At 43.7% G+C, this 126,223-nt stretch overlaps 2 protein-coding genes across 2 annotated transcripts; one reads left to right on the forward strand and one right to left on the reverse strand.

Annotated features, from left to right (window-relative positions):
- Window positions 1–32,236: 32,236 nt before the first annotated feature.
- Window positions 32,237–73,896, forward strand: TEX9 (testis expressed 9). The gene is made up of 12 exons (XM_063445704.1): window positions 32,237–32,368; window positions 35,595–35,686; window positions 41,974–42,037; window positions 44,814–44,893; window positions 45,965–46,013; window positions 47,316–47,395; window positions 48,319–48,500; window positions 57,154–57,236; window positions 58,080–58,253; window positions 67,964–68,098; window positions 72,542–72,676; window positions 73,775–73,896. Exons 1-12 carry the CDS (start codon window positions 32,327–32,329, stop codon window positions 73,850–73,852), a joined length of 1,194 nt encoding a protein of 397 aa, XP_063301774.1. The 5' UTR covers window positions 32,237–32,326; the 3' UTR covers window positions 73,853–73,896.
- A 2,136-nt stretch (window positions 73,897–76,032) lies between these two features.
- MNS1 (meiosis specific nuclear structural 1) lies at window positions 76,033–105,734 on the reverse strand. The gene is made up of 10 exons (XM_063449086.1): window positions 105,630–105,734; window positions 94,475–94,690; window positions 91,766–91,893; window positions 90,898–91,000; window positions 86,077–86,306; window positions 83,796–84,012; window positions 83,031–83,138; window positions 80,992–81,249; window positions 80,243–80,368; window positions 76,033–76,381 (listed from the first exon to the last, which is right to left on the reverse strand). The coding sequence occupies exons 1-10, from the start codon at window positions 105,633–105,635 to the stop codon at window positions 76,274–76,276; spliced, it is 1,500 nt and encodes a 499-aa protein (XP_063305156.1). The 5' UTR covers window positions 105,636–105,734; the 3' UTR covers window positions 76,033–76,273.
- Between the last annotated feature and the right edge of the window lie 20,489 nt (window positions 105,735–126,223).

The following is a 126,223-nucleotide window of genomic DNA, read 5'->3' on the forward strand; positions in this document are numbered from 1 at the left end:
ATCGCTCTCTCTCTCTATATATATATATATGTGCTTCTCTATGACAAGCGTTCAGCGTCGACATGCAGAGCATGGAGATGTTGAATGTCAGTGCTGCACATTTTGCAACACTGACACAGGAAGCGCCTAGGTGTTCCTAGGCAGCAATGTAAACACTGCATTTTCTCTGAAAAGGCAGTCTTTGCAGCAAAAACCCTGCAGTGGTAGACTATACTCACCAGAACAACTACATTAAGCTGTATAATATAAATTAAGCTGTAGTTGTTCTGGTAACTATATAGTGTCCCTTTATGTTTGTGTGTGCAAAGGGGAAGGGACTGCAGAGGGTGCCGAAAGGAAGGGGCTGTAAAGGGTGTGAGTGGAAGGGGCTGCAGAGGGTACAGGGGGGAATAGAGGCTGTAGTGGGTGCAGAGGAGGGACAGGATGTAGTGGGTGCAAAGGGTAATAGGAGCTGCAGTGGGAGCAGTTGGGTAGGGGATTCAGTGGGAGCAGGGAGGTAGGGGCTGCAGGAGGAGCAGGGGTAGGTGCTACAGATGGAGCAGGGAGGTAGGGGCTGAATTAGGTAGGGGTTGCAGAGGGAGCAGGGAGGTAGAAGCTGTAGGGGGTATGGGCTAGGGCTGCAGAGGGAGCAGGGAGTAGGGGCTGCAGAGGGAGCAGGGGGTAGGGGCTGCAGAGGGAGCAGGGGCTGCAGAGGGAGCAGGGGCTGCAGAGGGAGCAGGGGCTGCAGAGGGAGCAGGGGCTGTAGGGGGTATGGGCTGCAGTGGTCGCAGGGGGTAGGGGCTGCAGAGGGAGCAGGGGCTGCAGAGGGAGCAGAGAGGTAGGGGCTGGATGCAGTGGGAGCAGGGGGGTGGGGATGCAGTGGGAGCAGGGGGGTGGGGATGCAGTGGGAGCAGGGGGGTGGGGGATGCAGTGGGAGCAGGGGGGTGGGGGATGCAGTGGGAGCAGGGGGTGGGGGCTGCAGAGGGAGCAGGGGGGTTTGGGCTGCAGAGGGAGGAGGGGATACAGTGGGAGCGGGGGGTAGGGGCTGCAGAGGGAGCAGAGGGGTAGGGGCTGCAGAGGGAGCAGGGGATGCAGTGGGAGCAGGGGGGTAGGGGATGCAGTGGGTGTAGGGGCTGCAGAGGGGCTAGAGGCTGCAAAGGGAGCAGGGGGTAGGGACTGCAGAGGGAGCAGGGGATGCAGTGGGGTAGGGGCTGCAGTGGGAGCAGGGGGGTAGTGGCTGCAGAGGGAGCAGGGGGTAGGGGCTGCAGAGAGAGCAGGGGATGCAGTGGGAGCAGGGGGGTAGGGGATGCAGGGGGGGGTAAGGATGCAGTGGGAGCGGGGGGTAGGGGATGCAGTGGGAGCAGGGGGTTAGGGGCTGCAGAGGGAGCATGGGGGTAGGGGCTGCAGAGAGAGCAGGGGATGCAGTGGGAGCAGGGGGGGTAGGTGATGCAGTGGGAGTAGGGGGGTAAGGATGCAGTGGGAGCAGGGGGGTAGGGGATGCAGTGGGAGCAGGGGGCTAGGGGATGCAGTGGGAGCAGGGGGTAGGGGGATGCAGTGGGAGCAGGGGGGTGGGGGATGCAGTGGGAGCAGGGGGGTAGGGGATGCAGTGGGAGCAGGGGGTAGGGGATGCAGTGGGAGCAGGGGGGTAGGGGATGCAGTGGGAGCAGGGGGGTAGGGGATGCAGTGGGAGCAGGGGGTAGGGGATGCAGTGGGAGCAGGGGGTAGGGGATGCAGTGGGAGCGGGGGGGTAGGGGGATGCAGTGGGAGCAGGGGGGTGGGGGATGCAGTGGGAGCAGGGGGGTAGGGGATGCAGTGGGAGCAGGGGGGTAGGGGATGCAGTGGGAGCAGGGGGTAGGGGATGCAGTGGGAGCAGGGGGGTAGGGGATGCAGTGGGAGCAGGGGGGTAGGGGATGCAGTGGGAGCAGGGGGGTAGGGGATGCAGTGGGAGCAGGGGGGTAGGGGATGCAGTGGGAGCAGGGGGTAGGGGATGCAGTGGGAGCAAGGGGGGGTAGGGGATGCAGTGGGAGCAGGGGGGGGTAGGGGATGCAGTGGGAGCAAGGGGGGTAGGGGATGCAGTGGGAGCAAGGGGGGGAGGTGATGCAGTGGGAGCAAGGGGGGGAGGTGATGCAGTGGGAGCAAGGGGGGGTAGGGGATGCAGTGGAAGCAAGGGGGGAGTAGGGGATGCAGTGGGAGCAGGGGGGTAGGGGATGCAGTGGGAGCAAGGGGGGGTAGTGGCTCCCAAAACCCTCCCAACCCTTACCTCTCTGGTGGTCCTCTTGTAAGTCTGCTCAGGGCAGCTCCGCATAGCTCACTGTGACTGGTGATGTCACTTCCTGCAAAACAAGCCTCACGGAGCTGCCCTGAGCAGTGTTACAGGCAGCTCAGTGAGGCTGTGTTTGGAGACAGGCACACTGTGGGGCAGCCTAGTGGGGTCTTTGGGAGGCCCCTTAGCTGCCCCTCAGTGTGCCCTGCACGGAGGGAGAACATTTTTAGCAGCAGGGGCCCGCGGACGGCTGTGCGGGCCCCTTGCTGAGTGCAGGCTGGCTGGGGAGATTGTTTAACTCCCCAGCTCAGCCATTACTTACTGTAGCAGTATGTGGGGCTCGGGGCCCCCCAGGACCGCCGGGCCCATGACAACTGTTATGGTTGTCATGCCCTGATGGCGGCCCTGCACAGACCAAACAAAGGGAGGGTGGGTGGGACAAACTCAACCAGGTAGAAAGTTAGAATGATTCATCTAAAATGGCTGCTCATTTAAATAGCCAATCCCACTTACCCATAATTCCAACCCTTGCTTACTTCCTCCTAAGCCCGCCTCCTAACCCCTGTCAAGGCCTTTTTCCGCTTAGCTGCGCTCTAGCTACATGGGGCTACATGACAGGTTTATAGTCGCCATTTGGGCAGTCGGAATCCAGGACAAACCACCCCCATAACCTAACCCAATAACACACAGACACTAAGTAGTATGGGGAAATTTGTCCACAGCTTTATTAACCAATAATTATAATAATATTAATAATAATAATAATAATAATAATAATAATAATAACGATAATAAATTAACAGGTAAACATGGGTCATTGCCCCCAGACTCCGCCCCCTCGCATCCTGTTCCTTCGGCTACCATACAAAAGGCAATGACCCCCATATAATAACACATATACATAATTCTAACATACACCAACTTTATACCAAAGTGCCAACCATCCATTAACCACGGCAGGGGTATACCCGATACCCCTGCCCCACCAGGTTCTGAGCCACCTCCAGGACTCGAAACCTCTCAACCACCGATGACCACAATCTGTTTATTCCACCTCACGTTCATCCAGGGGAGCCTATTTCCTCTCCTTCAGCTCCCCGTCCCGCCACAAGCTCAGACCTTGACCCCTTAAGCTGTCTGAGCTCCGCCACCCCGAAGAAACAGAGCCATCCGTATACCATCCTGCCAACCCAAGTTGAGCAGGTCCAAACCCACATCCGAGAGGTGAACACCATCCGAGCGGTAGTATCCTGGCAACCCTTCCTCCAGCTCCAGGTGCCGTACCACTACACCCCCTACCTTCCGTACAAAGCTTGCCATCAAGCTATTTACCTTCTTCCTGCACCTTTCCATAGCCACCGGATCCCGAGCGTGCCGCCACCGGCGCCGCGGGACAATCTCCGACCAGACCAACATGACCCCCGGAAGCAGGCCCCTCAACTTATTTTTTTTTTTTTTTTTTTTAAATTCTTTATTTATAAACAAGGTGAGGTAACCACAGGCACGTGGAAGCAGTATAAAGAGATACATAGTGCAGTAACATTGTCCCACATATATAAAACCGTTAGTCCATGAACATACAGTTGGATTGAAAACATTACGTTAAGGAAAGCAAAAATAATAATCAGTCCACAGTTTTCATAGCTCGTGAGAGTTCCATTGTTATAGATGCAAGAACATGTGTGGAGTTACACCTTGTTGTTTTTTATTTTAGTAATATAAGAAAATAACAGTCCTCCTCTGTACACCGCTCAGGTCTACATACATCCTTAGCGTGTTAGAGCAGTAGGCCTCGGTTTTCCGTCTAAAAAGCCACAGAATCCCAGTTTTATATACAAGGCTAGTTGGTTTACATGAGATCTTTGACCTCGTATCATTTATGGGCGTCGCCTTAGGCATTGGATCGGCACGTATGCGATACAGTGTCCTAAGCCTTCAGTGGGCGGTGTCGCTTTGATAGAGGACCGAGCGATGATAAGGCCTGGTGTACATGGAGTCGGACGAAGAAAGGATAAGGAAGATGGGGTGAAGGAACTTAGTGAGAAGAGGGGGAGGGTGTGGGGAAGGAAAGGAGGGAGGGGAGGGTGGAAGGAGTAGGTTCAATCTGTAGTAGCGTGTTACAGTTATAGGAAAGTTTCATGGATTAAATTTAAACTGTAAGGCATTGGGCCCTGGTGGAAATCAAGGTGCTGCAAGCATCTTCTCTAAGCCATAACCGGTCCCGACCAGGACGAAGTCTCGGGCGGGGTTCCGGGGTAAATCCCCTTTCCTCTCCCCTAGTCTCCGATTCCGCTGTTCATCCACGGGGCCCAGACCCTATCAAACTTTTTAGTAGTGCCTCTAACTAGCGCCGTCAGCTTATCCATAAGGAAAGCGTCCTTGATCTTTTGCACGACTACGTCGACAGGGGGGGTGTCGGGTTGGAGCCACACTTGGGCCAGGGCTCTTCTGGCAGCTAAGTTCACTTTGTGCAACAGGTTTTGTTCCGCTCTGGGCCAGTCATCAAGAGGTCTGGCCAGGAGGAATACCCATGGGTCCAACTTAAGCTCTCTATCAAAAATATCCTTCAAAAGTCCTACCACCCGTTTCCAAAAGTTCTGTGCTGCAGGGCATTCCCACCACATATGTATGTAGGATCCCTTCTGGCCACAGCCTCTCCAGCACAGATCCGTGGGTGTTTTGCGCATTTTATATAACTTCACCGGGGTGGTATACCACCGAAAGAGGGTCTTATATGCCTGTTCCTGCATGGAGACACATACCGACGAAGAGGCTGCTGCCTCCCAGATCTCCTGCCAGTCGACGCCTTCCAATTCCTCCCCCAAGTCCGCTTCCCACTGAGAGATATATGTGAGGTCGCCCCATTCCGTCGTGTGTGTACTCAGGTGTGTGTACAGAATGGAGATGAGGCTCCTGGGAAACCGTTCTTTGAGGCACATGGACTCGAAGAAGGTTGGTCGGCTCAGTGCACTAGCTTTAATCATAGGGGCCTGGGCGAAGTCTCTCACCTGGATGTAGCGAAAGAAGTCGGCGGGGCGTAGGGTAGCCCTAGTCTTAAGTTCGTCGAATGTAACAACAGAGCCGCCTTCATAGAGGTGGCAGAGGCGCTGTACCCCTGTGCCTTCAATACCCCTAAAATCTCTAGCGTTTAGTCCCGGCGGAAATGCTGTGTTTCTCAAGAAGGGAGTTAGGGGGGAAAGTCGGGGTGACAAACCATATTTGGTTGATGAGGCATCCCAAAGTCTCAGAGAGTTCGCAATAGCTGGGCATGCGATGTGTGTCGATGGTCTACGGTCCCTTGGGACCCACATCAGAAATTGAGGCAAGTCTGGTCCCGTGAGGGACGATTCTAAGTCCACCCACCGCTGTTCCCCAGGAGGGGAATGCCATAAGGCTAGCTGTGTAAGTTGCGCTGCCTGGTAATAGAAGTGCAAATTAGGGAGGCCCAGGCCTCCTCTCGTCTTCGCTCGATAAAGAACGTTCCGAGAGGTCCTGGGTCTCCTGTTCTGCCAGATGAATTTCCCTATTGCCTGTTGGAGTGCGCCCAGGTCTGATTTGGTTACTTTAACTGGGAGGGCCTGGAACAAGAACAGAATCCTAGGGAGAATGTTCATCTTCACCGAGTGGATTCTACCGATCCATGAGATCGGTTTATCCAGCCATTTCTCCATATCCGTCATTAACGTACGGATCAGAGGCGTATAATTTTGTGTGAATAGTCGAACAGGGTCTGCCGTTAGCCACACCCCCAAATATTTTACATGATCCCTAGCTAAGCGAATCTGGTATGTGTCGCCTATGGAGGTTATGACAGGGTCAGGCATGCAAATCGGTAATGCGCAGGATTTGTGCATATTCACTTTGTATCCTGCCAATCTACTATAGTCAGCTAGGACACCCGTTAACGCCCTCATAGACGGAAGTGGGTCAGCCAGGGTCAGTAAGATGTCGTCGGCGAAACCCGACACAACGTACTGATGGCCCCCTACCGAAATCCCATGGATGTCCGGGTTGTCTCGTATTGACTGCAGAAGGGGTTCTAGGGAGAGGATAAACAGCAGGGGAGACAAAGGGCATCCCTGTCTGGTACCGTTTCCTAGGCCGAAGGGTGTCACCTTCGCCCCCGATATGCGAACCCGTGCTTTAACATTTGTATACATTGCTTGTACCGCAGTGATAAATGAGTCTGGTAAGCCAAAGTGTCGAAGGACTTCGAAAAGATAGGGCCATTTAACCCTATCAAAGGCCTTCTCGGCGTCGAGGGATAGAAACAATGTTGGGATTTTCCTATTCGCTTGCCTCCAGATGAGGTCAATGTTCCGCCGGGTATTTTCAAAAAGCTGCCGACCAGGTACGAAGCCAACCTGGTCAGGGTGTATCAGTTTCGTCAAGAAGGGGTTTAGTCGGTTGGCCAAGACCTTCGCCAAGATCTTGGAATCGTGGTTGATCAGCGAGATCGGGCGGAAACCGCCCGGGTCGAGATCATCCTTGCCCGGTTTAGGTAACAATACCACGTCCGCCAATGACATGTCTCTGTCCGGGGCGCCACCCCCCATGAGGTCGTTAAACCACGACTCCAAGTGAGGTACTAGCTCCTCTCGGAAAGCTTTATAATAACTGCCCTCGAAACCGTCTGGACCTGGAGCTTTATTGCCTTTCAGCATTGAAATTGCAACGTTTATCTCATCGGTAGTTATGCGTGCTCCAAGAGCCGCCGATTCACCTGCTTGCAGTTTTGGCAAAGCGAGACGAGACAGAAAGGCACGGGCATCGTACTCTTCCCGTTGAGGGTCTGAAGCAGTCCCGGTGGAATGGTTGTATAAGTTAGAGTAATATTCCGTGAAGACCCCTGCAATCTCAGTGGGGTCTGTACAGATTTTGCCCGAAGCGTCTTTGATACGTGTGATATGCGAGTGTCCCTGTCTCGGGCGTAGGGCCCTGGCTAACAGAGTATCCATTTTATTGGATTTCTCATAATAGGTCCGTCTGGACCAAGTCATGGCCCTAGCCGTGTCATCTATGAGTGTGTTGCGGACCGAGGATCTCAATCTCTGCACTTCCGCTAGCGTGACTGGCGACTGGAGGGCCTTATGTTTTTCTTCTGCTTTCCCTAACGCCTCCAGCTGTGTGGACAGCAGTTGCGTTTTGCGTCTTTTCTTTACTGTGGCCTCGCGAATTAATATACCCCTAATGACCGCTTTGTGTGCGGCCCATAGCGTAGCTGGTCTTACGTCAGTACACGCGTTTCTAGCGAAATATTCGAGCAGTTCTTTGCGGACAACCTCTACTATAACCGGGTCCTGTAGTAGAGAGGTGTTTAACTTCCAGGACCACGGGGAGGCCGCACTCAACTTATCCAAAGTCAGCGTGACCTCCGCGTGGTCGGACCAGGTGATGGAACCGATAGCAGCGCCCGAAACCCTGGATGCGGCGCTGGAATTAATCAGGAATGAGTCTATCCTAGAGTAAGTTTTGTGAGGTGCTGAGTAAAATGTATAATCTCGACCATCGGGGTGGTGTGCTCTCCAGATATCAATGAGGCCTGTGCGGTGTAGGAAGGTGCGGAGCAATTTGTCTTGGCGGCCACTCCCGTGAGACCTCAGGAGTCCGTCGCGCGGGCTTCTGTCCGCCGCAGGGCATGGGGTGGCGTTAAAGTCGCCCCCCACGATAACCATGCCGTGAGGCAGACCGTTTACGACCTGGGTCATAGTGTCCCAGAAGTCCACCGAGGGGTCGTTAGGGGCGTAAATATTTATAATATGGATGGCGTGAGAGTGCAGAGTTCCGGATATTAAAACAAAACGGCCACTCGGGTCCATCGTGACAGTACCTACCCGAAGCGGGCATCTATGGTGTAGGAGCACCGCTACCCCATTCCTTTTGTTTAATGCCCTTGCCTCGTGGGTAGTCCTGTAAGTGTGGTCCCTGAGAGTGAACTTCGCCGATTTCGGAATATGTGTCTCCTGCAGGAGTGCAATGTCCGGGTTTAAACGCTTAAGTTCCCTAAACATGAGGCGACGTTTATTCGGTGCGTTTAAGCCTTTGACGTTCAGGGATAAGAGTTTCAAGGGCATTGATAGTGAATAAGGGAAAGGCTAAACCTAGTGGCCATTTTCACCAAATACCGGTGATAGATGGGTGGTATATAGAGTGGTGTCTCAGATTGTCTATCTATGCCCCCTGCGTCAGGGCCGAGCTCTGAGTCATCGCAGATTGAACCAACGCCTCCTTCCAAAGAGGGTACCCTAAAACAGGGGGGAGGAGGGGGAGGAGGGCAAAAAGGGTAGAAGGGAGAGGGAAAAAGAAAAGTAAAAATAGAGAGAAAAAACAACGTACATAATAAACCCCTGGTCTTATTCGTAGCCAGGGACGAGTGGGGGCCTTGTATAGGCTCCCCCGGAGTCTGCATGAGGCTCCAGAGTCGCCCAGACATAGACCAACGAAAAAATGGGCACCAACAGGGTGCCTAATCGAATAACTTTTGCATGAAAAACGATGTAACAATGGGCGAGTCGTCTCGCGATCCCACCAAGGCCAGCCCGGGCCCACAGTCCAACAGAGGGGCCCCAACCCCGCCCCATCCCCCCGTCCCGTGGAGGACTCCGCCTGCCCCCCCACCCTCAATCCCAGAGGGGATAACCCCCACCGACGGGGCGGGGGGGGGGGATGAACAGCTAAAAAATGCACCCCGGAGCAGGATGGGCGGTCCCGAGGGCAAGGAGCGTACGGTGAGGGGGGAGGGGGGGGGGGGGGGGGGGGCAAATAAGACCCGGAATTGCCAGTGGGTCAGAATCAGGGCGGAGCCCGTAGGAAAATATAACGCAAAACAACATGAGGCAGCGAACCTGGGGCGTCTAACCGCCTAAGGAGAGGGGCACAAAAAGTAAAATGATTTATCCCACCCGTCACCCCAAGGGGGTATCGCCTCCCTCGTATTAAAACTAGGGGGGGAGCAGGTTTAATAGGGTGCATTGCATAAAACGGGGGAGGTGAGAGGGGGTCATTGGTCACTAGGGCCGAGGTGCCGTATAGGCCTAATAATTAGAGGCGGAGAGATACCCCCTACACGTCCCGGCTCGAACCCCCCGAGCTCCGTAAACCTGATATACACGATAGGGAATAACCGACATGATTATCGTTTAGCGTAAAAATAACCATACAAATTCGAACACCACCAGCTCCCTCCTCCCCCACCCCCCGAATGAAAATCAAGGCGACCCGGTAATAAAACATCAGAGCAAAGCATAGTAAATAACGATCATTAAAAGTAAGGAGTACGCCCACGGCCGCCGTGAGTTTGTGATAGTCAATCAAAAAGGGCCGTTCGCCATCATTCCTTTGAACGCTCCCTATCCCGGGGCCACAGAGGTGTAGAGAGAGTAAGGGCCGGGTGAGGAGGGACGGTATGGGGGTGCAATAACGAACATATGGGAGTGGGAGAAATCCCTAGCCCACCCCAATACTAGTGCCCCCCCCCCCCCGATGGAAGGAAAATAAACATTTCTGGGCAATTCTATAAGGGGCCCCCGGGTCCCGGGTGAAAAAACAAAAGTGGGGAGGATGAGGGATTCCCGCAATCCCCCTCCCAAACAATAAGGGCCCACCCGGAAAAGCTCACCGCTCTGGGCCACCGGCCGCTCACCCAACGCCAAGTTAAAGGATCCGAAATCATTCGCCTGCTGTGTACCACTCCCGAGGTAAGGCAGGGAGGACCTCCGCCGAAGACCTCAGAACCGCGAAACCCTCCGGTATACGAATCCCGAGCTCCGATAGGAACGCAGCCGGATCGCCATCAGCATGGAGGACTTTCGTGCGACCATTTTTGAAGGCCAATAATCGAAAAGGGTGACCCCATGCATATTTAATAGATTCCATTTGTAAAATTTCCGTAACAGGACGCCAGTCTCGTCGTTTCTTCAAGGTAGCAGGGGTTAAGTCCTGATACAATGCAAGGTCTGTCCCGTTATATGTTATTGGGCCGTCTCTGCCACGTTTCATCAATGCTTCCTTTGTCTGGAAGGACAGAAATTTAATAATTACGTCTCTCGGTCTCTTATCATCCGCCCTCCTGGCACGGAGCGCCCGGTGAGCCCGCTCGATGTGCCATAGGTGTTCTGGCACATCGGGGAGAAGCGGTCTAAAGATCTTCAAGACCACTTCCACCAGGGACCCCTCTCCCTCCTGTTCCGGGAGGCCACGGAGGCGGATATTATTCCGCCGCGACCTGTTGCCAAGGTCATCTATCGCCGCTGCGGCCATCTGCAGTTGGGACGTTAAGGAGTTTATTTGTGCAGCTGACTCGTTGTGGGCCTGTACTGTAGACTCCATCCTTTGTTCGAGAGCCGCCGTCCTCGTACCCAGGGCTTGGATTTCGGCCTTCACTTCCGTCGTAGTGCGGACAATTTCTGTGGCCAGGTATGTGCGTACCTCCGATAGTTTGGCCAATATTTGGCTGGCCTCCGAGTCCAATGCCCCTGCAGCAGCACCACTGCCGGGGCTCGCAGGAGAGGTAGGTGTCCCCAGGCCGTCCCGACCGCCATCTTGGGTGGATAACCTCGCGGCTCGTGAGGCCGCAAACATATCGGGGACCGAAGTCACCGATTCCGAGGGTTTTTTCACCGGTTTTCTTTGATTCCGTTTTTCCATCCCGGTCCCCCTTACTGGTGAGTCGGAGAATATGTCGAAAAATATCGAATTTCAGCCTTTGTTAGCCGTTGGCACTGTGGTTACAGCGGAGCTCTAGCCAGACACGTCCAGCTCGCTCGGCTGCAGACCACGCCCCCCCGCCCCTCAACTTATTGATGTCCTGCTTCATCCACTTCACCAGCCGGCGTTGCGGCGTAAGGCCCAGGTCGTTACCCCCAACATGTAGGACCAGTAAGTCTGGCGTGCACCCCGCTGCCAGCATCCCAAACAGTTTACCACAAACATCCCCCCAGCAAAATCCCCGATACCCAAACCAACGAACTGCCAGCTGGCCTCTCGGAAAACCCAGCTGCTGGCCTTGCGCTCGAGCTGCGGCCCTCCTCTCGGCCCAGAAGACAAACGAATGGCCCACGATCCATGCCACACGCCCTGGGGGGAGAAAACAAATGATGAGGGAAGTCCAACAGAGACCCCCACCCCAGCCCCAACCAACACAGTGAACCACACCAACATAGCCAGTTACCCATCATATCATAACACAAAACCTCTCTTTTTTTTTTTGTGTGTAGTACAACAGTCCCATTCCATTATTCCAATAGACCCAACCGGACATAGGAACGGAATCTTACCGATTCCCATCTCCCGATCCGCTTCACCACCTCGTCCCCCAAGCCCAACCGTGCCGCCTCCGTGGCCGCCCCAATACGGAACGAGTGCGTTCCAAATCGTGCAGCTTGAAGCCCCAACTTGCCCAAGCCCAACCGGAAAACCTTCGTGAACTGGAACCGAGAAAGGGACGATCCGTCAGCATGTACCAACAAGGATCCCCCTACCGCCGGCCTCCGCGCCAGATATTCCACCGTAGCAGCCAACGGGCACAAAGCCGAGCCCGGCAGGGCCCCCAGTGTCACATCCCGGCCCGCGCCGCGGACGTCCGTTTTGGATCTGCCAAGGTGCACTACTACCTTCCTATCCAAGACACGAACCCCCGAAAATTGCAGGCCCCCCTGCACCAGTTTACTAGCACTCACCAATTCCCCAATTCGGAACGCCCCAAAAAACGCCAAAACAAACGCCACTTTGAACAGCGAGGCTTCAAACCCATCAAAACAGACCTCAGGCAATAGACCCACCAGATCCCCCAGTAGCTGAACCGAAACCGGGCGCCTGGTATCTGGCGCCCTGCGTCCTTTGCGATAACCCTTCAGGGCTTGCCTGATGACGAAGGTCTTGGTAAAGTCCTCCTTCCCATGCCACCGAAACCAAAACGCCATTGCCGCCATGGATCTATCCACCACGGCAGGGGACGGCCCTTTTGCCAGCAACTGACAGGTGTACCACAGGAAAGCGTCCCGCAGGGCCTCCCCGCTGTCCATGGCCAACCCGTCCAGCGATCGTTCCCACAAGCCCCAAACCTTACTGTACGAGGCCCAAGTGGCCGGTGCCAGAGAAGCCTTCACGAGTCCTCCAAGCAGGATGCCCCCAGCTGCCAAATCTCGTCCGGGCAAGCCTGCCCTTCCTTCGATGCCCCCGGCGCCGCCAGCCAGAAACGGGACCACTGAAAACGAGACAGAGCATCAGCCACCTCATTCAAATAGCCGGGAACATGGCGCGCGCGAAAAACAACATTTTGGGACATACACAGCAATACCAGTCGCCTAAGCAGCTGAACCACCGGCCTCGAGGCTGCCGACTGACGATTCACCGCGTGAACCACCGCCATGTTATCCGAGAAAAAGACCACTTTCCGATCGCGCAGCCTGTCACCCCATAGAGCCATTGCAACGACCAACGGGAACAACTCCAGGAAAGCCAAGTTGCGCATAAGAGGGCTCGAACCCCAAGATTCCGGCCACCTCTCCGCACACCAGCAGCCACCGAAATATGCCCCAAAGCCTACACTGCCTGATGCATCCGTAAAAAGCTCCAGCTCGGCCGATGACTGGCCCTCCTGCCGGAACAACACCGTCCCATTAAACTCCCGCAAGAAGGTATCCCAGATGCCCAAGTCCTCCCGCATGGCCGCCGACACCCGTATGAAATGGTGCGGGGACCTAACCCCCGCGGTAGCGGCCGACAAGCTGCGACTGAACACCCTCCCCATCGGGATGACCCGACACGCAAAATTGAGCAACCCAATCAAAGACTGGAGCTGCACCAGAGTCACCTTGCGCGCCCCAGCAACAGCAGCCACCGCCCCTCGAAGCCTTTCCAGCTTATCCCGGGGCAGCCGGCATTCGCCCAGCCCAGAGTCAATCTCCAGACCCAGGAAACTCAAACACGTGGTCGGGCCCTCAGTCTTATCCGCCGCCAGCGGGACCCCGAAGTGGCCCGCCACCCACTCAACTGTCCGCAGCATGCGCAGGCAATCCGGGGAATCAGCTGGTCCCACACACAGAAAATCATCCAGATAATGCACAATAAGACGATTCCCCGCTTCCACCCGTACCACCCATTCGAGAAAAGTGCTAAATTTCTCAAAATAAGAGCACGAAATGGAACAGCCCATGGGCAGGCACAAGTCCACGAAGTAGGCCCCTTCAAAGAAACACCCCAGCAGGTGATGACAGTCCCGGTGGACCGGCAGCAGCCGAAAAGCGGCCTCAATGTCCACCTTAGCCATCAGGGCCCCACGCCCTGCCCGCCTGACCAAATCGACCGCCCGGTCGAAAGAAGCATACGACACCGAGCACAATTCCTTATTAATACCGTCATTCACCGACTCCCCTTTTGGGTAAGAGAGATGGTGAATGAGCCTAAATTTACCCGGCTCCTTCTTGGGGACCACCCCAAGAGGGGAAACCCGCAGGCCTTCCAGCGGAGGCACGGCAAACGGGCCCGCCATGCGGCCCAGCCCGACTTCCTTGCCCAGCTTCTCCCTAACCACGTCCGGGAAGTCAGCCACAGACTTCAGGTTGCGCAGCCTCCCCGGACCCCCTCGCCGCTCCTGAAACGGAATAAAAAACCCCGTTGCAAAACCCGCTAGGAGCACCGCGGCGTCCGCCCTGTTACCGTAGCGGCCTAGCCATGGCTCCATCGCGCTTAGCTTCACTGGGGTTAAGCCCAGGGGAAGCGGATGCACCCCCTCCCCCGGCTGCGACAGCCGCACCGGCGCCTCCGGACTTACCCTTCTTAAAGCAGCGGTTGAGCCCATGAGCCCCTCCACAGCCGGAGCACTCGTGCTTGAAACGACAGTTGGCTCCCCATTTGCATTGGCCCTCGTTATAGAGCCAGCATAAGCCCTTTTGTAAGGTGGCCGACGAGGCGGACTGCCCCCTGGCGCCGGCCGAGCTCTGAAAGGGCTGCGCCTTTTGCGCCATCATCAGCTTCATCCAGAGCGGCAGGTCCATTTGGTCCCACCGCATACCCGGGTTAGCCGCCAGCCGCTGCCGAAACTGCTCGTCGTACCGCCACCAGGCCAACCCCCCGTAAGTCCGGTACGCTTCCCAAATGCCATCCAAATAGCAGAACAAAGATGAGCATAACCCCGGCGATTTCTCGCCGAGCACGCTAGCCAGCACGCAAAAGGCCCGTAACCAATTGCCAAAGGACTTCGGTATCTTGCGGTACCGCTTCCTCTTCTCCTCCTCCTCCTTTTTCTCATCCTTCTTATCCTCCTCCTTGAGGTCAATAAAGTCCTCTAACGGGAGGAGAGAGAAGATCTCACAGAACTCGCCCTTCCATATCTTATCCTTCACGTCCTGCTTCAAATGAACCCCCAGCGGGCCCGCAAAAGATACATACGCGTGCTGTCTAGCCGCGTCGGGGATACCCCCGGACAACTCAGCCCTTTCACTCCCAACCTCCCCTACGTCCTGCGGCACCACCAGTTCCCCGCCCGCACTAGGCCCCGCGGAATCCCCGCTCCGAGAATCCGTAGCCACCGCACCCGGAGCCCACACCTGACCAACGCCGCTATTGTCACCCCCCGCCCCCAATGAGTGGAGTAGTGCCTGAAGTGTGGTAACTAACGCGCTAGAGTGTAGTGACCCACTGGACTCACCGGCCAAGCCCCCCGACACCGGAGCGGTGGGGGCTGCTGCGCAGCTCGCCTGACGTCCGGGAAGAGGAACTTCCGCCGCCATCTCGCCAACCGGGGAGCCTACCCGGTGCCCAGCCTGTGAAGAGGTAGAGCGGCTCCGAAATCTAGAACAAGGAGAAGAAGTCCTGGGTAGGGGGTAACGAACATCAATACCCCTCCCGTCCCGACCCCGGGAGCGCCTGCTCTGCACCGAAGCCTCCCGCTGACCTCTACCACCACGTGGCACCTGGGAACCCCTGGGGCTACGACTCCCCCCGTCTCTACTAGCAGGCCGCCCCCGTTGACCATATCGAGGGGGTGCCGCACCTTCCCCTGCCGAGCTATCCGAGGGGGAGCAGTGCCGACCCGACCGCCCTCGAGCATCCCGGGACCCCAGAGATCTAACGGGCGAGGGACTGCCGCTACTACTCCCAGAACCCGGACCCCCTCGCCGCCCCCCCACTACGGGGAGTCCCGGTACCCGGCCTACCCTACGCCCCTGCCTAACCACCTCCGAAACCCCCTCCCCCGCCCCCTTTCCTACTCCCCCCTGCTTACCCGACCCCGATGGCCCTGAACTACCCACCGCCCCTACGGGGGACCCTTTGTTTGACCTGGCCCCCTCCCGAGAACCCCCACCGCCCTTGGAACTCACTCCTTTAGAGCCACATTTATGCTTAGGGGCCCCAGGGCCCTCCCCCCTTACAATTACGGCCTGGGCACCCTCAGCCAGCCTACTCCTGTCCCCCCTAGTGGCAGAGCTTCCCCGAGCGACCTTCCCGCCAAGAGGGCCCCGACCGGAGCCCCCTGCACTTGCCTGATGCCTGCCAGGCCTGCCATGCGGACTCCCGGTTCCAGACTCGTCATCGTCTCCATTGTCGGATGGGGGGGAAGCCCTCCTAGGCCTCCCCTCCGTGGGTCCCGAAGCACCAGGGGGCCGCCCGGCCGCCTCCGACCTGCAAGCAGCAGCGCCCCCGTCCACGGCATCCTTTCGCCGCCTAGCGCTCATCCGAGGCTCCATCCGCACGCGGGGAGGCTGCCAGCCGTAACCGGAACACCGCTACCGCTGGGTACAACTTCACCGGGCCCCGCGCCCGGGCCTAACCTCCTTGGGGGCCTCCGGGCCCGAACCGGTCTCCCGCCATCACCGACCCGATCCGCCGCCTCCGCCAGGGCAGGGCCAAGCTGTGCCCGTAACCAGTCCGCCCCTTGATGCCGTGCAGCCGACCTGATCCCCTCCAGCAAGCGCTCCACATCGTCCATTGTTCCTGCAGAGGAGACAAAAGAAATCCGACCAAGCAAAGTCCGCGCGCACCGAGGTGAACACAAACTCAACCAGGTAGAAAGTTAGAATGATTCATCTAAAATGGCTGCTCATTTAAATAGCCAATCCCACTTACCCATAATTCCAACCCTTGCTTACTTCCTCCTAAGCCCGCCTCCTAACCCCTGTCAAGGCCTTTTTCAGCTTAGCTGCGCTCTAGCTACATGGGGCTACACTTCTACTCATGCGGCTAGCCACAGCTACAAACGCACACGGCTGCACACACCACGCACTCTACAAAAACATACAGCGACACATATACACAGCCATACATACTACGACACATGAGCACACACTAAATACATATACTGTATACATATTCTATATGTGTGTGTGAATATTTTGATCATATTTAAATAATCTTTTTTTGTTTTGTTTAGAAGTGTGTGTGTGTATGGGGGAAGGAGTGTTGGAAGGTACTTGAGAATTCTGTGCCTACAGTTGCTCGTAATGTAAATCGGGCACTGAGGACCCCAAAAATCGAGATCAATTGAAGTCTACGGTTGGTTCCAGGTCAAAAACATAATTAGTTCAGTCTCATGTATCACCATAGACACAATACAACATACATGCTACTTGCTATTGTTTGTTTATACAAAAAAAAATATGATGAATAATCGTGTGCTCTAACAATGCCCTTGTATCTGAATCAAGCCTAAATGGTAGAAAAGGCACCGAGTTAATGTTCAGCAGCATTTTCATATAGGGAGATGAGACGGGAGGTGTAACAAAATATTCAATACTAAAATGTCCAGATAGCACTGGAGTCTCCTGTCTGTGCCCCCTTCTCCCTCCCCAGACAATCTGCCATCAGGACAGGAGGTTAGGAGCTCTCAGGCAGGATTGCTGGAGGGAAAGAGGGAGGAGGGACGTCAGGAGTAGGAGACTTGCACTTTCCAGACTCCTGAACGGCTGCCAACATTGCTGAAGGGGCATAGTAGCAGGAGGAGTGCTGTGTTCCTAGACCCAGTAACTGGCCAATGATACGATGCGCCTCATAACACAACCCTGATATTTGTAAGCTATTGTCATGCAGTAGTAGAGTATACAAAACAATGGACAACCAATAAAATAATCGACCAGCCAATTGGCTGTAAAACACATTAAGTCAAAAGGAAGACAGGTCTCGCAGACGGCACATGCATATAAACAGCTTTATTATAGAACACGGTTTCTGCAGAACAAAGCTATAAAATCTGCATGTTAAATGATAAACATGCCATATCTTGAATACACTTCGATTTTTAACAGAGATGCAAAACTCAAGTACTAAGGGAAGGTTGAGGCAATGGCTGTTGGCAAAAAATATGTTTTTTCCCCTCTTTTTAATAATAAAGCTGTCTATAAGCCTTAATTTCTCCTGTCATAGAGTACTGCAGAATACAGACTGAATTTTGCACTGACCGGAATATTCATTAATTTCGTTATCATACCTTAAATCTGTTTCTCAGTAAATTGGTCCTAATTTACAAAGTTTTTCAAATCTACTTCACATATACATGTCCATATGCCCTCTGTCTGACATCTTGTTTCTATAATATGTCTATTTATTTTTACATATAGGAGTGTGTGGGGGAAGCAACCAAAGTCAACAGGTCTGCAAAGAGAAAATTACACTTCTAATTTGCTTTAATATTTTTCTATTTTCAGAAGTGGCCCTTCACTCACTCGAACTCTTATCAAACATACATGACTTTAGTTCCAAAGCAGTGAGCTTAATTCATCATGACGGCTGCAAGCTCACACTCTGACAAGGTTTTCTCACTTTCCCTATGACTGTTTGAAGTGGTCTGGCATTTAAGTGGAACTGAGAAAAGCATGAATATGAAGCAAATTCAAGTTATATAAAGCGGTGTTAAATATTTGCTTTTCTTGAGCTTCACACAGTTCCTGTTGCTATATTTATTTATTTTTTATCTTCTTCTCTTGCTAGTGTTTGTTATGAAGAGTGGTAGGACAACTAAATATCTAACTCATGGGCACGATTTGTTCAATGTTTGCAAACCTCAAACAATTGTGGTAGGCCTTGTATACACTGTGCCTTTTAAAAAGCAACAATTAACCCTATGCACATGCAACCAAACACTGACAGTGACTCAGCAAAGACAATTTTGTTATATTAATGCTGAATGAAAAGGCTGTCACACAAGGTATCCCTCACACACACATATAAATAAAAAATTGATTTTCTCACCCCTCCTGTGTGGTATTTTTTTTTTTTGTAAACTTTATTTTTGTATGAAAGATCATTTTGAAAAAATTACAATACCATACGTGTCAGAGTAGTGGCATTTGACATATAGGATGAGTTAGTCTCAATGATAACAACAACATGTCGTTTTACATTCGGTATGACAATTTGTTACTAGTTGGAACGGTGATCTTTCAGTTTCGTTATTATATAACTCGGAGAAAAAATACCAGCGGTGAGCATTTCAACAAACTTTCTATAACTGTGTGGTATTTTTATTCCTCATTCTCGGGTCCTCTACCAGAGGCTTCGGAGTCTGAGAGTTCTGCACAGTATCTTTCTTCAGAGCAACCTCAGATATATACAGGGCCGGTGCAAGGTTTTTGGCGCCCTAGGCAAAATAAAAATTTGCCGCCCCCCCTCATGTGACATCACAATGCCACACCCATATGATCTGCCATATGAACCACCTACATGTTACACCCATGAGTTCGCTCACAGGGAGTGAAGTGTGTAGGGGATGTGTTATGTGTTATGGTAGAGGATCTAATGTGTGTTCTAGTGGAATGTAGTGTATAGGGATTCAAGTTTGTGTAGGTGATGCTGTGTGTTTGTGTGTAGTGGAAGCAGTGTGTTTTTGTGTAAGGGATAGAAAGCAGTGTGTGTTTGTGTATAAGGGATGTATTGTGTGTTTCTGGTTGTGTGTAAGGGATGCATTGTTTGAATCTGTGTGTGTATGCATAAGGGATGCAAGGTGTGTGTTCTGTGTATGTAAGGGGTGCATTAAGTGTGTGTAAGAGATGCATTGTGTTTCTGTGTGTGTAAGAGAAGCAGTGTGTGTTTTCTTGTGTGTGTAAGGGATGCATTGTGTGTTTCTGTGTATGTGTGCAAAGTCTGCATTGTCTTTATGTGTAAGGGTTGCATTGTGTGTGTGATGGATGCATTGTGTGTTTCTCTGTGTGTAAGGGAAGCATGTTGTGTTTCTGTGTGTGTAGGGATGCATTGTGTGTTTCTGTGTATGTATAGGGATGCATTGTGTGTGTGTGTGTGTGTGTGCGCGTAGTGTGAAAGAGCTCCCTGTCCGGCCCCCTGTCTTATAGAGCTCTCCCTTCCATCCCTTAGTGCTCTCCCTTGCCCCTTAGTGGTCTCTCCTCTCCTCCCCTGTCCCTTAGTGGTCTCTGCTCTCCTCTGTCCCCCTTTCCATTAAGTGCCTCCAATTTTTCCAGGTTTAGTTTAAGGTTGGAGAGTCGGCTGAACTCGCACAGGAAGTTGGGCAGAGAGACCACCAGGTTGCCCAAGAATATGAGCATATCGTCCGCATAAGCTGCTATTCGGTGTTCCATTTGTCCCAGGGTATATCCCATAACACCCCCGTCCTGTCTGAACACCTACAGAAATGGTTCTAGAGAGAGGGCAAACAGGAGGGGGACAGGGGGCATCCCTGCCTTGTCCCGTTCCAAATGGGGAACAAGACAGACAGTTCACCGTTGATCCTTATATGGGGCGATGGGGTCGTGTACAAGGAAGACACCCAGGAGCGCATATGCGGGCCGAAGCTCATGTGCACCAGTGTGGCATTGAGGTATGCCCAGTACACCCAGTCAAAGGCATTTTCAGCGTTGGTGGAAACGAGCACTAGCTCTCTCTTCGATGATGGTGTTGTCCCTAGCCTCGCGTCCAGGGACGAATCCCACCTGGTCTGGGTGGATAAGGGTTGGGAACACTTGTGACAGCCTCAATGCCATGGTTTTGGCAAATAATTTGAGGGCTGCATTTAATAATGAGATCAGATGGTAACTTGCGCAACAAGTGGCGTCCTTTCCTTCTTTCGGTATAACTGTGATTTCTGCGCGAAGTGTGTCCTCTGGGAACCGTCCCCTGGTTAGGATGGAATTTAGGCCCTTCAACAGAGGAGGGAGTAGGGTGTCCCGAAAGGTCTGTATGTAGGAGACCGGGAGGCCATCAGGCCCCGGTGCTTTATTGGCTTTCGATAGTTTAAGGGCTATGGTCAGAGGTTGTTCCAAGTCGTCTGCCATCTCTAGGGCCATCTCTAAGGCTAGCTTATGGGTGACGTGGCGTGAAAGGTTATATTGAGCTAGTGGGCCGGGGGCGTGTGGTCCAGTGTCTTTTGGGGTAGGTTATACAAATCTGTATAGTACGTCCTGAAGGATCCCATCGGATAACCTTGTCGTTTTGCCGTAATGTCTCTTAATTTGGTGTATGTGGCGTTGTCTCTGTCTCTGCTGCAAGGTTCGTGCAAGGTTCGTGCACTTGTTGGAGTATTCAAAGAAGTAGCGGTTAGATTTCCATATCGTGTTGAGCAATTTTTGTGAGAGCAATTCCTTAAGTTGTCTGAAGGCATCTGTCAGTTGTAAATAGATGTCATCTGTCTGTCCCCGCTTGTGCAGTGTCTCTAATGTTGCAATCTTATGCTTCAGCTCGGTCATGTGTTTGGAAAAGTATTTTTTGCGCTGTGTACACACTTTAAAATAGTAACCCCTGATTCCGCATTTATGAACCTCCCATGTCACCAGGGGGGCCACATCAGGGGTATTGTTAGTGGCAATGTATTGGGAGACGACTTGTGTTTGTTGTGTTGTGCAGACTAGATGGGCAGAATGGTTCTTATCTGCCGTCACATTCTATGTTCCATGTCGGTCAGCAAATTTTCATTCAATTTCCACTGGAATTTCTTAGGTTTGAACAGGGGTGACTTAAGGAGGATAGTAACCGGAGCGTGGTCTGAGTCACCCTGGGTCTCTATGGTGGAAGAAATCAGGAGGGGAAGTAATTCTTGTGCTAAAATGACATAGTCGATTCCACTGTATTGGTTATGGGCTGCCGAATAATACAAATAGTCCCTATCTGTCAAGGTGGCGGTCTGGTGACCAGGACCCAGACACTGTCCGGGCAGCGGTGCGTGGACCGGGACCCAATATGCCTGATGATCCGAGTAGGAGTCACAGTGTGGAAGTAGAATAGCAGGGTCTGGAGCAGGGTGACCGCACGCCCCCTGGTGGTGAGCACCAGCGTTTGTGCGGCCACAAACCAAGACCCTGTAGCAGCTAGTGGAAGCCAGAGCAGACATATGCTGAGATGTATCCAGTACTAGAAACAAGATAAAGCTAGGATAGACACCAAACAAGAAAACAAGACAAAACTAGTAGAACCCAGAACCAGAGAAGGATAGTAAGCTAAACCCAGAACATATACACAAGACATGAGGAAAACATGAACATAACATGGGCAAGACTGGACAGGACTGTACATGGACTGGGTATACAAACTAAAACAAGACAAGATATATTAGGCAAAACAAGAGGAGGCATAACTAAGCACTAATGAGAAAAGTATGGGGATTTAGTTACACTATATGATCATACATTGCATAAGCCTGCCACAACACCAATGTACCCCACATTCGGCAGGTCCTACACTGCCTAATGTTCACTAAAAGAACCATACTAGACCAATAGTACTTACCTGCAAGAAAGGGCAGAAGTCTTGAGCAGCTGCCTGCAGGAACTCTGGAACCAAAGGGAAAATGGAAAACAACGGGTGTGGCAAAAAAACAAACATTTAAATGAAACCAAGAGACTGGGAAATCCAGGGACGGAATATAAGAATGAACCCAGAAACCCAGCAATAAAGAAAACCAGACACAGAATAGAAACCCAAAATCCAAGAAATACTAAACAAGAATAGTAAAAGGAGTACTGGATACCAGAAGCCAAGTCCAGACATAGAACAGAGCAGAGCAGATCATGACACTATCGTCCGGGTGCGCCACCCTCCATCAACCAGCCAAACCCATCCTGGCGAGAGCCAACTTGGCTCGGCGTATAAAGTGTGCTGGGACTGTGCCCTTTGAGGCATCTAGTTGGGGGTCCAGCAGCAGGTTAAGATCCCCAGCTAGTAATAGTAGGCCCTCCCTGAACTTCCCAAGGAGGGTTAGTGTCTTGGCTAGGAATAGGTGTTGTCCCTGGTTAGGGCAAAAGACTGTGGCAAAAGTGTACCTCTGGTCTGCAATTGTTCCTTTCAGAAAAAGATATCTGTAGTACAGAAAAGGATCAGCGCTCTCTAGCTAGACTACACAAAACAATGTAGCGGCAGCACACCTAAAATAGGGCTCCCTCACAGGCCCTACAACATTAATGGAGGAAAACAGATGGAGGAAAGGTAGCGCCACTAAAACAGAAACATTAGTTAATAAACTGGTGTCAAAATATACCAAAATAAAATAACAGAATAAGTACACAATAAGTAAAAAAAAGTCCAAGATAGACTGGAAAAAGTCTATGAGGTAGAGACTTCCAAAGTGAGACCTGTCTATAGAAAGGTGGGCACAATAGTGTTAGTAGGAGTATTCCTCACCGTGACATAGGTGAATCCTTGAAGTTAGATCAAAGATAACAACTAATGGTGCAGTATGTCCCAAATAGGGGCAGGATACAGTTTAGAAGATCTTTAGGTCCTACTCACATTTAATAGAGCTATCTACCTAGCTCTAGTGTGGATGGGGTACAGTGGTACAATCCCCACTTATAGGATAAGTGAAGTATTTGTAGTCTTGCTTGATGTAAGGACCATATGAAAATATAAAAAGACAGCAATAGTGCTTACAGTATAAAAACCAGAGGTGTAATAATAAAATACCAAGTGGTTATTCACATTTGATTGAGCAGGCTGACTGCTTAATGAATACAGCTTGAGTGGTATAATCCCCACCTAGGATTCCTTGGAGTAATATCCTCACAGGAAAATTAAAAAGATCTGATACAAGGTAAAAATGATGGTGATAATTACAAATAATAATAAAAAAAATATATATATAATATGATAAAAAAAGTAAAACGGCTAACTCGCATACAGAAAGTGGGCAAAATACCTTTATTAAAAATACTGTTATATAAAATACCACAACGCGTGTCGCCCTTAGGCTTTTTCAAGTGGAGATCGGAAAGTATAACCTGGCAGACAGAAATATATGTAGGGAATGTACATGTGATGGTTTGAAAAAGGGGCCACAATGACGTAATTAATTAATATATATAACACACAAAAGAGTTTAGAAATTACATTAAAAAGTGTTAAAGTACATGTAGAGGTTATTGTAACGGAACCGCTGGCACCCCGACCGGGTACCCTCCGCTGACGGATGCTCCTAGTGCTTTCCAAGGTCTCCAAGCACTCTGCCTGACACCATAACCACTGCAGACCCCACAAACTGCCGCAGCTTGGTTGGGGTCTCGCCGACTCCACCCACTCTGGACCCAAGACCAGGGTCCAGCTTCCAGTAGGTGGACCTCTCCGAATTCCAGAGAGCAGGAACAGGAACAAGCTCTTAGCAGAGCTCAGCGATTATACCCTGGGGAGTATTGTGATTGTAGCAATCCCCAGAGTGTAGTTCTCCAATCCCCCAAACATGAGCCGAAACTTCATGAAGGTACAAGATGATCTGAGGTGCTAGCCCACCCAGTCTGCTTTTATTTCCATCTTACACATAAAAGACCGCCCACAGGGGCGGGGTAAAACAGCCAATAGCATAACGGTTACAACCCACAAGTTCCCTCCCCTCAGATAACCAGTTAACATAATTATTACAGCCAGGGAAAATACAGTTTTTATACATGTGCTATAACTTTAAAACCGTACATCCAATCTTCCCAAAAACCACATATTTGGAATCAGCACACTTTAAACATACACCCTTCCAAAAATCACCACGTGCAATTAACCTGCAGTAACCTCACAGCCTGGGAGGTAAATTGCCTGCACACGTTAACTTCTGGGTGGTCCGCCTGTGTGGTACTTGGTTCAGTAAGCCCTATTTACTGAACCAAGTGGGAGAAAGCCAGGAACAAGTTATTTTACAGGTCTTAAAGGGACATTGTTCACCAAAGTTACAAGATGTCCCCAGACGGTTCTTAAAGGGCCATACACACACAATAAAAGTTCATACTTTTCAGGGGCCATAGTCTTAAAGGGTATTGTTACCCAAAGTCTCAATATGTCCCCAGACAGTTCTTAAAGGGCCAGCAGCAGTACAATAAAATACCATTCACTGTGCTTAAAGGGCCAGCAGTCGCACAATAAAATACAATATGCCCAAATATAGTTCTCTAAACGTACCAATTTTCAAGGGGCCATAGTCAGCAGGTAGGAGGCAGGCAAACAGGCTTCTCCAATGCCCAGTGGCGAGGTTGGTTTCGTCACAGTTATGTATCACAATATTGTTTAAAAACTAGGCTTATTTATAGATATAATAATAAAAGATTGCGGTCATGGGGGGCGGAGCCTGACCGCCAAGCTGGCTAGACGCATGGGGACAGAGCTCCCGCCGGGCGAGCACTAAACAAGGCAAAATCAGCAGCTATATTGCCCAGAACCCCTCCAGGGTGCGACTCCCACGACTGGGGTGCACCGGAGAACCGGAGGATACCCTTTTTGTGCAAATCGGGGTATATAGACCGCAACGTGAGGCCTACGGGAGTTGGAGCCGGGGAGAGGCGGCCGCTCTCCTCGGCACCTGAGTCCCCGTAAAGCGTTGCAGACCTCCTACCCCCCACCCCTCTGGACCGGGGGGGACATCCCGGTCCCCACTAGGTGGGCGAGCTAAGGCAGAAAGCAAATGCGACGACTGTCTAACTGACAGAGAGCAAGTCGACCGTATCCAAGACGGCCGCTCAACGATTGCCGAACAGAAAGAATGAGGTGCAGCTAAGACACCCTCACCCCTTGGTGGCCCTGGACTGGCTCTACTCGGCCTTTTGCGAGATATTGCACACCAGGGGACTGCCCTACCCTCAAGCGGCTCGGACGGTGGCCACGTGGATCCGCTCGGTGACCCGCCGTCGCCACTATGGAGCTCCGCTACAGGCTCTCAGAGCAGCCGTCCAGCCACTTCCGACCCGACACAAGAGAAGGTGGGAAACCAACCACGCCGACCCAGGTACTCACACCTGCATCCACAAAAGCAAGAGCAAAGCCACCGGGACTCAGACACACGCAACCCCACAAGATGGCGGACTTGCGCTCAGAAGCACCACGAGGCACCCAGGCACAATACCACCTCACATCCTTGCCAAAGGTACATACCGGCGGGACACAAGCCCAACGCAGAGCGACCAACGACCACACAACAGACTGGGCATCGGCTGAATAGGCAAAGACCCTGGACTGTCTCCCGGCACAAGTACAGACGGCTCTGCAGGACTGCAATACCCTGGGGACTCCCCAACATATACAGGTCTCCCTACGTGATCCTCGCATACTGTCATCTAGACCTGGCCTTTGGGACTCATTCATAGATGTTTTTCAAAGCCTCATAGCCCGTTTATTATACCATATGTTATATTTTACGCGCTGATTTACTATATAATGATTACTAACTACCACCACTACACCCCTTGCAGTGTCTTCCACGCTGTTGCCTATATGAGTCAAATTTGAGGAGGACAGGTGCAATCTTATTAAGCATGATTAAACCTCCTATAGCAGTTAGAAATCAGTACTGGATGTTGATAATGCATAACCTATAAAGTGGCAATCACATAATAATCGTAGAATCTTAAGCCTGTTTATCTAAAAAATGCGCAATGTCTAATCTTACACTGTTTTATTATATCTAAACTTGTACCATACCTTTCATGATAAGCCAACTCTCCTGGGAAAAAACATAGTTAAACTAAACCTGTTGAGCATTGGTATTACTCAATTGTTTTGCTCACTACTACACTGAAAGCATAATTGTCTAAGTAAGCTTGTTAAACCTATAAAAATGTGCGAATTTTCATGCCACTACTTAATGTATGTTACTCTTGCTATACGCCGTTGTGGCGCCTGAATATATGCTGTACCTACCCGCACAACAAAAATAAAGAATTAAAAAAAAAAAAAAAAAGATTGCGGTCACGTGGTCAGCGGCCATATTTAGGTACGGGCCACGCCGCGTGATCTACCGCAATGGCTTTTGGGCTTGTAGTAGTTATGTTCTCATAACATGTAGCAAGATGGGAGAGTGGGATACACGTCCCCACTGATGTGCTCAGAACGCGATCCATCGTTTAGCGGTCTCGCCCTAATGATGATATTAATGGGCTCGTCTTAGTGACGTCAGGTGGTTGGTCGTGAAATTATGACGTGGTTACCAACTAAGGTGATGGAGGGGGCAGTCACGACCACCTAACACTACAGGGGGCGGGGAAAGGGGAGGGGTAAATCTCTGGGAAGATGCAAGGGCATTAAAATCGGCATATATTAAGAAAAAGGCAGATATATTTTTCCTTATGATACATGATAGAAAAAATGGAAAGTTAGACAAGTTAAGTCACAAGAAAACATATGGAATTAGATGTATATAAAAAATATATATGCATATATCATGTTTACAATAGGGTTAATCCAGCCTCTAGTGGCTGTCTCACTGATAGCCGCTAGAGGCGCTACCGCGATTCCCAGTGTGAAAATCACAGTGAGAAGACGCTGACGTCCATAGGAATGCATTGAGAAATGCTTTCCTATGGACTGATTGAATGCGCTGATGTCAGAAGAGGGAGGAGAGTTTAACCCCTTCCTCCCCCTTCAGCCCGGCAAGAGTGGGACCCTGAGGGTGGGGGGGACCTAGAGACCCTCTAGTGCCAGGAAAACTAGTTTGTTTTCCTGGCACTATAGTGGTCCTTTAAGTTAAATATAACAGTTCAAAATATGAGATACAAAATATTAGCCAGGGTACCAATACACCTCACTGTCATCACAGGCACCACCACAAATCTTCACTTTCTTCTCCTACTACTCCATTACATGTGGATACTGAGTTTAAACATAAACATTCTAATAAATATCTAACACTCATACCCTGGAACAGGAGAGGCACAGGAGAAGGGCATGCAGACCAAGAATATACAGTACCAGAGTACCGTTTGGTCTGAGGAGTAGGTGAGAGGTAGAAACAAACTTGGTCTCTGGCTGATGTATACAGCTTCATGAGGAGTTCCAGGCAAAGTTGACAAAGCTTTAGAAAATAATGCCATCCATAATATAGATCCCAAACTTCTGAGAAATGTATTATTATTATTTATAAAGCACTGACAAAATCCACAGCCCTGTACAAAAGAAACAGAGGGTGTTGAGATGCCTGCTCAAACGAGCTTACATTACCATTACCATATGATGAGATACTTTACCCAGAGTGATAGGAAAAGGAATATCAAAGAGGTGTGCAACAGAAGGAGAGACTCGCAGCCAAATATTTTATGGTTAAATTATGCACTGTTACAGCAAGTATAGCCTGAACATTTCTCTAATGTTTACCCACCTAGGATACTAACATACCCTGCTACTCTAAAAATGAATCACAAAATAAGTTTGTCTACTTATAAACTAAGGTGCTACTATCAAAGTCACTAAGTAAACCTTTCTCACCATAGACAACCTTAACTCCTAAAGTCACTGTCTTGGTGAGTATATGCATGTCTCAGCTTTTTACAATGTATGTACGTGTCAATATAGCTTGCCCACCATCAAGGACAGAGGAAGGCAGGCAAGGGAGCAGGACTTCCTCTTTCCTGGACAAGTCTATCCCTTTGACAGAGGACCTATCTGTCAAAGGGACTTGTCCAGGAAAGAGGATCAATACAGTAAAAAGATATCAAAAGACAAAGTAGGAACTAATTTGTCTTATGGTCGAGTCCCAGGTTGAACATTTTGTCAAAAGAAGGCGGTCATGGTTTGTCAGTTCCTACAGTCTTCGCTAGTGTGGTAATGTGGGAATATGGAATGTTCTTGTGGATCCTCCACAGACCTAAGTGTTGTACTCTTGGGCAAACTCAGAAGTACAGCAATTATTTGGCTCCTGGTAGATACATTGCCAAGAGCTGAAGAAAGCAGATGGGAGCAGCCGTGTAGGAGAGCTTCAGGTATATTTATGTTAAGCTCCACGCCGAGCATGGAGGTCACCTTCAGAAGTGTTTGTCAGAGCCTCTTTTAAAGTGACATCGGGCACAATAAAATGTCAGTGTGCTTGATTGAAAAAAAAAAAAAAAAAAAGAAGAAGAATTGCCACTTCTTTTTTCTTATAGGGGCAGAGTAGGAAAGCAGATTAGATGAGCAGCCCATCCTTCGAGAATGGTGTTATATAATACCTGTGTCTACTGATGCTGAATAAATGAATGTGGATGTTGTGTCTGCTGTTGCTGGTCTCGGTGTTAACTGTATGATGAATTGGCTTAACTTGCTCTTCTCCTGTACTAGTTGCTAACATTTATAATTCATGCTGTGTCCCTTTCTACATGGTTCTTGGAAGAAATTTATAGAGAATGGCACTGGCAATGTTGCATTTCCCTCTTAGCTGTGATCATCTGGTACATGTCTGTAAGCTGGATTTTCACATGTAGGATTTGTCCTCCTTCACCTGGCAATCTTTTATAGAGATAATAGGAGACAAGATCATAATAGCCATGGCATCTGATAGTTATTGAGACATATCTTAGGTTGAAAACATAAAGGGACACTAGAGGTACTGCTACTGCTTTATTTCATTTAAGTAGTTATGGTGCCCTGCCCTTCCATTCAGCATTAAACTGTTCATAATATTTAAATGCCAGAAAAAAGAGTCCCTAGCAGTCCATCCCCTCTGTGCTACTTGGGCTAATGAGGAAGCATTAGCTTGAGAAGCAATAGGCAGCTGTTATTGGCTGTCAGCTGACCAAGATGGCCGCATGTTGCTGGAGCTCCTTGGGGAAACCCATTTCTTGAGCTTAATCCTGGACAGTAGCATTACATTTTTGGCACAAACCTACTCATTGTTATTGAGGAGTCCGGCCTGTGGACATACTCACAGCGGTGGAGGCGGACGATACTATGCCCAGGTCTGGAACTCATCTATTTTTGATCCCTGTTCCCTTGCTTTCTGGACCAGCGTGGGCACAAGGCCGTAATTTGGGGCACCTTTATCCGTTTAGCGACTCTGAAAAAGAAGAGGAAAACTCAGCTGCTGACCCAACTCCTCGAGTCACTTAGAAACATTATACAAATATATTCGGAGCCAATACAAACCATTGTGTGGAAATCTATTCACAAACCGTACTTTACATAGGACACGAGGTCATGCGTTTAGACTGGAAGAAAGAAGATTTTGTCTAAGGCAAATGAAATGGTTTTTTTACTGTAAGAACAATAAGGATGTGGAATTCTCTGCCTGAAGAAGTGGTTTTATCAGAGTCCATACAGATGTTCAAACAGCTACTAGATGCATACTTGCAAAAACAGAATATTCAAGGATATAATCTTTCAATGTAGGGTAATAACTGCTTGATCCAAGGATAAATGACTGCCATTCTGGGGTCAAGAAGGAATTTTTTCCTAGCTTGTTGCAAAATACTGTTTTTTTTTGTGCCTTCTTTTGGATCAACAGCAAAAAACTAATGTGAGGAAGGCTGAACTTGATGGACGCAAGTCTCTTTTCAGCTATGTAACTATGTAACTTTGTAAGAAACTTAGAACAAAGACACAAAGCAAATCCCACCGAACGGGTATTGGAGCAACTGCGAGCCACTAGACGCTCTATCCACGAATTACTCTTAGAAGACACAGCAAAAGTGATCACATGGTCCAGGAGAACGTATTACGAGAAAGCGAATAAAATTGATACGTTATTGGCCAGAACCCTGCAGCCGAGACAAACACAGTCACATATCACGTCCATCATGGACAATCTGACTGCGAGGGTTAGAGGAACGATGAAAAAATTCAGAAAAACATGGAACCCGTGGCGAAGTAGTGACCTGCCGGACTAAAGTAAACACAGACATAGGAAACAACGGACAAGGGGCGGTCCCTGTCCTGGGGACCTTCTTCACCCCACCCCCCAATCCACCCTCTATTTTCCCTTCTCTCTCTTCTTTCTCACTTTTTTTACTCTTTCCTGGCCTTAAAGTGGGTCAGTTTCCCAGATGCCATGGGCGACTCAAAAACTTAAGGTTACACACACTAACATTACAGATGGCATCCAAGGGTAGGAAAATTTCTGCAGACCCACTGTCAGCAACATTGAGCAAATGTACGATACGAACCACTCGCATACAACAGGTTTCATAGCTTTTATTGTTTTCTTTTTTCACCGTGCTAAATAAAAATAAAAATAAATGAGGGGATTGGACTGCGCAAGGTACTTAGCCATAGATTACAGTTGTTATTACCTGTGTATTTACCACTTTGTATAATGTCATACTTGTTTTCCAATATTTTATCTATTGCTTTCAGAACTGCATGTAAACCAATATGATGTGTATATCAACCTGTCATACAAAAATAAAGAATTGGGGAAAAAAAAAAAAAAAAAAAAAAGTACAGTAAACTCGACATTTCATGTTACAACTATGTATTTTTATTGTTATACATATTCTAGTGAAATGTCTATGTAAGCTTGTATGTTACACTATGCACTGAAAAATAAAAAATGTCAAAAAATAAAAAGTGTCTCTCTCTTGCATTAGCCGTGATCTAAGCTGATCGGTGGACACTTATTTACATATTATTTTATAGTGCCTTCAGTATTCCTTTAAGGGTGCAGGAAGTGATCAATTGCCATTTGGTGTCATAATGTTGATTATCTATCTACTCCCATCTAGCACAGGAAGATGGGTCCTATCATAATATATGGGTGGCGACCTAGTGTTTCGACAAAACCGAACTGTTTTACTTTGCAGGGTTAAATTAAAGAGCTACTGCACCCAGACCTCTTCATTGAGATAAAAAGTGTTACTCCAAGCACCATGACCACTTCACTGATTTGAAGTTGCCATAGTGCCTAGAGCCTGCACATACACACATTACTCCCTTAGCTGCCGGAGGTGTAACTCCACCTCTGGCAGCATCATAGAGGCTAATGTCATTTCCGTGCAACAAAAGTCAGTCATTGGCTGGGAGTGCTCATCTGAATGAATATCGACTGCTGCAGCGTCCGGCTTTTGCAACTGAAGAAGCCAGAGGAGCTTCACTGGACCACCAGGGAGCATCGCAGCCAGGTGGGTAACAAGGTAAGGGGTCAAACCATTGCTAAACAGTTTGCCCCATTACTAGAGAACTGGACCAGGGTACTGCTTGCATCATAACCGCTCCAATGGGCTGTAGTAGTTATGATGTTTGGAGTAACATTTTAAGCCAGGGGTGCCCAAAAGGTAGATCCCCAGATGTTTTAAAAGTACAGCTTTCATGACGCAAAGCATCATGGGAGTTGTAGTTCTATAACATGTGGGGATCTACCTTTTGGGCACCCCTGCTTTAAGCAGTCTGGGTGGCCTTAGTGGTTCTTTAACTCCAAATATTGGTGAGTGAATTAAAGTGACGCTGTATCCCACTCAGGCCATGTAAGCTTGCTCCCCATCAGCACCCCCTGCTGTACATTAAATATACACATAAAAAGATCTCCTTTATTAATAATACAAACCAATCAAGCACTACAATGATCACAGCACACCTAGTTTATTTATAATAATAACAACCATCACAACATGCATGTTTTTTATTTTATTTTTGACCAATTTTATTTAAATAGTAAACAACATACAAAAACATATTGTACAAGCACTTATATATAGCCCTAGGTGAGGGAAAATGCTCAGCAAAAAAAAACATTAGTTTATTAGTCAAGATTACAGTGAATGTTGTCAGGGCGGTTTGCAGTGTGGCAAAGCATCATGGGAGTTGAAAGCTGCCAGACGACTACCCACGTGCCACCCTTCTGCTCTAAAACAGCAAGGACGAGACAGACCACGGTCACGTGATCCGCACTCTCCCTTACCGCACACGGGAGGCTGGTTTGAACTCTCGCGAGATGACAGGTGCCTGGTTGCCTGGCAACTGAATGCTGCCGCATCTTTTCACCTTCTCAAAGTGCGAGAAATGGCGGATAATAACCGAAGTCGCTCTGCTGCGTCCAGCAAGGTAACTCAGTGCTAGACAGGCTGCTACCTGTATTATTATTATTAGTAGTAGTAGTAGTACTGGTATAAACCGATACAGAGGTGCAGCGCTAATTAAAATAAAAAAGTTAAATACTTTTACTTTTAATAACTGTGTTTATCTTCAATAAATGTTAGTAGCTAGCACCCTGTCTCTGTCATACCGCACTGTATGGAGTTAACTTAGTGCCAATATTGAGCCATATATTGCTACATTTTGATACATGTATCGGTTTTTCCGATACTATATCACTCTTTCCAGCTATACCAGATTTACCTTCTACCTATACCATAGACCAGGGGTCCTCAAACTCCAGCCCGCTGAACTACAACTCCCATGATTCTTTGAATTACATAGATAGCCAGAGAATCATGGGAGTTGTAGTAAAGCAACATGGGGGGCTAGGGGAGAGAGGTCCTGAGTTTGAGGACCCCTGCCATAGAAGGTAAATGGTCTGTGCTTTAACCCCTTAAGGACCAAACTTCTGGAATAAAAGGGAATCATGACCAGGGCCGTCTTTAATAGTGATTGGACCCTGGGCAAGCATTTGCTTGGGCCCCCTGGACCCTGCTGCCCTCCCACTCCCTGGCATGCAATCATGCCTTACACTCCAACCCAGTGGCGGAACTAATGCAGAGAAGCCCTGGTACAAGAAAGTTGTTTGGGCCTCCCCCTCTAGCACAAGAGTGGCGAGAAGATACATCCCCATCTGTCATACAACTCCCACAATGCTATGCTAGCTGGGGATCTATACTTTGCCCATTCTTGTAGGGTTGTATTTGTGTGCAGTGTTTGTGCATTTGAATGTAAGCCTGTTTTTGTATAGAGTATATGTGTGCATGTAGAGGTGTATTTGTATGTACTATTACAATTGGAATGCAGAGGTGTACTTGTGTGTAGTGTTTGCGTTTGAATGCAGTGGTGTGTGTTTGAATGTATGGTTGACTTTTAAATGCAGGTGTGCAACTGTGAATTGGTGTATGCATATCATTTTGGCATTTTAATACTGGGTTTTGTTAGTATGTAATATTTGCCTTCAGGGTTGTTATAGGATGTAGTGTTGTCTTCTAAACATTTGTGTATAGTATTGGTGTTTGAGTAAAGGGTGTGTTTTATATATAATTTTGGAGTTTGAAATCAGGGGTGTGTTTGTCTGTAATGTTTGTGTTATCAGGGATGTGTTTGCATGTTGTTTTTGATTGCTGGGATGTATACACATACACAGTTACATACACATCAACACACATATAAACATACTGACACATGCACATACCTTGACATACAAATACACACACTGGCACATGCACACAAATTCTGATATGCACACTGGCACATAAACACTCAGATACACACCGACACAGTTACACACTGGCACACACATACACACAGATACACACTCTGACATACATGTGATCATTTTTATGTTTGCAGCAGGGCAGAAGCAAAGAGTTGGAGGAGGCACAAAGCTGGTAAATGCTGATGCTGCTGTGGCAAGGCAAGCTGGTACTGTTATATGTAATGCACAACAAAAAAAATAATTAAAACATAAAATAAACACTGTGCTTAAATGCAACTGCAGCAATAATTAAACTCATCTAAACAAAAAAAAAAGCAGTGAGTGGGGGCACATAGTAGAAAGGCAGTGAGTAGGGGCACAGGGTAAAAAAAAGCAGTGAGGGGGGAAGGCAGGAGCAGTGAGTGGGGGCACCGAGAAGCAGTAAGTGGGGGAAAGCAGGGCAGGGGCAGAGAGTGGGGGCATAGAGAAGAGAAGAAGTGAGTGGGGGAAGGCAGGGCAGGGGCAGAGAGTGGGGGCACAGAGAAGAGAAGAAGTGAGTGGGGAAGGCAGGGCAGGGGCAGAGAGTGGGGGCATAGAGAAGAGAAGAAGTGAGTGGGGGAAGGCAGGGCAGGGGCAGAGAGTGGGGGCATAGAGAAGAGAAGAAGTGAGTAGGGAAAGGCAGGGCAGGGGCAGAGAGTGGGGGCACAGAGAAGAGAAGTGAGTGGGGAAGGCAGGGCAGGGGCAGAGAGGAGAGAAAAAGTGAGTGGGGAAGGCAGGGCAGGTGCAGAGAGTGGGGGCACAGAGAAGAGAAAAGTGAGTGGGGAAGGCAGGGCCAGAGAGTGGGGGCACAGAGAAGATAAGCAGTAAGTGGGGGAAATCAGGGCAGGGGCATTGAGTGGGGTGTTTTTTCTAAAAACTATCCTAGCTGCAGCAATTCACCCAGAAGGAGAGGATCAGGGACTGGATACACTTACCTTCAACTCAGCTTAGTGCTGGCTGAGGCTGATGGGAGTGGGGATGAGCAGCAGCTCATTCCTGCCTCTCCTCCCCATGCTGCTACCTGCTGCTGCCTCCTTCCTCCCGCGGTGCTCTCTTCTGAAGCTGGGAGGAAGTGATCGGCTGTCACTTCCACCCAGCCAGCTAATACTACAGGGGCCCGGTCGGCTCTTAAAGGGCCATGGCACCCCACCGGGTCCCTGTTCAGAGATACCCATCGGGTGGCCCTAAATGCATGAGCCATTTGATAGGCCCCTCCAAATTGTTGTGGGCAGTGTGGGCCCACAGGGTAGCTGCTTTGGGCCCCCCAGGAGTAACTGGGCCCGGGGCAGCTGCCCCTTTTGCCCTGTGTTAAAGACGGCCCTGATCATGACATGTCACACATGCCATGTGTCCTTAAGGGGTTAAGCTGACTCATCTGTTATAACCAACCACACATTTTACTTTGATTTTTGAGTTTTTTGTTTAGTTTTTTTCCATTTATGTTCTATCAACTATATTCATATGGTTGAGTTTGGTGAGGACACATCGTTTTGGATCATACTCGAGTACGAGATTTAGTGTCCATACCCTTTATTAAATTAGAGCTTCCCAGCTCAGTCATGTTCACTACGCATATTCTATCTCCACTGTATCCCTGTTCTAACTATTGATCTTTATCATAGTCACTTCTATTTGCATTTTTATCTGTAGCTCTGAGTGGTAGCTATTTCTAACAGTGAGTCAGTGGTTATAGTAGTCCATTTCAGATCTCCTACTTTACCCTACTTCAGTAGGATATCCTCCTTGATTTGCAGGCGAGGTATTCTGCTCATTAGTGTGTATATCTTTCCATCTTTATGTAGTTATTTAGATATGTAATTCTCATATGACTCAATGCTTGAATTGTTGTTATACAAAACAATTGTGTAATTGGTTTTCCTTCTCAATCTTTAGGGGAAGAAAAATCCAGTTTCGATACCACCAGTACCTGCAACCCTAAAAAAGGCCCCAAAAGACAATCTATTGGCCAAGGAGGAAGAATACAAGTATGAAACATGCAATCGTTGAGTTTATCCTCAATCATGTAAAAAAAACAACACTGATATGTCACTTTCAGGGGGTCTTTACATATTTATCAAAAACCTCCAAGGGTGACATCTCCAGTTATGGAACTACAGGAACCGCCTCTAGTGTATGTTTGGTAGGCAGTCTTTGCACTGCAATGTAAACATGTTTTACATTGCAGGGCTAAGGGGGACAGATACACTGCGCCTAAAACACTTTGATGTGAGGGTGCCTATAGTTTCCCTTTTAAATGTACTTTTTTTTTTTTTTTAAAGCCTATAGTATCTGTAACAGATCACCTGGCACCCCGACTGGGTACCTTCCTTCATGGATGCTCCTAGCGCTTCCTGAGGGCTCCAAGCACTCTAGCCGACACCATAACCACCATAGACTCCTTCAGAGAGCAAGACAGGAACAAGGTCTTACAAGAGCTTATTAGTGATATAGCAAAAGAGTATGACTAGCATAGCAATCCTTTGTAGCAGATTACCCCAATAAGAGATGGCACTCCAAATTTGAGGGTGAAGTAGAACTGAAGTTTTAATGAAACACTCTGCTTTTATGCACATTTTACACACCTAGTACCGCCCACGGGGTTCTGAAGAACAACCAATCAAACACGTAATATATAGTAAAACACTCCTATTCATTCCCACAAAATCCTCCCCTTTGCCTGATATAATTACTGAACACAATGGGCTAACGTAATTATCACAGGCAGGAAAATACACAGTTTTACACAATATTCATAACTTTAAAAGTATACATCACATTCACATAAACTTACATTTTCAGAATCAACATACTCCAAATACAAACATATGTCAAAATCATACAAATTGGTCCAGTGGTTCAAAAGTTAGATGGAAGTCCTATTTGACCGACTGCAAGCATGGCTTGGGTGTGGTAAGCCAATTATCTCCAGCATACAGAAAATATCTCTATTCACAACAACAGCAAAAATACATAATTCCTATCATATTCAACCTATCCCCAGATAGCTTGGATCTGAGGGCTCAATATATCCAAACAGCACTCAGATCCCACGAACACAGTCAAATCGCCATGGGGTTTAAGTTTAGCAAGGGCTGATATAGAGATTGAGGAGGGACAAAGCAGCCAGTTCCAATTAAAGGGCCAGAACAGTCTTAAACACCAATACAAGTCCATAAGCCCCAATACTGCTTTTAAAGTGCCCAATCTCCCAGGGGCCATAGTCCCAAGGCATGAGGCTGGCAATCAGTCCCCTCCAAAAACTAGTGGCGAGGTCGCCACAGTAACCCTTTAAATCTGTCCCAGTTTCAATGCGCTAACTTTTACCTAAAACATTATTTACTATAATTTTCTTTGCAGCATCAAGTAAAAATAATTCAGAACAGTATAGGTATTATTTGCTAACTAGTGAATTGTGTTGAAAATCACATTTTAAAATATTCATAATATGAGTTGAGTTGGGATTTATTTTCCTAAATTCCTATTTTGATCTAGATCTTTTTCATTTTATTTTCAGTTGATTGTTCAGTGAATAAACCTATATGTTTATTTGAATAAAGTTGTTTAGGTGCCTGGAGTGCCTTTTTAACCCCTTAACGGCGTTCTATGCCGTCCCGTCTTTAAGTGGGCTTTAAAGCCGTTGCTGCGGCATAGAACGCCGTAACGGCTTTGAGCCCTGGAGCACCCGGGATACTTACCTTCCCGGCGCTCCGCTTCGGGAGGACTGCCTCACAGCCCAGGCAGCCCCCCCATGGCAAAAGAAGCCCCCGGGGGCCATGTGATCGCTCTCAAAGAGCGATCACATGGCCCCCTATAGCTGGCTGTGGATCTGCCAGCAGGGGGACTGTCTGAAATATCAGACAGTCCCCCTGCTGGTGGGAAGTAATAAAAAAAATAATTAAAACATGTGTAAAATAAAATATATTTTATAAATATATATTATATATATATATATATATATATATATATATATATAAAACGTCATACATAGTGTATTTTAATACGAATATAAGTACATATATTAGTATTAAAATACACTTAGAATGACGTTACTTATATATAATATACATATAATATATATATATATATATATATATATATATATATACGTATAATTACAATAATAAATAAAATAATAAAAGAAATAAAATATTGAAACAAAATTTAAAATAAATTATATATTCATATGTAATTTCATTCTAACTGTATTTTGTTATTAATATATATATATATATATATTTATATATATATATATATATGTAACAAAATACACTTAGAATGACATTCTACATATATCTATCTATATATATAGATATAGATATAGATAAATACATATAATTACATAAAAGATTACATCAATATACACGTAGAATTTAAATACCTATAAATGCATATATATTAAAATTCTACATGTATATTTAAGTAATCTTTTAACATAATTAGGTGATTTGATTAAATAAAATTTGATTGACATGCCTGACAACACTGGGAGAAAGTGCAGAGAATTTTATTCGCAAGCACTATATTTGACCCTGTAACTCTCCAAGACACCATAAAACCTGTACATGGGGGGTACTGTTTTACTCGGGAGACTTCGCTGAACTCAAATATTAGTGTTTCAAACTGGTAAATTGTATTATAACGATGATATTTTAAGTAAAAGTGAAGTTTTTTTGCATTTTTTTTTTGCATTTTTTTACAAACGAACGGCACTTTTATGGACTATATTATTGTTGTAATATGTTTTACTGTTTAAAAACACTAATATTTTTGTTTAGTGAAGTCTCCCGAGAATAACAGTACCCCCATGTACAGGTTTCATGGTTTCATGGTGTTCTGGAAAGTTAGAGAGTCACATATAAGGCTTGCATTTCATTTTTTTGACATTAAAATTTGCCAGATTGGTTATGTTGCCTTTGAGAGCGTATGGTAGCCCAGGAATGAGAATTACCCCCATGATGGCATACCATTTGCAAAAGTAGACAACCCGAGGTATTGCAAGTGGGGTATGTCCAGTCTTTCTTAGTAGCCACTTAGTCACAAACACTGGCCAAATATTATTTTTTTTGCTTTTTTTCACATAAAAACAAATATGAACGCTAACTTTGGCCAGTGTTTGTGACTAAGTGGCTACTAAAAAGACTAAACATACCCCACTTTCAATACCTTTGGTTGTCTACTTTTTCAAATGGTATGCCATTATGGGGGTAATTCTCATTCCTGGGCTACCACACCGTCTCAAAGGTAACATTACTAATCTGGCAAATTTCAATTTGAAAATGGAACGTTCTATATTTGACCCTGTAACTTTCCAAAACACCATAAAACCTGTTAATGGGGGGTACTGTTGTACTCCTGAGACATCGCTGATAACAAATATGTGCATTATTCACAGATAAAATGTCAGATGGAAATACAAATTGAAAAAAAAAAATCTTATTTTCTCACATTTTTTTTAAATTTTATTCATAATAAATTATGTTCCATATATGAATAGTTAATGATAAATTAAAGCCCTGTTTCTCCTGAACAAAATGATATATAATAAGTGTGGGTGCATATAATATGAAAGAGAGGAACTACAGGTAAACAGACATATAGCGCAAATTCCAGTTTTTGTTTACGTTTTGTTTTGATCAGAACGTGCACTATTGACTCCGACCTGAAGGGGTTAAAGAGAAATTAAACCAAATTACAGGTAAACAGAAATTGGCGTATAAGAAGTTTTTATCCAATCATCTAGTTTTCCAGATTTTGGGTGTCTAAAATTCCTATGGTGTTTCTATATAACATTAGTCATTACACATGGAGGTTTATTAATTAAAGTCCAAATGCTTCATTCCAGATTAGCCACGATAATATGAGACTCTGGTGTCATTCAGACTGCAAAATCCTGACCTTGTTTTTAATATCAATCCAAGTCTGAATATTGCTTGGACAGCTGAAATGTGGAGCTAAATGAATGAAATCCACAACTAAGTACTCAAATATAGTAATGTTCCACAATGTGGATGGACTGAATTTGTAGGTAGCTATCATTACAAAACGCTGTCATTCGCACCAGTTTAATAGATAACTCCGTGGCATAATGCTTTAACCCCTTAAGGACACATGACATGTGTGACATGTCATGATTCCCTTTTATTCCAGAAGTTTGGTCCTTAAGGGGTTAAAGGGGATTTGTTACTGTCTGGAAACTTTCATAGATTGCGAAGACACCCAAGGGTGACATTGCCGCTGGGTGTCTGGTGGGATGCCACCATCCTCTTCCTTTTGCTCCTCTTCTGCTCCTGCTGCTTCCGCTGCCAGGATCGGATGTCAATGATGTGCTCTCGCAAATGCTTAAGATACCATTGAGGAGGATGGAGGAGCCCGCCAGATCATCCATAGAAAGAATGTATTTCCCTGCAGCCATCACTGGTTACAGATTCAATCTTTATAAAATACTCTAGCGGTGATTTCACTCTCTAGAGTTGTCCAATATTAGATTATTATTTAGATTATTAAAATTATATTATTAACTTAGATTATTATTTCAATGATTTGCTTGTTGGATGCTTGTGTTGCCAGCAGGCAAATGTTGCCATTTTCTTTGGGATTGCCTGCAAAAAGCAGGTTAATTTATTCTGTAAGTTTACTTTGTACTGGATTTGTTAAGAGTGAATCTGGTTGATATTCTGTGAAAATCCTATATTATATGTTGCATGCAATCACTGTTTTTAAAGCAGACCCCAGATGGTACTGAATGAGATCTGCTCATTCAGTTGAAAAAATTATTGGAGAACATGGAGATTTATTTTAAAGGGACAGTATAGGCACCCAGACACTTCAGCTCATTGAAGTGGTCTGGGTACAGTGTCCCTATTGCATGTTTATGTTCACATTGCAGCACTGAGATAGCTTCTTGTTGCTGGCTACTAGACAGCTACTAAAAGTGCTTCTGAAGTGTTACTGGACTTTTGATCCGCTAACTGACACCGGACATACTCTTGCTCTACATGAGGACATACAGTGTCAGCTATTTCCCTATAGGAAAGCATTGATTCAATGCTTTCCTATTGAGAGACCTAATGCGCATGTAGCACTTGCTGCGCATGTGCATTAGTGCCCCCTTCGTGTGACGTCAGAGGAGGCGGAGCTGCAACCGCTGAGATTAGGTAAGTAAATATAGGGTTTCTAACCCTTTATTCGCCACGGCAGGGAGGCAGAGGGAGCTATAGTGCTACAAATACAGCTTTGTATTTCTTTCAATATAGCACTTTAACAGAATTTTGCTCATCAGAACTGCATTTGGACTTTAATGAATACACATTACACATAATACACTCTTCAATGCAATACTGATATTTAAAAATAATTATTTTCTACTTTTTTTCCTCTCTGAATATTATCTTCAGCTTTCCCCATTTATGTAATGTCTTTGATCTCACGCTGTCAGTTCTTTGGCATAGAGGTCTGTGCCAAATAATTTATTAAAATAGACACTTGAGGCATCCAGACCACTTCAGCTCATTGAAGTGGTCGAGGTGCAGTGTCCCTTTTGTACTTAGTGCTGCAATGTAAAACCTTCAATCCAGGAAGCCATCAGAGGAGACATTGATAATTTAAACTAACCTTGAACTAACCATCGTTTAGTTTACATTTATGAAAATACTCATATACTTTGTGTTTGATTAATTATATGAATCTGTTCTATTTGGTGTATGTGAGTGCATTCACCTGTACTTTCTGTGCACATGGCTCAAATTGTATGCTGATCACATGCTGCCAGTAGTGTTTTCTGAATTTGTCCTTGTGGGTTTACAAATTGCGAGTCAGTTCCTAGGTTTCAAGTGGAAAAACTGTCAAGTGTTAATTACAACCAAATTTGTTAAAATCTGGTTAAACCAAATTCTTCTTGGTTCATTGTTTTATATAAGAAAATTTGAGGCGATGGGTTCTTTAACAAACTTTTCTGGATTTCAGGCTCACCATTTATTGATTTTGTGTTTATCATATTTAGATTTTTTTTCCCTTTTTCGTAAGTTGATTGAATCTCATCATATGATTCCATGAAAATGTATTATCCTTCGTATTGTTATCAATATATTGTCTAGATGTAAAACAATTTAGTTTACCCCAACCTCTGTTAACTACTACCAATAGTCCATCAACAGACTGTTAGAATATTGATGTGTGACCGTGAGACTGTGGATTTACTTTGTTTTAGGTTTGTGAATTTAAATCTTTAAAACTTATAATAATATATTCCTGTCTGTTTCATTTCTTTTTGTAGACGATTAAATGCAGAATTGGAGGCAAAAACAGCTGAGCTTGTCCGTGAGGCTGAAGAAGTCATGGTATGCATGATAGTGACACAGCTTACATAGAAATCATGAAGTCATGTAAATATGTTTTCTTACTAATGTATAACATGCTAAAACGTGTTAAACTGCAAACGTTTACTTTTCAAAGCTCTTTAGCTGAAAAATGGTTTTCAGTTAGAATCTGCTGTCGGCGTGGGCAAAGGCTGTAGATATTTTTCTATGCTTGTATAATTCAGTGCTTATATACATATATACTGTGTGTATAACAATAATTCCATTCTTATTCTAGGTCAGGTGTAGTTAACCTTTCAATACCTACCGCCCACTTTTGTATCTTTGTTGATGGTAAAAATTTATTTTCATAGAACGAGGTGTTTTTTTTTTTGTTTTTTTTTAAATGTACTTAAATGTATCTATTTTGTTTTGTTTTTCCTTTTTTTCCATTCTACTTTTTCTTTTCTATCTGTGTCTGTGAGGTGCTGTATGTGGGTGAAGGGTGCAGTGTGTGTGGGGGGGGTGCTATGTGTTGGGGTGCTGTGTGTCTGTGAATGGTGCAGTGTGTGAGGGGGTGCTGTATGTCTGTGAGTGGTGCTGTATGTCTGTGAAGGGTGCAGTGTGTGTGTGAGAGAGAGGTGCTGTGCGTGTGTGAGGGGGGCAGTGCGTGTATGTGAGGTGGAGGTCTGTGTGTGTGTTTGTATGCGAAGGGTGAATATGCTGTGTGTAGGTGGGTCTGATGTGAAAATCTATCTTAATGTCTCTCCCTCTCTTCTTCTTATTACCTTTTACCAAGGAGGAGGGACATAATGCTGCACGCCCTGGTGGTCCAGTGGTGGCATGTTCACTTTAGCCTGCAACTCTGCAGGCTGACTCTCCTGTCCTCCTGCGAGCACAGCACTGTATTAGAGAGTTGTCATGATAACGCGTGGCAACGCTCCGACCAGCCTGCTTGTGGGAGGAACACAGTGCCAGCGGGCCACTGCAGGAGATATTTGATCTAATCACCAGCCCGGGAGGGCTTCCAGCAAGGCTGGCTCTGCATGGGCCGGCAGGGGAGATGAAAGGATCTCCCCTGCCGGCCTTGGTCCAAGGCTATCAAGTCCTACGGGGTGTTTTCTTCAGAACCCACCACCGCCCACCTGATATCCTAGACCAACCACTACTGGGCAGTAGAGACCAGGTTGACTACCCCTGCTCTAGGTAAGGCAAAAAAAAAAAGGGGACTACTTAAAGGAACTCTCCAAGCTCACTGTAGTGGGTATAGTGCAAGGAGTGCATCTCTATGTGGAGCGTTCAGTCTCCATGCAGAGCGTGGAGACGCTGAATGTCAGTGCTGCACAGTGTGCCATACTGTCCTAGGAAGCACATCTAGTGGCCGTCTGAGAGACTGACTCTAGAGGTGTTACTAGACAGTAATGTAAACACTGCCTTTTCAGCTGACCACTCTCAATTAATGAAATTCTGTGCACTGAGGGGTTAAACTCAGTATGTGCAGCGTTTCATAGAAAAAACTAAATTTCACCTACTGTAAATTTAATTTGCCATAGTCCAGGCAGCAGTCATCACAAATTGGTAGTTTCCCTTTCCTTTCTCACAGAACAGGTAGCATTGCTAGCAGGTAGCAATAGGTTAAAGGATCACTATAGGGTCAGGAACACAAACATGTATTTCTGACCCTATAGTGTTAACACCACAATCTAGCCCCCCTGGGCCCCTCATGCCTCCGTAAATATAGCAAAAATCTTACTGTATTCAAGCCTGAAGCTGTAAATCTGCATGCTGTTAGACTCAGAAAAACAAGCATTCTGCTGACATGTGGTAGCCTGATCCAATCACAGTGGATTCCCCATAGGATTGGCTGAGACTGACAAAGAGGCAGATATGGGGCAGAGCCAGCATGATTCAAATACAGCCCTGGCCAATCAGCATCTACTCATAGAGATGATTTGAATCAATGAATCACTGAGGAAAGTTCAGTGTCTGCATGCAGAGGGAGGAGACACTGAATCACAGGATGCTGTGCACAGTGCTGCCCTGTGCTCTGCTGACAGCAGATCTGAGTGGATGGAGGCATATTATGCCTCCATTAACTCAGAAGTCCCTCTGGTTCACTCTGAGTGACTGCAACTGGAGGTGTTCCTAGCTTTCAATGTAAACACTGTATTTTATCTGAAAATACAGTGTTTACATGAGAGGCTGCAGGGAGCTATTGTTCTCACCTGAACAACCTCATTAGGCTGAAGTTGTTCAGGTTACTATAGTGTCCCTTTAAAAAAAAAAATTGCAGTCCCCACTCCCGCTCTCCTCCCCTCCGGAAGTGGCCATGGTGCTTGGGGTAATACATTAAAGCATAACTGGAAACCACTATGAGTTAAGCTTTTTGTTCAAGTGAAGTTCCCCATTGAACACTGTCAAGGTTTGTTTTAAAGAATGTTCTTTTTACTTTTGTTGTTTTGATGACTTGTGTTTTGTTATGAAAGCTACAGAAAGCAATACCTTATTACTCTCCTGATCATAACTTTAAAACCAAAAGGAATGAAGGCTACTTGGTATAAAACCAACTATTGAAAATAAAGAATGCATACATTTGTTTGTTTTCTAATCTGTGTTTGAATAAGACGGCGTTATAAAAATGCATTCTAAGTGAATGTAAAACAAAAAACTAACTAAAATGGAAGTGTTGCTGATTTGAAGGATTTTTCCAGCGTTGCAATTTGGCTTGAAATGTTAACTTTACTTTGAATTCCCAGTAGTTCACGCTGTAGTGAATCATCCTTAGAAATTATGTTAACATTTCATCTTATCATTACAGCGAGAACAGCAAGCGCTATTGTCACGGCCAACACTAACACAAGTTAAACTTTTTGATGAAGATGAGGATGAAAACCTACAGTAAGAAAGCCCTTAATATATCTACTATCTCTATTTAGAACTTCCTGAAGCAGTCTGTTGATTAGCACATATTGTATTGTTAATATAGCTGACTGCAGTCTGTCGAGTTTGTTCACTATACAGCAAATTGTTGTAAAATCAAAACCCAATTGATTAATCTCATCACTAAATACAGTATACTTTTCTAAAGCTGACCTGGTTGCTCACATCTTGGTTGATGATCCAAGGGGTCTGTCCACTTGCAGTTTTTAAAACTTGGTTTTATATCCTATTCCACAAAGTTAAATCATAGTCTCACTTTCAATCTGTATACAATAAAATGTATTTTATGATCTTAAAGTCACATTCTTCCTTTCGCTCTTAACTGTTTTTTTGGGTTTTTTTTTTTACATAAAAAATAGTTTACATAACTTTTTGACCGTAACTTCAGGTTCTACTCTAGTATTTTACTTGGTGTTGTGAGTGGCTGATCTCGCACCTGATTTTTCCTTTAGTCAACATTTAACAGCCTAGAATAAATAAACTAATAGGGAGCTTGGGAACATATGCAAAGTGTTTCTCACACTTTATCTCCATTTCCTGTGCCTTGAATAAGGGCCTTTAAAAGTACTGGGGTTCAACACCACCCTTCCAGATAACATCAGGAAGTTGGGCAACGGTCTTCCTATTTCCACATGTCATGTTTAATGGGTTAGTTGTAAAATTAATTAGGTAGGTTTTTTTTTTTTCTGCTCCTGTCACATTTACTGTATGCTGGAAAAAGGCCATAAGCAAATGGTTAAAAAAAAAAAAAAAAAAAAAAAGTAAAATCTGTTCTATTGGTTTTTAAGAGGAGATTGACAGTTCCAAACATCAGCAAATATTGATTCCTTTATAAGCTACAGATGATTTTAAAGATGGAAAAATAATTAGACTCAAGTTATTTCAGTTATACACCAATTCTATAAGTACCTTTATTCATAATTGCTGATTTACAGATTAGGCCCCAGAAATTGATGGCGATGTTTATTTTAGTTCTATATTTTCTTTACCTGATTCTATTTTTTTTTCTTTTTTCTTTTTCGACACAAGGCATCTGCTTTCTCCTGAGGTTCCAACTTTAACCCTTGCTCATGTCAAGGTAATTCAAAAAAGTTATAATTAAGTGTATGAAGTAAGAAATGCTTTTGGACTGAATGCCTATACAAAAAATATGTTTTAGTAACGCTTTTAAGAAACCTATTCAATTAGAACATTTACAATAAAAAAATAAAACAAAAAACCCAAAGCAAATAAAGACCACAAAGATCCTTAACACACATCAGCTTGCTTAAGTGCTTTATGTGTGAGGAGTGTATCCTCTATTTTTTTTATTTTTTTCATTTTATAAAAAGTGACGATTTCAATGGAAATTTACATTTTTGTAAATTAATCTGGTTACACTCCCCTAGCTTTCAATCAGACAACTGGTCCTGTTACTTTCTGGTTGTTTAGTTCATTGGAGCTAAACTCAAGCAGCAGGAATTTCCCAGAGCACCTGCCTTGCAAAGACTTCTCATTGAGCTTCATTGGGAAGTATTTGATTGGACAGTTACAGAATGTCTGGTTGGGGCTTGCAAAGGATGCAGACTAGAGAGCTGCAGATTTTGCAAGCTGCTTGTAGATATATCTGCAATGTTCTGGGCAGTGGCGTACACACGATCCATGGGGCCCGGTGCGAAAATTGATCCGTGGGCCCCCCCGGCGCTTACTCTGCGCGGGCCGGGGCCGCTACACATGGCGGCGGGCACCTGGTCGCAGGGCTGCGACTCCTGCATCTGCGGTATGTACACCAGTGCATGCAGATACAAGGACCACTATAGGCACTCAGATCACTTCAGCTCAATGAAGTGGTCTGGGTGCCAGGTCACTCTAGTTTTAGCCCTGCAGCTGAAAACAACTTTTGCACATCAAAAATCCATTGGCATATTTAAAGGAGCACTATAGTGCCAGGAAAACAAACTTGCCTTTTGCCTTTCAGCTACTTGCCTTACTCCAGCGCCGTGCTCCCTCTGCGCTGTGGAACTCTCCTCCTTCTGTTGGCGCCAAATGTGCATGCGCGGCAAGAGCCGTGCTCGCATTCAAACCGCCCATAGGAAAGAATTTCTCAATGCTTTCCTATGGACGTACAGCGTCTTCTCACTGTGATGTTTTTTTTTACAGTGAGAAGCGCCTCTAGCGGCTGTCAGAGAGACAGCCACTAGAGGCTGGATTAACCTTCAGGGAAACATAGCAGTTTACAAACCTACAAAATTAAAACAAACTCTCACTACTCCTGGGCTGCAAATCTGCAGCCTCCTATGAAGAATCAATGGGGATCCAATTATGTTGCTAAATGCAGCTGCAGGAAAATGCAGATAACTTGTAGTAAATGGATAAACATTTTTGTTGTCTAAATTTACAGAAAGCAAATAAGACTGATATGAAAACCACAACTCAGAGCAAGCCTTTATCAGGGATGAAAGTGAAGAAATCAACTCCCAGGTAATGTGGTTAGTTTTGGGGAAAATCTGCTGCAAAGTTTACGAATACGGCTGTAATATACAGTATATTATGATACTGAAGTATCTGCATATCCTGCAGTTTTACATATCCTGCAGTTTTACTTACAGGATTCCCATGTGAGCTATCAGTATTGACTCTTTTACAAACTGATCAATACTTTCAAACTCAAAATGTCCCATGATGCTCTGCTGACGGCCTATGACCATGGGTACTCTCACAGGGTATGATGAGAAGCGATACGCATTGAGCATTTCAAGAAGTATGCACTGCTAGTCATCGTAAACTACACCTCCGCTTCACACCTCATCCCACTAAACGGTTTATTAGTGTTTAAATACAAAATACATTTTCACTACATCATCTGTATAATGTTGGCAGAAGAACCCAAACCGGTCTGTTCAGTTTTAGACTTAATTAAATAATAGAAAAAATAAACAGAGATTCTCTCTGCACTTTGTTTATTGTTAGACAGGAAGTGCCAAATTCAGATTGAATGATTTAGTACTAGCAATAGCTTGTCTCTAAGGGGAATAGTGAAGACTAGTGGAAAATAGTGAAATGTGTGGGGGAAAGTATACTGCTACTGTCACGAACGTCCTGGGCATTACCTCCCGCACATTGCCCTCTTAAAGATTTTCTATTTTATTTTTAATTTATTTAGAAGAGACAAGTTCTGCAAGTATGGTTCTTATTGCCAAGCTGGCATAATTTATGACTGTGAGAACCACATGTGCAGAATTCTTGTATTCACCATCTATGCAGAAACAAACACGAGGCAACTGTGCCCAAATAGTTCAAATGTTCAGTGTGTTTGCAAATCTCACATACATGTAGCATACTTCATATCATTATGGTGGGTAAAGATTTACATCTGTATGTAAGCAGTGCTTTTGTTTTTCCAGGCCAATATCACGTCCAACACATTCACAGGCTGCTGCAGATAATGTCGCAGTTCCAATGAACGTCTCCGAGTTCTCTCTTGCCAAGACTATTAGTAATATTGAATGCAAAATGGAGGAAGGGCTTCTACCCGAGAATACAGAGGACGATGTAATTCCAGGGATAAGCAATGACATTGGAGCAGGTATAACTATTAAATATTAAAAGCGTTGAACTATTATTTGATGAAATCAGTCTGCAAGCTGGCAACAGTAACATTGCAAAATATGGGTAGTTTTATTGCTTGCACAGAGGTACTGTGTCTTGGTTGTCGATGGGGGGAGTTTGAAATCTATATGAGCTGATATAAAATCTGTGATATCGAGATTGTCTTTTTGCATGCGTGTACAAAAAAGGGTCAGATTGGACTTTATATGCGGGGACAGAATGGGCTAAATTGTGATTTTTGTTGTCATTGATCTTATATTGCAACACTGTTGGATTTATTCACAAAAACTATGTAATGAATGGCAAACCAAACTGCAAAACTTTGGCTAAATTAACGAATTTGGAAAACCCTGGCTTTGCTATTTTAGCCTGAATTTTACAGTTTTCCTTTAATTTATTAATATTCATTGTTCAGCTAATGAATGACTGTGACTTTACTCACATTGCAGATACCACACGAATGATTGGGATTTAGAGTGCAATAATGTGCGTGCGTATGTATGTGTGTATGTAGAGATAAATAGATATTTTAGTGCTCAGATTTTCCACATCTGGCATATTTGGATTTACTTCACAAACATTTGTTTTGTTAAAAAAAAACAAAAAAAAACTGTGTGTTTCAGGACAAGTAGATTGGGCTACCACTTTAATCTCTTGGACCAGGGCTTGACATATTTGTTTAGAATCTAGGAGCCAGCGAAAAATGTAATTAAGGGACACTATAGACACCAGAACCACTACAGCTTAATGTAGTTGTTGTGGTGTCTATAGCCTGTACTTGCAGACCTTTCAATGTAAACACTGCCTTTTCAGAAAAAACACCCACACACCCACACCACCACCACCACCACCCAGGGGCGTATTACCTGCGAGGCAAACAAGGCATTTGCCTTGGGCGGCATTTTCCAGGGGGCGGCAAAAAACGCCGCCCCCAAATGCCCAAATGCCTTGCGGCTAACAGACATGCTGGGCTGGTTGCTGGTTGCTGGGCGGCCGGCGAGGGAGCTCTTCCCCTGAGCTCTCTGCTCAGCTCCCTCGCGCGCCGCCCGCAGAGTGAGACTGGGAGCCGGAATATGACGTCATATTCCGGCTCCGCCTCCCAGCCTCACTCTGCGGGCGGCGCGCGAGGGAGCTGAGCAGAGAGCTCAGGGGAAGAGCTCCCTCGCCGGCCGCCCAGCCTGCCCGCCAGTGCCGTCCTGCAGCCACTGGACCACCAGGGAATGGGAGAACCCCCCCACCCCCAGCATTCCCAAAGGATTCACATTCATCTGTCAGTGAATGTGTGTGTATTTGGAAGGCGGGGCAGGGGGGAAGGGTTGGGTGGGGGTGGTGCGCGCGGGGGGCGGGGGGGGGGGGGGGGGGTTGGTGTCTGAGTTTTGTCCAGCACAAAACCAAGATACACCACTGCCACCACCACCACATTTTCCTCACACACACAAACTGAGATTTCTAATTTAAATCCACCAAGCCTCCCTACCCTTGGGAGAGCTGAATGGATATTTCCCTGGGGTCCAGTGGGGCTGCTCTCTCTTCCTGCGTGCGAGGGAGCAGTAATTTACCTGCAGCTCTTCTCTGCTCCCTCGCGCTCTCTGTAGTGATGCCGGGGCCCGAGTGATGTCATATTCCGGCTCCCGGCATCATTAAACAGCTTGCAAGGGAGCAGAGAGGAGCTGCAGGTATATTACTGCTCCCTGGCACGCTGCCTACATGCCACCATGGGCGACCGCCTTAAAAGGCTATCATCTCAGGCGCCAGGGCGAAATCTCTAGTTGCCAGGGCGACCTGGTATCTGGCATTTGTGGAGCCCTGCCTTGGACAAGTACATTTTTTTAAAATTATTTCTGCACCCCTGGGAGATGGCTAATATAGATATATATGCAGTAAATATATATATTTGCTAATTTTTATCGTAAACGCCAAAAATGTGATTGCATGGCTTCCTCAAAGTATAACATCTATATAACTGCTCTCTATGTCTTAATTACTAATCCTAATAAGTAAAATTCTATTAATCTGGAATTAAACTCGAGATGAACTCTCCTATGAAGACTTGAATTTATGAATTCACTAATTACCCAGCTGCTGTGTGACCTGTCTAATCATTACATCTCTGTTAACTCCTCCCTTTCTCGATCAATCTTTCGTGGGAAATGTATTTAACATGGTATGAGCTCTTGTTCATCAGTCCTAGGTTGTTTTTGTTTTATTATTACCATTTTTATAGCACTAGCATATTCTGCAACACTTTACAATCAGAATACAAACAAGAGAAATGGCTCAATTTAAATGAACATTTGAATTATTTCCCCCATGTTAATTCTGAGGCTTCAACATATTGCCAACCCTCCACAGTGTTATGAAAGAAATGGTTTTATATCCGGAATGCTTTAAAGGAACACTCCTAGCGCATTTTAGCTTGCTGAATTGCTTTATGTGTAAAGCGCGTGTCCTCCTCTTTTTTTTTTAAATGTATTTATTTATTTTTTCATTTTACAAAAAGTGCAAATTTCAATAGAAGTTGGCACTTTTATAAATTAACGTTGTTATCCCCCCTTCATTCCAGGCTATCAGACAACTAGTCCCGTTACTTCCTGGTTGCTTAGCTCAGTGGGGCTAAACCCAAGAAGCAGGGAATTTCCCAGAGCACCTCCTTGTAAAGACTTCTCATTGAGCTGCATTGAGAAGTCTGTGATTAGTCAGCCTCAGAAAGTCTGGGCTAAAGAAGAAGGGGGGGGGGGGATCGTGTCGTACAAAGGCAGCAAACAAGAGATCTGCAGCTTTTGCAAGCTGTTTTTAGATATACCCCAATGAAAATGAATAATTAAATACATGCATGTTTTCTATGAGGGTGTATATACTATATAGTGATTTGTGTTTTATTTTTGGCAGTGGGGTGTCCCTTTAATATCCATTACCATATCAAAATAGAGACTTTTTGATGTTATTAGTTGCAAAGTTTTGATACAGGGTTGTCAGTTTCACCATGCTTTTCTGACATTTACCTGTTCTCCATACTGATTTGCAGTACATGAAAAACGTCTCCAGAACCAGAACCTATTGTGTTTTATGTTAGAGACGTCCAGAAGGTAGTTTTCTCCCCAAGCTGTTGTAGACCTACAAATAGTCTGGCAAAGCATGGGAGTTGTAGAACAACAGCATCTGGGGATCTACCTGTTGGCCATTCCTGATACGCTGTTGCATTATAAGGAAACATTGGTGCTATGAAAATAAAAAATCTCCATACCTTCACTTAGACTGCATGACTCGATAACCTTGGCTATATTTAACTGATGAAATAAAACGGCAACTACAGTGATAAAAAATTGAGATCTGGACAGCAATGCCAGCAAAACCCATGTGGTTTTAGAATGCTAGTAGTGTGAGCTTTGCCTTTTCTTCACATCTTTTCCAAAGGATGTCTGTCACCTCCTGTGCTCCCTTGATATTGTGATGCAGTGTCAGCACTGGACTTGATCCAAGACTGATCTTGGAAGCAGAGTCCATGAACTCTGATTCTGAGATGACATAGCTGGTAAATGAGGCATATAATACTATGCCTTTGTATTGGAACAGTGATCAGGGAAATAATAAATACTTTCATCTGTAATAACTCAAGGTTTTGAAAAGTCTGTTTTATGCCAGGAGGTAAAGTGAGGTCATCGGATTCAGTCATATCGAATTCCAGCTTCTGCTATCTGACTTTTGTTTCCATTAGTTGACGCACACGGACACCCTTTGTTCCCAAGTCTTTGTAATCTGTGGAGGTGTTACCAATTAACGATATGTCCCATCATGTATGACTTGTACCTTTTGTACAAATTCATTGGTAGTTTAAAAGTGCCAAATATGTTTTGATGAAAAATAGTATGATCCTAAGAGCAGTAACAGCACTAGCACCTAGAAAAATATCTCTCTCCCCCACCTCTCCATAGAGGCGCTTGCCTTTTCAAAATCATTGTGAAATAAAAAGATTTCAATTATGCATTAGCAGTAATTGAACAAGGACCGTGCATAGCTGACATACACTGCAATATATAAATCTGGTAATCTCTAGAAAACTGTATTAGCTCATCACATTTCTATAATAACACACAGTAGTTATATCACATTGAAAAAAAACTAACCGTTGTTTGAGAAAACAGATTGAGTCTTCTTTGATGTAACTTGAGATCAGATTTATGATGGTGGTATCAGGGCCGGTGCAAGGATTTTTGGGTACATAGGCGAAGATGTATTTTTCCACCTCCCCCCCCCCCCCCCAAAATAACATCTTCACCTATGTTCCTCTTAACCAGCCCCTCTCCCAGTCCATTATTGGTCCCCTCCCTTCCCTGTCCCTTAGTGTTCTTCAAACCTCTCCCCTCTTTTCCCTGTCCCTTGGTGTTTCTCTCCCCTCCCCTCCCTGTCCCTTGGTGCACCCGGCACCCCCTTAGTGGTCTCACTCCCCTTCCTGGTGTGCCTCCTACCTCTCTTGTAGCGTTGCCGAGTGGAGGATATCCCCTACAGGAGCTTCAATTTTCTGTACCTGGCCGGACTGACAGGGAGTGCTCTCTCAGTGAGCACCTCCGGTCAGTCTGGCCGGGTACAGGAAACAGAAGCTCCTGTACTGCGCTCCGCCATGCTACACTCAGTGGTGTATACACACTGACAGCCACACACACACTCAATGACAAACACACAGACTCACTGATCTGACACACACTCATTCATTGACACACACACACTGACACTCATTGACAGACACACTGATAGTCACACACAGACTCAATGACAAAGATACTCTCACTGATTTGACAGACACTCACATGCAACACTCATACAATCACTCACAGACACTCACAGACACACACTCACAGACACACTCACACACAGACACTGACACACACAGACACTGACACACACAGACACTGACACACACAGACACTGACACACACAGACACTGACACACACAGACACTGACACACACAGACACTGACACACACAGACACTGACACACACAGACACTGACACACACAGACACTGACACACACAGACACTGACACACACAGACACTGACACACACAGACACTGACACACACAGACACTGACACACACAGACACTGACACACACAGACACTGACACACACAGACACTGACACACACAGACACTGACACACACAGACACTGACACACACAGACACTGACACACACAGACACTGACACACACAGACACTGACACACACAGACACTGACACACACAGACACTGACACACACAGACTCACTCACACACACAGACTCACTCACACACACAGACTCACTCACACATACAGACTCACTCACACATACAGACTCACTCACACATACAGACACACATACACTGACTAATTATTTTAATAAAAAAACATTTTCCACCCTGCCTCCCTACCTGGAGAGCTGGTGTGGATGATGGGTCATTCCCTGGGGTCCAGTGGGGCTGCTGGGCGGCTTGCGGCAGTGCTGAGATCAGACGCGGCGTGGGAGCTCTAATCTCACGGCTCTGCTCCCTCGCAGACTGCCTACTGATGCCGCGGGAGCCGGAATATGTCATATTCCGGCTCCCGCGGTATCAGCAGACAGCGCGCGAGGGAGCAGAGCGGTGAGATTAGAGCTCCCTCGCCGCGTCTGATCTCAGCACTGCCGCACCGGGGGTCCAGAAGGTGACCTGGCAGGAGGGAGAGCTTCCCTCCTGTCGGTCACTGAAATCTTGCGCTCCCGGAGCCGGTGCGCCCTAAGGCGGCCGCCTGTGCCGCCTTATGGACGCGCCGGCCCTGGGTGGTATGATGTAAGTGTGAATCTCTATAATTTGAGAACTGTCTGTTTGATTTATGTTTTCCCTAATAAATGTCCAGAAATGCCTGGAAGCCATAAAATGACTCTTCATTTTGAGCCATGAGACCTTCCTCTTGGCAACAAGATCATGTTTAAGGCATAGTCTTTCGTGTACTGCCTTATTCTCAATTGCTAACTGATACATACTCCTGCTGCTCAAAATCCTGTGTAATATACTTAAAGTGGCTCTGTCACCTCAAACTTTCTCTGTCACCTCAAACTATTGTTTAATCTTCTCTTCTTCTCTCAGAATCTGTTCTTCTTTTCTTGATTTCTGATCTAGCTCTCTTTAACACCTTAAGGACACATGACATGTCATGATTCCCTTTTATTCCAGAAGTTTGGTCCTTAAGGGGTTAAAGCATAAGTCAAAATATAGACTATTTAGTATTTTTTATACATATTTGTGCGACAAAAGGATGCGGTTTAAAGGATCACTATAGGGTCAGGAACACAAACCTGTATTCCTGACCCTATAGTGTTAAAATCACCATCTAGCCCCCGGGGAGAGAAGAGGAAACCATAGGAAAAAGGTAAGTTAGAGGTGACAGAGCCACTTTAAGAGGATTGTCTAGGAGAGCAACAATTACTCAATATTTTTAATGCATTGCGTAAATCTGTGATAAACATCCCTTTGGATCAATATAGATATAGTTCAATAAGAGAAAAATTCCAAAGCACACATATTTTTGTTTTCTTTTCTCCTTCATCGGCAACTTAGAAATATCACGTCTTTGAAACCTTATTAGAGCGATATATATTCTTTAGTGAAATAGATTTTATACTTTAAAATATATATATATATATATATATATATATCAAGTGTAAGATCTCAATAGCAAGAACAATGTATACAACATATATTATATAATATACTATATATAATGCAGTTGAGGGGGTTGCATTACGTGAGCAAGTATAAGAGACACAAATATAGTCATTAACATTTAAACTATGGCTATGCTGCACATGACACATTTAGGAAAAATATAAAAAGCTATGCTGCAGTTGTCACTGATATGGATCCACCAGGTTGCCATAAAATAGTATCCACTCGCTGGACTTGAGTAGTCAACATAAAAAGAGATTAACTAAAGGCTAAAACAACATAAAACTGATATCTCAGCAGGCTATTTAGACATTGGGCAGGAGGCATTAGAAGGTCAGCCTATTCATAGGCAAGTAACGTGTTATGGTTCCACCTGGAAAAAAAAAGTCAGACTTGGCTAGGTCCAGTGAAACAGGCACTACTGTGCTCCCAAAAACCCTGACTCTCTAGTCACAGGTTTGTACAAGAACCGCACACAATATCCAATTACCCCACCACACCATGTGTGCAGGGCAGTGTCCGTAGACAGTCACCTGTAGTAGAGAGCCCTTTCAAGATTGTGTTCAGTGATAAACCTTCCTTTGGTTCCCAACCCAGCATGCGAACAATTGGCTGGAGCAGCACAGGAGCTCGCTGCACTGTAGATAAAGTGAGGTGGAGTGTAATCTTCACAAGCACTGATGGATTCAGAAGCTTTATCCCACCTCTGCCGCGTTCCTCTAACGAGGTCTGCAATGCAGTCGAGTCAGAGGCCATATTAGTTTGCCTTAAAGCCCATTCTACTGGGGTAATGGCAACATCTTGGCTGAGTGGCCATGTGCCTCTCCATAACAAGTCTGCAAGGCAGTCACATTGTTGTCTATTACTATGATCATGATACGCTAGTAGTTAGATATCTTGACCTCGACAGATGCACCTTTTAGGATGTACGGTATTGCAAACGGTGCTTTCATAAAGAAGGCCTGGCCCACCCTTTCAAGTTTAGCTTGTGACATCTCTTGTGTGAATATTTCTGCTAGATGTCAGTAAAAAACACAATTTGACATACTGCTAATTATTTTTTCCTTTGTGGTAGTAGCAGTACAACTTCCCTCACTAATTCTAATACTTTATGTATTTTTTTCCATACACTCGAGTCGTATATTGTATGTATATTATTGACATATGAGGGGATCCATGCTGGGTTATAAAATGGGGAGGTACCTAACACAGTAAAAATCCTTGTTTAACTACTACGGAAAATCATTATGGCAAATAAAATGTCTGGGTGATCTATGTTTTGTTTTCGCCCTCCATGTACATTTTTTTTTAAATTCTATTTTAAAATGCCACATTTGTGTGTAAAGGCAGATAATGTAAAAACAGTAATAAAATAAACAAATGACTAGTGTGCTGCAAGTTTAGTATAGTGTAGTATTGATAAGACCTGCTTACGGTATTCCTTATTTTAGTTTACATAACCATGACGTTTCATCACAATGTTATCTTATTGAGTTGATGACAAAATTATCACTTTTACAGGCGTTTGGGTATTATCTACCTAGTGACTGTTACATATCCACACACCCTGCATCTTTCAAGACCATTGAACTTCTTATTGTGTGAAATCTCAAGTAACATAATAATCTTTGTATGTAAATAAATTTATTTTCTGAGCACATTTGTCAATGTAAAGAACATGTAACCTCTGCACATGTACACATAGTGCCATAGGAGGATACCTGACATGGGTTGAATACATTGAGAAAATAAGCTACTGTGCCATGTGGACAAATTTTGATGTACCTATGTTAGTGCATATTTCTGTACGTGTCTAAAATTATATAGATCATCCCATGTATCCATGCATTGCTTGCTGCTAAGCATAAACAATGCAAAGAAAGCATTAATGTTTTTTTTCCACCCTCTATAATCTCCATGCAACTAATATTTATTCTGTATTACCTACTGCAGAAGCACAGATAAGATTTCTAAAAGCAAAGCTACGGGTGATGCAAGAGGAGTTGGATAACATAACTCATGAATGCAATAAGAAGGTAGGACCTTTGTATGTGTCTGACATTTAAAGGGTTACACAAAGCACCGTTCATCTTGCTTCAGCAGAGACACAGTGCCTGTCAGGGACGGAGGTAAGAGGGCAAACCGTGGCAAAATGGCTTGCCTCCGTACCAGTGAGAAGCACCAGGTTACTCTCTATTCCATAACAAAGCCCATAGCTCTTAGTAGTACAGTTAAAAAGAACCGCGGATAACACTTTTTTTTTTGTGAATTTTTACTTATACGAAAATAAAGTACTATTTTACATTCAGCTGTCGTCCTGAATACCTGCCAATATCCAGTCCTGTCCTGTGGACTAAAGCCTGAAAAGTTAGAGCAGACTTTCACTGCTATTTCCTTGTTAGTTTCATTTCATCCATTGATTTATTTATTTTATACTATACATTATTATGCTATGGTTTTTCCCTTTTTCTCTTTCTATGTATTATGTTCCTACATATCCCTGGAATGAGTAGTGTAATATTCCTAATCTTCTTGTAAGTTATTTTAGTACATTTTATCACAGTATGCACTTGTGAATTTGCACGTCTATTTTAATATCATTGCATTTGATATTGTTTGACTCTATATTGTGCATTGCACTGACACTGATTTCACTTTGCTGCAAAAAGGGTTAAACCTAGCTGGACCTGGCACCCAGACCACTTCATTAAGCTGAAGTGGTCTGGGTGCCTATAGTGGTCCTTTAAGTGTGTGTATATATTTCTTTATTTTTCTTCTATTAAAGCATTTTATAGCATAATATTGATTTTGTTGATCGTGTTCTAAATGGTTTTCAATATTTCTAAGATGAGAACCCCTTTGTTTAAAATAAATGACAGGACGATGAAAGCCGCAATCTTACTTCTCGGGTGAAGGAGCTCGATGAAGAACGTATGCGATTACAAAGGTCCTCGAACATACAGCAGACTCAAGCAGAGAAGTATAAATCTTCATACGAACAAGCAAATAAGACTATTGATGGATTACAAAACCAGCTGTCAGTGCTCGAAAAGGTAACTGCATTTGTGTAGATAAAAAATTTTTGGATGGAGAATTTATTGCCGAGCAAGAAGAATTATGCATTTTTTTTTTTTTACTTATAGAAAAAAGGTTTTTGTTTTTATATAGATGAATAGTTGCTTATTAGAGTTTTCTATAGGTATGGATTGGGAAAACACACAGGTCCCAACAGTTTGAATTTATCGGTCCTTCAAACTTACCAAGACATTGCTGGTAACATTTCAATGATAGTGCCACATTTTGTAATAGAGTGAAAATATATAGTTAAACACCATAGAGAGTCATTGTAATCCTCATGGATCAAATCAGTGTCTCGATAACACTATTAAGAGAATAACAAGATGGGGTCAATTCCTACTCGGAGAAGATGTTTCTACTAGTGGATCATGGATTACAATGTCAGTGTGGGAATAGTGGGATCAGGGGGTGGGAGCAGGACATACGAAAGAGGGGGAAATGGGTTGTGCAAAATGAGGAGAAACAGTGGTGAGAAGTTTCAGTGCTGTTCTCGAAGATGTGGTGCCTGTCAATCCAGGATCTGTGGCGTGTGGTGGCCTCAGTGTAAGTATTGTTTTTGAAAAATGGTGGATCCATTGTGTCCAGATGTAAACTATTAGTGAGCAACCATGCTAGCCAAACCACAATTCCTCTAGCGACCTTAACTCTTCCATCTTTGAATACCACTATGAGAGGACAGGCTGTGTTGTCGGCCGTCAGAGGCATGGGATTACTTTTTTTTTCTATATTTAGAATGCGGATTGTCATGGATGTTTGTGTTTGTATGACTGAGATGTTGTGTGATGTAGAAGGAAAGGGGCCGGCCAAAATGGTGGTGGCTTATCAGAGACTTTCTGAAGGATGGAGGTGATTTTCTTTTAGTAACAGGTGAACATTAATTATTAATTATACATTTTTGCATTCATTAAAATCAGTGCCCTCTGACAGACAGGAGTGTATGGAAATATAAATAAAATGGCCCTTAATGAGAGGCTCCTGATAAGTGCACAGTCTTCCTGGTCAGGGAGGGGTCTGAAAGTTTATTTAAAAAAATATATATATATTTTTATTATTTTACTTTTATTTGCATGACTTCTCTGAATGCATTATCAGTGTAATTAATTAAAATTGTGGTTCAGTCTCTACCTATTGTGCCTCTTTAAAGAAAGTTTAGTACTTTTTTGATGAAAACCCTATCAGTATAGTAATAATTAGCCAATGAAGAGAAATCCTATGGCTTAGGATATTGAGAATTAAACACATTGACATATAGGCTGCTCCTTGTTCTAGCCCACCAGACGACACAAATCAGTCCTGAAGTACTGAATTTATTTTAATGAATATAATACTTGAATAATCAATACTTGAGCTAATTTTTTAACTGAAGAAATAAATCTCATGTAGAAAAAAAATGGTTGAGAACCACTGACATAAATAATAATCTGTCTTATTTTAATTTAATTCACAACTAACTGGGCTCTAAAAGTGAATTCAAAGAGAATTTTAAATGTTTACCCAGAGTAACTGAAGGGAAAGCATTGCTGCCTTAGTTAATGTTTCCAGTTTGGCCTTTTTTTTTTTTTATTTTATAACACCTTAAAGGGACACTATAGTCACCAGAACAACTACAGCTTATTGTATTTGTTGTGGTGAGTAGAATCATTCCATTCAGGCTTTTTACTGTAAACACTGTCGTTTCAGAGAAAATGCAGTGTTTACATTACAGCCTAGTGATAACTTCAAGGCCACTCCTCAAATGGCTTCTAGAAGTGCTTCCTGGGGTAATGTTGCCTAGTGTGCAGCACTGCTATTTAGTGTCCCCACCCTCTGCATGCAGACAATGAACCTTCCTCCTAGAGATGCATTAATTCAACTCATCTGTGTTAGAAGATGCTGATTGACCAGGACTGTGTTTGATTTGTGCTGGCTCTGCCCCTGATCTGCCTCCCTGACAGTGTCAGCCAATCCTATGGGAAAGCATTGTGATTGGCCTAGACCAAGGATAGGCAACCTTCGGCACTCCAGATGTTGTGGACTACATCCCCCATAATGATTTTACACCCATAATGCTAGCAAAGCATCAAAGGGGGTGTAGTCCACAACATCTGGAGTGCCGAACGTTGCCTATGCCTGGCCTAGACCACCACGTCTGATGATGTCAGCACACAGAGGCAGTTCAGGGGCAGAGCCAGCAGCTTCACACTTGAATACAAGTAAGATTTAACTATTTTAAGGGAGGCAAGGAGGGCCATGGGTGCTAAGATGGTGGATTTAACACTATAGGGTTAGAAATACATGTTTGTGTTCCTGACCCTATAGTGTTCTTTTAAATTTAAAATTTACTTTGAATTCTCACCTGAGTGATTAACCCTGGAACATTTACTTCAGCAATACAAAAATAAACTGCATAATAAATTTTTTTTTTTTATTCTTTATTTTTATTGTGCAAATATTAACATACAGATTTGAAATGCCATGGTGGCAGCAATAATCATTCCTTGAACATACATCGAGATGTTGTGTCATAGCGTTTGAGGATTGTGCACATTTTTAAAAGTTTAATAAAACAAGCTAAATTGCGGATCTGAACAGAAGATCTGACTAAGATACATATTTTAACATGTTGGGGTTACACACCACATATATTTGCCACTGGCCCCCGTCACCCCTCATACAGCCCTGGCTAACTGTGATGATGTGAAAACACAATTCCTTATGGTTAGCAAAATTTTAAAGTTAAAACAAGTAAGTTAAAACAACATGGAACATTGGAGCATAATAACGGTACAGGGTGCCTGTTTAGCCAGAGGTGTTACGTATCAAGCTATGGTGAAGCCAATTTAGGCTAGTTAGGGTAATTACTGCTGTGTGTGGCCTGATGTGGTGGGAGGCCTGTGGCAGGATATGGCCCTGCGTTTACAGCTACCCGATGCCCCTCAGTGGGTATCTACAGTCCCAACCAGTGGAGTGTCTAGTAAGGCAGGGTAGGTACAGGACCTTGTCCGTCCCTGGTGAGCTCAGGTAGGTGCAGGCTTGGGGAGTAGCGTCAATCATCACCTGGGACAGTGACCCTCTTCCTTGGTGCCTCTCTTTATGATGGGCAAGATCTCTCAAAGGGTGCGAGGTGTGCCGTTGGCGGTAGGGCTCAGCCATAGCGAGTCGGTGGCATCCAGCCGGCCTCCTCACTTTCTGCGTTGCGGCAGTGATTTGCCTGGTGGCTTGTAGCTTGATGAGGCATTGCCGGTGAGTTGACTTTGCTGGAACTGCACTCCTCCTATGGACTGTCCTCCTCTTCTTAGTGCGAGCGAATGCATGGGTAGCTACAGAGGAGCGGCAGACCAACGCGGCGTGTGGTCGTCGAGTGGAGGCTTCCTGTCTGTGGGCCTGGTTTCGGCTCTTTATGTCAGCAGCCGGAGGTGAGAGGTCTAGCTTGCTGGCACTCCGTTGCCTCTCTTTGAGCTTGCGCCAAAATTCTGTGAGTAGTGAGTCGTTTCCCTCTGGCCTTGTGGCAAGTTGTGGGGTCCTGCGCCCGCCATCTTGGCTTCCGCCGATTCTTCCAGCAGGGACATGTGCTGTGTCGCAGGGCCACCGGGTGGTCGTGATTGCGGTGTGAGTGCTGGTGCCGGGATAACCCCCACCGGCAAGGGGGGGGGAACGGGAGCCCCTGTCGCATCCACCTTTAGCAGCCAGATAGCCAGCAGGAAGATCGGCCGCTTCTTCCACGCCAGCACCCCCAGGTAGGCCGCAGTTGCGTGCCGTGAACAGGCTGCTCATTTTGTGTCCAGGAGTCTTTCAGGTGTTGCAGAAGTAAAGTCTGCTTTTGCCTGCTTTCAGGTAGTTGAGTTTGCTGATGTAAAGGTTCTGAATTAGGGCTCTGCTGGAGTGTTTTACCCGGAACACACTCTGCATGCGGCCATCTCGGTTGGCAGTTGGCAAAAAAAAATTTTGCTCTTATGATAACCAAACATTGATCAAAATGGATTTAAAGGAACGCAGTAGTCACCAAAAAGACTTTAATTTAATGAAGCAGTTTAGGTGTATAGATCATACCTCTGAAGTTTCACTGCTCAATTCACTGCCATTTAGGAGTTAATTGTTTTTTTTTCTTTCTGTTTATGCAGCCATAGCCACACATCCCCTATCTGTGACTGACCAGCCTGCATGAAAACAAAAAAAAAAGTGTCATTTTCAATCCTATGTAACTTACTTTAAAAGTTTTTATCTCCTGCTGTGTAAATTTAACTTTAATTACACACAGGAGGTTCCTGCCGGGTCTAGCAAGCTTTTAATTGAGCAGGAGATAAGAAATGGTCAATTAAACAGAATTTGTTTGCAATGAAGGAAGTGTAAACATTAGATCTCTATTTACAGGAAGTGTTTGGGAAGGCTGTGAGGTGTGACTAGGGCTGCATAAACAAAGTGATTTAACTCCTAAATGGCAGAGAATTGAGCAGTGAGACTGCAGGGCATGGCCTATACACCGAAACTGCTTAATTAACCTAAAGTTGTTTTTGTGACTGTAGTGTCCCTTAAATATACAATATTTTTTGTTTTTTACTTTTAAGATGTAGTTCTGTTCAAATCCACTTCTAAATTCCTGTGTGCCTATTTTCTCGTGCAAATATTTATAGAAGGCACCTGCAGACATATAAATAACTCTTGTGACATGGAAAATGTATTTTCATATGCTCACTGGTATATAAATCTATGAGGCAAGCCATCCCCTATATTAGTGTTCCTCCCTTCCTTAAATTAAATTTTGATCAGTTTTTTATTTTACCTTAACAGTTTCATCCAAGAATTATGTTCTTAGTCGTGTCATTCTTCCTGTCGCTATCTCACTGGTGGCTACAATAAAGAAGTTTCTTAATTTCCAATAATTAAATACAAAAAATATCTAATGGTCTTTTTGTGAGTTATTATATGAGGCTAGAGTAGGGGAATGTAATTTTTCTAATGAATGGGGAAAAAAAAATCAAGGATCTGATTTTGGAAGGTTAAAAATTAGGTAGCAGCTGATCTGCTGTTTGTCTGTAATTGTGTTTGTTCACTAAGCTTTTATTTATTTATTTGCGTGAAAGGGTAGGCTATAAACATTAATAGTAATATCCACTCCCATGAATGCATGTTCCCTACGTATGTGTTATGGATTTATTTACAGCCCTGCACATGGTTGAATTAGTTAAATATTAAAATACGGCTGAAGGTTAAAACTAAACCATTTCCCTCGGGAATGGGAGTGCAGAGGGATATGAGGTCATATTCTATTTTCTTTCTATTGAAATATTAGCTGAGATAAAACCTGGGTGAAACTCGGTAGGACTTCCTAATAAGGGATGATGTAATAATCCCATGATGTTCTTGCAGTATTCAGAGAACATGGCAAGCATACTAATTACTGTAACTACATTTGATGGGGAGGGAACAAATGGCTTTGTTCTATACTTTTATCACAAATGTAATATTTAGTGTTTTCCGTGATAAATATAAATTCTGAAATTCACTTTGGCAGATCTACATTTCTCAGTAAGCAAGGTGAGCTTATTGGAATTTGTTAATGCCGTTAGGAGCAACCGGTAATTTAAAAATAAATAAATAAAAATCAAGTGTCCTTCGATCACTGGGAAAAGACAGACTGCTTTGTGTAATTAAAAGCTCTGTCACCCTCTGAACTGGTTCAGAAGATAGTAATGACTCATCCAAGTTCATGTTGAAGCAGATGCCCCGAAGTAACCGTTTTGGAATTTTGTTTGTCAAGTAGAGTGCTACTCTGGTAGAGACTTGAATTACCAGATGAGATCAGATATATATAAACAGACTGGGCAGTGGCCGAACTAGGGAACCGTGGGCCCCAGTGAAAGAATTTTGTGCCCCCTCTCATACAGCAGATGGTCAAATAATACTCCAAATCCCTCCACACCTTTTTCCTACCACACCTTTATTCCCCCTTGTCTCTCTGTATTATCACACTTACCTGTTGCTCCATATGTCCAGTCCCACCTGTCTCTCTCGGGTTTTTTTTTTTTCACCCCCCACTCAATTATCGCAGCCCCACCTGGCCCTTGCCATTCTCCCTCCCTGTTATTTGTCTCTATATTATGTCACTCACGTTTTAATATTTGTCTCTCCATTTTATCTTGCCCATCTCCATATTTCCAGCCCCACGTGTCTCTCCCCATTTCTCCCTACGCCCTCCTTCCCCACACTTCCATATTTCTAGCCTCTCCTTCCACTGGAGATGGTACTGTTGCCATGCCTTGAGTGATGTCCTTGGTAACATTGATAAGACTCTGCATGTGTTCTTCACAGCAGTATCCTATGTGTGGCTAGAGAAGTAGTACAGTGGAATTGCAGAATCATATCTGTGCAGTCCAGCACTTCTTGCTTGGTATAGCTGCATATTCGTGCAGGGACCCTCCATGATGTGCAGTGAACAACATCATTTAAAAATATAATTATTATGCTTGACTGTAAAAGACTTTCAATGGTCCCCAATACCTTTCTACCACTGGGGAGGCTGCACAGCCAGTAGTTCCAGTGCTAGATTAAAAACCTATTGGGCTTGGTGCTGATGATTAATGATAGAACTAATTACAAAATCCTGTAGATAGAAAACGCTATACCTGCCAGAATTTCAGCCATACCTGCTAAGTGACATGTATCTGGTTAGGGGAATACTGGAGGGACACTTGTAGGATATGTTTTACACACTGTATGTCTATCTGTCCGTCTTGCAATCCCCATGGCTCTCATCTCCTCTCTCACTAAATGCAAATTGTGAATCCTCCCTTGTGTACACTCCTCTGATCCCCTTCTTGCTAGCAGGCAGAAGCTTGCTCTTATCATGTAGCTATGGACAGAGAAAGCAATGCACATAGTGGCTACACTGCCACGGAATGACATGAAGATGTTGGACTGTTAGAGAGGTATGAGTAGCAAGAGCATTTGCACAGTGAATAAAGTAAACTTTAAGTCAATTATTTTATTGGACCAACAGGATAAAAAGATGTATTTTAACCTCAAATTGGCGCATGATGGAATTATTCAGTCATGGATGTTCATTAGATACCTGAGACTCCCAGAATAACAGATGAGCTCTGTGCTGCGCTCCAAGTGAGAGCTGCATAACAGCCCTTTTAAATCAATTTAAGTAATCATGTTTGAGAGATCATGCTCCGCCACGGTGATACTGGGCTGGCAACTATTTTGTGATAGGCCCTGAGGTAATTTCCACAATCAAACTGCTTTAATGCCCCAAAATGAGTCATAGGCCCATCAAATCTATGTATCAAAAACAAACTGTAAAAACTGAAGTGGTCAGGTATCCTATATGTCACATGATAGTGGCAAAGGCATACAATGGGGGAATTGTAGTCCTCAGAAGATGTAAGTGAATACAATTTAAAGGATTTTTACTGGAGTAGCCCACATCAGGTTTATGAAATGCACATTTAAACCCCCCTTGTTACATGTGTATATGTAAAAAAAAAAAAAAAAAAACAGAATAAACACAATTCTACTGCAATATTTAGCAGAGATGGTCGTATTAATAGTTTCATTAAAAAAGTGTCAACAATAGCCTATGATGTCTTTATATAAATACGTATATACCTTTGTGTGTCAATTTTGTTTTCTGTGATGGCTATTTAACTTTCAAGACAAACGTACCAACTTCTACAATCACTCCACATTCAAATCTGTATTTTGCTCCTTGTGTATTGTGGCTTGTAATTACCAAAAATAAACTGAAATCCAATACACACTGTATATCAACACATGAATTGCGTTTCATACGCTGCACTAATTATGCACACAGTATTATTGCCAAAACTGTGAAAAAGTGTTCATTTTAATATAATAAATTAGTATATATAAATGTTACATCAAATTAAAGCCAGTTTTGTCCTTTAAAAAAACAGTTTATAATATATGTTGGTGCAATAAATAACAAATATGGACATTTCAGTTGAAAGCATGCAGCAAACATTCCTTGAGGCCTTATGTACAAAACAAGCAATCTGAAGCTTTGTCCTTAGTGGGTTAAAGGTTGAACTTCATAGACTTATTTTTTCAACCTAGATTTCTACATGTAACTATAGCCAGCCAGTCCATGTACCCCCTCACATCTTGTTTAGGATTAAAGGGACACTCTCTGAGGATTTTTCCAAATCAGCTGTTTTTCCATTTGGATTTAATTTGGGAAAATTCAGATTTTAGTAAATACGGTAACCCTGCATGTTTTAAACTCTCAACTTTTTTTTCCTCTCCTAGCACCTTGATAGCCTCCCTATTGTAGCCCAATCCATCCCTGCTGAAATCATTAAGATTGCAAATGCATAATATTCAATAATATCATTTTAATATGTGGGGTAACTTGTTTCTTGAGAGACGTGGCTGCCATTTTGGGGTTAAGAAGGAAGCTTTTCCTAGTTTGTTCCAAAATTGGAAACGGCTTCTAAACTGGATTTATTTGCCTTCTTTTGGATCAACAGCAAAAACAGGCTGAAAAGAGATGTGTTCACCAAGTTCAGCTTTCTCCCATCTATCTATGTAAATGGAGATATATGCACACCAATCGCTGTGATTTGCCAATCTACTGCTTTCCTGTGAGAAGCAATAGTGCAGGAGCAGTGTCTATGCTCCCAAGTCACTTCATTAAGATGGAACAATTTGTACAGAGAATGACAGAGCAATTAATCCACACAGCCCCCACCTATTCCATGGCACTATAGCATGGAAGGGGAATTGTTGCAGGTACTGGCTCATTTATTTTACTTTTATTAATTAGGACCAGGGGTCCACGTCCCTGGCCTTATATGTGGGAGGAAGGAAGTGCTCTCAAAACATAAGCAAGTTGAGGGTTCTTACATGTTTGTTAACAAGGGTTTTCTTTTACAATATTTTTTTCTTTACCAGAATAAGATTAAAGAGTTTAATTTATATATATTTTTAAATACCTGTCCACAAAATGTTGCCTGTAATTTAAATTGGGGCGTAGTGTTAACACCCAATTTCCACCTAAAAGACATGAATATGTGTTCAGAATACAGTGGTGTCAAATGGTTTACAAAGTCCTTAATTGTTCTGTCTTCGCTAACGTGACTTGGTGTCTATAATTTAGAATATAAAAAATCTATAGATTTCACTTCTCAAACCGGTAGCACATGATGAATATGAATCCAAATATTTATATTTTTGACTTTCTCAATCAGGCATCAATAAATGGAATGGAGTAGGTGCATGAGACTGCAGAATCCTACAGCTCCCAGCATGCACCAACATTTTGGGATGCTGTGTAGTTGATTTGGCAATCCAGTCCATTTCCAGACACCATCTTGGATGTGGAAGAGGCGGTTCTTCTCATAATTGTGTGCTTGGTCCTCCATGTAAAACTCTTTCCAAATTATACAATACCGTTCCAAATGGTTTATCTATAGAAGTCACCATTAAAGTCTATGGGTAATTTTTGTAGATAAATCATTTTTAAAAGTTCTTCTAACAATAGTGAATCATTTAGGAAGCTTATTAAATCATGGCCTTGGTTAGCTACCTGAAGGCAAACATGTCATCCACACATCTTTTTAGATGACAGATTAACTTAAATACATAAGTAATGGTTAGGCAGTTCTTTTTGTTACTTTGGCTTCAGTTGTGCAACATTTGGAAATTTATATAATAACTATATTTTCCTCTTAACTTTATTCAGGAAATAGAAAATCTTAATAGAATACAGAAGCAGTCTGTGACAAGTCACAGCGCCACAGAAGTACGCTTGAACCGGGCTCTTGAAGAAGTGGACAAATACAAAACCGAGTTGAATCTACTAAAACAAAATAACAAGGTATCATTGTGGTGGTAGTGTATTCATTATTATGTTTTCATTACAAGTGTGTTAAATATGGACATATTGCACACACTAGACACCATGTGTTTATATAGGAAAGCCAAAATATTCAAATCGTTCCTTGGTGCTATGCAGCAGATATGGGCACAACCAATGTATCTTGTTTTACATATATATATTTTTTAATTTTCTTTTGTTTTCTATTTGCTTTTTTAATGCACAATCTATATATATGCATTTCATTGAAAATAATGTATCTACTCCATTATGGAGGTTCCTTTTTTTTTTTTAAAAATCTTTATTTTGGTTGCGCAGGTGAGTACAATAACAATACAGACGCCACAACATAGTGCTCATGTATACCAAACATTCAAAACAGTGGCATGGGCATTAGCGCATTTTTTTTTTTTTTTTTTTTTGATTACAGGCTTATTTCAAAAGTTGAACTCACAACAGTGGCAGAAACAATCACATATGCTAAGAGTTACAGGCTTTATAAATTCAATGTTAAACACTAGCTTAAACGTTGTGTTAAAGGCAGGTAAGTAAATACGTCAGGTCAGACAGTCCGGCAGTATAATGTTTAGAGAGCGGGCTAGTTATCACAGTATGTTTAGTTAGTTCCTAATCTTTCCTGCCTCAATTATGTTAGTAGATATGCTATAAACATGCAGGTTTTCATAGTTGTACCAGTAGCTAGTAATCAGGCGTGCTCAATTTTTGGGGGATCTAATCTGTAAACATATTTAAGCACAGCCGCGGTCTGAGTGTGATGATGGTTAAGTAGATTAGGCCAGGATATTCAAGTGGAGTAGGTACGGTACACCGAAAGAAAGTAAAACCCTAATAAAAACATATTGCCTACGTTTGTGGCATACGGTCCACTATGCACGGTTGAAACTTCAAACACACAATGCGCCTTAGGGAAGATAGAATAGTGTTACATAGGCTAAACAAGCTAGGCAGGCTAAACAATACCAGGATGATTATAAGTGTACATTTCAATTCTGTAATATTTAAACAGTACGTTGTAAAAACAAATCATAACCTTTCTATCATTCGCCTGTCGCAGGGATGTAAGGCATGAAAAATTAAAATTAAAAATTAAAAATTGGCGGGACATAGTCCTCAATGGCTGCATAGATGTGGTAGCATGACAGCAGTCCAGGCCGCCGTGCGGCAGTGAGAGTTAGTGAGCGTCAGCCTACACCAGTGTTCGGCTCTGGCCGGGCACATACCGAAAAGTCCCCTGGGGTCTTGGCGTCGTCGATCATGGTTGCTGTTCTCCGGTGTGTAGCCGTGCTGTGAGAGGGAATATGCGGGTCTGGTTGGACGTCGGCTCTTGGAGCTTGTGAGCAGCTTGTGCGGGAGGCCGGCTTAGCAGCCTTGTTCTCTCTGGTGCAGGGGTCCGGGTGTTTGCTCATGCGGTATGGCGCCGCTTTGCAGGTTGCAGATGTCCCTGGGCGAAAAGTGGTTCTGGCTTGAAGGGTGGTCCCCTTCTGGTGTACCTGCAAGCGGGAGCTGGCGCCCGGGAGCTGTATTGATATTTTCTGCCGTTTGGGTGCTTGGCGTAGCCACCGTCGGGTGGCTGTCCTGGGAGCCGCTGGCGGGTGTCTGTTTAAGTGGCGTCGGGTCGTAGGGCGTATCCACGCCACTGCTTGTTCCAGTACCATCTTGAAGGTCTGGCCTTTAGTGTGGAGTGCCGACCAGAGGCTTGCGCCAAGCCGGTCAAAGAACTCTAGAGTGTGTATAGGCGGTTTGATGCGGGTTCTCCTCTTCGCGGGCCGCCCCTCAGTCGCCATCTTGGGTGAGCCCATGCATGGTTGCTTTTCTGCTGATTTTGTCGCTTGGTTGGGGGTGGTGACCGTCCCCAGCGAGGACCGGGATAACCCCCGCCGGTCCATGGGGGGGTAGCAGGGCTGTGCGTGTGTCTCGTGTGGGAGCGGGTCCCTTGCCGGGTGATCGGCCGCCTCCCCCATGCTGCAGGCTCCGCTCCGTTTTAGGCCGCATGGCCGGTTCAGGCTTTACCAGGTCGGATCGGTGCCGGGCTGGTATCGCTTTGATTCCTGTGAGGTACTGCATCTTGCTCCAAGCACCATAAGTTGCTATCCCCTGTGGTTTGGGCAGGATTAGTGGATTCGTGTCTGCTGGTGCTGGAGGATTCAGAATGCACGTCCGGCCATCTTGGCTGTCAGGCCCCGCCCCCATGGAGGTTCCTTTTAAGGGTCACTCCAAGCATCATAACCATATTGGCATCATATGTTGGCTGGTTAGATTCACATCCCAGTCAGGACACCTGACAATATATATCTGTCCACCTCAAATCCTGATAGATTGTAAGCTTGTTTGAGCAGGGCCTTCTGCACTCCTCAAATATCTCCTTTCCCTAACAGGGAACTTGGTCAGGGTACTCCTGGCTTCATAACTTATGGTTTACCCTATAACAAGCTCCAGGGCTCCCTGCTTCTGCAGAATCTAGAAGCTGTGGCCATTACCGTTCATTGGCTGAGATAGTCCGCTTACCACCCTCAGCCAATAACTGACATTCTGTGCAATGAGAATTGACATTAACCGACTTGGCATTCTTTTCTTGGACTGGCTGATAACACCTCCTTGATGCAGCGCTAGGTGGGGTAATCTCCAGATATTCTCTTTAAAAACGCTGCATATATAGACTTATGGCACTATGAGCACTTGAAATCATTGAAGTGGTCATGGTGCTTGGAGTAACGGTCTGTAAATTAATGAAATCTAATAAGATGATTGTAATATTGCAAAAAAACAAACAAAAAACTGAAATATTAGAACTATTTGGATGTCCCTTTCAATACCGTAATAATGTAAGAAAGAAAGGCTTCTTTAATAGTGGGTCCAAAACCAAACCTTATTTGTAAATGGGAGAACATATAGTCTCCTGCATCAGGTAAACATAACGTTAAAAGGATCCCTGCTCAATTTTTTACTTCTAAAATTCAAACCGGCACATTCACTCTTACAATTGGTGGCTCTGTTTGGGGGCAGATTTGGTATACTGGGTGAGATAGACTGGGAATCTGCTTTAAAAATAAATAAATAAATAAAAATAGAAAGGGGCCATTTCACTGGTGCTGGCCCTTTTTAAACTCAGCAAATGTTTCAGAGATGGATGAAGAGACAAAATGCAGACCTGTCTCCTATACAGAATGGGACAGAGAGCTGCATTTTAAGCATGATGTGGTGGCATTATTTCCTCTGTTTATTTACACTCTGTGCACAGGGTGGAAGACATTTCAGCCAAGCTATCTTATAGTAGTTGTGTGCACAGTCGCTGCTAAAGTAGTTAGCTGTGCCTAGGAAATGCTTTTCAAACACTGAGCTGATGTTGCTAGGCAACACAGCTCCGATTTCTTCTATTTTCCTCTCTGGAGCCTTTCAGGTTATTTTTTTTACCTGCCTGTTGCTTTCAGACATGTTTTGAGGCCATTGGCAGCTGTTTTAGGGTCCGTGCATGTCATTTCTTTCTGTGACAAAGCTGATATTCTGAGTGTATTGGTATTGAGCTTAACGGAGGTGAAGGTGAAGAGACCCTCTTCTTCATATGAACCATTCTCACAGATCCCAGATATGTACAAGCAAGGCTGGGAACTTTTGCAGAGAGAATGGTGGAAGAACTACATTGCCAGTCCTGTATATTGAATCTAAGTGATAAGCAGAGTCCATTATTTTTGCCTAGAATAGTAAACCCATTTGTAAGGCATGGAAATACAATGCTAGGGATCCGGAACACCGGATTCACACACAGGTGAAGACTCCAATAAACTAATCTAGAACGGTGGATTTGATTACAGCAGCAAAATCAGAAACAGATCATTGGCATCCCCATTACACGTACCAGGAGTCTGACATTAGATATACACAACAAAGCAAGGTTATATGGACTGCTTTCAGGAACACTGGCCATGAGACCATTAGGAATATGGAGTCGTGGGATTTAGGAATCAACCAGCATAGGAGAAAGAGAGTTCACAGGATTAGAGTGTTGGTACTGGGTAGGTGAGGAGGGAACATGGACACGAGGCAAACACAGTGTCAGAGCTGAGAGTATGTTAAAGAGATAGCATAGAATAGCTTAAAAATATCTAGGTATAGATTACTGCAGAGCTGTTATTCTAAGAGTCCCCAGAATGGAAACTAGACCTCCCCAGCACAGAGTCAAACAGAGAACATAGGTATTAGTATATAACCGTAAATCCCCAGGGGAAACATACATAGTCCCTCCTTGAAAAGAAACTACTCCCTCCAGCTCCATATTGTGGGGTTTTGCACGTATTAGAGCTAGGTATACAGAGCGCACAAATCTCTTCCTTAGGTTGAGCCTTTATGACTGCAGCCAGGTCCAATACTATTTATTTTTCTAAAAAGGATCAACCGTTTTACAATGAATACTGTTGTCTCTTATAGGAAAATGTTAACCAGGAGCGGATAAAAATTGAAGAATTAAAGCTTGAAAACAAGAAGTTGGAGAAACAGAAGGGTGATTTATTAGCTGCATTTAAAAAACAGCTTAAATTAATAGACATTTTAAAAAGACAAAAGGTAAAACAACTAATTTTAGAAATATAAAAAATGTGGCCGTATAAGTGCATAACTGTGTGTTTAACAGTGAAAATATGGAAAACGGACATGGGAATTTAACATTTTAAGCTGAAATAGAGCTTCAAAAGGTGGGGAACTTTTCCAAGCTGGGGTGTTGTTTGCCTTAATCCTGTAATTCCATTTTAACTTCTGTACAGTTTCCAGTTTTAATGTGTTAACCTAATTTCTATTTTAATCCACAAATATGCCAAAGTCCCCATACAAATCTCACTTTAAGCTGTGTTAGCCTGGTTTAACCACCTACACCAAAATAAACCGGGCTAGAGCACAGAGTGGGATCATTAAATGTCCCGGGTTTCATTTTGGTACCATTTCTTTATTACCCCACTTGTAGCCTGTAATACTGTGAAATCTAATCTCCAATTACATAATTAGTGACTAACATTTGGAATTAATCACAGAGCACAGTGTTGGGGGTATTACTGTGGATCCAGAAGTAATAAACCATGGCTTGAGTTCATGAATATAGGTTTATATAATGCATGAATTACTTCAAAGATTTGGTGTCACAGTATGATTTATATAACATGTTATGACTGAACATAGGGCATGGCATATGGTATACTGCAAGTCAGTATAGGCGAGAGGGATGATAACATTTACCCTGGAACTGGAACCCCCTGGTTACAAGCACTTTTATGCTCACGTATGCTTAGAAAATCATTCTGTAATGGAATGTCAAACTGAAACTGTCTCTAAAGTAAATGTGATGCTGCAAGCTCCTGGAAATGGTAGGGTCCTACAACCTCCGGAAATTCCGGTACTCAAAGCAGTTTGTTGGACTCTGATCAAGATCACAGCTTGGGGTGAAAAAAATCTCAATAGGGGTGACAGTGACTCTTTTTATTTTTCTTTCTGAGTGGAACTGCTCAGAGGTGGATTGCCCTTTAATGTATTAATATAGTTGTTCACTTATCTAAAATGTGGAAAGATACATTTTATTCAGATATTTGTAAATAAATCCGAAAGGGGTTGGGGGGACTTCACGATTAAGTATTATTTAACCTGATTTTCTTTTAAACTATTTTTATTTTATAGATGCACATAGAATCTGCAAAGATGCTTTCATTTACAGAAGAAGAATTTATGAAGGCTCTGGAGTGGGGAAATTCTTAAGGTCATCTTTCATAAGTCTCGTGCTCTCACTATTATGACTTAATTAGTAAAATTGTACATGCACATTTACAAAATAACCATTAAAGGGACTCTATAGGCACCCAGACTACTTCATCTCAATGAAGTGATCTGGGTACCATGCTCTGTCGTCAAAACATTGCCATTCTGCAGTCTGACAGCCACTAGAGGCACTTCCATCAAAATAGCATTGTGAAAATCTGCTCTTTCAGTCAGATGGTTTCAAGCACGCTAGCCTTCCAATGCTTTCCTATGGAAAAGCTTTGGATTGGCTGAAAATCATTGATTGCTTTGATCTCAGCCACAGAGCAGAGGCATGCCAGCAGGATGGTGATCGGCGTGTCGAGGGCTGAAAGGTAAAACTATACCGTTGGTATTCCTAATGCTATAGTATTACTTTACAAATAAAACAATATTAGTGCTGGTACGCAATGTTCATTGATTATGCTAGAAAAAATAAGTTTTGTATTGTACTGTTGAATGGCGACATGTCATGCTTTAACTGAAATGTGACCCTATAGGCAATGAATATATAATTCCATAGAAATAAATTAGATATTAATAGAATTATTAGATAGATATTAAATGAACACCCCAAGACAATAGCAATGACTTCTGCAGTAGTTATGGTGCTTTCCCTACAATGTGAGTGTCTAGTAATGTTTGACTACTTACCTGGCTGAGATCGATCAATTACAGTTATTTATATATAGCACCAATATATTCTGCAGACCAATGAGCTGGCAGGTTTGCAGGGCTTGGTTTAGGAGCACTAATGGAAACTCCTAGCAAGGAGAGAGTCAGGGCATTCTAGCGCCATGACTAGGTGGCCTGTAGTGGGTATGGTGCTTGGGATGTTCCTATAAGTATATTTATGTGTACTATGGCAGGTATAACTTAAATGTATGGTAGTATCGCATCATTAATTTCATAATAAATGTAAAGGGCAGCTTTCTATTTGAGATGTAATTAGAATTCAGATATAAATTTAGATATGACAAATTGGTTCCCAACCTAGTCCAAGGCACACCAACAATCCATAGTTGGGCAATTCCATTCCTATGGTAATACTGGCAAAGCCTAGATCATTAGTGTTTGTCAAGGACTTAATTGGTAATCCCTGAGACAAAGGGACCATATTTCATATTTTACATTTATCTACATTGCTTTGTGATGGTAATGGAACAAGAAAGAGTCCTTACATTATAGACCTAGACCAGCTAAAGCTTCCTACCAAATTGGTTAATCGTCACGGAAGCTCTAAAGATTTTTATGAAACGTGTTTTCTCTGGGTCTTGTCTTTGACTGTTCAGACATTAGTCCCTGCAGTTCTGTGAAGTCAAGCATACCCAGGATGTCACTTTATATTGGGATTATTTGTTAACTTTTTATTCTGCCTCTCAGAGCAAAGTAAGTGATGTTTTCATTGATAACCTTTCCGACGAGTAATATTACATTTAATGGTATGTAAAATGTTTTTAATTATTGGTTTTCTTATTCTGGATTAATAAAAATGGGCATTTTTATTAGCAAGATTGAACGTGTATGGTTTTTCTTCCACATAGGGGCATAGGTTTCCTGCAGTGCACATGCGCAAAGCCTATATCTGATAGGCAGGCCACCCGGGACCACCTCCTTAGCATGCTGGGAACCACAATGCTAAAAAATCTCACTCATTCTGTGCTTCATAACCTCACCAAATCAGAGCCAAGTCTCTCAGCTCTCCAACCACTGGTTTACAATGGTAGCATCCCATGTGTCTCACTAGACTTCTGCCAACCGCTATTCATCATGGGACAAGAAAGAACTGGAAGTACATAGAAGGGTTTTAATACAATGAGTAGGAGGGGCTTTTGTTTTATTTAACTATTTATAAACCAAACATAAAGATCTAGACTAGAGGAAGAGGGTGAAAGGCTGGAAAATAGGACAAATACCCCAGCAAATGTAACTATTTATCTTTCAGACCGCTTGTCCCATTGGAGGAAGTACATCATTTGTGTTCTACCATCACATGACATGCAAAATACATGGCTGTATTTGCTCTTACCCTTTCATACTTCAGAAGTATGTGAGAAAAAATATTTAATATTTACAAATAAAAATAAATTTGCACTATTGGTTTGCTGTGCCTTTTCTCAATTCAGTGGGATGAGTCTAGATTGCATTCATTCAAACTACAAACTGTATCTTTTATTGGATTCCATACTAATTTGCCATAAAGAAGTTCAGCAAACTGTAGGAGACAGCAGGTCAGTTACACATTTTTGATAAATTACTGAAGACATTTGATTTTTTTTTTTTTTTTTTAACCTGCATATAGATTCACACATCTCTATTTAGTTGACATAGAAGCAGATCACCATCTAGTGGTGACAATATACCAATGCACAATAATTTGGTTTAAGAGTCCCAGTAATCATCTGAAAACGTGCCTGCCCTTCTTTCCTGGAAAGTTTTCCGAAATTCTTCATCAAACATGTCAAGGTCACCTTCATCTTTAAATATTCCCTATATTAAAAAAACAAAAACAAAAAACAAGTCAGGAATTTTTTTTTGTAATATTCTGAAAACAAAACATACCTGGCTTCGGTGTTTCTATAATATGTGTGTCAAGCATTGCTCTAGTGAAAACAGCTTTTAAACAGGGCCCAGCTTCTGTATCAGTGCTAAACCAGATACTGCTCTACAAAGTATCTTTAGGGATCTAAATGTACTGTATAAGCAGACTGGAAACCCATTTAAACATTTGCCATCGTTATCTCTTTGCCAGACTTCTTTTATCTAAATTACTTGCAGTTAAATTTTTTCGTTTACCCATTGTACAGCTTTGCAAAATATGCCGAAGCTAAAGGATTTTTCACCATCCGTCTAGGGGTTTTTCTTTTTTTCATTACGTCTACTCTCCAGTTCAGATGAGGTTTGCCGGGGAGGTCACCCTCATCATAGGTCTGTGCTCCGTGGGGACCCACATGGTAAATTGAGGTATGTCAGCTCCCACCATGAGAGACTCTATTTCCACCCATTTCCTGCCATCTGGAGGGGAGTGCCATATAGCCACTTCCGTCAATTGATTCGCTAAATAATAGAAGTATAGGTTTGGGAGACCTAATCCACCCCTAGTCTTTAGTCGGTATAATACCTGTCTGGATATTCTGTGTCTTTTGTTTTGCCAAATAAAGGACCCTATTGCCCGTTGTAAAGGCACCAGGTGGGTTTTAGTAATGCGAGTGGGTAAGGCCTAAAACAGGAATAGGATACGCAGGAGGATATTCATCTTGACAGTGAATATGCCCTATCCATGAGATGGGTTTGTCTTTCCATTTTTACATATCACCAATATTGGTTTTAAATAACGGTGAGTAATTAGCAGCATGTAGTTTCTTTGGGTCCGTTAAAGGACCACTCTAGTGCCAGGAAAACACTCGTGCCCCCACCCTCAGGGACCCCCTCCCGCCCGGCTCTGGAAAGGGGAAAAGGGGTAAAACTTACCCTTTTCCAGCGCTGGGCGGGGAGCTCTCCTCCTCCGATCCTCCTCCTCCTCCTCTCCTCCCATTCGGCTGAATGCACATGTGCGGCAAGAGCTGCGCGCGCATTCAGCCAGTCGCATAGGAAAGCATTATCAATGCTTTCCTATGGACGCTTGCGTGCTCTCACTGTGATTTTCACAGTGAGAATCACGCAAGCGCCTCTAGCGGCTGTCAATGAGACAGCCACTAGAGGATTTGGGGGAAGGCTTAACCCATTAATAAACATAGCAGTTTCTCTGAAACTGCTATGTTTATAAAAAAAAATGGGTTAACCCTAGCTGGACCTGGCACCCAGACCACTTCATTAAGCTGAAGTGGTCTGGGTGCCTAGAGTGGTCCTTTAAGTGAATCCCCAGATATTTTAGAGTGTCTTTTTCTAGTTGCACGTGATAAGTGTCCACAGCCATACCGTGTCCGCCGCCGCAACGCCCACAGGTAAAGCACTGGATTTTTTAAAATATTCGTCTTATAACGCGACACTGCCCTATTTTCCGTTATTAAGTCCTGCAGAGCCTCCATAGAGTCCATCGGGCTCGTGAGTGTCAAAAGTACGTCATCAGCGTATGCCAATACCTTAAATTCTCTACCACCTACTCTAACTCCCTTAACTTGTGGATGTCTCCGTATCGCCTGCAGGAGGGGTTCCAACGCGAGCACAAAGAGCAAAGGGGACAGCGGGCAACCCTGTCTAGTGCCATTATATAGTCGGAAATGCACAATAGTTTTTTGTACCTTATTGAAGCTTTGTAGTAGTGCACTTTACCAATCGTAATTAGTGTATTTATATAGCGCCAACTTATTGTCACAGATCTTAATTTTGTTGTTATAGTATTGTTTTTAAATAATTCCTAAAATGGCAAATATTTAGTTAATAACTTTAGTCAGCACTCAAACAGCATTTTGATCTTGTGTGTATAATACAGACAACGATTGCAACACTGGACTTATATATGCTTTTAAAAAATATATGTTTTAAGTGTTCTAAGGGAGTTAAAATATTGCCGGTTCTTTCAATTTCTGATAATGGAATAAAGCCTTGTTTTGGCATGTATAAATGGGATGCTGTGGTCACTGAATAATTTGACTTTTTGTTAACACATAGATGAAACTCCCTGCAGCCAGCAAAATTACAGAGCATTACTGGGAACGACAAAAGTAAAACAAATTCCAAAACTATATATGTGAAGAAACTACCCGGTTTGTTCGGTATTTTGAATTTTCCCCGTTCGTTAGTTGAAACTACAGAACACGGACCACCCCCCCTGGCTCATTTACTTCAAAGTAAACTGTGAATTAAAGGGATACTCCAGGCACCCAGACTACTTCTGCCCATTGGAGTGGTCTGGGTGCCGAATCCCACTACCCTTAACCCTGCAAGTGTAATTATTGCAGTTTTCATAAACTGCAATATTTACCTTGCAGGGTTCCTCTAGTGGCTGTACACTAGACAGCCACTAGAGGGACTTCAGTGTTCATAGACCACGAAAAGTGTTTTAAGCGTCACTGGACATCCTCACGCTATGTGAGGACCTCCAGCGTCGCCAAAATCTCCATAGGAAAGCACTGAATAATGCTTTCCTGTGGGGAGGTCTAATGCGAGTGCGCGGTCATTGCGGGGCATCAGCGCTGGACTCCGGTAAGTCATTGAAGGGGTTTTAACCCCTTCAGCAACTTGGGATGGGGGGTGGGAGGGAGAGAGCACTCCAGGGTCCTGCAGTGCCAGTATTTGTTTTCTTGGCACTGGAGAATCCCTTTAAGTGCTCTCTCTGTGTGGCCGCCATTTGCATAACAAACGCCATCTTGTCGCACGAATGTCTGGAATTAAAATCGGACATCGACTTCCCGAGTGCTGGTCAAACTTCGCTAACACCTGCTTCTGTTCACCGACCAGCCAGGAGGGGAACAAACGGTACCTATGAGCCAGGGGAACAGTTCGTGGATTTGTTCGGTTGTTGGACTTCCCGAAAGAGACCGGTCAAATTATAACTTCCATGGAACTCCCAAACCCCTGAACCGATCTGGGTGATCTTTGGATATGTTGGTCCCCCAGATCGGGACTATCAGGGGATGTGACTTGTGTGGGGTTCCCATGGGGTTTAAGGTACTTTTGGGGTTTTTTGAAAATGTGTTTTTTGTGTTAGGAGATAATTATTTCCAAAGTGAAGGGGAAGGCTTATTGTATTCTATGTGGGAGTGTCCTGGACCTGAGAGCCATTGTAACTACAGTATGTAATTTGTCCCTGTGCCCTCTCAGGTCCAGTGGGGAATGCCCCTGGACTATGTTATTATAAACCCCGTGCCTGGGTACTTGCATAAAAAGTCAAGCAGTTGGCCTGAATAAAACCATTCCTGTTGTACCCTTCCTCTAGTTCAGGCTGATGTTTGTGTATATGATTGACTGCTGGGAAAGACTTCTTGTATGTTGCATTCTAGCTGGAGAACATTCATCTTGATACCCGAACTGCAAGCTATAGTCACTCAGCTCTAGGCAGTTCGGGAGGAACCGAATATGAATGGGTATCTGATATACCAGCATTCATAACAATATATATTTTTTTGTCTCACATAGTAAATTGTATGATATTAACATTACAAAAACTGTTACTATTTCTGTAACGATAGTGGGGAAAGCACTTTTATATATTTTAATTGAAGCTGTCTGAGAGATACAGCAAGGATATCCAACCTTCAGTATGAATTATGGTATCTATACACCAAACACCATCTCTTGGGGAAAAAGCTGGACAGAGGCTAGTAGACAGATACAGTGTAGATCAAGCAGACACCACTGAGCTTGAGGATACCATATTTGGTGGCACAAATGAACCCACGAAATGCTTACCTTTGGTAAATATCCCAACAACTTAGCAGCATGCTGTTTGAGAAGCTTCTGCCTCTCCTCCTCAACAATGGCACGACGTAAAGCTTCTCTTCTTTCTTCCTCGTGCCTTTCTTGAAGTTCCCGCTCCTGCACATTATAAATGAGACTTAGCATGTTTTTCCACTCTATTACATGAAAATTTAAATCTAATTTCTTGACATATGCGACAGGGATTTAATGTCTGTTTTTTCTGGGTTGCATTCATACAAGATTTTCAGATTGATGTATCAGTATGCTACGTAATATATCTACTGTTTAAAATAAAAAAATGAAAGAGGGATGTAAGCATGCATGGGGAACAGTGAAAAATCACTAGAAACCTTATAGGAACACTAAATATCTCGAACACTATACATGCTTTGGTAACAGTTATGTTCTAGCAGACTACTGACATGGGCCCCTAGTTCTCTGTTAAAACCATTTGCAAGTGGTTTGACTAAAATTGAGGGTCACCCAGGTGGTGCCTGTTGCCTGGCCCCTTGCTGGCTGAATTGATAGTTTGAAAGTTACGAATCCAGACTAGAAAAGGCAAATTTTGTTCTAAATTGAGAGGTACGAATTGGATGAGATAGTTGGTTGACATGCTCAGTATCTCATCATCAGGTATATACTAGAACAATAAATGTCATTGTAAAAGTTATCATACCATGCGTTTCCAAAACAAATTTAGATATTACTCTGCCTTTGCTCAAACTAAAATTGTAGCTTACTCTCTCCGCAATATAGTGTTTGCGTTTGTCTTCAAGCAATTTCTCCACCGCCCTCTTGTGTTCAAGTAATTTCATCCTCCTCTTCTGCGCATTCATCATCTCGATTCGGTCATCCTCTGCAAGTTTTGCCAGCATGGCCTGTCTGAAAGCATCCTCTTCTTCTTTTGCAGCTTTCATCACAATTTCCTTAAATGCCATTTGCTCTTCAAAGGTATGCTGCAATTCAAGACGCTGACGGATTTTCTTCTCCATTTCGGCCTAAAGAGATTGAAACATATTTACAATAAAAATACCATAAACCCTACATATCTCTAAACACAATAATTCATAATTTGGTAAACTACAAATAGTTACGTTAAATTAATTACCTGTTTTGTAAAATACAGCTGGAATAATAACCTGGCCAAGAGAACTGGTCACCATGGATGTCAAGACCAGGAAACTACTCACTATGAATGGAGGATTCCACCCAAAATCCAGCACCCAGAGACTGTACACCTCCCGGAAGGAAGGGGGTCGGGGCCTGATGAGTGTCAAGGCCACAGTCCTGGATAAAACACAGAGCATCCACAAGTACATCACGAAGATGGCTCCCAAAGATGAACTGCTAAGGTAATGCCTGAGACTTCCACAGATAGAGGATGCAGAAAAAGAGGAGGTTCCTTGGCAAGACAAACCTCTCCATGGGGTGTACCACCGGCAGATAGTGGATGTGGCTCACATGACAAAATCCTACCATTAGTTGGAAAAGGCAGGACTGAAAGACAGCACTGATGCACTAATCCTAGCAGCACAGGAGCAGGCACTCAGCACCAGATCAATAGAAGCTGGAGTCTACCACACCAGGCAAGACTCACGGTGCAGACTGTGCAAAGAGGCCTCTGAGACAGACCAGCACCTAGTAGCCGGATGCAAGACGTGAGCAGAAACCGCATACACACAACACAAGTTGCTGGGATTTTGTACCAAAACATCTGCACAGAATATTGATTGGAACTGCCTAAGTCCAGATGGGAGATACCACAAAGGGTAGATGAGAATGACAGGGCTACGATTCTGTGGGACTTCAAGATCCAGACAGACAAGTAAGTGCTGGCTGGCCAACCAGACATCGTGGTGGTAGACAAGAAACGACAGACTGCAGTTGTGGTGGATGTGGCAATACCCAGTGACTATAACATGAGGAAGAAGGAACATGAGAAGGTGGACAAATATCAAGGACTGAAAGAAGAACTAGAAAGGATGTGGAAATTGAAGGCAGTAGTAGTCCTAGTTGTGATAGGAGCACTCAGGGCTGTGACTCCCAAGTTGGGGTAGTGGCTTCAACAGATTCCAGGTGGGACATCTGGGATTGCTGTGCAGAAGAATGCAGTTCTAGGAACAGCTAAGATACTGTGCAGAACCCTCAAACTCCCAGGCCTCTGGTAGAGGACCAGAGAATGAGGAATAAAAAGGAGGGGTGAGAAACAGGGGTAAGCTCAACAAAAAAAACACAAAAACACATTTTTGCCTCATAATTCCACTTTCTACATGGATTCCTTGCAGTAGTTAGAGTAATGTTAAAGTGAGATTTCTGTGGCAAAAGTCTTATGGCTTGCCTGGTGTGTGTATTTGTGTTTAGCAATGATAGATAGATATATAGAAGAGATATATTACAAACAAGAATTTTGGTAAAATATAATTCCAGAATGAAAGGATTAGATGTGGGAGCTCTAAATGGGCTGTGTAAAAGGTAAACAGATATCCTGTTACTAGGCATAAAAGCAGCATTTGCACTATCCTCTTAAAGTCTGCATTACCTCCCTCAAGGCAAGCATCTCTGAACAATAAACGCTCTAATCCCCTATTAGACAGCACTAATCTTACAAATCTGTAACTGGTTGTTCACCAATCAAGTTCCTGACGTGTAACAGACTGCTACTAAGCAAAAATCAATGAATTCTCAAACAAATGAACAATCCAGCTCCGTACGCTAGTACCCAAAAAAATATTTAGATTATAAAAACGGTCTGTTAACCACAGCAGTTTGCGTCACTTACAATTTCTCGCTGCCGGGCCTCCTCAGCTTGCTCTTCAAGGTACAGCTCCTCACGCATCTTCTCCAGCTCCTCCCTCTGCTGTTGCTCTCTCTGTATATGATCTGCAAGCTAATAATATAATAATATGTATATTATATAATAATATTAATAACAGTTACAGCAAGTAGTGACTTTTTCATAAAATAAGCCTGTTTAAAAACAGCCCTCCAAAAAAAAACATTTGAATTTGATTAAGTTCGTGATTGACACAATGTATATAGTCAACACAACTGTAGATGATCGCTCTCTGTGATTTTGAAAGCACAGGAAAGTTGTCTTAGTCCTAATGCCAGATTTATATAAAATACCATCACAGCCTATTGTTGTTGGTCTCATAAATCTGCCATGTTGCTATTGCAAAGATAAATTCTGGGCATTAGATCTTTTGAACCATACGCTGCTAAATATAGATTAAGGTTATAGGTTTAAATTAAACAATGTAAAATTATAGTATTAATTACACTTTCTGCTTTGAGTAACACATATGTATATTCCCAGAGCAGACACGGAGCTTGCATGGATCATGAAGTCCCAGAATTCCTATGTATTATTTACTATTACGATGCATGGTTCATACATTGGGTGACATCTGCACTTAAGAAGCTTCTAAAACACCCAACAGTACTAGAAGTTACTATGACCTGCCTGAACCTATTCTTTTATAAAAGGGGAAACATGCTTCTCACTGACTTGTTTTGGACTGAGACAGTGAAATAGTTAAAATACCATTTCTTGAAGAGCCTTCTTCTTTTCCTCCCTATCTCGGACTTTGGCCATGCGATCCTCTTCTCTTCTCTGCTGCATGTTAGCAAAGGCCAGGATTTTACGGTTCTCCTCCTCCATTTTCTCACTCTCCATTTTCCTCCATGTGGTTTGCTGCTCTTTGAATTCTTCAATGTATCGCTTTGTGGCATTCATTTTTTGTAATTTCAGTTGTCTTTCCCTGTTAAAATAATGCAAGTGATGTATAAGTTTTTGACCAACTGACAATTCAGTATAAGAATGTAAAATAAACACTTCAAATGATTTAAAAGTAAAATTTAGACCTTTAGAGAAGAGGGAGTGTGTTTGCAGTTAATAATACGACATAGGGACCGAACTTGTGCAAATAAATGGGCTAAACATACATGCTGTGTTAATAAAGAATTTGTTAAAATTGACTGCATTCAAAATGAATGGTCAATTTGAATTCCATTATTTGCCCGAAATGTCCAAGGAAAAACGTATCCACGTAGCTCATTGTTATGGTTATGACGCTTGGAGTGTTCCTTTAAGTGGTGTTTGTAGCAGGCAAAATTTCTGCTTTATTTTATGCCATGTCTGCGGTGAATGGATTTTCTTTTTTACTCTCTTTTTTGTTATATATTGTATATTAAAGAAAAGTATGTAAAGATATAATCAGACAAATAGTCTTCATTAAAAAAAATTATATATATATATATATATATATATATATATATATATTTTTTTTTTTTACACACACATAAGCAGAAGCTCAGCATTGCTATGTGTATTTTTTAAACCACAGTTTTGACATGTGTACTTTCCGAAATGCCCAATTAAAACACTGCAAGCAGTTGAGTCCTATTTAATTAACATAATTTGAGGCTAATTCCATTTAACCCCTTAAGGACCAAACTTCTGGAATAAAAGGGAATCATGACATGTCACACATGTCATGTGTCCTTAAGGGGTTAAGCAGTGCACAGCTAAATATGTAACTGATCTTCAATGGATAGCTTTCAGTGGCATGACTGGCAGTAAATCATACATATAAACCATGAGTTCACCTCTAATAAAGTATCTGGTAAATAGTGCTGTATTAACTGCTCCAGGACTGACACAGTATGCAACAACATTGCTGTATTAACTGCTCCAGGACTGACACAGTATGCCACAACATTGCTGTATTAACTGCTCCAGGATTGACACAGTATGCCACAACATTGCTGTATTAACTGCTCCAGGATTGACACAGTATGCCACAACATTGCTGTATTAACTGCTCCAGGATTGACACAGTATGCCACAACATTGCTGTATTAACTGCTCCAGGCCTGACACAGTATGCAACAACATTGCTGTATTAACTGCTCCAGGCCTGACACAGTATGCAACAACATTGCTGTATTAACTGCTCCAGGACTGACACAGTATGCAACAACATTGCTGTATTAACTGCTCCAGGACTGACACAGTATGCAACAACATTGCTGTATTAACTGCTCCAGGACTGACACAGTATGCAACAACATTGCTGTATTAACTGCTCCAGGACTGACACAATATACAAAAACATTGCTGTATTAACTGCTCCAGGACTGACACAATATACAAAAACATTGCTGTATTAACCGCTCAAGAAGTGGCACAGTATACATCCTCCAATCAGCAATGATCATTTAAACAGCGACAATGTGGTTGCAGACTTTCAATTCTTGGAAAAGTTATTGGATTAATTGCAATCAGAATTACCAGGCATGAAGAGAAGTACAGATCCAAACTCAAGTGTCATGAAAACCCCAAAATGTATGTATGTATGTATGTATGTATGTATGTATGTATATTATATATATATATATATATACACACACACACACACACACACACCCCCCACAGAAAAGATGTGCACTCCTTTATCCAGTGTGTTTATTCAATCTGTGTCCTGATTGACGTTTTGACCCTGGCGGGATAGATATATATATACCTATGTTTAAAGGTAATCAAGGAGGAGATCAGTATATATACACACTTTATACTAATCTCAATAGCCAGGAGAAATCGCTCATGTTAGATATGCAGGTTTGTAATTCTAAAATTAGAGTGTTCCTTTAAGTAGGTGTGATCGTAAATAGCATGTATTTTAAATGGTTTGTGTAGTTTCCCAAGTAGTCAACGTAAAAATAAAAAATAGAATTCTAAATGTATTAACTAACCCAAAGGAGATGTTGGGGGCAATAAAGTTTGGAAACGCCCATATAGTAAGCCAGCCAGCGGTTATACTTACATTAGGTCTTCCTCATAGATCTTTCTTACAATTTCATCAACCAGCAGTTTCTCCCTCAGGAACTCCTCATATGCATCTTGCTTCTTCAATTCCTTTTCCTCCAACTGTCTCTCCAACTCGGATTGGTAAAGTAGCTTCTCCTGATAGCGTCTAGTTTCTTTGATTAGCTCTTCTTCTGAAGCTCTTTTGTTTTCCTCTTTCATTTGACGAGAAATCTCAGAATCTCTTTTCTGTTTATCAGGAAGAAAATATTATGCAACAACCACCAAATATGGTCATGGAATCTACACGTTATCACCTTACCTTAGGCAGTGGTTATGGTGGCAGGAGTCTCACACTTACCTTTGGTACAGCCTCCAAGTGAGAAATATCTAAAGAGAGAATTCCCCTTTTGCTATAGATATATACATTTCGTGCATATATTGCCAAACACAGACGAAATAGACCTATTGCTGAACTAGGAAATTCCCTGTTCATGCAATGGACCGCAGTTGCCCAGGAGACCCAAGTAAGTGTCAAATTGTAAGAAAACTGTGGCCAGTATCCAAGGAATGAGGTGGCTGTAATGGTTATAGTGCTTAGAACAGGGCTCAGCAACCTATGGCACGTGTGCCATGCAAGGCACTCAAGGGAAGCCACATACACTGCTAGATATACCAAGAGCTGCAGAATAAGCCTCCCTCTCATGCAAATTAATACAAACATCCCACACACAAAAACAGTCCCCACAAACACAACACTACTGACAATCCACATACACACACATTAAATACACAATGTGACATATGATCCAGACACATAATTAGACAAGCTACCCTCATACACAGCCCACAGTCATAAGTATTATTTACAATACCATAAACTACTCATGAACAATCACAATATAACAGCCCACATACACACAAATACAATGTTACAAAGTAACAGCAGCACCCATAAATAACACAAGCACAATACAGCAGCATACACATCTCAATAAAAAAAAATTAAAAAATAAAAATAGGACCAGAACGCCAAGGGACTTCAAGATCTTGTTTTAGCACCGTATTGCTAAAAGGTTGCCTACTCCTGGCCTAGACTGTGCCTTCCATGAAAATGTATGTTACTAAGTATATTCATTTGTACTGTTTATGGTAGGTTTAGATCAAGAAGTCTAGTATTATTGCCTTGTGAATACACAATTTTTATGTTATTTGGTGGACTAGTTCGCTGTGGACTGACCTTTTCTCCATCGCAGTATTATATTTTTTTGAGTAAACAATTTTTATGTTGAAAATCAGGGTCACCACAACCATATAGCGGCACACATGGTTTACAATTTTGGGATAATTGTCAGGAAGCACAAGGCACAGTGCTCCCCATCCTACGGTCACTTTGTGTAGTGTGGCCAGTGGACCATGGTAGAGGAGCTTTAACCTCTACACGGTCTGACAGTAAGTGCTTACGGTGAGCAATGAACAGCTTCCTGTCAGACGGGATTAGGATACAGAAGATCCTCTATTGTGGTCTGCTCAGCCACGCTACATGGAAGGAGGTCAGCAGGCACAGGAGGGGGGAAAGAGGCCACAAATGGAGGGAGGGGCGAAGACATACAAAAGGTACTGTGCGTGGACAGAGAAAACCACAAAAGGGGCAGTGAGGGGGGAAGAGACACACAAATGGGGCTGGGGGGATAGAGACATAGACAAGAAATTCAAGAAGTGGATTAAGAGACACAGGTCAAGTTGTATTTTGGGGGGTGGGAGGAGCGAGCGGCAAACTGCATCTTCACCTGTGCAGCCCAAAATTCTTGCACCGTAAAAAAAAAAAAAAAAAGGTAGAATTTAGTGCACATCCAGAACATGCATTTCTCAGATGCCTTAGAGACCAAAATATATACACAATATACAGACCAAATCAAAAAGACTGTCAATGAAACAGGATTCAAATGTAAACTATATACCGGTAATTAGAATTTTTAGAATATACACATTTGTATGTACACAAACACATTAATTTTACACAAGACCGGTGCAAAGATTTTGGAACAGTGCACACATAAAAATGTAGTTTTTGGGTGGCGGAGCCTAGTAGCTAAGCCGATCGGTTGCACATTTGGGGAGCTCCGTGCAGACTGGCTCCAAAACAGCTTTTATTGCTCAATCCTGCCATGAATTTCACCTACCGAGATATCCCAGGGCTGAGAGGCAGCATCTGCATATCACCTCGCTGTGTCTTTGACCGAGAGAGGCGGCATTCTCCGGAGATGGACCTGCGGCCTACTCACAGTGACCGCAAGGGGGGTGGCCGACCCCTCAGCTGGTTGAAGCATACAGAGACTTTTCTTGTATTCCCCCACTTGCCGGTGAGGGTCAGTCTGGCACCTTCCCCACGTACCTCATTGAAAACTAATAAAGAGAGCGAAGGGAAGAATACCAAATCGATCCCTACAAATAAGGGATAGATTGGATAATTCGACAAAACACCCACCTATTATCCTCTAATGTGGGAATAACCCACTATAAGAATACTAGAAAAAAGAGAAACAAACGGACAGAAGTCCAGAGGAGAGGATAACAGTAAAAAGGAAGCCCTACCTTTAATAATACTAAGGAAAAAATAATTATTAAAATAAAAGTATATACCAAAAGTGGAAGGGAACAGCCCAAAAAGACTATTAGTCAGTAGATTAAACTGCTAATTAGGCTACAGAGGTACTGCAATAATGTCAGCCTGCTCACACTGATAAATGAGGCTGAATGGGACGATATAGAGAAAAATCCTCACAAGCAAAAATGGAGAAAGCCCCCCCTCCTCCCTTCTTGCAAAAATTCCCAAAGCCAGATATAAGCTGAGAAGCCAGGCTGACCCTAAATTACCTCGGCACAGTGGAACATCCACTAGTGCCTACCAAAGCCCCTATATCCCTTCCTCCACTAAGAAAAACCACACACTTAACTAACTAAAAATCATGCATAGTGCTACCTAGTGAGTAAAGTAAAAAATAAACAAATAGCTTGACGCGCGTTTCGGGAATTTTTGCAAGAAGGGAGGAGGGCTTTCTCCATTTTTTGCTTGTGAGGATTTTTCTCTATATCGTCCCATTCAGCCTCATTTATCAGTGTGAGTCTGTAGCCTAAATAGCAGTTTAATCTACTGACTAAGTCTTTTTGGGCTGTTCCCTTCCACTTTTGGTATATACTTTTATTTTAATAATTATTTTTTCCTTAGTATTATTAAAGGTAGGGCTTCCTTTTTACTGTTATCCTCTCCTCTGGACTTCTGTCCGTTTGTTTCTCATTGAAAACTATCTTGCGACTATTAACCTGTAGCAGCCAATCTACAGTGACAAGATGGTGGAGGCCATTTGCATGCAGGCACCTCAAGACATGCAAAGAAGCTAGACATTTGAGGCCTTCTGGTCCATGCTGGCCCACCGCCTGCACACTCCTGCCAAAGTGCCGCTGGCGCCATCCTTGCCTCCCACTGCGGCAGCTCCTGGTCAACGCTCTAACATTGGAAGTCGGAAAACAGAGGCGGGTGCCGCGGAAATCGCTTCGGCGACAAAGACTGAGAAAACACCCACTGCCTAACTGGGCCGCGGCCCAAACTGGAACAAGCTCCTGGACACTCCCTCAGAGGATCCCCAGCACACGAGAGCTACAGCAACCTCTTAAAAAGGCCCAGAGAGCAAGTCCTGGCAGTATTCAACACTGGATCTAGGGAGACTGCTGCATTGGGCTGTGGGAGGACCTGGGGCTGGTGGGGTACAGAAGCACAGGTGATGAATCTATTAGCATGCTGGGATGGTACCCATTACCTGAGAGGCGTGGGCTAAACCCTATGGTTTTAGTGCTTTCCCTTAGACACACAGCTCGCACAATTTCTGTAGGCCCTGGCTTCACATGTTTTATCTTTGCCTTTACGTGTCATGCCGTATGTAAAAAAATTTATTTTACGAGCTTTCCTCCTACCCCCTGATTGCTACAGGGACACAACAACCCTTTAAAAAATGAGCGCACTGCTCAACAAGCCTAGTCTCCCTTTTATGTCGGAACCCCTATATACACTTATTGACAGGTTAGCTAAGCTTAATAGGTCCTATTTTGCGGTTTCCAAAACTGAGGTTGTCATATCTAAGAGTTTGACCTATTGTATTTTCACACCTTTTAAAAACATTGTGCATGTTTATCTCGCTGCCTTGCTGCATGTAAGCTTTGTATATTGACTCTTGTCAGTACTTTTCTGCACGACAAAAACAAAGAATTCTAAAAAAAGTTTAACAAAAATAAATAAAAAACATTTTTAAATGCAGTTTTAAGTTTTATAAGGCTACTTAAAAACACATCTCAGCAAACAAATATGGGGATTCAGTTCCACAATATGGATATATTGTGCTATGCCTACACAGTACCCCAATATTATGTGATGTAGTCGTGGGCTTAACACGCTATGGCTATATAGTGGAACTTTAAATTATATAGGTTACATTTCAATCCTGTTTAATTGACACCCTTTTTGACAAACACACAATTTCGTGTCCATAGATTGAGAGCTTAGATATTCTAAAAAACATCCCAATAATAGAATCAGCTCTTTGTTCCCTATATCAGAGATGGCTTGCTTTGCCATGGCTGATGTTCAGTGCCTTGGTTATTTATACACGAATATGTATAATCTACTTGGGTGGAACCATCCAATGCCAGTCTAGACAGAAATTTTACAACATGCAAACGCAAAGCTGGTTAATAGGTTTTTCATTTAGCTTCTATGTTCAACAAGGCTTATCCACCAAAGCTTGCATGTACAAGGATCAGGTAAATGGCATGCATTTTGCCTTACCGTTATTTCATATTTCAGGAGTTCTTTCTCAGCAACCTGTGCAGCACGCTCCTTAGTGAGGTAAGCAGATTTCAGCTTTTGTTCCAATTCACGAAGTTCAAGGCTGTGGATTATATAGAATATATAACAATGAAGAAGTTGCATCCACACAAGCACTGTAAAAAAAAAAAGGCAGGACTCCTATACGCAAATTAACCCATCCGAGAGACAGGGAGTTACACAATAGGGGCATACAATGTCTACTGTACCTGTACCCATGTCACAAAGAATGTAATGTGAAATTTTCATTTTGTTACTACGATGTACTGCAAAGACACACACCAAAAATAAAGAATTAAAAAAAAAAAGGCAGGACTCCATTAAATATATGTTTGAAACTAAAAAAAGTTAGTCATTTTTTCATGCAGGCTGTGTGAGTTACAGCCAGGGGAGGTGTAGCTAGGGCTGCATAAACAAAAACAAAAAGTGATCTAAAAGAACACTAGATTGTCAGGAATATAAACAAGTATTTCCAACACTATAGTCCCGTTTAACATCTAATTGTCATCTGAATGTCTGGTGCCTAGTAACACCTCTAGTGGCAATGTAAACATTGAAGGCAATGTTTACTTTGAAACGCCCACAGAGACAGGCTACAGACACCATCACCACTACATTAAGCTGTAGTGGTTATGGTAACTATAGTGTCCCATTAACTTCTAAATGGCAGAGAATTGAGCAGTGATTCTGCAGGGGTATGTTCTATAACCAACTGCTTCATGAAGAGAACATTGTTTTGGTGCCTTTTAAAAATGTATCAATCCTGGAAAAAAAATTTAGTTTTGATTATTATTTATAATGAATTTAAAAAGCTAATTTAACATAATACCTGTTCTCTCGTATTTGCTGCCGCATTTTCTCATCTTTAAGTTTTTCATGGTTTATTCTTGCAAGCTCCCGCGCCATTCGCTCTTCCTGTTCCAGTTGCAGTTCTCTCAATATTTTTGCTTCAGCACTCTAGGGTTACAAATCACATGCTTGAATATAGAATACATGGAAATGAATGTTGAGATACAATTTAATGAAAAGGAAAAACATTAAAGTATATTTTCCATGTTTACAGTGGACAAATCTCACTATGTCACATACATATTTTTTAGGACATTTTAGAGACAGATAGTAATGGTATATAAATATGTTGCAGTTGTTTTTAAAACAATGAAGTAATTCTCAGAGTCCTTATGTGTTACCATTTAGTGGCAGAATACCATATATTTTATTTTCACAGTTCCCCTAAAAGTATATAGTTTGCCCACTGACAAAGAAATTACCAGTCTATAATTTTAATAATAGGTGTATTTTAACAGTGAGAGACAGAAAAAAGCATGCCAAAAAAGTTATAAATTGATTTGCATGTCAATGAGTGAAAAAAGTATTTGACCCCTTCGACTTAGTACATAGTGGCAAAACCCTTGTTGGCAATCACAGAGGTCACATTTCTTGTAGTTGGCCACCAGGTTTGCAGACATCTCAAGAGGGATTTAGTCCCACTACTCTTTGCAGATCCTCTCCAAGTCATTAAGGTTTCGAGGATGACATTTGGCAACTCGAGCCTTCAGCTCCCTCCACAGATTTTCTATGGGATTAAGGTTTGGAAACTGGCCAGGCCACTCCAGGATCTTAATGTGCTTCTTCTTGAGCCACTCCTTTGTTCCTTTGCTGTGTGTTTTGGGTCATTGTCATGCTGGAATACCAATCCACCACCCATTTTCAATGCCCTGGCTGAGGGAAGGAAGGTTCTCACCCAAGATTTGACGGTACATGGCCCGTCCATCGTCCCTTTGATGTGGTGCAGTTGTCCTGTCCCCTTAGCAGAAAAAACACCCCCAAAGCATAATGTTTCCACCTCCATGTTTGACAGTGGGGATGGTGTTCTTGGAGTCCTCCTCCAAACACGGTGAGTTGAGTTGATGCCAAAGAGCTCGATTTTTGGTCTCATCTGACCACAACACTTTCACCCAGTTCACCCAGTGGCAAACTTCAGACGTGCCTGTACATGTGCTTTCTTGAGCAGGGGGACCTTGCGGACGCTGCAGGATTTCAGTCCTTCACGGCATAGTGTGTTACCAATTGTTTTCTTGGTGACTATGGTCCAAGCTGCCTTGAGATCATTAACAAGATCCTCCTGTGTATTCTTGGCTGATTCCTCACCATTCTCATGATTATTGAAACTCCACAAGGTGAGATCTTGCATGGAGCAACAGATCGAGGGAGACTGACAGTTATTTTGTGTTTTATCCATTTGCAAATAATCGCATCAACTGTTGTCACCTTCTCACCAAGCTGCTTAGCGATGGTTTTGTAGCCCATTCCAGCCTTGTGTAGGTCTACAATCTTGTCCCCGACATCCTTTGACAGCTCTTTGATCTTGGCCATGGTAGAGAGTTTGGAATCTGATTGATTGCTTCTGTGGACAGGTACCTTTTATACAGGTAATGAGCGGAGATTAGGAGCACTCCCTTTAGGAAAGTGCTCCTAATCTCAGCTTGTTACCTGTAGAAAAGACACCTGGGAGCCAGAAATCCTGCTGATTGATAGGGGATCAAATACTTATTTCACTCATTAACATGCAAATCAATTTATAACTTGTTTGTCATGCATTTTTCTGAATGTTTTGGTTATTCTGTCTCTCACTGTTAAAATACACCTACCATTAAAATTATAGACTAATCATTTCTTTGTCAGTGGTCAAACGTTCAAAATCAACAAGGGATCAAATACTTTTTTCCCCTCGCTGTACATAAATACAGGCAGTTGGTTTCTGTATTCCTTCAATATCAAGCCATGTATGGCCCAGTGCTGCTCTAAGATTAGTGGAGTCCTAATTTCATAAAAATCATGCAAGATAAATAATATAAAAAAATTATGTGAAAACAATGCCAATACAAGAACTGTTCACTCTAAGAGCAATCGTCTTTCTAGAATTAATGTCAAATAAAGTTTTCTAAAACAAATAGTACGGTAATACATCAACAAGTTTATCATAAGTAGCACTAGTCAAAATATTTAAATTACGAACGCCTTAAAGATGAATGGCTGCCTATGTTGTTATTACAATCGGGTCTTTGAGGATATTATTCTGAAATGAATTAACGGCTATATATAGGGTGAGGTAGAGGCAAAAAATGCCTACAAAATTCAAAGTATAATGCAGATACTCCACACTGAAGTCCCAACAGTGTATATACACCACCAAAAACAAACAAGAGTCCTGCGCATCCAGTATAGGTGTGCACACCCAGGTGCTACCACAATTTATTAGAGGACAAAGTTAAAGCAGCAAACGTTTCAGGCAGCAGCCCTTTCTCAATGCTAATGTCCTTCAGGACACGTTTGCTGCTTTAACTTTGTCCTCCAATTAAATGACTGTAGGGCTTTACAGATTTATCAAAAATAAATAAAGGGACATTCTGTGCGGACAGTGGCAACTTAAGAGACCAGTTTGTGATAACAACTACATGAAACACCTGGTCCTTAGTGGGTTAAAACTCTTCATTTAATGTTGTCTTCAAATTACTTAGAAAGTAGGAGGCCTTACTAGTTGAATTGACTCTTCCATTCGTCTCTCGTGTTCTTCCTCTTGCAATCTCTTCAAAAAGCGCATCTTTTCCACACGTTCTTCACTCTTTAAATTTGCTCCCATTTGCTGCTCCTGACTTAACCTTTTCATTTCACTCTCTCGAAAGCCTTCCTGTCTTTGAGACTCTGCCATCATCTTCTCCCTCTGCACATAACTCATGTTTCTCCTTGAAACCTAAAATTAGAATGCAAAAATGTATTTGTGGAAGGATGAGTGTCTAATATAGCCTTAGTGATAGTGGTTTAATTGCCAATATAATGAAAAACATGCACATTCATTGCAGGTTAGAAACCCAGTTACCAATTAATGGTTTATGAGGACTTCTAAATGATATATAAATTAATTTATGCACCAAACCGAAGGTTTAGCCCATTGGACCACAACTGGTTCTTATAGAAAATACAAGGTTTACCACCTTGTGGCATTAACCTAGTGATGACTAATGGCAAGTTCTGTGACAGATACCCAGTTCCATTCAACTCAGGCTCCTTGGTGGTCCAGTGCCATGCTCTCTGCTTCTGCAGAACATTCATTGGCTGAAAGTGTCAGCTGACTGCTCATAGCCCCATGACTACTTTAAATCACTAAAGTGGTCAAAGTGCTTGGAGTAACCCTTTACATTGAATATTACTACTTGTTAATGGAGAAACATGTGGTCTTACTGGATCACCAATTAATACATAAAGCGGTCAAGTAAGAAATTATGAATACAGAATAATTTTTTTTTTTTTTAGAAAACAACACCTTTATTTAGCTGAGCAGCCATAGTAAGTCAGACTCTACTCTAATCTGACCAATTTGTGCTCAACCTAACTTGCCTGCTGCTGTGATTGCTCGGTGTCAAATTGCAGAAGCAGGCACGTTGGGCTGAGCAACAGTTGGTCAGATAACAGTGGAGTGAAGTCTGACCCAACATGAATATAAATTCATAATAAAAAAAAATCATTAAGTTTTATTAAATGTTATAAAAGAAAATACATTGGAGTTGTTCACATCTTGAGTTGAATACACGCAATAATACTGAATGCATGTAGCCCCTTTTTGCTCCATACTGGGCAGTAGCCTTGAGAACACAAAGACCACTGCATGGGCTGGAACAGACCAGAAATTCTGAGCCATAAATCAATATAAACTGATATTCCTGGCAAGGAAGACTCAAAAGCTGAAAATAAACAAAACTTTACTTTAACTTGGTAGAACAATAATGGCGATTCAACATCCCCTGGTAAGAGTTCCACTCCCAGATAATACAGCACCCTATATCCCCACAACTCCCAGATAATACAGCACCCTATACCCCCCCCCAACTCCCAGATAATACAGCACCCTATATCCCCCCCAACTCCCAGATAATACAGCCCCCTATATATCCCCCCAACTCCCAGATAATACAGCCCCCTATATATCCCCCCAACTCCCAGATAATACAGCACACTATATATCCCCCCAACTCCCAGATAATACAGCACCCTATATCCCCCCCAACTCCCAGATAATACAGCACCCTATACATCCCCCCCAACTCCCAGATAATACAGCACCCTATATATCCCCCCCAACTCCTAGATAATACGGCACCCTCTATATCCCCCCCAACTCCCAGATAATACGGCACCCTCTATATCCCCCCCAACTCCCAGATAATATGGCACCCTATATATCCCCCCAACTCCCAGATAATACAGCCCCCTATATATCCCCCCAACTCCCAGATAATACAGCACCCTATATATCCCCCCCAACTCCCAGATAATACAGCACCCTATATATCCCCCCCAACTCCCAGATAATACAGCCCCCTATATATCCCCCCCAACTCCCAGATAATACAGCCCCCTATATATCCCCCCAACTCCCATATAATACAGCACCCTCTATATCCCCCCCAACTCCCAAATACAGCACCCTATATATCCCCCCCCAACTCCCAGATAATACAGCCCCCTATATATCCCCCCAACTCCCAGATAATACAGCACCCTCTATATCCCCCCCAACTCCCAGATAATACAGCCCCCTATATATCCCCCCCAACTCCCAGATAATACAGCCCCCTATATATCCCCCCCAACTCCCAGATAATACAGCCCCCTATATATCCCCCCAACTCCCAGATAATACAGCCCCCTATATATCCCCCCAACTCCCAGATAATACAGCCCCCTATATATCCCCCCAACTCCCAGATAATACAGCCCCTATATATCCCCCCAACTCCCAGATAATACAGCACCCTATATATCCCCCCAACTCCCAGATAATACAGCACCCTATATATCCCCCCAACTCCCAGATAATACAGCACCCTATATCCCCCCCAACTCCCAGATAATACAGCACCCTATACATCCCCCCAACTCCCAGATAATACAGCACCCTATATATCCCTCCAACTCCCAGATAATACGGCACCCTCTATATCCCCCCCAACTCCCAGATAATATGGCACCCTATATATCCCCCTAACTCCCAGATAATACGGCACCCTATATATTCCAACAACTCCCAGATAATACAGCAACCTATATCCCCCCACCCCAAAACTAGCTGCTTTGTCCCTCCTCAATCTCTCATCAACCCTTATATTGTCTGACTGCACCCTTCCTTATACTATAGTACTTGTGACAGACCTCTTTGGAGTGAGAAATATTGCCCTGGAGAATTGCTTTTCTTCCCGTTTAGTTGCTGGACTTCGTTTATTTCTGGAACTGTACGGTATACAAACACACGTGGGGAGAACAATGGGTCGCGGCCATTTTGACCTCACAAACTAATAGGCGAACACTAGGGAACTTTCCACACGGTGAATTCATGCTTTTCCGGTGAACTACTTCTATGCCGTTCGACAGGTCCAAAGTACCGAACAAGGGACATCATATCCACGAGAGAGATTCAGTCTATGTAATGTGGTTTTCGTGTAAATGGTACGAACGTGTATCTAGCGAACGGCTCATCCGATCTAGGTGATTTTCACATATATTGTTCCCCGAGATCTTCGTTCACTAATGCACCAAGTATATTGCATTTTAGTTAAATATTGTGTGTGTTATTAAAAGTGTAATAACTGGTAAAATATTCTGCCATATACAGTGGGAGGGATTCCCACTGTAAATGTATTATCTCCCCAGGATGTGGGGAGGAGTTTTGTACGGCATAAAAGCCCTGACTGCAAAATAAATGATTATTCCTGTTTCAACCCTCAACACAGAGCCTCGTCTCGTGCTTGGAGGGGATATTTGTTAGCTGATTCTATTCTCTTGGGACGTGGTTGCTGCAGCTGACTCCATTCTTGGGGGAAAGGACACCTTGGCAGCGTAAACCCCTACTACACCGGGGGTGCCGCTACAGTACTCTATGCACCATTGTATGTAAATTAGGCTGTTGGGGGTTCTAAACTATGTGTGCTATATCTAGTAAAGTCAGTTGACTCCCAGAACTGTGTGCCATCCATGGGAAAGTGTCTTGGGATATTTTACTGCTTATTTCAGCTACGGGGACTAAGCAGCGGAGATACGTATGCTAGATATTGGAGCTCTGTTACATGCCGTTTCCTCTCTCTCTCTCTCAATATCACCTCATAAAACACCTCCAAAAAGGGGGAGGAGCTACTCATGAAGGGAAGGAGCTATGCTTAAAAAGGGCAGAGCCGAATCGGGTCTGAGGTGAGCCATCTGGTTAATAAGATGGTTAGACATTTCCAAAAATGGAATAAACTTTAAAAATAAGAAAAATGTATGACAGTTGTTCTTTAACTATCAATTTGAAGATCGTTAGCAGTTAATAGAGAATAATTTGGTGTTGCAGTATTTCTCTATTCATATAGGACTGGCCTACCATTCTAGCATTTTACTAAGCTTATTTGACTTCATGGAATCCCTCTGCGTTCCGGCTGGAGGACTGTTGGGCCTGACCCCGAGGCTCCGAGGAATTGACCACTTGTGCGGTACAGTGTTTAAGTCTCAGTCTTGCACTCCATGTTCCCACCTGACAGGAAACAGCAGTGGTTCCAACTCACCTAAATATGAAACCATATCCTTGCTCCTCATTTGGTTAATGTTATCTTTCTTAATGTTTCCTTTTCTCCACATGCGGCTCATCTTTCTAGCCTTGAAGAGTGTCTCACTCTGGGGGACAGCGTTGGCATGTTACTACAGGTATTGAGTCCTTAATCTATCATCTCAGTATCTGCATCCAGTGCTTTTACCTAGATTTCTACCCTGTCAATCTCTTTGATATCCATTACAAGCACAGTGTTCTTACAACTTGCCTATTATAGATAAAATGTGCAGCTTCACTGTATTGATCTCTCATGACCTGTTTATTTTGTTTTATGCAAAATATAGTCTTGTATTATCCATGCACAACAAAACTACAGAATTAAAAAAAAAAAATTAAAATAAAAGTTAAGATTCAGAAAACCATACTAATGACAGGTAAGATAGCAATGTACATATTTCCAGGATAGTCACAAAATTAATAAAAAAATAAATAAATAAACAGCTTCATAAAGCAAGGTTTCCAGTGCATTGTCACAATAGGCTTCCCAATAGAAAAGTCAGCTACATAGAGGGCATCTTCATTGTCTACTACTTTATCCTGTCAAAGGTCAAGGTTTTCAGCAATGTAGCATACAACGTGAGCTCTGTAGTGGGCTGCTCTTGTCCGGATTCTGGGCTCCCTTGTGAGCAGCTTCCATTGAGGTACACCTTTTTAGTAACTGTCAGCAGTACATCCAAGTACATCTGTCTTGTCCACATATCGGGTGAAAGTACATGTCATTGGGCATTTTTGTGCTCCACCATAATAAAAAGGTTGTTATTTTTATTTTTTGAAAGGTGGAAAATATGCCAATAATTAGTGGTCATTATCATAAGCCATTTTTGTTTCAGCATGCAATGACATAGATCTCACACACTATTCCTTCTAGAATAATTAGTACTCCTGTATCCTGTGAGATTTCTAGTGCTTTAGTTACGTGAATAGTAACCAAAACATTACACTAGAGGGCACTCTAATATTAGTGAAATAGCAAAGTTAATATGTCAAAATAGAAAATATAAAAAGGCTACAATGGTATCCATAGTGAGTAACATTGTTTTGTTTTTTTTTTTGTTTTTTAATTCTTTATTTTATTGTGCAGGAAAGAAATACAGAGAGACAAGCAATGCCACAACAGCTATTGCCAGCTTTTAAGTCAACATGTAAAGACGTGTGTGGCATAACAGAACATTGCCCTTTTTATATATTATTATGTAGGTTCATCGTGGATTAGATCAATATGTCAGTTGTAAAATAAGGCAGACAAAATACTGTTTCGGGTTATCATACTGACTTTTGTAAAATTATAGGAGCGCAAGCTTATCGAAGATCGAAACCGAATAAAAACAAAAATGAGAAATACAATATAACTAGTCATGAGTTATACAGGCCAGGTATCTGTTGTTTTACAGTAGATTGCTACCATCTATGACAATAGAGCGTTCGTGAGTCTTACTTGTGTAGGACCTGCTGAGCTGGTGATAGATATGTTGTGCTGTACCTACATAGGCTGCAGGGCTCTGAAGAACAGTAAACGGTGCTATGTCACGCTAATAAGTAAAATAACCTCACTTTGTAATCTACTAGTGCATATGAGCGTAACCAGTAATCTGTTGGGTTGTGCATTCAAACTATGTAGGCAAGCTAGCGCAGTTGGTCTATTAATAAAGAGAGTGAACCGGTACATCTAGCATTAGAAAAAACACAGTGCACATTTTTGTGTTGAAACGTTAAGTGTGAGCTTAAACATGGGAGCAATGTATAGGGGGTACTGTTTCCCTCTCTAGTGCCAGGGAATTGACAGCAGCCAGTGTGTTCTGCAGAGAATATGACTATAACTATAAGAAAACACAGAATTCCCTTAGTGAGAATTAATGATACAGCATAAGAGGATCGGTTTAAACGGGAGTTATGTGTTTGCAAACCAGTCTCTTTCAGCCCATGCCGGTTCGTGGCAGGCTGTCTTCCAGGGCGAGATGGCTCAGGTAGGTGGTACCTGAGTCCGCCGATCGCCTTAGCCTGTGTGAGAGCAGGGCTATTAGGTAGATGCTGCCGTTGTCCAGTAGGGCTCTGTGTGGCATGGCTTTCCTCTGGCTCTGCTGGGTTTGCAGCACCGCTTTCTTTGTGTGTACCGTAAGTGGAGCTCTGTTGCAATGGGTTGTATGGTGACCGGTCATCCGTTTTCTTTCAGGTGCGGGTCTCACTCCTGGGTGCCGTCTCACCTGTGTGGAGTCGCTGCGTTTTGGAGGCGGGAGTTCTCTTCTGCCTCGGGGTTGCGTGAGGGCTGATGCTTGTGGGCCTTGAGCCCGGAGGCCTTCGTTACGGTGAGGAGTGGTAGTCCCTTTTTGTTTGTGGGATGTTGGGCGAGTGAGTGAGCCCTTCGGACGCTGAGGTCGTCTTGCAGCGGCCATTTTGTGCTCTCTTCGTGGGTGCTTTGGTGAGCGGGCGCTATGTGCATATATGGCATGCTGCTGCATGCGCCGCTCCAGCTTGGTCCAGAACGCCTCAAATATTGCTTCTATTCTTGCGGCCTGTGCAGCTTGTTCAGCGTGGTAGTCTCTTGGGCCCTTTGTGCTCTCCCCGAGTGGCGTGGCCATTACTACGGCAGCAATTTCAGGGGCACTTTGAGTCCGATTGATTAGGCCGGGCCCGGGGTATCCGGAGCTCGGTCCTGAGCGGGAAACTTCAGCCCGTGCTGTCGCGTGTGTCCAGTCGTTGGGGACCGGGATAACCCCCTCCGGTCCATAGGGGGGGGAACGGGGGTCCGAACTGCGCTTTGCTGAGTGTTTTCGCGGCGGGAGAGCGGCCGTCTCCCCCACCGCCGCCATGCTTGCAGGCCGCAGCCTTGGGAGGGTCGGAACCGGAGCGTAGATCCACCTGCGTGGTGTCGGCTCGTAGGTCTCGGTGACCTCTGTCGCTTGGGCGTGATTAGGAGTTGATTCGAGGCCTCAGCTCATCGGTAATTGCCGGTAAGTGCTTTTAGAAGCGGGAGCAGCCACGACATGCGACCGCTCCGCTCTGCAGGCAAACCCTGCCCCCCTGTTTTTATTTTTTAAGGTGATAGCAAATCCATACTATAAACAAGTTCTACATTAAATTCAATTGAGTTGCCTTTGTTTGCAAAACCATTCAACTTCTGCATATCTGAGATATTTCTTAAATATTTCCAAACACATAATCTGAACTGGAAGCAGTGCTGACATGGAGAATTTTACCAGTATGGCTATTATTGCCTTCAAGCGGCACTGTCACATTATACTTACCTACTCGGTCTTTCTTCCCCCTCCCCCTCTATTTAGAAGTAAACACACAAGACAAAGTAGGGACTACTTTGTCTTACATATTTTTTCCTACGCTTGACTCCTCTGGGTGGAACTTAACTAAGCTCCTCTTCCTGTGTCTAGGAAAGATTTCCCAGAATACTCACCTTTCCTCCATATTTGTTGCCTCCTTTTGCCCATTCTGAATGTCCTGTGAAATAGGCATGCACAATCTAATGTGGGCAGATGGAGGCAACACGGTTAACGTCATTTCCAGGAACACTAAGATGTCGGCGCTTTGGAAATTGATACAGAGAAGAAAAGATGCAGTAAAAAAGATGAAACGGGGCCATGACAATGCCACTTTAAGTTTTATATTCCCTTTGAATTCCTGACAATGCTCACTCCTGCATGAGTCTGAGTTGCGCCCACAACACCCAGAGAGAAAATCTCAAATCAAATCACTTTCTCTTACAGTGTATAAGATATTTATTACACCTGAAATACCAATTCTAACCACAGTATTTTACATTGTGTTTCAATTTCACCATGCTTGTTCGGTAATCAATATAAAATGTAGATTCCCCTTCAAAATAGGTTAGCATTTTAAGCTTTACTTGAGACACTACTAGATTGCTCCAAGATAACACTGATAGAACCAGAGAAAGAGCAGACCAGAAAACTACTACAACTTACTCCCATTGTAGAGTTCATATGTCAGCAACCTATGGTACCCGAGGTGTCTTTGCACAGCACTATAGGCTACCAGAGCCAAACAGGCTCTGGCCTATCAGGAGTCCCAGTGGGACTTCACATATCTGCCAGCACAACCGGACCAGTGAATGCAGGTGGTGAGGGAGAACCCTCAATTTATATATTGTAGTACTCAGAGGAAGTGATCTCACATCACTTCCTCCAAGTACTTTTTTTTGGACAATCTTTTTATTAAAGAAGATATTCAACAAAGATTACAGTCTCCCAGCAGTTGTGAACAGGAATTAGCACTGGTGTAGAGCCGGACTCAGCAGCTCCTGCTCTTAACCTGTACTTGGCCATCTTGGTCCCCAATGGACACTAAGCCACCCACATTGCTATTTATACACAGAGCTGCAGATGAAGCCTCCCCCTCAAATATTAGAAGCAGCCCAAACACTGATAATCCACATACACGCACATAATCTTACAAGCACCACCACCAAACACACAATGTGACTTATCAGCCACACAATTCCACAAGCAGCCCACATTCATAGGTATCATACACAATACCACAAGCTACTATTGAACATACTATTGTGTTTTGTAACAGCCCACAGACACAAATACAATGTTATAAAGCAACTGCAGCACACAAACAACACAAGCATAATACAGCAACATACACACCTCAATTTAGAAAAACAAGGGACAGGCACGCCAAGAGACATAAAGATCTTGTTTTGGCACAGTACTACAAACAGGTTGTCTACCCCTGTTATAGGTCATGGTTCAAGGAGGCCCTTGTCTGCAGTATCCTGTCTGCCTCCTGCTTCACAATCACTGCCGCTATAAGCCTGCCTCTTTCGTCTCAGATGTCAGTACAGTAAGTTATAGTTACTCATCTGTCTGTCTAAACACAGGGTGGGTACAACTTTTTAATTACCGGTACCTCTGTTAGATTTTGGATGTGCAATCAGACATTCACAGTGTGTCTTTTTCTTTTGCCAAACTCAACGTAAATGTTAATAGGCTGATAGAACATATCAATGTATTCAGCAGTTTCAGCATTTGAGTTGATGAATCGATCTACTGCCAGTGCCTGAGCTATGTACCCCTGATCTCAAAGACTGTTATGAAAGGTTCCTAAATGGTAGAGCATCTTCCCGGTTTGGACAAATATCACTTGCTTAGGGATTATGTTTTACTTTATTTTTTTTGCGCATGGTTCTATTAATAATCTATAGAAGAGATTACAATGGGTGTCATTCATACCCTTGATTGTCCCTCTAAAATATAACGGACACAAATAGGAGTCCTAATTTTTATCATGTAACAAATCAATGCCTTTTGTGCAAAAATCCTTATGCTACAGACATCATCCATATTACCTGCTTAACAGCCAGGAAGCAGGTAAGCATACCTGTAGCAGGAGTGTGAGGGTGGGCTGATGAACCTCTTAAAACACTGATGCACCATAGATACTTCTGAGATACTTCTCAACTGGGGTCACAGCACGTGGCCACCCTACATAATGGTAATCGGTAACTCCAGATATTTCTAAACTACATTTCCCTTGATTCTTGACCATCCGCAAGCAGGGCCGTTTGAAGGAATTTGGGGGCCCCATGCAAGATGGACATGGAGGCCCCCCCAAAACCTCCCCAGCACGCACGCAAAGCCTACAGGAACCACAGCATAGCCATACAGTTTAAGTTCACCCACACTTTATATAAATAAAAAATGTTTACAGTGCAAATACTGCTGTTGCATATAATGTGCATAAAATTTGAACATTTTCAACAAGAGAACATTTGCAAAAAACACCTCTGTACCATAAAATCAAATATACATTAAAAAAAGTGCACAATAACTAAATCCAACATACTTAAAAACACACACACACTCACTCTTATTTTTTTTATTTAAGCCCCCCAGCCTCCTTACCTTTGGGAATGATGGGGGGGGGGGGAGGGTTCTCCCTCTCCCGGGGGTCTAGTGGAGCTGCTGGGCAGTCGGCGCTGGCGGGGGGAGCACTTTCCCCTGAGCGCTCTGCTCAGCTCCCTCGCGTGCCACAGAGGGATGCCGGGAGCCGGAATAGGACGTCATATTCTGGCTCCCGGCATCACTCTGCGGCGCGCGAGGGAGCTGAGCAGAGCGCTCAGGGGAAACTGCTCCCTCACCAGCGCCACCCGACCGGATTGTTAGTTAGCCACAAGGCTAACAAGACATTTTCCCTGGGCATTTGTGGGCAGCTTTTTTGCTGTCCCCTGGAAAATGCCGCCCAAGGCAAATGCCTTGTTTGCCTTGCGGCTAATACGTCCCTGGTTGTTGTCTTGGGGCCCCAAGCAATTGCTTGCCTTATCGCGACGGGCCTGTCCGCAAGACTGGCACATCATTGGAAATATAATTATATAGTATATCAAGGTCATTTACTAAACTCCGAATTATCCTTTAGATTGTAAGCTCACGGGCCATCTTGCTAAGCACTTTGTATAAAAAGCTCCAATGGCTAGATATCAGCGTACGGGCAGGGCTCTCTCTACTTCTTGTATTTGTCTATGTATATTGTACGTTCTCCACTAATTGTACAGCACTGCGGAATCTGTTGGCGCTTTATAAATACCAGTAATAAATAAATAAAATGGTGAATTAAAGACGAAATCACAAGATTTATGTGAAAATAGCTGCAATGTACACATTCTCTGTTATTCAAACAATTCAACAACAACTTTACGCATATATATATATTGCTGCGGAATACGTTGACGATATATAAATGCCAATTACATACATATACACACACACACATAAATCAAACAATATTTTGCGGGGGGAGGGGAATTGCCTTTATAATCTGTATCTTCCCCCATTCTGTATAGGAGGAGGAGGAGTGTGACACGGAGCTCCGTTACAAGGAGGGCTCAGTGTGACATGGTTAAATAACATTATTATTATGAATCAGCCCATGCACTCCCAGCCTCTCCTGTTTATACACAGCATACCAGCTGTCAGCACAGTGTGTTACTGTATCAGCCATTAAACTCTGCCTGCACTGTGTCCATTCACGGGTTAATATTCTCTATAAACTCGCGGGTTCGGCACGGTTTCCTATTTACCATCATGGTCCCGGTGTTACTGATCCCGCCGCTCCTCTCCGACCTGCAGCGCCTGTTTGCTCCTGTTACCTGGGCAACCGTGTCTCCAGGGAAACTTCCGGCGAGTTCCCGCCCGACTGGATGACGTGATCCTATCGCGTAATCCTTGCGACACATGTCGCCGCTCGGAGCGCCAGCCGCCATGTTTCTGGTTACAGCGCAGCAGAGAGCTATAGATGCAGAGATTTGAGTTATATTTATAATGAAATGAAAACCCGGGCGCTGATAGTGAAAAGACACAATTTGGGTTTTATTCACTAAACAGTGATTTCTCATTTTTAGCATATTTTGTTAGGAACAGCTATGACTGGTTGATTGAACTGATGCAGAAAATATCCCAATAAATTAATTAAGCTGCTGCTTATTATTAGTAAGCTTTGCAGGTATCTTTGTTTGGTATTCAGTTATGAGCTTTCCACAACTGATAGCTGAACAACAACCAAAGCTTATTAACCCCTTAATGACAGATGACACGACAGGCTTGTGTAGATATAATTGGACAATAATAGAAATGTAAGTAATAGTTACTTTTTGGTTTAGTGAAAGCTCACCTCAGACATTGCAAGGTTTGTGACATGCAGCAGATGTGGGTACTACTAATGTAAATTGTTTTATATTTTTATTTTGGTTTATGTTTGCTTTTTTGATGCACAATCTACAGGTATGCATTTCATTGAAAATAATATATCTACTCTTTTGAGCTTCCTTTAAAGGGACACTGTAGGCACAGAGACCACTTCAGCTCATTGAAGTGATCTGAGTGCAATGTCTCATGTCCCTTAACCCTACATTGGTAATTATTGCAGTTTCAATTACCTCTGAGTGATAACTCAGCCACTAGTGGCTGTCTACCAGACAGCCACTAGAGGGACTTCCTGAATTGAAACGGACCATTGGTCTGGGATGTGACACTGGATGTGCTCACACTCTGCATGAGGACTTCCAGCGTCTGATATTTTCCCCCATATGCGTGCGCATTAGGTCTCCCCCGCCAGCTGACGTCTGCTGGGTAGGAGCGTGGGCGGTGCCCGACCCAGCGCCAAGGGACATCGGCGCTGGATTCAGGTAAGTGATTGAAGGGATTTTAATCCCTTCAGCAACAAGGGAGGGGGGCCCTGTTTGATTCTACAGTGCCAGGAAAATGGCACTGTAAGCAGTTGGTGTGGGTTCTGCGAGAACAAATCTAGGGATCTTGCCGCAAATTGCCCATCGGGTGGCCCAAACACTTATGGTATCTCTGAACAGGGATCGGAACAGGCGCCGCGGCTGTTTAAGAGCGAGTGTGAATCTGTGTGTCTGTTTGTGTGTGTCAGTGTTTATATGACTGTGTGTAAGTGTCAGTGCGTTTCTACGTGTGTTTGTTTGTTAATGTGTATGTATATCAGTATTTCCCAGCCATATCCATGGCAGCACTACAGATAGGTATAGCTCCTCCCACTCTCAGATTGGACATGAACACCTCCTAATTAAACAAATAAAAGAGAGATCCTACCCCTAAGTCCCCAGTCTTTTTTTCCTGTCCACTCACATGGACATCACATGGAGGTTTTATTGCACCTCCGTTTCTATTTTGTGACTTACTTGGGTTTTATTTTACCCCTGCCCATGGAGAGTTCAGCCTCTCTCCCCATGGAAGCCTCAGGATACGGCGCCTCACCAAGGGCGACCCCCTGATGGACTCTAACCATAGCGATCGGGGAGTTGTGCTGCAGCGATCCGGAAGGTAGCAGCTGGACGTGCCAGTGACATTAAGGTGATAATTCCCAGGTAATGGTCCACCTATCTCAGTTAAAAGCCTTAAAAATGGCTATTCTGGCTTTCCCAAAATCTAAACTATGTGGAGAATACAAATGGATACCCTTAGGGGTTTTTCCTGGCAAGCACTGGATGGTATAATATAATCTATCTCCTCAGGGTTGGGGGACTCATTAGTGTAGTTCCTTGTTTTTAAGTTTCCTCTTCTGGTTGCCTTTATGGACAGAGGAATCGTAGAGTTCTCCATCTTCTTCAAATATTCGGATGGGTCATCAACTACAAAAAGAGTCAGCTTCTTCCTTCCCAGAACATCCATCTGGGATCAAATTTCGATACAGTCAAAGCAACAGTCTCCCTGTCAAGGGAAAGGGTCCAACAGAAAATCCTCCATCTTCTGACAGTCAAGTCAGTGACAGCCAGAGAATTTATGAGCCTTTTGGGGAGTATATCCTCAACAATAGGTTTAACAAGATGGGCTCAGTGGCACATGAGGATTCCTCAGTCAAATTCCTTCTACAATATTTAAACCAAGATCTGAACCAACAGATCTTAATTTCCTCCAAGGTGAAAAAAGAGCTTGCCTGGTGGTTAAAAGATCAATATCTTTTCCTCGGTTTCCCTCTGGGTCACATTCATTGGATCACAATAACTACAGATGCCTGTCAGACTGATTGGGGAGCACATCTGGATTCTCTGCACATCCAAGGCCTTTGGAACCATGGTCAGTTTCATCTTCCCTTGAATATCAGATTTCCCTCTCTGAAACAGCAATGGATGAAGATCAGGGTGGACAATACTTCGGTGGTGGCTTATCTCAATCATCAAGGGGGAACAAGAAGCAAACAGTTGATGAAGATTCTTTCCCCCCTTATGGCCTGGGCAGAATTGAACCTCGAAGGAATGAAGGCAGTTTATCTTCCAGGGAAGATAAATCAAGTTGCAGATTTCCTAAGCAGAGTTTCCCTGGGTCCAACAGAATGGTCCCTCTCTGCAGAGGTTTTCCACAGCATCGTTCTACAGTGGGAACTCCCTCAAGTAGACCTCATGGCTACTCACCTGAACAAGAAAGTGACAAGGTTCTATTCGCGGTTCTCCGACCCTTTGGCGGAAGACAGGGATGCCCTGTCCTGCAAGTGGAGGTTCGTCCAGGGATATGTGTTTCCTCCACCTCCTCTGATTTTTACTCTATTAACCCCTTAAGGACACATGACATGTGTGACATGTCATGATTCCGTTTTATTCCAGAAGTTTGGTCCTTAAGGGGTTAAAGAGGATTCAACGAGAGCCAGTGACCGTCATTGCCATCATTACCCTTTGGCCAAGACGTCCTTGGTTTCCGCTTCTGCAGAAGCTATCTCAGGAACCTCCTTTGGATCTATCAGGCCATCCTCAGCTCCTTCATCAAGGTCCGGTATTCCATCCTACACCCCAATTGTTGAAATTGATGGCATGGAAATTGAGAGGCAACGACTGTTAGGTAAGGGGTTTTAGGCCTCAGTCACGGATACCCTTCTGAAAGCAAGAAAGAAGTTCACTTCATCTGCTTATCATCGGATATGGGGCATTTTCAGTGAATGGTGTACTTGTCATGAAGTTCTCTTTGAAACCCCAAATATGGGCAACATTCTGCAGTTCCTACAAGATGGTTTTGATAAAGGTTTAAGTGTGAGTTCTTTAAGAGTCCAGATTTCCGCTCTTTCCATTCTTTTAGACACAAAGTTGGCCTTCGATCCGGATATTAGCAGATTTTTCCAAGCAATTCTGAAGATTTGTCCCCCAATTAAATCCTCTTCTCCACCCTGGGATCTGCCTCTGGTTCTTCAGGCTCTATCTATTCCTCCGTTTGAACCCCTGGAAGAGATTTCGATGTCTACATTGACTTTAAAAACAGTTCTTTTAGTGGCCCTTACGATTTCGGAGCTTCAAGCACTCTCGTGTGAGCCTCCTTTTCTGATTTTTCAAGACAATAGAGTCATTTTAAGGACTCTTCTGGCCTTTCGTCCTAAAGTTGTTTCTTCCTTCCACGTAAATCAAGACATTGTGCTTCCTGCCTTTTTTTCCAATCCTGCAACAGAAACAGAGGAAAAATGGCATAGCCTGGATTTAGTGCGTTGTTTATCCTCTTACGTACAACGTACTTCTGCTATCAGGAAATCCTCCAGACTTTTTGTTATTCCATCAGGTCACAAGCCGGAACAAGCAGCGTCCTCCTCTTCCATCAGGCGTTGGATTGTGTCAGCTATCTCCCAGGCTTACCAGGCATCTGGAGTACCTATCCCGTTGGGTCTTCGGGCTCACTCTACTAGAGCGTTAGCCTCTTCTTAGGCAGCTGCAGCCAATGTTTCTCCTGACCGAATCTGTTCAGCAGCAACCTGGAGGTCCTTTAATACGTTTATCTATCACTACCGATTGGATGTTGCCAGAACTTCCAGTTCTTCCTTCAGGAGAAGTGTTCTGGCTTCAGCTTTATAATAAAGTTTTCTTTTGCATTCAAAAAAAATTACTTTTTTTATTGTTTTCCCTTTCCTTTTTGTTTTTAGCTTGGGTATTACCCAGCTATAGTGCTGCCATGGGTATGTCCGGGAAAATAGAAAATTAATTCATACCGAAAAAATTTTCGGTGGGGTTCCACGATATTGGTACACTATGTCAAAGGGTTCCACTGGAAAAATTATTTGGGAACCCCTGCTTTAAAGGGTTACTCAAATGTCCCCTTTCTATAAAGGGGAACTGGGCCAGGGTACTCCTGGCATCATAACTAATGGTTTGCTCCATTACCTGGGTCCCCAACGGGCTCCCTGCTTCTGCAGAATCTGGAAGCTGTGGCCATAACCGTTCATTGACTGAGAGCATTAGCTGACCACTTTCAGCCAATAACTGATATCCATGTAATGAACGTTGTGTAGAATTGCAGACATCCCAACATGCCTAAATGCATTTCAGGGAAGTAGCTTCACCAGCTCCCCTCCTCCCCCCGCTCTCGCTCGCTCTCTCTCTCTCTCTCTCTCTCTCTCTATATATATATATATATATATATACACACACACACACACACCAAACATGTATGGACACATGACATTTTATTATGACAGACAACTATTTATTTAACAACACTAACTCGTGCACACACCTTGACACACAGATACGCACACTGTCGCACAGATACATATACTAACACTCAATACACACACACATACACTCAGATACACACATTGACAAACAGTTTCTCCTCTGCCTCCATGCTGCTTCCTGTGGTGCCACCTCCTCTCTCCCTTTCGCACGGCTTTGTGTGAAGCTTTGAGAAAGCGATCATCTGTCACTTCCACCCAGTCAGCCAATACATGGGCACGGTCGCGCTCTTAAAGGGCAGTGGCACCTGACCAGGCCTCTGTTCAGCGATAAAGAAAAACTTCCCATCACAGGCTGAAAGTAATATACAATATCCCTGAAATTACACACACACACAATCTGACATACACTGCGTGCAGAATTATTAGGCAAATGAGTATTTTGACCACATCATCCTCTTTATGCATGTTGTCTTACTCCAAGCTGTATAGGCTCGAAAGCCTACTACCAATTAAGCATATTAGGTGATGTGCATCTCTGTAATGAGAAGGGGTGTGGTCTAATGACATCAACACACTATATCAGGTGTGCATAATTATTAGGCAACCTCCTTTCCTTTGGCAAAATGGGTCAAAAGAAGGACTTGACAGGCTCAGAAAAGTTAAAAATAGTGAGATATCTTGCAGAGGGATGCAGCACTCTTAAAATTGCAAAGCTTCTGAAGCGTGATCATCGAACAATCAAGCGTTTCATTCAAAATAGTCAACAGGGTCGCAAGAAGCGTGTGGAGAAACCAAGGCGCAAAATAACTGCCCATGAACTGAGAAAAGTCAAGAGTGCAGCTGCCAAGATGCCACTTGCCACCAGTTTGGCCATATTTCAGAGCTGCAACATCACTGGAGTGCCCGAAAGCACAAGGTGTGCAATACTCAGAGACATGGCCAAGGTAAGAAAGGCTGAAAGACGACCACCACTGAACAAGACACACAAGCTGAAACGTCAAGACTGGGCCAAGAAATATCTCAAGACTGATTTTTCTAAGGTTTTATGGACTGATGAAATGAGAGTGAGTCTTGATGGGCCAGATGGATGGATTGGTAAAGGGCAGAGAGCTCCTGTCCAACTCAGATGCCAGCAAGGTGGAGGTGGAGTACTGGTTTGGGCTGGTATCATCAAAGATGAGCTTGTGGGGCCTTTTCGGGTTGAGAATGGAGTCAAGCTCAACTCCCAGTTTCTGGAAGACACCTTCTTCAAGCAGTGGTACAGGAAGAAGTCTGCATCCTTCAAGAAAAACATGATTTTCATGCAGGACAATGCTCCATCACACGCGTCCAAGTACTCCACAGCGTGGCTGGCAAGAAAGGGTATAAAAGAAGAAAATCTAATGACATGGCCTCCTTGTTCACCTGATCTGAACCCCATTGAGAACCTGTGGTCCATCATCAAATGTGAGATTTACAAGGAGGGAAAACAGTACACCTCTCTGAACAGTGTCTGGGAGGCTGTGGTTGCTGCTGCACGCAATGTTGATGGTGAACAGATCAAAACACTGACAGAATCCATGGATGGCAGGCTTTTGAGCGTCCTTGCAAAGAAAGGTGGCTATATTGGTCACTGATTTGTTTTTGTTATGTTTTTAAATGTCAGAAATGTATATTTGTGAATGTTGAGATGTTATATTGGTTTCACTGGTAAAAATAAATAATTGAAATGGGTATATATTTGTTTTTTGTTAAGTTGCCTAATAATTATGCACAGTAATAGTCACCTGCACACACAGATATCCCCCTAAAATAGCTATAACTAAAAACAAACTAAAAACTACTTCCAAAAATATTCAGCTTTGATATTAATGAGTTTTTTGGGTTCATTGAGAACATGGTTGTTGTTCAATAATAAAATTAATCCTCAAAAATACAACTTGCCTAATAATTCTGCACTCCCTGTACATTGGCATACATTGTATGTCAGATTGTGTGTGTGATTTCCGGAATATTGTATATAATTTGCGGGTGTCGGGGAGCCTCAGTGAATATGCAGAGTTGGGATGTCTTGAATTGACATTAATCAACCTGGAATTCTTTTCCCGGATTGGTCCATAACACTCCCATGATGCAGCAGGAGGTGTACAGGGTTTCAAAGTGAAATCGTTGAAGTGATCATGGTGCTTAGATTAACGGAATGGTATTTAAATTAATTAAATCTAATAAGCAGATTGCAAGGATATTTTAGAAGTATTGGACCTATTTGGGTGTCCCTTCAAAGATTAATGTAAGAAACAAAGGCTTAATAGTGGGTCCAAAACCAAACTTAATTTGTAAACAGGCAGAACAAATTGGTTCCTGCATCCAGTGAACAAAAAGTTTAAAGGAACCCTGCTCAATTTTTGTACTTCTAAAAATTCAGGTGCATTCACTCTCACACCTGGTGGCTGTGTTTGGGACAGATTTTGGGATACTGGGTGAGAAAGCCTGCAAATATCTATTCTGTTTTTATTCTTCCTTTTCTTAAAAATAAATAAATAAATAAAGGGGCTATTTCGTGGGCGGGGCCTGACTGCCGAGCGGGAAGGACGTGGGGCACCTCGGCTCCTCTATGAAACTACCACAATCAGGCAAAAATTACCTTTTTATCCTTGAGATTGGCGATCAGTGGCCACATGAAGACGAAGAGGACACAAAAAAATCACTCACGATGCCAATATCAGCCCCCGTCCTGCCAGCAGAGCGGACTACTGGGCGGATGGGATTGAGGCCTGCCGTGAGGCTCTGGCGGGAGAAACGGCCGATCTCCCGTGCTTGGTCCGGCGGGTCATCTCGCGCGCCTACTGAGGGCCCCGTTCCCCCCCGAACCCACCGGAGAGGCAGTGACCGCTTTTACCATCCGAGCGGCGAAAGGATTAAATAAGGCCCGCATGGCAAAATCCAAAATGGCCACCGCGCCCATTACAAACCGGAGAAAGAGCTCCCATCTACCTAAGCAGAAGCTACAACTCCCTGTGCTACCGGCAGACCAAGGGGGACTTACCTGGACTCTCACTCTGCTCACACAGAGCGGGCAAGGCACGCAGGCTCCCTCAAGGCTGATGCTGGCAGAAGCATAAAAGCGAACACACCCATGGCCAGCAAGTACCGAAGCACTCTAGCAACCAGCGGGAAACACAAGCGACCTGGAAATGGCCGAAACGCCAGCCGACCCAGCGCAGCTGCAGAAGTAACTAAGTGGCTGCTAACCATGAAGATGAAAATCCTGCAGAGTACTGTATATACTTCAGCTTTGCATTGACTTTTTAATATCATTTATGCTTGTAATACAGTCGAATTTAACACCGCAGGGAAATCATATACAACTGTCTATGCCTGAATATATGCATTATCCGGCAAGCTTAGTGACTCGCTGCCCCCTGGTGGTTAATTTAAAGCAGTGCGGAGAAATTTACACCTAACGATGTTTAATATAACCTGTAACTTACTAATCATATGAACATATAGTAACTACTTAGCTAAGCGTATTTGGCACAGACATAAAAGTTTTATACACATGTTCCAAGCCTAGACCACGCCTGTTATATCTATCTAAACAAAAGCGACTTAGGTGTGAATTCTTGGAGCATCTAATGTCATGCCGAATCCCGTTTTTTTTTAACCCCCCTCCCGCCTCCACTCCAAATATGGGCAACATTCTGCAGTTCCTACAAGATGGTTTTGATAAAAGTTCAAGTGTGAGTTCTTTAAGAGTCCAGATTTCCGCTCTTTCCATTCTTTTAGACACAAAGTTGGCCTTCGATCCGGATATTAGCAGATTTTTCCAAGCAATTCTGAAGATTTGTCCCCCAATTAAATCCTCTTCTCCACCCTGGGATCTGCCTCTGGTTCTTCAGGCTCTATCTATTCCTCCGTTTGAACCCCTGGAAGAGATTTCGATGTCTACATTGACTTTAAAAACAGTTCTTTTAGTGGCCCTTACGATTTCGGAGCTTCAAGCACTCTCGTGTGAGCCTCCTTTTCTGATTTTTCAAGACAATAGAGTCATTTTAAGGACTCTTCTGGCCTTTCGTCCTAAAGTTGTTTCTTCCTTCCACGTAAATCAAGACATTGTGCTTCCTGCCTTTTTTTCCAATCCTGCAACAGAAACAGAGGAAAAATAGCATAGCCTGGATTTAGTGCGTTGTTTATCCTCTTACGTACAACGTACTTCTGCTATCAGGAAATCCTCCAGACTTTTTGTTATTCCATCAGGTCACAAGCCGGAACAAGCAGCGTCCTCCTCTTCCATCAGGCGTTGGATTGTGTCAGCTATCTCCCAGGCTTACCAGGCATCTGGAGTACCTATCCCGTTGGGTCTTCGGGCTCACTCTACTAGAGCGTTAGCCTCTTCTTAGGCAGCTGCAGCCAATGTTTCTCCTGACCGAATCTGTTCAGCAGCAACCTGGAGGTCCTTTAATACGTTTATCTATCACTACCGATTGGATGTTGCCAGAACTTCCAGTTCTTCCTTCAGGAGAAGTGTTCTGGCTTCAGCTTTATAATAAAGTTTTCTTTTGCATTCCAAAAAATTTACTTTTTTTTATTGTTTTCCCTTTCCTTTTTGCTTTTAGCTTGGGTATTACCCAGCTATAGTGCTGCCATGGGTATGTCCGGGAAAATAGAAAATTAATTCATACCGAAAAAATTTTCGGTGGGGTTCCACGATATTGGTACACTATGTCAAAGGGTTCCACTGGAAAAATTATTTGGGAACCCCTGCTTTAAAGGGTTACTCAAATGTCCCCTTTCTATAAAGGGGAACTGGGCCAGGGTACTCCTGGCATCATAACTAATGGTTTGCTCCATTACCTGGGTCCCCAACGGGCTCCCTGCTTCTGCAGAATCTGGAAGCTGTGGCCATAACCGTTCATTGACTGAGAGCATTAGCTGACCACTTTCAGCCAATAACTGATATCCATGTAATGAACGTTGTGTAGAATTGCAGACATCCTAACATGCCTAAATGCATTTCAGGGAAGTAGCTTCACCAGCTCCCCTCCTCCCCCCGCTCTCGCTCGCTCTCTCTCTCTCTCTCTCTATATATATATATATACACACACACACACACACACACACCAAACATGTATGGACACATGACATTTTATTATGACAGACAACTATTTATTTAACAACACTAACTCGTGCACACACCTTGACACACAGATACGCACACTGTCGCACAGATACATATACTAACACTCAATACACACACACATACACTCAGATACACACATTGACAAACAGTTTCTCCTCTGCCTCCATGCTGCTTCCTGTGGTGCCACCTCCTCTCTCCCTTTTGCACGGCTTTGTGTGAAGCTTTGAGAAAGCGATCATCTGTCACTTCCACCCAGTCAGCCAATACATGGGCGCGGTCGCGCTCTTAAAGGGCAGTGGCACCTGACCAGGCCTCTGTTCAGCGATAAAGAAAAACTTCCCATCACAGGCTGAAAGTAATATACAATATCCCTGAAATTACACACACACACAATCTGACATACATTGGCATACATTGTATGTCAGATTGTGTGTGTGATTTCCGGAATATTGTATATAATTTGCGGGTGTCGGGGAGCCTCAGTGAATATGCAGAGTTGGGATGTCTTGAATTGACATTAATCAACCTGGAATTCTTTTCCCGGATTGGTCCATAACACTCCCATGATGCAGCAGGAGGTGTACAGGGTTTCAAAGTGAAATCGTTGAAGTGATCATGGTGCTTAGATTAACGGAATGGTATTTAAATTAATTAAATCTAATAAGCAGATTGCAAGGATATTTTAGAAGTATTGGACCTATTTGGGTGTCCCTTTAAACATTAATGTAAGAAACAAAGGCTTAATAGTGGGTCCAAAACCAAACTTAATTTGTAAACAGGCAGAACAAATTGGTTCCTGCATCCAGTGAACAAAAAGTTTAAAGGAACCCTGCTCAATTTTTGTACTTCTAAAAATTCAGGTGCATTCACTCTCACACCTGGTGGCTGTGTTTGGGACAGATTTTGGGATACTGGGTGAGAAAGCCTGCAAATATCTATTCTGTTTTTATTCTTCCTTTTCTTAAAAATAAATAAATAAATAAAGGGGCTATTTCGTGGGCGGGGCCTGACTGCCGAGCGGGAAGGACGTGGGGCACCTCGGCTCCTCTATGAAACTACCACAATCAGGCAAAAATTACCTTTTTATCCTTGAGATTGGCGATCAGTGGCCACATGAAGACGAAGAGGACACAAAAAAATCACTCACGGTGCCAATATCAGCCCCCATCCTGCCAGCAGAGCGGACTACTGGGCGGATGGGATTGAGGCCTGCCGTGAGGCTCTGGCGGGAGAAACGGCCGATCTCCCGTGCTTGGTCCGGCGGGTCATCTCGCGCGCCTACTGAGGGCCCCGTTCCCCCCCGAACCCACCGGAGAGGCAGTGACCGCTTTTACCATCCGAGCGGCGAATGGATTAAATAAGGCCCGCATGGCAAAATCCAAAATGGCCGCCGCGCCCATTACAAACCGGAGAAAGAGCTCCCATCTACCTAAGCAGAAGCTACAACTCCCTGTGCTACCGGCAGACCAAGGGGGACTTACCTGGACTCTCACTCTGCTCACACAGAGCGGGCACAGCACGCAGGCTCCCTCAAGGCTGATGCTGGCAGAAGCATAAAAGGGAACACACCCATGGCCAGCAAGTATCGAAGCACTCTAGCAACCAGCGGGAAACACAAGCGACCTGGAAATGGCCGAAACGCCAGCCGACCCAGCGTAGCTGCAGAAGTAACTAAGTGGCTGCTAACCATGAAGACTGAAAATCCTGCAGAGTACTGTATATACTTCAGCTTTGCATTGACTTTTTAATATCATTTATGCTTGTAATACAGTCGAATTTAACACCGCAGGGAAATCATATACAACTGTCTATGCCTGAATATATGCATTATCCGGCAAGCTTAGTGACTCGCTGCCCCCTGGTGGTTAATTTAAAGCAGTGCGGAGAAATTTACACCTAACGATGTTTAATATAACCTGTAACTTACTAATCATATGAACATATAGTAACTACTTAGCTAAGCGTATTTGGCACAGACATAAAAGTTTTATACACATGTTCCAAGCCTAGACCACGCCTGTTATATCTATCTAAACAAAAGCGACTTAGGTGTGAATTCTTGGAGCATCTAATACGTTTAATCCATGTTATTAAGCATGCCATTGGTTTAAATACTGCTACCATCTCGTGTATTAACGCTTAGTTGTTTATCAAACTCGTTCTGTTTTTTTTTTTTGTTTCAACGCACTAAGCACAAAGCCATTTGTCCTCGACTCAATTCTATAAAGCGATGTTTTAGCATGACCTCTACCCCTACCTTTCCCTAAACCACGCTATCAATCGTGGGCAAAGCGACTGTTCCTTCTAGGTGGTTAGGAAGTATACGATGTAAACCTGTTTGTTTTTTCGCAAAAAAAAAAAAAAGTACAATGTTCCTGATGCCATGTAAACATATGTGAATGCCAATCGATCTGCACCAGCTATTGTGGCAGTGCAAATTGCATGTCTTATCCCTGCACGAACAAAATAAAGAATAAAAAAAAGGGGGGGGGGGGGGGCTATTTCACTGGTGCTGGCCCTTTAAAACTCAGCAAATGTTTCAGAGGAGGATGAAGAGACAAAATGCAGATCTGTCTCCTATACAGAGACAGGGTGGAAGACATTTCAGCCAAGCTATCTTATAGTAGTTGTGTGCACAGTCGCTGCTAAAGTAGTTAGCTGTGCCTAGGAAATGCTTTTCAAACACTGAGCTGATGTTGCTAGGCAACACAGCTCCGATTTCTTCTATTTTCCTCTCTGGAGCCTTTCAGGTTATTTTTTACCTGCCTGTTGCTTTCAGACAAGTTTTGAGGACAGTGGCAGCTGTTTTAGGGTCCCTGCATGTCATTTCTTTCTGTGACAAAGCTGATATTCTGAGTGTATTGCTGATAAGGGAATCTTTTAAGCAAACCAATAAGTTTGAATGACTATCTGTTCCTGACCAAATTAGAGATGATTTCAATTGCGTATACGCAGAAGTAAATTCACACTGACACAAGGTTCAGGTTAAATGAAAGAACTTCATGAAATTTAATGGCATCTGTTAAAAAGTGGGTGCGCAAACCCTTATAAAGGCAAAATTACATCATTGAAAGAAATCAAGATATGAGCAAGAAAACATTATCAATTGGCTGAGGTGTAAAGTGGTTAGTTAAATGCCCTCCCTGCTGGGTGTTACATCTTATGTCATAGCTGACGTCATGACGAGCTCCTCCAGGTTTCAGCACCATCTTGCTGGCACACGAGGAGCTCACTCTATGGGAGGGGGCTTTTGGCAGCTATCCATTTTGAGCAACTGGCACTTAGTCTTTCAAGGTTAGTTCTTCAAGGCCTTTTTAGCAATTATACATTTTATTAAGACTATCTGCTACAATGTTTCACTTAACAGGATCCTAGCATTTCCTGCTGACACACTATTTCTATGAACAAAGCATTCTTGTAAGATTTAAACTATGAGGCCTATGAAAAGGGAATATAAGAGTATAGTATTAAAGGGGCCCAGTAAGGGTATAGTTTATAAGGGGCCTAATAATTCTACAACATTGGTATGGAGCTTAATGGAGGTGAAGGTGAAGAGACCCTCTTCTTCATATTATTAGTATTGGTTATTATTTATATAGCGCCAGCTTATTCCGCAGCGCTTCACAATAAGAGGGGAATTTACCAAAAGAGACAATAACAAAATGTAACAGGAACAACAGGTAGTTGAGGACCCTACTCAAACGAGCTTACAATTTAGAGGAGGTGGGGTATAAAAACACAAAAGGAAGGTTATTGAGAGAGACAGCAAATAGATGTGATGGGCAAGTAGCAGAACTGGAGGTGAGAGTGGAGTGTGGCCCTTTATGAGGGAGCGAGAGGAAGGTTTGAGAGATAGAAGTTACTCTTGGAGGCCATAAGCATTTCTGAAAAGATGGGTTTTGATGTACTTCTTAACCCCTTAAGGACCAAACTTCTGGAATAAAAGGGAATCATGACATGTCACACGTCATGTGTCCTTAAGGGGTTAAAGGAACGAAGACTAGCGGAGAGTCTGAAAGGGGTAGGCAGGCTGTTCCAAAGGTAAGGAGCAGCCCGTGAGAAGTCTTGCAGACGTGAATTTGCAGTAAGAGTGCGAGCAGTAGACAGGAGAAGGTCACCAGTAGAGGAGAGAGACCGAGAGGGGGCATACCTATGTGGCGAAAATAACCTTGCCACTTGTACTTGGAGAGGCCTGATTGCCAGCCTCTTGCCCTGTGACTATGGCCCCTGGGATATATTGCCATTTAAAAGCATTATTTGGGCAAATTTGATTTGAAGTTTCTGCCCCTTTAAATTCTATTGGAAAGGATTTGCGCTTTCTAAGTGGCACTTCGGAAACAGCCGAACTGTCAAAGTAGTTTTAATTCAGTCGAACGAGTTCAACTGTGTTTTGTCGTTGAGTTTATGGAACTCAAATCGGACACGCGACAGCAAGAACACCGCTGAAACTTTACCTTCTCTGAACTTCAACTCTTCGACGGGAGTTGAACGCCGTTCGACAATTCGAACGGCACTTTAACATTGACATTTGCATGAACGGTTCCCGTTCGTCTATTTGAACTGAAATTAAAATTGGAAATATAACGGCTCTTTTTTTTTTTTTGCATTTAACCAGTTATTGTTACTGTTATTGAAACTGCTCTAGCTATGAGACAAGCACCCATATAAACTTGTTACACTTGTTTATAGTCTATTGATTGACAGCTTTTACGATGCTTGACACGTGAGATTGCTCAAAAACGATAATGCCTACTGTTTACACTATTGATGCCATTGTTCAACTTGTTTTACAACGCATATATGATGTAGTGGGATAAGCATGTGTTACAGTACTCACTTGAACATCACAATAAAGAATTTACAAAAAATAAATAAATTGGAAATAGACCGGCCGCACAATTCTCTGGAACTGTTTTGGGCATGAAATCATGCATGTGGTCGGTTAAAAGCGACTTCTACAAAATATTTGAACCCCTGCTCTGATCTGGGTGATTTTTGGATATATTGATCACCCAGATCAGGGCTATCCAGGGATATATGGGGATGTTTTATGTTTTGGGGTGTTTTCTAGACTTTGGGGAAAATGTGTGTTTTTCTGCCTGTGGGTAATTAGGTTATTGTATTAGCTGCTTTAATTATACCCCAGGCAGAGGGGAGGGATTGTTTGCTGTATGTGGGAGTGTCGGTCATTATTACAGTGTTCTTATTGGTTTGTGTCCTTTGTGTGCCTGTGTTCCATCAGGTCCAGGGGGTGTGCCTCTGGCCTGAGGAATTTTATAAACAGACCTGCTTTACCCCTTCATGAAGTCTTGGCTCATGTTTGGGGGATTGGAAAGCTACACTCTGGGGATTGCTATAATCACTATACCCTGAGTATAATCACTAGCTCTTCTAAGAACTGTTCCTGATACGCTCTCTGGAGGAGGAGAGGTACTGGGAGCTGGTCTTGGATCCAGGGTGGGTGAAGGACGGAGAGACCCCGGCGCAGCTGCATCGCTGGAAGTGGGGTCTGCAGTGCTTATGGTGTCTGGTAGAGTGCTTGGAGCCCATGGAAAGCACTAGGATCATCGATTGACGGAGGTACCCAGTCGGGGTGCTGGCGGTCCGTCACACCTATGAATCAGTGAAGAAATGTAAGAGAGGCTAGAGTCGATTAGGGCTTTACAGCTAAGGGTTAATACTTTAAATTGACACCTGTAGGGTACAGGAAGCCAGTGTAAGGATCGATAGAGAGGTGAGGTGTGAGAGGAGCGACAGTGGAGAAAGATCAGCCTGGCAGCAGCAATCATCACAGATTGTAGGGGGTCAGTACAGCTTCTGGGGAGACCAATTAGGAGGGAATTACAGTAATCCATGCAAAAGATTACTAGAGCATGAACAAGCTCCTTGGCAACATCTTGCATAAGAAAGGGGCGTTTGCGGGCAATGTTTTTAAGCTGGAATCGACAGGTATTAGCAACAGACTGGACATGATGCGCAAAGGTGAGGCCAGGATCATAAATGACACCAAGACCGCAAGCTTGAAAGGATGGGGTGAGGCAACCTGCAGGGAGAGTGAAAGAGGAGGATCAGTGTTATGAGGAGGAAAAATAAGAAACTCAGTTTTAGAGAGATTGAGTTTCAGAAAGCGGGAGGACATCCAATCAGAGATTGAAGAGAGGCAATTGGTGACACCTTGTAGGACAGCAGGGGAGAGGTCAGGGAAGGAGAGGTATATCTGTGTGTCGTCGGCGTACAGGTGGTAGTGGAATCCATATGAATTAAGTTTGCCAAGAGAGGCAGTATAGAGAGAGAACAAAAGGGGACCAAGAACTGACCCTTGAGGGACTCCGACTGAGACAGGACGAGGAGAGGAGGTGTCGTTGGAAAAAAAGACACTGAAGAAGCGTTGGGAGAGATAGGAGGAGAACCATGAGAGGCATTTGTCACCAAGAGATTGAAGACTTAGAAGGAGGCAATAAACAACAGTGTCAAAGGCAGAAGAAAGGTCAAGAAGAATTAGTATGGAGTAGTGGCCTTTGGATTTAGCTGCGATTAGGTCATTTATAACTTTAATAAGAGCAGTTTCAGTAGAGTGGAGGGGGTGAAAGCCAGATTGAAGAGGATCGAGGAGGGAGTTGGAATTTAGGAAGTGAGTCATATGAGTAAAGACAAGTATTTCTAGAGGTTTTGAAGAAAAAGGAAGCAGGGATGGGACGATAGTTGGAAGGGGAAGACGGGTCTAGGGATGGCTTTTTTAGGATGGGTACAACAGTAGCATGCTTAAGGGGAGCAGGGACAACACTCTATGAAAGAGAGCAGTCTAGGATGTATGTTAAGGATAGTGCAAGACAAGGGGAGAGAGATCTGATAAAGTGGGAAGGTACTGGATCAAGCGGACAGGTGGTGGGACAAGAGGAGAAGCAAAGCCACCTCCTGTTCTGTAGCTGGGGAGAAGGCCTGTAGGGTAGGGAAGGTACGGTCGATGTGTGGTTGCGATAGGTATGAGAGAATTCTTTCCTTAACTGTTCAATCTTGTTCCTAAAGTAGCATGCAATGCTATCTGCCAAAAGGTCAGTTTGAAGGGTATCTTCAGGTGGGCGAAGGAGAGAGTTGAAGATATTAAAGAGACGCCTGGGATTGCATGAGCATGAACTAACGAGATGAAAAGTAGGATTGTTTAGCAAGTGGGAGGGCTGTGCTATATGACGACAAAATTTATTTATAATGGAGGAAGTCTGACAAGGTGTGACTGAACGGGAGCATCTCTGCAGGTAGTGTGTTGACTTAGTGGGCCACGGTTGGAGGCACTCACTCCTTGAGGTGCGTGCTTGAATCGGGGCTGCAGCATCTAGGGCAGAGGTGAGGGTAGCGTTATATGAGGAAACAGCCAGAGAAGGACAGGAGAGGGTAGGGATGGATGAGAGTTCAGAATGTATTACAGTTGATAGCTGCTGGATATCAAGAGAATTTAAATTCCTCCCGAGTTGAGGGGGATTACGTTGAGGATATTGGGTGTGTGGGCACTCAAGAATAAATTATAGGAGGTGGTGGTCTGATAGTGGAAATGGAGTATTACAGAGATTGGAGACTGAGCATGCATTTGAAAAAAATAAGATCTAGGGTATTACCAGCTACATGCATGGGAGAATTAGACCATTGTGATAGGCCAAAGAAGGAGATGATTGAAATAAGTTTTGAGGCTACCGAGGACAAGGGTGGATTTATGGGAATGTTGAAATCCCCGAGAATTAGGGATGGGATATTGCTTGAAAGGAAGTAAGGAAGCCAGACAGCAAAATAGTCAAGGAAGAGACGAGCTGGCTGTGAGTCCTTGAGAGCAACTTCTAAGTATGTTTGTTGGAGCTCAGACTCAGCATAAGGCTTTTGAGCTGCACAACATGCTGGCTGTGAGTCCTTGGGAGTAACTTCTATGTATGTTTGTTGGGGCTCAGACTCCGCATAAGACTTTTGAGCTGTAAGACGTGCTGGCTGTGAGTCCTTGGGATCAACTTCTAAGTATGTTTGTTGGGGCTCAGACTGAAATAGAAAGTCATATGAACCATTCTCACAGATCCCAGATAGGTACAAGTAAGGCTGGGAAATTATGCAGAGAGAATGATGGTTAAACGTTGAAGGACTACATTGCCAGTCCTCTAAACTGAATCTAGGTAATAAGGAGAGTCCATTATTTTTTTGTCTAGAATAGTAAACCAATTTCCTGGCTAATTCATGGCAGCAGCACAATAGGGTAAGCTCCGACAACTTGGCTGTTTAGGATAGGATTTGAATTATAAATAAGATATTCCCTTCCCTTAGTTTCCTGTCTTTTTTCCTATCCTCTGGTTGTGGACATGGTGTTGGGTAGTTACCTTACCTTAGAACATTTTTATTTTAGCTTACCTTGGCTAAATTTAATTTACCTTATCTCTCTTAGAAAGCCCCCAGTACATAGCCCTGTTTAGGAACAGCCTCTGGGGGAAAGTGTATCTTTAGTTACAGGATCCCTGTAAAATCCGCTGTGATCCTAAGGGTATCAGTGTATTATGTGATACATTTGAAATGTGTGGAATGTGCATCCATCTACTAATTTCTATCAGTCATCATTATAGGGGGACCAACCCTGGAATTTGTTTAGATAAATTAACGTTTTGACTTAATTACATCCATTTTTCATACCTTTCAGTGAATTTCTATCCTTCAGGTTCGGCATTTTGATCAGTTTGCACCAAAATTTCTGTCGTGAATGGCGTTCCTGTGTTGTTTCCCCGACCCGATCAGTAATTTGTGCCGCTACATTAGCATTTTTCATTTGGAGGCTGAATTAATTAACATTCTGCTTTCTTTAAATTTGCGCAAATTAAATTTTTAAATAGGGCAATTTTTTACATTTATGAGCATGCGCAGATGTTTCTAGAAAATCCAGTTTTCTTATATAAACAGCTATTTGCAAGCTCAGCATCCTCGGTGTCTCCCAAGATTTGATGCAAATAGAATCTGTCTCTTTTCTCTTAAAGACTTTTGCAGGTTTAGTTAAAGTAGGAATTTTCTCAGTTTAATTTTGCCTTTTCTTGATAGTTATTAGTTATTTATATTTAAATTTTTTCTCTTTGATAGTTGTCAGCACATTATAATTCTCTTTCTTAAATGTTTCCTTCCTTGATCCAGCTGCTCTTATGTCAGCATCTAGGTCATCCAGGGTGTCCCCCGTCAGGCATTCAAGGTAAGCTTTTTTTTTAGCTTTTTAGACAGGAAAAGAGAGCAAATTCAGACTCTAATATTGGGACCTTTGTATTTGTTGCAGAGTATGTATCCTCAGACAATTCCGCAAGCGGAGGAGGAAAAAAGTTCTGCTAATTAGAGCTCTGTGGCACGTCTTTTAAAAGCAGCAGAGTGTGGAACAACATAGGTCTCGTAAACGGCCTAGTCTTTCAACATAAAGAAAATAGGAAGAGTCTTTATCAGACATTTCCGAGGCATATTCTTCAGATGATTCTGACCTCCAATTGATGATGCCATTATTAGATTAGGTAGAAATACAGCTCTACCTCTAGATGAGGCAGCTTTCTTTAGAGATGCCATGGATCGCTGAATTGACATGCATCTATGTAAGAATGTTGTAGCAGCTGGTGCAGCCTGTAGACCAGCAGTAGCTTTAACCTCAGTAGCTAGGATTCTGACTACAGACTCCATCAGACCAGGATGGGGAGCCCATCTTCTACAGATGAATGCCCAAGGGAAATGGACACAGAAAGCTTCTCACATTTCAGCCAACCTGCTAGCGTTAAGAGCAACCTACCTAGCGTCACTTCATTTTCAGATTGTCCTAGTAGGGAAATGGGTAAAAATCAGAATTGACAATCGAGCGGCAGTGTCATACATAAACAGACAAAGAGGTACACTCAGTAAAGCTCTACTTAAAGCACTGAAACCCATTCTGATATGGTCCCAGAAGATGGTACTGGGACTTGTAACTATTTATGTTCCAGGGGGAGAGAACTCAAGAGCAGATTTCCTCAGTCGCCATACTTTGGATCCCATGGAATGTAGTTACACCCTCAAATTTTTCCCACCTAACTCAGTGTTGGGGCATGCCAGAAGTAGACCTCATTGCAACAGCAGCCAATACTCTGCTCCAGACATTCTACACCCATACATTTTTCCCACCCAACTCAGTGTTGGGGCATGCCAGAAGTAGACCTTATGGCAACAGCAGCCAATACTACGCTCCAGACATTCTACACCCTCAATTTTTTCCCACCCAGCTCAGTGTTGGGTCATGCCAGAAGTAGACTTCATGGCAACAGCAGCCAATACTACGCTCCAGACATTCTACACCCTCAAATTTTTCCCACCCAGCTCAGTGTTGGGGCATGCCAGAAGTAGACTTCATGGCAACAGCAGCCAATACTCCACTCCAGACATTCGTCTCTAGACCTTTCCATCTCCGAGCTTTAACGATGGATGTCTTATCCAACCCTTGACCATTTAATCTAGTGTATGTTTTTCCTTCATTTGGAAAATGCTAAATAAATCAAACAGGAATGACTTCAGGCTATAGCAGTAATTCCTTTCTGACCCCACAAGCCCTGGTTTTCACTCCTAAGGTCACTGGTAATTGAGCCTCCATG

Source organism: Pelobates fuscus, chromosome 3 (assembly GCF_036172605.1).
Source record: "Pelobates fuscus isolate aPelFus1 chromosome 3, aPelFus1.pri, whole genome shotgun sequence".
In the NCBI taxonomy this organism is placed as follows: domain Eukaryota; kingdom Metazoa; phylum Chordata; class Amphibia; order Anura; family Pelobatidae; genus Pelobates; species Pelobates fuscus.

What these genes read in the sequence shown, in the direction of transcription:
- MNS1 (XM_063449086.1), bottom strand. An exon ending in AGAAGGCTCTTCAAGAAATG is followed by an intron (nt 83,139 to 83,795) that starts GTATTTTAACTA and finishes TTATATTATTAG; the next exon opens with CTTGCAGATCATATACAGAG. An exon ending in TGTTGGGATATTTACCAAAG is followed by an intron (nt 76,382 to 80,242) that starts GTAAGCATTTCG and finishes TTTTTAATATAG; the next exon opens with GGAATATTTAAAGATGAAGG.
- TEX9 (XM_063445704.1), top strand. Translation starts at nt 32,327, where the DNA reads ATGGCGGATAATAACCGAAGTCGCTCTGCTGCGTCCAGCAAG. An exon ending in GCTCTGCTGCGTCCAGCAAG is followed by an intron (nt 32,369 to 35,594) that starts GTAACTCAGTGC and finishes CTCAATCTTTAG; the next exon opens with GGGAAGAAAAATCCAGTTTC. An exon ending in GTGAGGCTGAAGAAGTCATG is followed by an intron (nt 42,038 to 44,813) that starts GTATGCATGATA and finishes TTATCATTACAG; the next exon opens with CGAGAACAGCAAGCGCTATT.